The sequence below is a fragment of the Myotis nattereri genome, assembly GCF_964212035.1.
Source record: "Myotis nattereri genome assembly, chromosome: 5".
Lineage (NCBI taxonomy): Eukaryota > Metazoa > Chordata > Mammalia > Chiroptera > Vespertilionidae > Myotis > Myotis nattereri.
In genome coordinates this window covers 53,675,721-53,819,899 of record NC_138080.1, presented here as the reverse complement: position 1 = coordinate 53,819,899, position 144,179 = coordinate 53,675,721, and the positions used below count along the sequence as shown (strand labels likewise).

At 45.1% G+C, this 144,179-nt stretch overlaps 1 pseudogene across 1 annotated transcript; it reads right to left on the bottom strand.

The window, feature by feature from the left end:
• Positions 1-48,670: 48,670 nt before the first annotated feature.
• Positions 48,671-49,121, bottom strand: LOC308520672 (large ribosomal subunit protein uL15-like; annotated as a pseudogene). The gene has a single exon. The product of its transcript is annotated as a large ribosomal subunit protein uL15-like (transcript).
• Positions 49,122-144,179: the final 95,058 nt, after the last annotated feature.

The following is a 144,179-nucleotide window of genomic DNA, read 5'->3' as shown; positions in this document are numbered from 1 at the left end:
ATTCCCGAGTCTACCTGGACTTTTGAAGTTAGAATCTTTGGGGGTAAACCTGGAAGAACTATGTCTAGCCAAACTTCTATGATTTGCTTGACACAGGTGGGGGATTTACAACAGCAAAGAATAAATGCAATGAGGATGTTGCATTTACACAAAGTAAGAGAAGCAGAGAAAGCCTCCCATTCTTGAAACTGGGGCATAATCCACACAAGAGTAGATATTTCAGACCCCCCCGAATGCAGAGAGCTCACGGAGGAGTGGGGTGTTTGGGGCCAAGATGAAGCTGGGGAGGGCTTAGAAGTGAGCATGGAATCAAGGGGTACTCAATCTCTGCCCAGGGAGGAAGGAAGAGCCCAGATTGACCAGCTTCAGGATTTGTGAGCCTTCACTCTCCTGGGACTCTCAACCTTTGAGGAGGAGGTGCTTTCATCCCCAAAGTCACAAACCCGGAGAAATCTGTGATGGAGATGCACATCCTGCCTGAGCAGTGGTCCCTTTTCACATCAGAATCACCTGGGAGCGTTTACCTATACCTGGGCCCCTTTCCCCAATCTTCTGATTTAACTGGTCTGGAGTTGGACCTCGGCACAGGTATGTGTAAGAGTTCCCAGGTTATTCTGATGTGCCGTCAGAGCTGAGCTCCACTGAACCGGCCAGTTGGAACCCACCAACTGGGAAATTCTTATTTGACCCTGTGCCTGAATGTCCTTATCTGTCCTGAAGGATGTTGCTGAGGTACTGAGGCTCCTCAGTGCCGCTCCACACTCTGTCTACCATTCCTCTCCTCTTCACAGGCATTTCACTCTCTCTCTGCAAATCTCTGTGCCACTCCCTGGGGTGCCTCCCTCCCACTTTCCTCCTCATATCTTATCTGTTATGCTTTGGTTCCTCTGGGCCCCCAATCTCTGCTAAGTGACAAAGACTGCTAATTGCTTAATCACATGAACTAATTGCTGTTAACACTACCTGGCTAAAGTGCTCTCTGAGCCAGTTCAATTCTTCCCTGAGGAGCAGTCCCTACACAGGTACTTGCAGGCAGGGCCAGCAGGAGACAGCAGGGCTTCTCAGACCTCCCAGTCGGACCCTAGAGGGGCCACATCATGCAGAGAGCTAAGAACAGAACACTGTCCTTCCCAGGTGGGTGAAGCTGGGCCATTCCTTGGTTTCTCTGCCAAACAGGAGGTAGCAACGCTTACCTTCTTAGGAGCCATTAAAGGGTGTGGCACACTGTAGGTGTTCTATAAATAGTAGCTTCGTTTGCCTTCCAGTCAAGGGCCAGACCCAATTATATCTTTTAATAGCCACATCTCATTCTTACCATGCGGAGATTAAATCTGCAACAAAGCCAGCTCTCTTTCACCCTGCACTTGTGCAGTTTGTTTTTTTATATCTAAATATTGAGTTTTATAATTTTTTTCCTGTTAAATATTTTCTGGTTATTTCCTCCCAGACCCCTCGTCTTGTAAGAGTTCCTGGATCCCGACTCTATTCTCCGATGTAGCAGCCAACCTTTCTGGTTCGTGCTCTCAGCCGAGATAGACAGAGGCGCTCTCATGTTTTCACCAAATCACGGATAACATCGTGAGAGAGAATGGGGCAGGAGAGGAAGCCTATTTACACCCCATGATGTTGACATGTTAGCCAGATCTCTTTAGTGTTAATATCAATGTTATACCAACTATGCTGTCATTCAGTTTACACGACCACATTTCTCCACTGTTACTTTTGAGGCAGAAACTGGTTTCCTGCCCCAGTATCCATTCTTTTCTTCCTCTTAAGTAACAAAACCCTATATTTAGCTGTACTGATAACCCCTTTCTGCTAGAAATGGCCATACGAGTCTGGTCTGGCCAGTGAGATGTAAGTAGAATTGTTTTGTGGGACTACAGGCAAATTTCCTTAAAAGTAGCTGACTCAGCTGGGAGGAGCTAGCCCTTCCCCCTTCTGGTGCTGGAATATGATGCAATGGCTGAGTCTCCAGCAGCCATTTTGGATCATGAGGTGACCCTGAGGACGAAAGAAGCAGCCTGGTGTTTGCTGAACTTGGAAACACCAGAGCAGACCATGACTGCCGAAACATTTTCTTATAGGAGAGAGAAGTAAGTGTGTGCTTTTTAGACTTCTGATGGGAATCTGAGACTTCTCTAGTATCTGGAAGAGTTCTATATTTCCATAGCCCTTCTAACCTTTGAAAAATAGCTTGGGGGCAGGGGGTCCTTATAAAAAGGAGAAAAACAAAAAGAAAAATTTGTCAGCATGCATTTGAGTAGACTTCCTAATGTTAGATGCTAGAAAAGCCTTTCTTGGGAGACTTAGGCCATTTCTAACAGTTTCCTTTGAAATAGCTCATTATGTTCTAAAAGAGCCAGAACCAGCAGCCAATTACCCAATGGAAATCACTCACTGTGTGGGCTGCCTTCTCTCTCTGTGCGCATAATTTCAAAATGCAATTTCCAGAATCACGCTAAATACTTGTAAACAGAGACTGGTTTAATTGAAAGGAGGAACAATTTCAGGGGATAAAAATGAGAGTTGTTTCTCATTGGATCAATAACAGAGCAGTCCTTTTGGGGTCAGACTTGCCGTTTCCATCCGTCTTCCCACCCAACTCAGGTCCATCACTCCAGTGAGAGGTACTGACCTTAGCAGAGGAAGGCAGAGGTTTCTATGGAATAGTAGAAAGAGCATTGCATTTGCATTCAGAAGATATGAGTTCAAGTCCCAGCTCTGGCACTTACTAGATTGTTATCATTAGCAAATTACTTAGCCTTCTTGAGCCTCAGTTTCCTCATCTCAAAGATGGGACTGATGTACAGGGTTAGGAGGATTGAGTGGGTGACATATGTGTGTAAACTGTCAAGTGCTCTTTTGAAATGTGAGCTCCATGAGAGCCGTGGCTCAGTTGTATTCCCTGCTGCCTTCTTCAATGTTCTGTGCTATTTGTGGAAGATCATACAGGGCTATATCAGTTACTATTGCCATAAAACTTGGTCTAACAAAAATTATAAAATGGCAATGGCCTACCACCATCAACATTTAGTTTTCATCAGTCTGCAGGATCTAGCTGACCTGGCTGGGCCTGACGGCTCTGCACTGGGCTGGCTCTGCCTCGGCACTTTGGCTGGGGCAACTGAGCTGGGACAGCTCTGCTCCATGGATTTCTCCTATGTCTCTGGTCTCATCGATGGCAGAAGCACAAGAGGAAGCAAGACCAGTATATCTGCACTTTGTCTATTAATATCCCATTGGTCAATAGAGAAAGACACCTGGCTAAGCCCAGGGATGCGGATTTCACTTCTCTCACAGAAGGATACTGCCAAGTTACACATCAAAGGGAATAGATAGAAGAAGGGGTGAAAATTGGGCCATTGATGCAATCTACTGCGAGATGCAATGAACTACTAGATTTATTATAGGCATGAATGTTTTTTGAATGAATGAAGACAAATGTGAGATATCTGAGCCTCTAAAAGCAAGCCCTCCCTTTGCCCATCAAGGCTCTGCTCTTCCCATGCCTATAAACCTGGGGGTGGGACAGGGGGAGCAGCTACATGACCTGACAAAGCCATGCAGTAAAATAGAGACATTTATCTGCAGCTCCTTCCCTCGTCCCTCTTGGAGTTCCCCCTTCCTCTCTAGCCTTCCCTGCTAGCACTCCCAGCCCTAGCCTATGTGGTTTAGCTCACTCTTAACTAATTATTAAGATGGTAACTGATGTCCAAGGGTATTAATTAACGATGTTGAGGCAATTTAAGAAGTGGAGGCACAACCAAGGTGGGACATTTCTGTCTCCTTTCATTTACAATGATAATAACTATCAAAAGCACTAAAAACAGAAACTGTTCATGGTGGCTCCTTTTGAGGAGTTAGACTAGGGTTACAGTAGATGAAGAAGACATTTCCTTTATATTTTATACCTATGCTATTGTGAAAAAATGTTGAACCATATCCCCATGCTATTTTTAGAATGTATTTTTTTTTTGAAGGTTTAAAGATTCAGTCTGTGAATACTCTTATATGTATGCTTTCCAGCCCTGGGGAGATGAAGCTGTAAGGGTGAGAAGGCAAGCATTGTTGTAGGAAGCAAATTTTACCCTGTGGACGGTGGCTTGCCTACTCTAATCAGAAGGCCTCTGTTTTAAAAAAGGAAAAAAAAAAAAAGGGCAATTCACCCTTCCTCATAATAATACATAGAAGAGAGCATAGGTGAAATTAACATTCTTGTCTGCTCACCTAGAATGAAATGTCACTGAGTGAGAAAGCGGTTACTTCCAAGGCTGAGTGAGCAAACTATTTAGCCAGATGGTAAAGTCTTGTTGTACTACTGATTTGGGGCTTATTTTCCTTGTCTTTCCATTTCTTCCTGCCTCCTCCAGGCTTCCTGTGGGCCTGGGTTTGCATGAAGAGTGTGTTTGGGGGAGCATATCCTGGGAAGGCAGTAGCCTCATTTTAGAACTTGCAATTTTGTTTTAAAGTGGTGCCGTACCGCAGGAAGGCACAGTAGGAAAAGGCATATGAGATGATAAATTTTTGGGGAATGCTGTTCCCAGCCCTCATATGGGTAAGGCTTGGATGGATCTGTTCTCAAGGTTTATTTCCGCTGCAGAATAACACAGGTGGAAAGCAACTTGCCCAGGCTTTTACTTTGCATAAGGGCTGGACAGGGCCCTAGAGCCACTGAGTTCATCTCTGGCATCACAGCTGATCAGAAATCTGCTCGCTTTCTCCTGGGGAGACGCTCAGCCCAGCCTCCCCTGAAATGACAAGAGAACAGACCTTGGAACCATATTTATTCCTGGAGTTCCTTATTTATGGCTGTTGGTGTGTGTGGATGCACCTGTGTGTGTGTGTGTGTGTGCGCGCGCGCGCGCGCGCGCGCGCCCTGGGGTGGAGGCACTTGGGAGAAAATCTTGGAGCAAAATGACATTTCCAAAAAAGAGTATTATTTACCCTGTGCTTCTGTCATTCGGGCCACGAAGAAGAAAGCATGCCATAAAAACGAATGCTCCAGCCCCTGATAAACTAAGACAAATGACCACATGCCTCAAAGTCGCTCCAACCTTGAGACCAGTAAGATGGGCCTGAAAGTGCCAGGTGACCTTGAAACCCACAGCTTCGCAAACATCTTTCAGTAACAGGCAGCTACAAGTCATCTGGGCACCGGGTGGGTTTCAAGCCAGTGAGGACTTGCCCTCCCTGACTCTGTAAAGGAATAGGAGGGCTTGCTTCAGCCCAGGTCACAGCACAGTGGTCCTCTCTCCCTCTCCCCATCTCCCCCTGCCTTCCCTTCACTCTCTCTGCAGAGATTTTCAGCCTCCTGCAGCATCTCCCCATTAATGTAAATAGTGCCTTCCCCAGAGCACGTCTTTGATATTTCTGCAATTGCGCCAAAGCCTGCTAATGTGTAATGCTGTAGTTTAACAGTCTATTAAAACGCAGCACTGCACATTAAAATCTCCACTGTATCACTGCGGATCCACTTAACAAAGGCGAGGTCCCCAGGAAGCACTAGGTGCTTGCTGAGAGTTGCTGCAACAGAACAAGGGAAGTCTCTTACTGCAGAAAATTGTAAAGGGGAATCTGAAGGGCTCAGGGGTCAGTGTGAACACCTCCTCTCGAGCCCCTCCCGCCAGGGACTAGTCCCTTGGCCCCTTACGAAGGAGCTGAATCAGCTGGTGCAATGGGTTGTGTCTGGAAATTCTTGGAGTTCCATCCCAATTCTTCAGATGACATCTCATTACTCGGATCTCTATTTGGAAACACTTCAGTTTCCCTTCTCTCCCCAGACAGAAACGGGGTTCAGGTGAGCTGCGCCCCCTCCCCCCAACCTCCTCGGCAGGGAAATGCACCTGGGCCTTCTCCCTGCAGAACACTCGCAGGTGGGGGGATTCTTCAAGCAGCTGTAAATCCTCCCCCATCATCCCCCTCTTTAGAAATGATGATCTATCCCCCCCACAAAGCCTCCTGCCAGCTGCCAAGAGAAAGAATCAATAGTTTAATAGAAAGGAAACAACACGAATGCTGGGTGTGTGGTGTATTGCAAAACACTTGTATTGCAAATAACCCAACTATCCAGAATCACCTTAGAAACAGGGGAGAAGCCAAGTCCTGTGGCCTCGGAAGGGTCCCAGAGTGGTTCCCCCAAGTGGGTGCTTCAAATACAGCAGCAGCTTTGCAGAGGAGTCGGGAGAAGGAAAAAGGAGGATGGGAATTTGAGGGTGAGATGGGCAGAGCCCCAGACCTGAGTGGAGAAATCAGGTAGAGAAATGTGGACGACACACACGCTCTGAACTGAGCATCAGGAGCCCTGCCGGTCTCCACTCCCCCACTGGTCATTGTGATGGCTCAAGTCGGTGACACTGGGGCCTTTATCCATACTGGGACAGTGAAGGAAATCAGAATATGTCACCCCAAACTATGCCTCTCTGACATAAAAATTATTTTGAGCTGAAGGCAATGTAGAAGTAGTCAATGAAGGGGGAAAACCTCCCCCTTTTCTTCTTCTAGGCAGGAATAAATTCTCCTTTTATTGGAGACAGGCTCTCATCAGCTCAGAGAAAGCACCAGAGAAGCCTGTAAACACAGCTTGTCAAACAAACTCTTATCTTCCCAGGTAAGGAAAAGGAGGGTGCTCTGGCCCTAGTTGGACAACCCCCAGCCCAAATCCTTGACTTGTCAACTCTTGGCAAATTTTTTCTTGGTCAAAAAGTTAGAACGTTTCCTGCTCTAACCACTTCTTCAGGCCTTCATTCTCTTGTGAAGGCTCCCATGGACATGTACAAATTCAATCAAGTGCATATGCTTTGTCCTGTTATTCTGTCTCTGCGAGTTTAATTTTTAGACCCAGAGACCCCAGGAGGGTGGAGGGAAACCTTCATCCCCTTCAACAGATGCTCTCTCCAAGTTTCCCTCCAGCTATTCAAATCCATGGGCTCCAGGTAAACCCACAGTGTATGTGTGTGTGTGTGTGTGTGGGGGGGTGCCCAGAAGTGAGGTGAACTTTTTACTTGGAGTTTAAATGAAATGAGATGAGTAACAGTGAAAGGAGTGTGTCACAAAAGGTAATATTACCTTCTTTTTTATGATCCCACAGCTTTTTTATTCATGCATCTACTGATAGGCACTTGGGCTGTTTCCAGATCTTAGCTATTATAAATAATGCTGCTGTGAATAGGGGTGCATATATTCTTTCTGATTGGTGTTTCGGGATTCTTAGGATATATTCCCAGAAGTGAAATCGCTGCTGGGTCATAAGGCAGTTCCATTTTTAATTTTTTGAAATAAAATAAAATAAAATTCACTAACTTATTTGTTACTTTGATCCACTAGGATCAAAGATAAATATTCAGAAAAATAAGAACTATTCAAAGAAAACTCAAATTGATGTTACATGGCTCCACCTTTGGAGAGAGGGCAGGTGTATTCTGCCTTGAGCATCCACTGAGATGCCCATATTCTCAGTTGGCTTTAAGAGAAGCAAATGGGAGGAGCAAAAGTGTGAGAGTCCAAAATCCACATGTGAATTGGTATGTTATATATATATTACCTATTTGAGACAAAATAAACATACTTCAAACAATTTTTAAAAAGTCTGCAGTGATATGGCAGTGTGTTTGAAGGGGAGAAATAAAGAACCCCAAGGGCAACATGATTTCTGCAGTGAGGGGTACTGTTTTTCTTTGGTTTTCAGTTCGGTGCAAAGGCACCAAATAAAGTGCATATGCTCGGGAGGCCCCTGTGTTGGGGGAGCAGGGGAGAGGAGGGAGGGCCTCAGTGGGCCAGTGGCTTTCCCATGCATTAGCCCATTGGGTACTACAAGGAATTTTCCAGATGGGGACTGTTCACATTTTATAAATGGAGAAACTGAGGGTGAAAGGAGTTAAGTAATGGGCCCAAGGCCACATACCAGCAAGGGGCAAAAATCAGTACTTCCAAGCAGCATCTCTGATCATCTCCTTATACTACATCGTGGGGCCACTTAGCCCATTAAAAACGTTCAGCTTTAAAATAATTGAATGAGCCAGTATTCTTCCCTCAAGCCATGTACAATCTGGGAGATGGAGGCATAAAATCCAGGAATGCCTATTGTATAAATAGAAGGGACAAGAAAGGACAAAACCAGTGTTTTCAGGGAGATGGCAATGCCTCTACTTGGTCTAAAGGACCTCTAAGGACAGAAGGAGGGTCAGGAAGCAGGCCTTGTTCACCACTCTCTGCCCCATCACAGTCTGGGAATGGCCCAGATCCTCAAACAGGGTTTCCCTCCCTAGTCCCAGGGATTCCCCAGGGTTCCCCACTGGCCATAGTCCTCACCCTCAGCTCAACCAGGCCAGGAGTGGGAGGCAGCCTGGAGAGCAGAGGGCACAGAGGAAAGGCAGGGGTGTGGGGGTGTGGGGGTGTGAAGAGATTCTCCTGATAAGGAGATACTCCCTGGGCTGGGAGCTAGAGCTGACTTCTCCTGCCTTCTCTCCACACTAGAGTCTGATGATGTACACCATTGTCTTTGTGTGAAGGGCTCCCAAACTGAACAAGTGAGATTTACACCCCCAAACCCTGGGAAAGGGCTTTAAAGGATGAACTACTACACCCTTATCTCTGCCCCCAGCTGTGTGAGGCTGATTGATGCTATTAAAATTCCCAGGGAGCCTCTGCTTGCAGCGTGTGTGTGTGTGTGTGTGTGTGTGTGTGTGTGTGTGTGTAAGAGAGAGAGAGAGAGAGAGAGAGAGAGAGAGAGAGAGAGAGAGAGAAGCAGCTTGAGAAATGTTTGTTGATTTCCTTCTCCAAATAGCCCAGGTGGGAGGGGCGATAACTGAGGAATGGAAATGCAGAATGTGAAGGATTTCATGGCTGTTGCCCACGATAACACGGGGTAGGTGCCATCCAAGGACCATGGCCTGAAAGACTCTAAGTTGCTACTTTAGATGCAAGAATTTAGAACTATGTCTCTAAATTAGAATAATCAAATTAATGCAAAAGTCTCATCCCTCAGGCTCCTCTTTGGGTTTCCAGCACAGAGTTGGAGGAATATTTAGGAATACAGATCTGGGCTCCAGGCCTCATCCGCTATGTGACCTTGGGGGTGTCTGTAATAACCTCCTTAGTCCAGGTTATTCATCACCAACTTCACAGTATTGTTATTTTTTAAAAAAGACAAGGAATAGTGAAGGTGAAGGCATGCTGTATGCAGTGCAGTGCTTTTTATGAAAATGAAGATTTAGCCTTGAGAGATCCAAGCACGGAAACCTCACCCGGTCCGCTCCGACTCCCTTCCACCTGCTTCACAGGAGTCCGGCCGAGTCCAGGGGTCTTCAGATGCCCTCAGCAGCTTGCATGGGGCTCTGGCAGGGGAAATCCAATAAACCTACGCCCAAGAGACTTACATGTGGCCATGCAGGGACCCTAACAACCCTGCTGCACACTGAGTGTGTTGTCAACATGCCCCACTTGGGCAAGAGGCCTGGAGAAGGAATCACAGGACTGTGCCGCGTCTCTGGCCAGGCAAGGCGGGATGGATCATAGAACATCTTTAAATGGTAGCCTGGTTCCCTCTCTGCCAAGGAGAGGGGACTGGTCCTGCCTTGTCCCAGGAAATGGGGGTGCTCGGTTTGACATCTTCCATCCCTCACCCCAAAGATATACACAATCTATCCTTAAAACCAGCTGGAGAGAGTAAGCCATCTCTAGATCTCTTTGGGCCTTTTTTATTTGTTGTTCATTAAGGAAGGGATGTGGAGGGAGGAGATGCTCTGAGGCAAGGGAGGAAGAGAGACAGAGGGTCCCTTCCTTGCTCCTAAAAGCCCACTCACAGGTTCTCTTTCATCCTGAGTGGGGTCTGCTATTCATCTATATACAAAGTTCCCAGCTTCTTAGAAGCAGACAGGCCTAGCACACAGAGCTCTCCATGAGCTGGGATTTAGAGAGAACAGTTTCGCAAGCCTTTTCCAGGCTGGGAGAGCAGAGAAACTACTCCTTTCTGTCCATGGCCTGCAAGCTTGCCCAGAAAGAAGTTGTAGCAGGCACAGTTCAGCTACTGGGAAGGACGTTTGTCCTCTCTCGCATTCTCCTGGTTCTCTCTTCCTCTGGCTCTCAAGACAACAGAGTCAAGGAAAGGACTTAGAAACATGACCCGTGGAGTGCATGGGGAGTCCTGGGTTGGACTTCTTATCTGCATTGCTTCTTTCTGGGTGGTTTACTTGTATCTGCCTTCTGAAAGGTGAGGCTGTGTCAGTGGCAGCCAATCATCTCATCAGACAAGCTGGCCAGCAGAGCTCTACAGACAGTGCATGAATGAGACGCCATTTCTCCTCTGCGGCTCTGGAATTCTACATGGACCACTGGGAACAGAGCAGCTCTGCGGCTGCGTCTGGTGAGTAACATCTCCAATGTGCCAACTGCAGAAACTGGCTTCTCCCTCTGCTCTTCTGCCAGGAAGTGAAGACTGCACCAAAGACTGACCGTATGAAGGATGTTTGTACATGCCTCTTGGTCTCTAGGCATTGTGTTTTATGGGTTCAGGGACGGCAGCAGGAGGAACCTGGGCTGGGTGTTGCCTTGATCCAGCCACATGGGGCAGGGAAGGCAATTTCAGCCACTACGAGGCAAAAATTGTCACATGCACTCTCTGCATCTCCATGCCCAGGAGGACTTCAACTCTAACATGCCCCGCACTGAGTTCACTGTCTCCTCTCCAAAGCCTCCTCTGGTGTGTCTTCTCTCAACCCACGGCACAGCCATCTACCCCGTCTCAACTGAGCATGAAGAACTGGGGTCCTCCTGACTCCTCTCTTCTTTATCCCCATGTACTATCACCAAGTCTCATCAATTTTATTTGATAGGATCTTAAAATCTTCTAAAATTAATCTATCCTCTCATCTCTCCTTCTCTATCTACTAGTATATCTGGTTTATAAGTGGGGAAACTGAAGCACAAACTAACGGCTATTCAAAGTCTCAGGGTTAACAGAAGTTTGAACTCAGGATATCTGAGGGTACCATCTATCCTCCCATCTCCCCCGCTCTCTCGTGGTTCACGCGCCCATCACCTCTAACTGGCAGGACTGCAGTGGCCTCCTTGCTTTCTTCCTACCCATTCCTGGCCCTGCAGCAAAATAAAGTTTGTTAAAAATATCATACAAATCATAGTGTGATCCATCTTGCTGTAGAGTCCTTAAATATCTTTGCCTTTTAAGTGCCCTCTAAGTTTGAGTTCAAGTTCCAAAGTCTTCAACCAAAGTTTCCTGTACCTCTCTCAGTACCTGGCTGCCCACCTTACCTGCCCATGCCCACTCTCCGCTCCTGAGTTCTTTCAGCCTTTCACTCCCTCCACGGGTGCCTAGGAGGCTTTGAATGCACTGTTTCCTCTGCCTCATAAGGCCTTCCTCACTCGCTTGAGCTTGGTGTTACTGATTTATCTAGCTTTTGTCTTTCTTACTTGATTCTCAGCTCCCTAGAAGGTGCTATGTCTGTTTTGATCACCATTATATCCTTAGCAGCCAATACAATGCCTGGCACCCAGTACATGTTCACAAAACTTATATATATATATATATATGTATGCAGTTGACCCTTAAACAATGCAGGGGCTAGGGGTGCCCCTTCCCCACGCAGTTGAAAATCCACCTAATAAATTATGTTAGCTTTCTGCATCAAGGATTCCCAAATGTGTGTGTATCAGAAACACAGTTGACCCCTGAACAACACCAGCTGCCTGAGAATCGCCTATTACATGGACACGTGCAGTTCAAACTGGTGTTTAAGGGTCAACTGTATAGTGAATTGAGGAAACTTTGGTAAAGCTGCTTTGGAACTGTAAGAATAATATTGGTGAGCGTTAGTTCTGCTTTCTAGCTCAGAACAAGTAGGATAGAATATTCTATTGTCACTTGGACTTGAGTGGAACTTATTTATATCTGTGTGTTAAGGCTTCCAGGCATTTTAAGCTTTTTATTTATATCTGCAGAACGAAGGGGTTTGTGCTTCTTTAAAGACATTTCAGGCAACAGCCAGCAGGTAGGTTCATTAAGGAGGCAACAAAACACTCTCATTCCTATTTTTATTTCTTTTTTATAGTTTGGAAACCGAAAAACAAAAAGACAAGTAGCTGAGGCCATAGCAAAAGGTGCGGAGCTGCACTCTGGCTCTGGCTCTGACCTCACCCCCTTTAAAGTGAGTAACCCCGGGCTCCCCAAGGAGGTGGGGGAGTTGTGGCTGCTGGTTTCCTGGGAAGACAGCTTTGTAGAGTAGGAAGTGCCAGGGCCATCCTCAGATATCCTGAGTTCAAAGCCTTTATTAACCCTGGGACTTGGAATAGCCACTTAGTTCGTGCCTCAGTTTCCCCATTTATAATCCAGAGATTAAATCCTTACTCTTAAAGGATTATTGTCAGGATGGAAGGAGATGATGTATCAGAAAACACGTTGTACTCTGTTAATGTAAATTAAAGGTGACATGATGATACCACTCAACTGGACTTCCCAAGTACAAAAATGAAGTCTGATATTTCTTTACCAGGAGCTGCCCCCTATGTAGACCTGTGTATATGACCATGTTTCAGCAGCTTCAAAACCAATGCTAAGCATTTGTATCTCTCCCTACTCCAGCGGTCATCTTACCTCCCTAGCAACCGGCAGTCAGACACCCAGGACACTTGAAATAAATGTTTGTTGGATGAATATAGGGTGGGAAGCAAGGAGGACGTAGGTCTGAAGGAAAAGGTCAGTAGGGGAGGGGTGGGCTAGATCCCGAGAGAAATTTACATTTTCTTAGAAGTCAGGGAGAACAACTTAAGGCTCCAGATTAACTGGGTGCCTCCTCCTAACTCCTTTGCCTCAACCCCAACTCCTAGGACTCTCCTGGACTGGGGCCAGTGCTTCAGGGATGGGAGGGAGCGAGATGCTCTGTCTAGGCTTCATTCCGCTGGGGTGGGGGTGGGGGGCTCTCCATGGGGGGCCCTGCCTAGCTGCTGGGAGCAACAGTATAAGAAGAATATCCAGATTTCCAGAGTTGGGAGCCTTTGAGGAGATGCATGCCCTAGTATCACCCCACAACGAAGTTAATAGAGCCCAAATACAAAGTAATGTTCCTTCCCCATCCCCAAATCCAACTAGGCAACTAGCCATCCATTAAATGACTGTTAAGTCCCTGCTGTGTGCTGTGCTAGGTGCTGGCATGAAGCAAGATGAATCACACTGTTGGCTGGTCTCAAACAGGGGGAGCGTGACTTCTCGTCCAAGGGGAAAACCCCTGAGGGGGGAGACAATGACACTGATACTGGCAGGGGAAGAACATAGCCCCTGCCACCCAGCAAGCGTGGCACTGTCCCCCCTCTCTCCACTGCCCTAGCGTTATCCTTAGCCCATCGATACCAAAGGTACATAGCGCCAGTGATGCAGGGGACTCCCTTAAATCTTCACATTGCTGGGAAATTGCAAATCACCAAATAGAATGTTGGCCATGCAGCAAACTTTTGGAATTAATCAATAGGTTTCTGCAACAGTCTTCCCCGCCCCCTCCGCCACAATATTTTTATTGATTTCAGAGAGGAAGGGAGAGGGAGAGAGAGATAGAAACATCAATGATGAGAGAGACTCATTGATCGGCTGCCTGCACATCCTACAAGCCCACAACCTGGGCATGTGCCCTGACTGGGAATCAAACTGTGACCTCCTGGTTCATAGGTCAATGCTCAACCATTGAGCCATGCCAGCCAGGCTATAGCAATCCTTTCTGGAGCTGACAAATAAGGATATCATTCCTTCAAGATTAAAAAAATTATTTTTAAGGGAAATGGCTTTCTATTGTGAACTGGAACTAGGTCTCTCCCCAGCCAGAATGGAGCCCATCTGTCGGTGCCCCTTGAGGCCCGAGAGGTGATGATCTAGATATTTTTCTAGGGTCAGGGGAGGGTGGGCTGAGGACCCATCTTCTCCACGGGCTGCTTCTCACATCTGTGGCATCCAAGTTTCAGGTGATGAGGCTGGACTGGAGGGCTGAGTGCCCTTCAGCTGATACGAGGCCACTTCAGAGCAGAGGGAGCAGCGCGGAAGAAGAAGATGGTAATTACTCAACTGGTCCCGTGCCCCATGTTGACTCTATCCTGCTCTTCAGTTTTTTCCACACACAAAGCAAGAGGCTCTTTGTCATTTGAAAAGCTTGCACCAGAGCGGCAGTGTGGACTGAGCCTTCCCTGTCCGAGCCACTTTCTCAGTACATTAACAAGCAGGGCTGCCGAGGGCGCCCAGCCAGCCCCACACAATTCTGGCCCAGGCCCTTTAAGCTCCATTTCTGGATGTGCTATAGCCAACTAGCTTTCCGCAAGACAACCCTCCACTTCCAAAGCTGGCCGGTCAGCCGGCTTGACTGCCAGGCCTTTCTTCCCAGGCCTCGAAGAAAGAACCAAAGGAAGCTGCCTCTGCTCATGCGTGCGGCATCTGTGAACAAAGGGGCCTGTGTGTGCTGCGACAGTGTGGCTCTGGATCCAGAACACGGGCACTGCCTGGCGCGTCAGGCTGGAGAGCCGGCAGCGTGGCCGAGGGCGTGCGTTGGAATACAGATTGCTGCTGAGAGCTTTGGGGCAGTGCCCATCATGTGGCTGGTCCTGGCTCTGGCAGTCCGACATTCGGCTGTCAACAGCTTGCAGGCCTGTTTGCTGCGTGGCCAACATCCTGTGTGGTGATTTGACAAGAGTCTCAGGCTCTCTTTGCATATCAGAACTCTGATCTCTGTGCACTGAGCCTGGGACGATGCATCAGGACCACTGAGACATTCCTTGCCATTGATCGGCCAGTCAGTGAGCTCAGAAAGCGCAGCTGGACACTTCTTCAGAGCCTCCCGCTTACTGCCCTGCATCCAGACTCTCCCTGCTTCATTATACGCGAATAGACATGTCTACATGTTAAAGATACTGTCTTGAAAGAGGGCTGAAATAATTCATCAGATTCTGAAAAGATAAGAAAAATCGATGGCCACTTCTTTTATTTTGTAGACAACCGCCCCCCCCCCCTCGTCCTTAATAATAATTAGTGACATCATTGTGGGGCCCAATCTATCTAAAGGGCACCATCCAAGTGAGCTGAGATGCATCTTATATCCTTTCCCCTTAAATCAGCTGCAATACTTTGGTGTAGGCAGTTTGTAAAAGAACACGGACTCATCAGTGTTAAGGCTTCCTATTCACCTGTATCTCACACTCAGTAAAATCATAAGCAGGATAAGTATGTCCCTTTCTAATCACGTCTGTGACCTTCCAGCTTTCTCATGTCCTCGCCTCCCTGTGGCCTCCATCTTCTGCCCGTATTTAACAGGCTTCTCCTGCCCTCTCTTCCTTCCCTCTCCTACCTCGACCTTGAGACTCATCAGGTCTCACCAGAACACTCAGCTCCCCTCAAGAGTCATCAAGTAAAATAACAGCTTGTATGCACGGAAGCCCGCACTGCCTTGGCCTTTGCTGTAGCTTTGAGACAGAGCACTCCTGGGGAAATCCACTATCCTGCGTAGGCTGAGCCACCACGAATTCATGGCCCCAACCTCCACTGGGCTCAGTGCTGCCGCCCATCGCACCTGTACTTGTTCTCGGAGATCTCCCTTCTCTATGTCCCTGGGTGACCATTCCAAGTACTCTAACACTCTTCTATTCCAACTTTCCTACCCAACGTCTAGTCCAGGGGTGGGCAAACTTTTTGACTCGAGGGCCACAATGGGTTCTTAAACTGGACCGGAAGGCCGGAACAAAAGCATGGAGGGAGTGTTTGTGTGAACTAATATAAATTCAAAGTAAACATCATTACATAAAAGGGCACGGTCTTTTATTTCAATAGTTTTATCCATTTCAGACGGGCCGGATCCGGCCCGCGGGCCGTAGTTTGCCCACGGCTGGGCTAGTCCCTTATACTCAGCAGATAAATTCACCTCCAATGTCAAGGCCATCAGGCTCAGCCTCCGACTACTTCCCACCCCCTTCCTACAAACACCTCCTCATCCAGCTCCACCCCCTCCTTCTGTCTCAGAGGAGTGCTACTCTCTCCCTTGATGCCCATGGACAGAGTTTGAGTTATCCCCTCTGTTTCATTTTTATAAAATGTCTTCCATCTCCCATTCAGCCTCTAAATACAGGGGGAGCCTGACATTGGCCTTGGTGATTAGAGTGTGTGAAAGTGGAGAGGGGAAAGAGTGAGTGTTGGTATCATTCCTGTGGATTAGTTGAAACCCTAATCCCCAGTGGCTCAGACTATGATCTTATTTGGAAATAAGGTTATTAGAGGTGTAATTAGTTAAGATGAGATCATACTGAATTAAAGTGAGGCCCTAATCCAATATAAATTGTGTCCTTATAAAAAGGGGAAATTCATTCCTGACCAGTTTGTTCAGTGGTTAGAGTGTTGGCCTACAGACCAAAGGATTGGGATAAAAGACAACCAATCCCTCTCTCTCTCTCTCTCTCTCTCTCTCTCTCTCTCTCTCTCTTTCTCCCCCTACCTTCCTCTCTCCTCCTCTCCCTTCCACTCTCTCTAAAAATCGATGGAAAAAAATATCTTTGGGTATTTGGGGAAAAAAGGGGGGAGGATTTACACACAGATACACACACAGGGAGAATGCCATGTGAAGAGGAAGGCAGAGATTAGGATGATGTTTCTACAAGCCAAAAACACCAAAGATTGCCAGCAAACCACCAGAAGCTAAGGGAGCAACCTGGAACAGACTTTCTTTCATGGGCCTCAAAAGGGGTCAACCTGCCAACACCTGGATCTCAGACATCAAGCTCTGAAATGTGAGACAACAGATTTCTGTTGTTCAAGACATCCAGCTGGTGGTTCTTTGGGAGGGCACGTTGTGACAGCCCTAGGAAGCGAATGCACTCATGTTTGCATGATTATATTGTATTATCATTGCCTGCCTATGTCCCCCACTTCCCACTGTGAACTTCCTAAGGGCAGGAAATGTGTCTTACTCATCCTGATTCTCCAGTGCCAAAATCAGTGTCTACAACATAAAAGACTCAAGTACTTCATGAATGAACTAATGAAAGGACAGCATTCCCCAGAAGTCAGACATGCTGCAGACTAAAGAGCTTAAGTGATTTATTGCCCTTCAGCTCCTTAAATTTTTTGTGTGTGTTTTTTTCTAACGACTATTGCTGAATCTGTCCATAGCTTCCTGTTCTCCTGGGTGGGCATGCTGGCGATTCTCTGGTTTGCCTTCAGAGGAATGTTCTACCCTTCTCTGCCCATCTCATGCCTATGGCTACAGGTCCTGCTGTGAAGCCTTCTCTCAAGGTTCCAGCTCTCGCTAGGGTCTGGCTACAATGCACTGTCCCCTGGTCCCCTTAGGACTAGGAATGGGAAGGACATCTTACTCTAGCTAGTACCAGGGCATCATTCTTTGTGTCCCCTTAATTCTGTCCACTCCTCTGTAAATAGTTTCTTCATTCAATCTCTGGCAAGCCATATGCTTCCTGCTAGGACCCTGAGGAGTCTAGTTAGTAGTCAGTTAGGTGGGGACCCAGATGATAACCATGGTGCAAAAACCATCACTTGGTTTTTATAAAAAATAACCTTTTTCATCCCATTGTTCAATTCCTTCCTAGTTCTGTTTTCAAAGCATCACATACCTAGTATTTTTACATAAAGCCTGTTATTTGACTAAATATAGAAAATGTTTAGTTTAACTTGACATTTTATTGAATACCTAGAATTTGCCAGGCACAGTGATGGGCATTGGGAATCCAAAGAGAAAATGATTCTGTTTCTGCGCAAGAAGACCCAGAGTTTAGTGGGGGAGACAGAAACATCATCGGGGGAGCACTGGGCTGTGAGAGCACCAAGAAGGGCACCGTGCCTGGCCTTTGGTCAGGCCCCACGACTGCAGAGACAAAAATGTAGATTGTCTCCTCCTCAATCTAGACAACTTAGAGCCACACTAATCCTTCTCCTTCAACTGTTTTTCATAGAATCATTTCTGACTCTTTTCACCAAAGAGATGTCTTCTGACAGCTAAATACACACAAGATCATTTTAGCATGTTTTGGGGTCAAAGTTTAACCTTATATTTTCTCTTTTTCCTAACATTATAGGTCCCTTGAGTTGGCAAAGACTTTAAATAATCAGCTACCCCAGCAATTCCCAATTCTGATTATTGTGAGAGGGCCTCTTTAAAACAGACGTTCCTGAGCCTTATAGCCAATCAAAACCTGAGGGGAAGGAAGGAGTGGGGCGAGGGGAGAGGGGAAGCTGGAGCATAATTTTTCTAGATTAGCTATAGATTTACAGCAACTATATTTAGACCAAAGTTTTTCCAAATTTGGTTCCTCAGCCATCTGAGTGTATGGTACTGGTGTAAGGATAGACATATAGATCAATGGGTATCTAGGCCATTCAATGGGTAAAACAATAACAAATGGTGCTGGGATAACTGGATATTCACATACAAACATAAATGAGATTGCGCTCTTACATCACACCATATACCAAAGTTAATTCAAAATGGATCAATGACCTAAGGGTAAAAGCTCAAACTATAAAACTCTTAGAAAAAAATAGGTATAAATTTTCATGATCTTGATTTAGGCAATGGTTTCTTAGATATGACATCAGATGCTTAAGAAACAAAAGAAAAATAGATGAATTGGATTGTATAAAAATTAGTAATTCTTGTGCATCAAAAGACTATCAAGGAAATGAAAAGATAACCCACAGAATGGGAGAAAATATTTGCAAATCACATATTTGATCAGAGATTCATAACCAGAATACTAGTGTAGAAAGAACTCCTACTACTCAACAAGAAGAACAAAATGTCCACACAATACAATTAAAAATTGGGCAAAGCAGTTGACTAGAATTTCCTCCGAAGAAGAAATAAAAAGCACATGAAAAGATGTTCAACATCACTAGTTACTAGGGAAATTCAAATGCACAAAGAGCTATCCATTTCACACCCACTAGAATAGCTAAAATAAAGAAGATGGGCAATAACAAGTGTTGGTGAGGCTATGGGGAAACTGGAACCCTCCAACATTGCTGGTGGAAAGGTAAAATGGTTCAGCTGCTGTGGTAAATAGTTTTGGCAGTGCCTCATGACCTAGCAATTTCACTCTCTTGGATATACTAGTATGCCCAGGAGAATTAGAAACATATGTCCATACAAAAACGTGCACGCATATGTAAATGTAGCATTATTCATAACAGCTAAGACATGGAAACAATTAAAATGTCCATCAACTGATTAATGGATGAACAAAATGTGATCTATCTAGATGATGAATATTATTCAACCATAAAAAGGCATGAAGTACCAAGACATGCTACAATATGGATGAACCTTGAAAACCTTATGCTAAATGAAAGAAGCCATCATAAAAGACCACATATTGTATGATTCTATTAATAGGAAATGTTCAACAAAGGCAAATCCATGGAGACCAAAAAGTAGTCTAGTGCTCACCAGGGGCTGGTGGGAGAGGGGAAAGGGGAGTGACTGCTAATGAATATAGAGTTCTTTGGGGAATGGTAAAAATGTTCTGAAATTAGTGGTGATGTTCACACACCTTTGTGAATATACTAAAAAAGAACATTGAATTGTACAGTTTAAAAAAGGTAAACTTCATGACACAAAAATATGCTTTAAAAAATTAATTAATTTTAAAAATTACCTGGTCATTTCAAGCCTGGGAATTTGCATTTGAAACAAGTCCCCAAGATGATTCTTTGGCACACTGACATCCAAAAAACCCAGTATCTCATTTGTATCACTTTATCTCCTGAAAATTTGAAGAATTTAAAATCTCTTAAAGAACAAAACAAACAAAAGCAAAAATCAGACCACCTAGGCCTAGGGCATAGTAAGTGATAATTCACTGAACAAATATTTAGCTGCTGCCTGCTTCGTAGTAGGTAGCATGCTGAGCCCAATGAGCTAGTCACAGTCTCTGTGATAGAAGAGTTTAGAGTTTGGAAGGGATTGCAGGCATGCAAACAAATAGTTCCCACACAAAAAGAGACAACTGTGACATCTGCTTTAAGGGAGGTTTGTTCAGAATACAGCAAGGTCAATATGCAGCCCCAGAGTCAGCCCAGAGGAGCAAAGCATGAGGCAGTATCTGAGTGAAGGCTCAAGATCTGGGCACCTAGAAAGATACACGGGAGGGCCCTCCAGGCAGAAGAACAGAGTGCACAAAGGCACAGAGGTTTGGGAAGGCTTGATTTATTAAAGCAACTGAAGTTGGTTGAAACAAATGCCCACAGGAGAAGGGGAAGAAGAGGAAGCAGAGAGTTATAGCATGTTGTGCAGAGAGGAGCCACCAGAGAATTTAGAAAAATGGGATACCCATCCTAATTTGGGAAGATCAGTCTGATGGCAGGGTGGGAGGTTGGGAAGAGGGAACAGGGGGCTGGCAGGCTGGATGGAAGAAGGCTTTGTCTGAAATGATGAAGGTCCAAACTAGGGTAGTAGAAGGGAAAGGAGGAGAGAGATTGATTCTATACTTATTTAGGAAGGAGTACACTGTGGAATGCACTGTGGATGGTTTAACAGCATCCCTGGCCTCTAGATTATAGTAGCATCTTCCTAGGGGAAAAAACTACAAATGTTGCTTGGGGGGCAAAATATGCTCCAGTTGAAAACCACTGGTGTAGGTCAACTGAATCCTGCAATGGGATAGGGCCACATCTCCCTCAAGGAGAACCTTTCATGCAAAGTGCTTTTTGTGTAGGTGATGCGAAGCTGGGCCCCACTGAACTTAGAGATCTGACCATGTGACCATTTTTGTCCTTGTTTGCTAATAAATATCTGCATGTGAGGCAGAATATAGTCTGAGATGTGCTCTGATTATGGGGTTATTGAGGAGGAGACCTGTAGCCCTTACCTTCCTCTAACTCAGGGGTCCTCAAACTACGGCCTGCGGGCCACATGCAAATACAAATATTGTATTTGTTCCCGTTTTGTTTTTTTACTTCAAAATAAGATATGTGCAGTGTGCATAGGAATTTGTTCATAGTTTCTTTTTAAACTATAGTCCGGCCCTCCAACGGTCTGAGGGACAGTGAACTGGCCCTCTGTTTAAAAAGTTTGAGGACCCCTGCTCTAACAACTTGGAGATACCATTAGCTACCAAATAGATGGCAGTTATGAACAACCAACCTGACTTAGGTCAATTTGAAACTGTGAGTTGTCAAAGGTGATTTGCTGTGTGCTGGCTGGAAGAGTGATACCATTCCCTAAAATACAGGATCATCCAGGGCAAAAGGGAGATGCAATAGAGCTAGACTGGGAACTTTCAGAGGGCACAGAATGGATTTCTTCTGAGTTTCTCAAATGATTGGTTTATAGGAACTCTCACCCCAAACTCATGGGCCAGTGATTATCACAGCATGCTCTGAGCACAGTTCTGCCCAGCTTTGGGGCCAAGCAGATCTCCTCAAGAGAGAGCTCCACGTTGATGGCCAGGGCGCCCAGGTAATAGTCACAGAATGTCTGAGTAGGAAAATACCTTAGAGTATTTTGGACGCCCCTACCCATCACCCTGCCCCACAAAAGAGTGGAGATGTCCTTGTTTAATGCCAGATCGTAGGTCTTTCAGTTAGACTTCTCAAAATTTTTTGTCATTATTCACTTGTCATTATTCACAACATTTCTGTGCCCCACATCAGCCCGAGGTCTGGAACCCCCTATCACCACCCTGATCCACACCAACACTACTTCCACCCGGACTGCTGCTAAGTCCTCTAACTAGTGTTTAGTTTCTTTCTTCTTCCTTTATGTCCTATTTCCCATAAAGCCTCCAGAATGATTATTCATAAGCAAATCTAATTTGCCATTTGGGACCCCTGGTGAAGCTCCTTCAGTGGTCTCCCACTGCACTTAGAATAATTCCACGGTCCTTATTTATTTTTCAAAGCTCTACAAACTCTGCCTCCCAACTCATCCAACCCTTGCTTCTCCATTAAACTCCAGCCATACTGGCCACCTTTTGTTTTCTGGGATGCGTTTGAATCTTTCCCATCTGTGGGCCTTGGACTTCGATGGTCCCTTTTCCAGGAGTGCTTTCTCCAGGTCTTTCCATGGCTGCCTCCTTCCCATCCATCAGGCTTGGCTCAGATGACATACTCTCAGAGGCCTCACTTGCGTTCCCTATCTGGAGAAGCTCCTGGCGTCCCCACCCTCACTGTCACATCACCTTCTTAGTCTTCTGTTGCCACTTTCACTGTAGTGAGTTTTCCAAACATTTGTTGATTGATTCAGCTTGCTCCTCCCTCTAAAATGCAAGATCAATCCCTGGGAGCAAAGGATTGCCCAGACCTTGGTCAGCATTTTATCTTAGGTATTTAATGGATATTTGGTGAACAGATGAGAAGATCTCTCTGTACCTTTTGTCTTCATTGGAAATTAAACTCCATCTTTTCTGACGAGTGTGAAGGTCTACTCATAGGTTACTAATCATTTTGGACCCCCCTACCCATCACCCTGCCCCACAAAAGAGTGGAGATGTGCTGGGGTCCAACCCCAGCAGGTCCAGGGGTCCCCAAAGGTGTGGATGGAGTCGGCGAAGAAGGAATGACACAGAGACAGCGTTCAGTTGATCAGCAGCCTAGCCAGGATCTCTAGCCAAGTTCTGGTCAGGATCTCCAGCGAAGTTCTGGTTAGGATCTCCAGCCAGGTTCTGTGTCCATGTTCTCTTGCTAGGTTCTCCAGCCAGGTTCTGTCCAGGTTCTCCAGCCAGGTTCAGTCACCAGGTTCTAGTCAGGTTCTCTTGCCAATTTCTGTAGTCAGGTTCAGTCCAGGATCTTTTGCCATATTCTCTCCAGCGAAGTTCTTCTGTCTCTAGAGAATGTTCTGTGTAGGTTCTGTGCCAATTTCTGTCTCTCTCTCTGTCTCTTGCTGTCTTGTTACATCTGTATTTATACCAGTTGATTCAATCCTATCAATCTCTATTCCAAAGGTTAGGGCGTTTCTTATACCCATTCCAGGGAGTAAAGATTATGTAGCTTAAGCATGATTGTTCATAGTTAAAGTGATTAACTACCCGCCTGGCACTTAGTTAAGGGGTTTTATTCCCTCCCTAACTTTGGGGGAAAATCCTTACCTGGGGAAACAACCTTTCTCGGAGAGGTGACCTTGGTTAAAACACATAGCGCCAAGAAGGTGAGCAAATATATTAAGAACAGTATGCCATATACGCCAGGTCCCTTGAAACAGCAAGGATGGACCGGCTCCCGGCAGAGATGTCCTTGTTTAATGCGAGATCGTAGGTCTTTCAGTTAGACTTCTCAAAAATTTTTGTCCTGTTACTGTGGTTCCCTTCTTTCCGTCCCTCCTCACATCTTCTCTCTCTGGCTTGTTCCTGAAAAGTTGTGTGTTAATTGAATAACTGAATGTTGAATCCCTCTTCCTGTTAACTTACAGAGGAGCTTCAGAAGCGTGGTGATTCTGTTCTAAAGGCTCTGATGGGCTGCACATTAGCTTTTGGCCTCTTTGTAAAATGATTAATGATCTGTAAACAAACACTTACATAGAATGGTTAAAGTACCTGCTATTTAGAGGCCCCTTGTGGTGAATCCTTTTCCTAAATGGAAGAACTGTCCAGTTTATCTCCTCTGTAAATATGGATTTTCCTATTTTGGAAGCTGTGTTGGATATACCTGCCCCATTTATATGAATCCAAAACATGCTGCTACCATCTCTCTCTCCTTTCACCTGATCATTCCATCTAGTCATTCAACACACTTTTATTGAGCATCCACCACATGCCACAGACATAAATAAGACAGGCCGTGTTCTCAGTGGTACTCCATCTGGCAAGGAAATGGACAAGATAATGATCACAGTGTGATCTGATATGAGAATTGCTCATAACCGAGCCCTAGGAGATCAGGGAATACTTTCATGATTATCCTTGAGCTGTCTGAAAGAAAATGAGTGTCAGTTAGGCAAGCAGTTGGAAGGTGAAAGGCCAGGAAGGGCAAAGAACTACCCCATTCAAAGGCACATTATGAGATAGTGGTTTCTCAGAATGACTCCAACCTGTGTGAATGGGGAGCACTAAAGGGCTGAGGCTGAAGCAGGACCACACAGCCATACAGAGAACTTGGGAGTTTATTCTTAAGGTGACAGGTGACCATTGAGAGCTGTTACAGGGGTCATATAGAAGGCCATAGACAAACCTTTCTCTTAAAAATCATTTAGGCAGTTTTTGTGGGGAGTGGGTGGAAAGGGGTAGGCTCGGGAGCAGGGAGACCTGTAGAAGGACATTGTCTTAGTCCATTTGGGCTGCTATAGCAGAATACCATAAATAGGTGGTGCATAAATAACGAACATTATTTCTCACAGTTCTGGGTGCTGGGATGTTCAGGATCAAGGTGATGGCAGCTTTGGGTCTGATGAGGACCCACTTCCTCACTGTGCTGTCTTCTCAATGTAAACTACCTGCAGGTTTCCAATCATTTTAGAGCCCCCCCTCCAACCCTCTGCCTCACAAGGAGTCAAGATGCCTTGTTTAAAGGCAGATGTGGGGTCTTTTAGCTAGACTTCTCCAATTGTTTCTCCTGTTACTGTGGTTCTCCTCTTCCCACATCCTCTCTTCCTCTCTCTCTCTGGCTTATTCCTGGAGTTATATTTGTCTCATGCAGAAAAGGACAAACTAGCTTCCCAGAGTCTCTTTTATAAGGGCACTAACCTCGTTCATGAGGGCCCTGCCTTCGTGACCTTGTCACATCCCACAGACCCACCTCCTAATAACCATCATTCTGGGAGTTGGGATTTCACCATGTGCATTTTGGGGGACACAAACATTCAGACCATAGCAGACATCAAAGTCATCCAGGTGAGAAAGAAGGAGGCTTTGAGGCAGAGATTTTTAGCTTTTGACAAAGTAGCACCTGGGGAGGGGATCTCACTGGTCTTTGAAGAACCTACAAATCCTTTTGTGTAAAATGTTGTGTTCATGCCCATTTTCTCAAGAATAGGACCTGGAGGGATCCATAACATTGAGCCATGGCCATGGCAGTGAGGATGGAGAAATTAAATGCCATAGGAGACACATTTAGAAAGATTCACTGAGAATTGTGACAGATGGAATGTGGGTGGAGAAAATAGAGAGGGGATGAGGCCAAAGGCCAGGCTTCTTTCTGGCTTGGGCCATGATTAGAGAAATTGGGTACCTTTTACCTAGAATCCTGGTGAAAACACAGTGTGTAGGCCTGGGAAGAAAATAAATTATTCATTCATTTATCAATTATTTATTGAGTTCTTCCTCTGTATCAAGTACTGTTCTAGGTGCTGAAGATTCAGCTAAATAAAGAAACATTTTAGTGAGAGTAAACCGACAATAAGCCCACTCATGTCAGGTTGTAGTGCTGCTCTGAAAAACACCAAGCAGGGTAAGGGGCTAGAGAGTGATGGGGTGCTATTTTTGACAGGCTGGTTAGAGAAGCTTCTGTGAGCAGCTGGTATTTTAGCAGAAACATGAGAGAGGTGCGCGAGAGAGGTCCAGGGCTATCTGATCTCAGGCAATTGAATTTCAGGTAGAAGGAATTATCAGGACAAACTCCCCATAATAAGTGCCTCCTTGGCTTACTGGAGGAACAGCACGGAGCTTGGCTTGCGCAGAGTGAGTCATGAGGAAAGTTTAGATGATGAGGTGGAGGAGGGAGCTAGAGGTTAGACTGCTTAGACCCCAGGACCTGGAAGACCATAGCAATAATGACAGATTTCCCCTCAATGCAACGGGAAACTATTGGAGAGCAAACACTAAGGAGGGAGAAGAAGCCAACTTCAGTTTGGGAGAGGTTGCGTTTGAAAGGGTGTGCGAGACACACAGGTGGAGGGGTGTAGCAGGCATTGGTTATGAACCCACAAGTGGCTGAGTATTTCAGATGTGTTTGTGAGAATCGACATCATATAGATGGGAGTGGAAATCCTGGGTGGAAATCCAGGTTTGCCTTGGAATGTTGTAGGGTCTGTTGAGAAGAGGAGGAAATTTAAGGGGTTCAGGGGTAGAGAGAAGGAATTTATGAAGAAGTTTGAAAAAAAGGGGGGGCAACATAGGGAACTAGGAAAGAGGGAGTCATCAAAGTAATGGGGAAGAAATTTGAAGGTCAAAAATCTCAGATGCTGCAGAGAAAGTAAAATAAGGACAAAAGAATATGCTTTCCATTTCTCAGTCTATAAGATAGTGCAGAGGGATTGGGAGTGGGAAGATATCGGTGAGCTAAATAATAAATGAGCAGTGTGACTCAGTGTGGACGTCATCCTACACTTATAGGCCTGGCCCAGACACGTTCATGTCTACACTTCATGGGCCATGCCCATTGGGCTGATGGTCAAGCTGGTTATCAGAAGGACGAACCCAAATACCTCATGCCAAGTGGTGGGCAGATCAGCAGGTGGTGTCACAGGGTCTGTGTGGATTGGGGAGGAAGTAAACCCAGAAAGATTCTGATATAGGGGAGCCAATGAAAGAGTAAGGGTCCAAAGTTCCTGATAAGCTTCAAGTATAGATCAAGTGGGTATAATGGGATGCCAGGCTGGAAGAATAGAGGGCTGGGGTCCAGAGAGATACTGGGTAAAGTAGAGCATAAGTAAAGTTCACTGGCCTCCAGGAGAGAAAAAATAATAATTCCGTTCATATAGGCTAGTGACTGGGGAGGCTAGTAGATTACAGCCATGACAACCTATGGAAGATGGCTTGCCTAAACAATTTAGTGAGTACTAAGCAGTATTTTTTAAATAAATGGAATAAAATAAAATTAAGAAGAAATATTAGAGTGCATTTTTTTATATATATTTTATTGATTTTTTTACAGAGAGGAAGGGAGAGAGATAGAGAGTTAGAAACATCGATGAGAGAGAAACATCGATCAGCTGCCTCCTGCACACTCCCTACTGGAGATGTGCCTGCAACCAAGGTACATGCCCTTGACCGGAATCGAACCTGGGACCCTTGACTCCGCAGGCCGACGCTCTATCCACTGAGCCAAACCGGTTACGGCTAGAGTGCATTTTTTAATGGAAAGAAAAAGAATTTAAAAAAAATTTTGTTTTGCGTGTGTGTGTGTGTGTGTGTGTGTGGGTGTGTGTGGGTGTGTATGTGCGAGTGTGCCTGTGTGTACTGGGTGAAAATGTAAAATGTATTTATTAATGTGGGTCATGATAAAAGAAAGAAAAGGAAGTTGAGAAGAGCTGCAAAGCAGAGTTTTTTGCAGGAATGTGGAAGGATGTGGAAGGTGAGACAGGAAGCGTCAGCCTGAGCCAGAGCCACATGAAGCCCAGCAGAATGGGCAGCAGCCTAGTGGGAGGCCAATCAGAGTCGTGGGTACTTCATTTAGACATGCCAGTAATAGGAGCCATTCCTTTAGGCCCAGAGCTATAAGAACTGAGCTCTCCCAAACAAGATCTGATTATTACCAATGGTATTACTTGCGGATATAGGATTGAGTCCTAATATCTGGGAATCATTACACCCTAACAATCAATCAAACACTTGTTTTGAGAAAGAAGCAAGGTCTGGCTTAAATTTAGTTTTGTTAAAACACAGCAAAATCCACTGATGCAGCACTTGGTTTCTTAGAGGCTTCATCTCTAGACTCTTGTGTAAGTAGAGAGGGTAAATGTCGATTCTTCCTCGTAATATAAATTTCATTTGACTTTTCCTTTCTAGAGTCCTGATTATCTTTCCTCCCCCATTTTTTTCTCTTGTCTATTTTATTATTGTGCTGTGTGGAAATTTACCTGTGATACCAAGAACCTTGGGACTAAATACCTGGGTTGAGTGGCAAGAATGAAGACAAGGAAGAACAGATCTTTGATTTTCCAGACACAGCAGGGAAAGTCCCTGGAGTCTGCACACGTCCTGTGTGCCAGAGACTGATAGCTGTTCTAAATCAGGAGAAACTTCCATTTCCTCCTGAGCAAACAGAGATCTTTTCCCCAGTCTCCTTTGCAATTGGTATGGCCATGTGACTAAATATTAGCCAATGGCTTGTGGCAACGGGACATCCATATTCATTTATTTACAGTTTGTTTTTGGAGCCAAAAAAATTTGGTGATTTCATTTTCCCTTTCCATGGAAGCTTGGACTAGTGTTTTGAAATAGGCTTTCTTGGTTGTTTCCATTTTCATTTACGTTTTTATTTTCTCACCTTCACTGGGAAAGCACTCAGTGGTGTGCCCCCTGCTCTCCCATCTCTATTAAAGTCCAGAGAAACAATAGCTATCCAGCAGAAACTCTGTAAGTGCTGCTCAGCTGATTGCTCATTTTCCTTTCAGAAATTATTTTCGCTCACTTTTGGAAGTTCTCAACTTAATTTACAATTGAGACAAGCCAAGTGTTAGTGGAAATCCCCAGTGATTGTAAAAAAATAATGACAATTACCAAGCATTGGGCATTGTGAGATGCCAGGCACCAGGTTAGACTTTTTATGTATACTATCACTAGTCTAATAATCCCACAAAGTAGGTATTAGTGCATTATTTCAGTTATCTTGAAACAGAACCTGAGAATAGTTATGGGCCTTATCAAGGTCACATAGCTAGTGACTGATTGGAAGCAAGATTTGAAATCAGATGTCACTGGCTCTAAAGCCCAATTTTGATGCATTTGTTTCCCAAATGTGTGCTTTTCAGTCACTCACTTTACTTCTGCTCATTTCTTTCTTCTACTTTCCTTTGATACCAATTTTCCTGGCTCTGCTCATTGACTGGTTAATACAGTGTTTACCCTGAATCTAGCCAGGGCCACTTAATTTTAACAAAGGAAATAGAACTTAGGCCATTCGGTGCATGGAGCTTTAGGCCTGCCTTGGTGGTATTAGAATATATAAATATTTGCATAACCCTTCTAGCAAACAGGTGAGTATGCACTGCTCACTCTTAAAGGACAACAGCAGAAAGTATCACCTAGTGGGCTCCTTTCAATTATCTGGTTCAAAGTAAAAGATTCTGATGGACTTTAAAATTGTTGAGGTCAGAGACTACATTGGAAAAGAACTGCACCCCCATTCTCATCTCATGCCTTACACAGGTCTGAAACTTAAAATGCATTTGTTGAATGAATGTTGAATGCATTTCCAAGTTTACAGTTTTTATTAAAGACATGGATTTGTGCACCGGTGGGGTCTTTCAGCCTGGCCTGTGGGGATCGGGCCGAAACCAGCTTTTGGACATCCCCCGAGGGGTCCCAGATGGTGAGAGGGTGTGGGCCAGGCTAAGGGACCCCACCGGTCCCTCAGCAGCAAGCTAACCTACCGGTCGGAGCATCTGAACCCTCATGATCAGCCCACGTCATAGCGACTGGTCGAACGGTAGAATGGTTGGACACTCAGCATATTAGGCTTTTATTATATAGGCTGGGTGCCCATGGTAAGGAGGGCAAGGTGGCTAGGAGGCTGTGACCAGGAGACACCTGAGCAGGCTTGGGTCGGAGAGGAGGGAAGGACTGACTGACTGCGTTTACAGGTGGTCATTTTAAGGCTTCCTGGGCTGCTCCTAAATGGTCCTGGACATTCTTCAGGACCAGAGACATTGGACGCTCAGTCTAGTTTCCCTTCTTACCTCAGGCAAGTTTCAAAACTATCTGGAATAAAACCTGCCCAAGGGAACAAGTTGGCACTGAGTCCCTTTCAATGCTAAGGCATGGGAGTTAAGAGGATTGTCTCTGAAATTGTACAGCTCAGCTTAAAGTCTTGGCCTGGTCACCACCTAACTATGTGACTTTGGGCAAGTGGCTCAACCATCGAGAATCTCATTTTCCTCAGCATAGAAATAAGGTTAATGCTCTTACCTACAACACAGGATTATCTTAGTGGCTAATGGCCCATGTCACGCACGGAGTATAGTGCTTGGCACATAGAAAGTGCTGGGTGAATGTGAGCTACTGCTACTGCTGATGTTTACTGACCTGGGCTTTATATCCTGTCCCCTCATGGAAGTTTTAACTAATCTAGTAAAGGAAGAATACTAAGATTGCCACTAACATAAAAGAGCTTTGCCCTTGGGGAGCTTAGAGGTTCTATTCAGGATTTAACTATGAACTGACAAGACCTTGAGCAAGGGCCCTCACCTCTCTGTGCCTGACCTTCCACATGTGGAAGGAGAGAGTGGACAGCAGGAACCTTCTAACCTGATGTGTCTGCAAGCCTTGATGTTGGCTGACACTCAATGACAGACAGAGGAAAGAATGATTACTCACTACCCCAGTAAACAGAGGAAGGTTATCATCTCCTTTTATTAATAGACTGGCTACGTAAGCCATAAAAATAGGGTAGGTTCAAAATTTCAGTCCTTTGATTTTCAGTTTTTGTTGCAGCTGATGAAATGTGAAAAGAGAATTGTATTATGTATGGACTTTGCATAACAGTCTTCTATCTCATGCTGCAAATCAATTACTTATTAGTTTTTATTGATAAGAAAAGGAAAATATATTACTATTCACTTTAGCCTTTTCCTTATCAATTCTAAGAGTATAATACTTGTTCTTTAAGATAAATGAGTCTATTCTTTCATTCTATCACATTACACAAAATTAAAAAGGGGAAAAAGCGGAAAAAACAGCCACTGTTTCTGTTTAAGGGCTCTGCTTCCATTTTCCTTCTGCATATTTTTACAGTGAGGACTACAGTTTTCAATAAACACTACATAATAAGCATTTACCATGTTACTACACAGAGTTCATAATAATTTTTAATTGTAAGATAACATCCCAGGAGGTAGATTCTGGTTTACCATTTCCCTATCCTTGTCAAAAGGCAGTAGAGAGGGGATTTGGTGCCAGGGCGGGAATGAGGTGTGGCTCTGTCCCTTCCTAGAAGAGGCACCTTGGTCAAGCCACCTAATCTCTCCAGGCCTCAATGTCCTCAGCTGTGAAAATACGGACTGTGCTGGTACCAGTCTCACTGGATTATTGGGAAGACCGAACAAGATCATGCTCACAGAAGGCTCAGCGGTATGTGGACCACCGTGGGGTTCGCTGATGTCAGAGGCTCCTGCTCCTTTGTAGCCTTCATTCCAACCTGATGAGTGGTTTGGTATTTATAAACATCCCACAAGAAAATGCTCATCAAACATCAGGCTATGTCACTCCCTCTCTCTCATTGGCCTGGTTCCTCATTTGCCCAATGAGATGGTCAGATGACAGAGTGTGACCTTGAAGGCCCTTAACCCATGAAAGCTCCATAGTTTTGATCATTATGCAGAGCAGCTGTAACCACTGCAGGGAAATGACCTACAGGAACTCCTAGCCTTGATCACGAAGAAAGAACCCTGCCAGGACCTGGGGGCTTGAGCACTTTTCTTTCCATCCAGATGAGCAGTTCACATCTGTTCGTTGGCCTTCCTCCTAAGGCCTCCCCTGGTTCAGTGTATGCTCCTCAATCTCCGTTTTCCAGACAGGTTCAGCAGCCAGTGTGCTCACCAGAGGTTTTATTTATCCATTTCTAATGTCGCTGCACTGCTGTGATCATTTTCCTATGTGGTCATTTAAGGAAAATAAATTGGACTGCAAATCTCAGTAGAAGACGCATTGCTCTTCGTCAGTCCCTAAGGGACAAAGAAGATTTTTTCCACTCTTAACACCACCTGCTTGTGCTCTCCCTGTAACCTCCCAAGGAGAGTTTTTAATTAAAAAACAAATAAACTCTGACACCAGGGTGGTTGGATGGGCCCCCTCCCCGGTACATGGTTACCCACCACATTCAGACTTCCCAGATTCCCAAAATCAAGTGCCAAAAGGAATGGAACTAATGATCACGCTAGGATCAGAGCTGCCACTGCATGGAAACAGATGATGCCATTAGCATAGAGCTGCTACCTGCCACCTCTGACATCCTATTCTTAGGGAATTTCAGTGCAGCCTTCCCACCCATTCACCCAGTGCCTCCCTGGTGTGCACACTATTGCATGAGGGACAGAGGAGAGGCCTGGCCCACATGGGCACCCACTGGGAGGAGGTGTACAGTGAGAGGCCAAGCATGCAGGCTCTGGGCCCGGCTGCCTGTCCTGACTATATGAGCTTGGGTACATTACTCAACCTCCCTGTGCCTCAATCTCCAAAATGAGAAAAACAGGCGAGCCTCTCAGAAGGTATGAGAGAACTAGCTGAGGTAATGCATGCAAGAAAATGCAGAATGTGTCAGTCACGTTCATTAAAGCGCAGCCAAGAGCACGAATGACCAAGGACTGTGTGTTCAATGAATGACTCAATCATCACTTTAAGGGATGGTCAGTAGTAATGGAAGAAGCGGCAAGAGTTTGAGAGACAGACCTGAGTTTGAATCTCACCTCCAGTTTGTGTTTAACTTTCAATTAATGGCCGGGTTTCTCATACCTTCAGTGGCCTCATCTGTTAAATGGGAACACTTTCTGTGTCTTGGAGGTAGCGAGGACCAAATGAGAGACCATATAATGTGTTAACACAGTGCTTGCCATGTAACTGCCTTTGAGAATGTGCGTTCCCAAGCGGCCTAGCTCTCCGGGAGCGAGCTCTGGCCAGGGTTTTCAGAGGCAAGCACCGTTTCACTTGCTCCTGGTGTTGGCTGCTGCCAGTCTAGTCTTGGCAGTTCCTGAGCCTTGGGTCATCCAAGCCATTCTGAAAGTCTCTATTTTCCTTCAGTATTTCTGTCCTGGTGGAGGGAGGCCTGCCAGTAGCCGGTAGCCTCTGTGTTTTGGGTTGCACTGCAGCTTTCTGATGCCTTAGCTGCTTTGTCCTCTAAGAAATAAAGAGCCCCCACCCCTGCCCCTTCAGCTCCCTTCCATCACCAAGACACAAAAGCCAGTAGGGTCCCATTCGTGTCCTCTTTCTGCCTGCCTTTGTGGAGGGCTGGGACCAGGGAGCAGCCAATCCTTCCTGGGACCATTTCTTCAGGCACTTCTCCCACTGCTACTCTGCTGCCTCCTCTTTTTCCTGAGCCGGAGCAGTCTATCTCAAACTGGAACAGTCACCCTGCATACATCATCCCACTCCCACCTCCCCAGGTGAACCTTCCGGGCCCATCTAAAGTCCCATCTCCCTCACAAAGACTTCCAGACCTCCCATCGTCCCAGAGAGCTCTGTCCTCTGAACTTACAAGAGACACAGCCTTCATATTGCCAATAAGCCCTTGGAAGGATGGATGCTGTGTGTCTTTTCTGGCGTGCTTCTCTATTCCTCTGGCTTGCAAACTCCTGAGGGCAAACACAAACCTTCTATATGAGAGGGGCTCTGTCAATACTGGTCTCGGTTGATATACTATGAATAGTTCCCATTTGGTGACTGAGGCCAGGGTATGAATGTATGTATGCATATTATGTATGTATGTATGTATGTATGTATGTATGTATCTCTATATCTCTATCTCTATCTACCTACCATCTATCTTATTTGATTATCACAACATATCCACAAAGTGGCTATTACTCTTTTTACACTTGAAGAAAATGAGAGAAAAACAAAAGGTTCAGAGAGAAAAAACTTGACCAAGGCCAATTGACTAGAAAGGAGTAGGGCCCAGGATCACAATTCAAGCGCATTTCCCAGGTTCATGCACTAAACAAGTGGTCTTTAAACTTTCTGTATTAGGAATTCCTTTCAGGAAATATGTGTATCGTTGTTTGGCATTTATAAATTATATGTTATCTACCATGGTATTAATATATTATGTACATTACAAAACATATATCAAAACATTTTAAATAAAAGTTTAATCTAACTCTAAGTATAGACTGTTATTTCTAAGTACCATTTCCCACTATAAGGAACCAGCTCCTTGGAGAAATCTGGAAATGAACTCAAAACATCTTATTATGCCAGAAAGCAAGGAAGCTATCAATTATTATTGGGGTGATATCAAAAGGACTCAGGGGACAACCTGAATATGTTTCTATTGGCCAAAAATTTAACACTTTGAGCAACTCCAATGGGTTAAACCACATTATATGTGTTGAAATTCATTTATAATAATACTTTAAAAGTACCATGGGGATCACTTTTGGAGACTACTAGGTAACCAACTTATTATTTTGAGAACTGGTAAAGAAAACGAATTTTCCCCCAAAGACCTGTGCCTCAGAGTTAGCAAATAGCCAATGAGAATAACTTCTCTTTACAGAAGTTATTTCAGCTAACAAACGAAAATAGATAGCTAGAATTAGAATACCATACCTTGTAACTACTAGTGAATTAAAGGATTTGGCAATGATCATTGAAGCCTGCTGATCTCACCACACACACAAAAAAGGAGAAAATCACATATTACGTTCTCCCAATAGATGTCCATAACAACATCTACAAAGCGTTCATGCCAAAAACATTTAATGTGAACCTTAGGGAGCCTCTTCATTTTTCACTTCCAGGAAGTACAAGGGATAAAGGCACATGATAAATGATACCATGGGAACACATTCCACAAAATTCAGCATGTAGAAGATTAACCAGGAAAAACAACCCAAGGTCTTCAAAAAAGTTTGCAAAAATAGAAAATAAGAGATTGAGAGAGGGATCCATAGATTTAAAATGACTTAAGGACATATTTATTCATCATAAATATAGGACATTGTTTAAATCCCAATTATAACTGTAAAAAACTATTTAGGACAATTGAAGAAGTGAGAATACCGATTGGATATTCAATTATACTTAGGAATTATTATTGATGCTAGGGATATAATGATAGCATTGTGGTTATGTTTTTAGATGGAAAATCTGCATATTGAAATATTTATAGCTGTAAACCTAGGTTGTCCAGCAGAACACGGGACACTGGTTATCAATTCCAGGAGAAGGCTCCAAACACTTGTCTGCCCATTGCATTGTGGTGCTGGAGTTGCCAAAGAAAATATTGGGTGGAATAACACTACTTACATCGGAAAGAAACAGAGTGCTTTTGGCCTCAATATTGGGGGTTGATCCTCCATGCCCATCAGATCTCTCCCAGTAGCCAACCAAAGGCAACTGGCCTACATGCATCCCTCTCAGAATAGAAGGACCCTAAACCCTCCCCAGTGGAGGCTGGGGGTGTGCCTGAATGTCATTGATGCAAATGTTTAACCAAAATCAAGGGACATCCATAGAGCCTGAAATAGGGAAAAATATTCCTATACAAGGTGCTAAGCAATAAGCTGAGCACAGGCGATGGGGGATCTTTATCTCTTGGTAGGATGTGTTCAGGTCCAAGAGTCATTCTTACGAAGCCAAGTGGGGGCTGAAAGACTATGTACGAGACTATGTATTCTCAATGTATAATCTACACGATTTGCTTCAAATAATGTGTTTGTGTTCTGGAGGGAGTTAAGGGGAGGTAGGTGGATGAACAGAAGACACAGACTAGCCATGAACTAATAATTTTTTGAAGTTGGATGATGGTTACATGGGCATTTGGGAAATTAATTTCATCATTCCACTTTTAGATATGTTTGAACTTTTAATACCAAAACCACCTTTGTCATGATAACATAAAAATAAACATAATATTTTTTAAAAATACTTTCTTTACTTCCAGTGGTGTTTGGGGATAACACCTCTGGATGTGCCACCCCACTTTGAAGATAACTGCATTACCTCTCAACCCAGGGCTCACAGAATACGAGACCATCAAAGGGGTCTTTTCCACGCAGAAACCAAAGTCTGCATCCCATCTAACGGTCTTCAGAGAAGAGATGTGACCCCACCTTGCCCAAAGAAATTCCTTCATTCTGTGCAACCGCCATCCCTTTTATAGCAATGGAAGGAATCTGCTTGTCAAGATTCCTTCAAAAGGAAAGATTTGCATGGTTTAAAGAAAAAAAAAAATCTGGTGTTTCATAAAAAGGAAAAAGACAAAGTTCTCTTTCAAGAAGTAACAACCCTGCCAGCTTCCTCCAGATGAAAAATAATGCCATTGGCAATGAGATTGGGGTGTTCTATCACTGTCTCAATAAACTTCCTCTCCCTTGGGTAGTATTTTATAGTTACTGCTTCTATGCCCCACTGCAAATAATTTATTGTTTGTTTACATGTTTCACTTGCTCTGCTAAGGTGGAAGCCCAGTGATGCACTGTTACTGAGAGCATCAATGGTGTGTGTGTGTGTGTGTGTGTGTGTGTGTGTGTCCAAGCTGGCATGCATATTGAAAGGCTCAAGGAGATCTGGCGGGTTCTGAACCTCCAACTTTTTGTAGCACCTATGGCCTCCCCAGAACTACAGGACTTTCCTTGGGTTCTTAGATCAAACATGTCCCATGTTCCCATACATAGTCACTTCTCCTCTGAGAAGGAGCAAGACGATCCTGGGAGGACTCGGGCTCATGTGATTCCAAGTTCCCTATTCCCTCCTTTGACTTAACTTCCTGCAGGAAGAGTAAATTCCTCCCATTTCTGGGTGGAATGTCAGTGTGCACAGCACTTTCCTCAAGACAATCATGGGAAGGAAATTAAGTAGGTGTTATTATCTGCCTTTTATTGCCATAGGAGACCCAGCAAGGTCAAGACCCAGCAAGGGCAAGTTCAAATAGCAAGAGTGGAATCCAGCCCAAGCTATCTCTGATGGGACAGGAGGGACCCTGCGTGCCCAGTCACTGGCCAGCTCTCTCACCTGGGGCAAGTCACTAAATGGTCAGGTCCTTCTTTGTTAAAAGATGGAAATGATAGCACTTACTGTAAACACAGGGCTGTTTCTGAAATGATAGCTTATTTAAAATGCTCAGCAGATGGCTAACATGTCATAAATGTACAATAAATGTAACCAATACTAGTGATCTTTTCAAAGCATTGTTTCTAGAAAGCTCTGGGACTTCCTAATAACAACAACAATAGGTAACTCTATGTATAATCCTATATAATAAAAGGGTAATATGCAAATTGACCCTAACAGCAGAATGACTGGGAATGACTGGTCACTATGATACACACTGACCACCAGGGGGCAGATGCTCAATGCAGGAACTGTCCCCTGGTGGTCAGTACACTCTCACAGGGGGAGCTCTGCTCAGCCACAAGCCAGACAGATGGCTGCCAGCACAGCGATGGTGGTGGGAGCCTCTCCCGCCTCCTCAGCAGCACTAAGGATGTCCGACTGCAGCTTAGGTCTGCTCCCTGCTGGTAAGTAGACATCCCCTGAGGGCTGCCGAGCTGCCAGAGGGATGTCTGACTGCCAGCTTGGGCCTGTTCCCCCAGGGAGTGGGCCTAAGCCAGCAGGTGGACATCCTCTGAGGGGTCCCAGACTACAGGAGGGCATAGGCAGGGCTGAGGGACCTCCCAAGTGCACAAATTCTGTGCACCAGGCCTCTAGTCTATCCTGTCTAATCAGAGAGAAACATGATAATTAGCATACGTCTGCTACCCTTCCCATTGGCTAATCAGGGCGATATACAAATTAACTGCCAGCCAAGATGGCGGCCGGCAGCCAGGCAGCTTGAAACTAACATGAGGCTTGCTTGCTTCAGTGACGGAGGTCTCCAACGTTCCCCGCAGGCCTTGCCGGCCTCTGAACTTGCAGTTTGAAACATTGTTAAAAATATAGAAGCTAAACAAAACCCCAGAAACCTGCTTTCAGCCCGCCGGGATCTCAGAGCTGGAGTTGATACAGTGTTTCGATAATAGAACCCAAACAAACCAGATACCTGCTTTCAGCAGCAGAGGCCTCAGAGCTGGAGCCAGAGCTAAAGCTGGCCCAGAATAAAAAAAGAAAAAGAAAAAAAGGAGCAGTTGGGAGCTTCAGTCACCCACCAGACTGAAAACAGCCCTCACCCAGACTGGCCAGGCACCCCAGTGGGGACCCCCACCCTGAAGGGTGTGTGACCAGCTGCAAACAGCCATCATCCCCTCACTCAGGCTGGCCAGGCACCCCAGTGGGGACCCCCACCCTGATCCAGGACACCCTTCAGAGCAAACCAGCCATGCCCCACCCGTGCACCAGGCCTCCATCCTATATAGTAAAAGGGTAATATACCTCCCAGCACCGGGATCAGCAGAGCTGAGAGGCCTCCCGGCACCGGGATCAGTGTGACAGGGGGCAACGCCCAAACCCCCTGATCACCCTGCGGCTCTGTGTGTGACAGGGGGCGGGGCCACAACCTCCCTATCCACCCTGCTCTGTTCGTGACAGGAGAAGGCGCCCCAACCCCCTTATCAGCCCTGCTCTGTGCCTGATAGGGGGGAGCTCCCCAACCCCCTGATCGCCCTGCGGCTCTGTGTGTGACAGGGTGCGGCGCCCCAACCCCCCCCCCCCCATGGGCCCTGCTCTGTGTGTGACAGTGTAGAGCCATAACCTCCCCATCGACCCTGCCCTGAGTGTGAGAGTGGCGGCGCCCCAACCCCCTGATTGGCCCTGCTCTGTGGGTGATAGAGGGCGGCGCCCCAACCCCCTGATCCGACCTGCTCTGTGCGTGACAGGGGGGAGCTCCCCAACCCCCTGATGGGCCCTGCTCTGTGCGTGACAGGGTACGGAGCCCCAACCCCCCTGATGGGCCCTGCTCTGTGCATGACAGGGGGCAGCGCCCCAACCCTGATTGGCCCTGCTCTGTGCATGACGGTACAGAGCCCCAACCCCCCTGATAGGCCCTGCTCTGTGTGTGACAGGGGGCAGCACCCCAACCCCCTGATTGGCCCTGCTCTGTGCGTGACAGGGGGTGGCACCGCAACCTCCCCATCGACCCTGCCTTGAGTGTGACAGGGGGAGGTGCCCAACCCCCCAATCGGCCCTACCCTGAGCGTGACTGAGGGTGGCATCGAAACCTCCCGATCTGCCCTGCTCTGTGCATGACAGGGGGCAGCGCCCCAACTCCCCAATTGGCCCTGCTCTGAGCCCGACCAGGGGCTGCACCTAGGGATTGGGCCTACCCTCTGCCACCTGGGAGCAGGCCTAAGCCAGCAGGTTGTTATCTCCCGAGGGGTCCCAGACTGCAAGAGGGCACAGGCCAGGCTGAGGGACCCCCTCCCCCCGAGTGCACAAATTTTTGTGCACTGGGCCTCTAGTATATATATATATATATATATGTATATATATAAAAGGCTAATATGCTAAGTGTCCATCCAACCAGTTGCTATGATGTGCACTAACCACCAGGAGGCAGATGCTCAATGCAGGAGTTGCCATGATGCGCACTGGCCATTTACAGAGAAATGGCACTGCGGACCTGGTGCCCACAAAGCAACACTCGGCTTCCCCTATGTGGGACACAGGCCCTGCCGCCACCCTGAAGCGACACTCCACCAAATCACAACTGATGCTGCAAGACCCCATGGCACAATATGCGGCCCACAGTCCAGCCCAGCCTGGAAACAGTGGCTGTGGACACTGGGTAATGATGTCATGTAATAACACCCAGTTTCCTCTCCCTAGCAACCAGCCTCCTTGAAGTTTCTTCAGCCCAGGAACACAACTTGCTTTTTAGCCAGGTGCAAACATTTTACACTTTAACCAAATGTCTGTGAAGCCTTTTCCCGTGCCTCATCTCATTTGATCCTCATAGAAGTCCTGGAGTAGGTAGATAGGAGACTCTGTGGAATCCTATTTTCTTTTTATTAGCTGAAAAATGGAGATTTAGAAAGCTTAGAGACTTGATCCGACTGAAAAGAAGAAATGGTGGACCTTGAAAATGACTTTAGGTTTTCTCACTACACAGAATATAGTCAAACACTGCTGCAGTTAAATATTTTACCCTTTGTTCTCCCTATGTGATCTACAATAATAATCTTCTTCGTGTTGATATTTACTGCTGTGTTGCTGACAATTATCTGAAAGAGAAGTTGGGGTGCTTCATTGGGCTAGAAAAAGTTTAGCTAAATCAGAAAGCAGGTCAAATTAAGCAAGTTTGTTCTATATATAAATATATATATAAAAGGTATGCGCGATATATATAAAGCTCTTGCTGGCGCCAATTGCACACGTGTGTTTTGATCTGTCATTGTCGATTGTGAATCTGGTTGATACTTCTATTATAGAGAAAGGGCGAATAGTGATATTAAAATATTTCTTCTAATTAATTTCCTTTTAATGTGCACAAATTCATGCACTGGGCCACTAGTAATAATAACAACAACAACCACCACCAGCACCAGAGTACATGACTTACTACATACCAGGCACTGTTTGAAGCCCTTTCCTGCATTAATCCATATTGTCACCACAATAGACCCATCTAGTAGGTATTATTTTCACTCCCATATCACAGATGAAGAATACGAAGAGCTGCTAGGTTTAAGTAACCTGACAACTTTCTTGCCTTTTAAAAGTTGCAATACAATTCGCCAGCATTGAAGTACATCCTTGCTCTGGCACCTTTCCTGTCCCCATGCAAGGCACACAGACCTGTGACTGCACGGGGTCTCCAAAGCCCCACCAGCCCTGGCAGAGCTCACCACCTCTGTGGCTCCCACTCTCTCACGTTCCCCTCTGGCAATGATAGTCGCAAGTTTATCTGCCAGGAGTTCTTCTGGTGAGGAAACCAAGGCTCAGGGGGAGAAGCCACTTGCTCACACTCATGGGCGAGCTCTGAGGGTCAAGGCTGGCCATGACCTTCCCCTGCCCTCTGTGACTCTGGGATGTTATTCTATAAGAGAAACAAAGGCGGGGGGGGGGGGGGGGGGGGGGCGCTGCAGCCTCCAGACCTAAAGAAGGCTTGGAGTACTGCAGGAGTCAGGGTCAGAGGGACACAAACATTCAGTAGGGGGCACCCGAGAGCCCAGATGGCCCGCTGAGCCTGTGAGAGAGCTGCTGGCTCCCCTCCCTTGGGGCCCAGAGGACAGGGAAGGGCTTGGAATTTAATCCTCCGCATTCCACTCAGGGTTCCTGTGACATAATAAAGCCCAAGGAGGGATCTCGAGTGACTTGTCAGCAGAACCCCCAGAGAGATTTTCTATAGATAGTCAGGGTGTGTCTTGAGCTCTGCCCCTCTCTGCAGGAGGGAAGTTCTTTTATGCCTGGGCTGGGCAATGTCCTTTGCAGCAGGTGGATGGGGTGGGGGACTAGCCAGGCGCTGGGCCCATAGGACTTTGTGAGGCTGGGAGAATTACGGCAGCAGGGAAAGAGGGTGAGAATTCCAACTATGGCGTTTTGGAGAAAACTATTTAGTTATTTGCCCTCACTGACCTCACCCCACTGTTGGGGCTGCGGCTGCAAGGAGCTGTCCCAAATACCGAGCCTCACGCAGCCTTTGATGCTGGCTCTGAGCAGATTCTGTGGCCGGGGCCAGGCTCTCTTTGGGCAGCAAGGCACGTCTGGAATGCTGGTGTGCCAGTGCTGGGATTGGAGGTTTGGGGTTTCAGAGCTCCATAATTTGCATGGCCATGCACACGGTTTTTCCTCTCCACAATAGAGGGTTGGAATCTGAAACTGTTTACCTTACAGATTCCAAGCAAGCAACATTCCTATGGATAATGTCACATAAACACCAGCATAGAATCCCATCATTACTAATATATTTTTTTAACCTGTCTGCTGGTGAAGAGGAATCCTCAGAAGTCATGCATATATTTTACATAAAATAAGAGCTAAGCTGCCAAGGGCTTTAATGATATAATTTCATCATGGGATTCTGGGCTCTATGGTTTATGCTGCCATTAGAACCCCAAGACAGAATTAATTCATGTAACTGGGACAAGCACAAGTGCTGCTTTTCCATTCCCCTGTTAAGTGAGCTCAACTATTTTAATTGCCCATTTGGTGGGTAGGATATGAGGTGGAGAAAAGCCCACCCAATATATTCATTAGTTTCAGAATAAACTCATGAGACAAAATATACTGCTGTTGTTAAAAAAAACAAAACAAACATGAGCATTTGGGTCAAACAACCTGGGTTTGAACCCTGACTTGGCCTTACGGCAGTGATTGACAATCTCTGGGCCTCCACTTACTCGTCTGCAAAATGTTGCTGTTATTCCCTACCTCTCAGGGTGGCTGAGAGGATTAAACGCCTCCAGAACTGATGGAATGAATGAATATAATACCGGTGAACCGGCCTTGGTGCCCTGCCCGGAGCACAGGAACCATCTATACATGGTTGCTTTATTATTAGGTCCACGGCAAAAGCAAAACATCCCCGAAACTGTTCCCTGACACCACTGAGGTCCAAGAATCTTAGCCACGTCCAACCAGGAGCTCCTCTTTTTGGCCCCCGAAATTCCCAGGATGTTCCACATTTGCGAATTATATTATTCCCAGCCTGAGAGAGCAGGGTGGCAGCCCCGCCCTGTCTGGAATCCTGGAGCACCTCTGAGATTCTGACCTAGCACAGCTGCCAGTGGCATATAATTTAGGAAACATGAAACAGAACATACTGCCGTTTCACAGAAATGTCTGAGAGTGAACTCAAAGTGCCTGTTATGGACACACATTCTCCTCTGAGAAGCAGGAGTTCCTCAAGGCAGAAGATGGGTCCAGAAGGTCCCGTTTCCCCCCATGTCTGTCACAATGCTACTTTCTGGTAGATATAAACACAGAGCCTGCCTGTGGAGTGGACCTGAGTTTTGTAATACAAAACTATGGCTTTAAATCTTGTCTCCACCATGTATTAGCTATGTGACCTAGGGCAAGGACCTCAATGTTTTGGACCTGTTTATTCTTAAAATCCATAAGATGAAGAAAATGATATGCCCCTCCCTGGGTGGTTGGGGGGTTAGATGGCTGATTGCATGTAAAAGGCCTGGTACAGCTTCTGGCACGTGGTAGACCTACCAGGAACCTTGTTTCTCTTGCAAACAGCCAAGAAGATCAAGCAGAGAGACAGTGCCCACTTGGTTCCCTCCTTCGCTGTTTCAAGAGGGGGGAAAAAAACAGAAGAGCATAGAGCAGAGGAGGATAAGGTTGAGTGCCACTTAAGAGAGAAACAGGTGGCAATGTCCCAGGGCACCTGCCAGAGTCCTCAGGACATAGGAATGTCAAGGGTCGGTGAAATGCATTGTCTTACAGCCCAAGCCCAAGTGAGCTGCAGGGCCCAGCCCAGTTACTGATACCACTCTTTCTTGAGGCCTTTCTGAGTACATCAACCTAGGGCTGTGCTCGACAAACTATGGCTCGCGAGCCACATGCGGCTCTTTGGCCTCTTGAGTGTGGCTCTTCCACAAAATACCACGTGCGGGCATGCACGTACAGTGCGATTGAAACTTCGTGGCCCATGTGCAGAAGTCGGTATTTTGTGGAAGAGCCACACTCAAGGGGCCAAAGAGCCGCAAGTGGCTCGTGAGCAGCAGTTTGCCGACCACTGATCTAGGGGATCTGAGAGAAGGTATTTTAGAGAGCCAGATATTACTGTTAATTGTCAAAGTAAAAAGAAATTTTATCTCAAAAAAAAAATTTTTCTTTTGCTTGAAATCTGGCTACCCTATTTCTTAGATTTGACCTCCAGAACTGGGAGTTCCATCTCATCAGGATACAGTTTAGTGTCTTGAAATATTCCCACCCACTTTCCTTGTCAAGCATGGCAGCAGATAATTATTCAATGTAGATGGGAGGCTGACACACCCCACAAGCTGTTGGCAGGGTCCCATGGAGGATGGATGTTGAGATTTTTCTTTGAAACCGGAAGGACTACTGCTAGAAGAATTTGTTTGATTTATGAAATCTTAAGCCTTTTGTACTTATTTTATGCAACATTTTCTTATGTACCTCTCTGCTCTCTGAAAATATTTCCTTCTCACCTCTATGTGTGAACTGGTCACAGTCCTTTTTAGGAACTGTGAATGTAGTTGCATTTATTTTCAGGTCAATTGTATAGCTTCCAGGTACCCAAAACAGATCTTTGGAGAGAAAGAACCCTAGCTACAAAAGAAAATAAATGAAGATTTGCTTATTTTTAGCTCTGAAATGGTACCCACCTGTTAAGTCCTGTGTATTTCCCCACAACACCTAGAATAGTTCTCTCTAGTGGTTGGCATTCCATAAATAGTACAGTCTAATTTCAGCTTCAAGAAGGGACTCAGAAGCAAATAGAGTGGGCAGTGGGCTGCAAAAAAATGGGTTCCTCTCTTCTTAGCAATCCAGTTTTTGTGATTGATGCCATTATTCATCCCAGAGGGCAAAGGATATGGTTTACAGTAAATCATTCTGAGAAAGTGTCATATAAAAGATGCTACACAAAATAGCCACTGGACCTGCTTTTAGATTGTAATCACCTCAGAGACTGAGCCCCTAGTTGGTCTTCTATGAATCATGCCCAGCACCATATTACTTATAAACAGGCTTATAAGCACTATTAGAAATTGATAACAATGCTGGAAAGACCACTGGGCTGGAAATGTCTCCATATTTGCAATGAACTAACATGTCTCTTTGGTAAGTCTCTTGCATCTTCTGGGTCTGGTTATATTTGTAAAATGACCAGTCCATTGTTTTCCAAACTTTTAACCATAAAAAAATTTCTTGGACACCCTTCTCCAGGCACACCATCTCATAAGTTTGCTTAGCAGATGTTTACTGAGCACTTACTCTGTTCCAGGCATTCTAGTAGTGGCTGGGAATGCATGTGAGCAAAACAAAAGCATTTCTCACCCTCATGAAGCTTATAGCCTAATGGGAGAGACAGATGAAATAAGTAACCATGCAAATAGAAAGGAATATACTTAAAAATTGCATCATGTGCTCTGAAGGAAAACAGAGCTCTCTGGGTATAACATGGAAACCTAACTGGGGAATGGGGGAGCCCAGAAAAGGCCCATAGTCATATTTTTAATGTCCTTTGAGATATCCATAATAATAAAGTTATTGTCAACTGAGTAATGTTGTAACATGATGTGTTTTTGTAATCACAACAGCATCCATATGCATGTGGAAGTGGCGGTTTGTATAGGTCTAAGACAGCCAGAATCCATGAATGCTTTGTACATGAATATATACATAGACATTGGGCATTCTGCAAATTTTGCAGCCTCCAAGGGCCTGGGGAACACTTAAGCAGAATATCCTTTGTCTCCCACTGGTTCTAAAGGTAGCTTGGAGAGCTCCACAGGAGAGATCTTATAAACAGTTGGCTTCCAAGTCAAGGTTCATATCAACATTCAGTGAAGGCCAGGTCAGCTCCCTCCTCCCCAGAGGCCAACATACCCATCAGCTGATGACAAATAGGTCACTTGGCCAGAAGTACAGGCCAGCTCCCGACCCCCTGGCAAAGTTTACTTGCCTCCAGGCCAGTCTGATGGAGATTAAAACCTCAATGTTCAAAAACTACCTGAAGTCCTCTCAATGTTCAGGAAAGAGGAGGAGGCAAGGGCCTCTTCAGTCCCCACCCCCAGTTCCGAACCCTGACATTGTCCATCTATATTTTATTTCTCAGGGCTCAGCTAGGTGATCACATGTTATCTCCCTGAAGGAAACATATGGAAACATATATTCTTCTACAATGGCCCCCTAGCTATGTAAATGACTGTACATATTTTATTTACGTCTCCAGATTATAGTCTTTAAGGCTTTGTGTCAAGCTCCCTATTGGCAATAGCGGTTTTCAATATTCCCATCTTTGCTTAACCAGGAAGCAATGAATTCAGATAAGAAGCTGGGTCTGGGATGAAGATGATCCCCTCTAAAAGCAAAACCACCTAAGGATGGAGAGGAGATTTTGCCTGTGTAGGGACCTGCCCAGGATTAAAGTTGAGCAGTGCCATCTTTGCCCAAAGTGGATGTGGAGATAAGGAAACTCCCTTGCAGGGTTGGTAATTCCTCACTTAGACCTTAAGTTCCCAAACAGACAGGGCATCTTTGTCACAGAGCCCCAGGGGTGACCATCTCAATGGGCATACAGGTCACTGTTTCTTGAAAGAGTGAATGGCTCTGGAAAAGTGTCGGGGGAGAGGTCACTGAGCCAGGCAAGTGGACAAACATAAGCCTGAAAAGTACCAGGAGTGAGCCCAAAGGTGAAGAAGCCAAGGAGGGCGCGCTAGAGAAGCAGCGAGGAGGCAGGAGGGAAGCCTGGGGACAGCGCTGCTCCGTTTAACCAGCCTGGGGCAGGATGAACAAGATGCACTTTCAGAGCAAGCACGTGAGAATTTCCACCCACCAGAGCTGAGGGCTGCAAAAGGGCTGTTCCCCAGACAAAGGTTTGCCTTCACCATCTCTTCGGATAGGAGGTGGCTTGCATTCCTTTGAAATACGATTGCATTTACAATTCATTTTTTAGAGACTGTCCCTGAGGATATTCCAATATGTAAAGCACACATTTATCTGTCCCATGGGCTATGTATGTTTTTATTTAGATCCTATCAAAGTCTGAAACAGGATTGAAAGTGACAAGGTACTCACAGATAACTGGTAAGTACAAGCAGATAGAATAGTTGAAAACAATGCTACAAAGCATGTTCTGGCTGCATCTGCTCCATCCTCACTGCGGCCCTGGGAGTCAGACACTGAACGTGGTACTGGAGGAATTGTGTTCAAACTTCAGCTCAGCCTCTGACTGGCCACAGGCCAGTGTGCATTGGGATAAATCACTTAACCTCTCTGAGCTTCTCTGTTGTCTCTCACTTTATTGTGAATATTTCATTTATTATGTAATCAATTTTAATATTGTTATGAAGTAGTAGTGAAATAGGTTTCCAGGATTTAAATTCAAATTTTATCAGTGATTCATGTCCATGGTTAAAATATCAAATAGTACAAAACGTTTGTGGTGTAAAGAAACAGTACCCTCTGGGTGGTGTGGCTCACTCAGTTGGCTGGAGCATCCTCCCTAAATGAAAAGTTGGCAGATTTGATTCTCATTCAGGGAACATATCTAGGTTATGGGTTCTATCCCCAGTTGGGATGCGTATAGGAGGCAACCAGTCAATGTTTCTCTCACATTGATCTCTCTCTCTCTCTCCCTCTCCCTCTCCCTCTCCCTCTTCTCTCTAAAATCAATTTAAAAAAAAAAGAAGAAGAAACAGGGCCCTGACCCATCTCTCCCCACCCTCATTCTACCTCCCAGAGATGACAGCCTTTAACCAGCTTCTGTTTTTAGTTCTGCTTGTGGTTTTTTTTCTGCATCTCCAAATAGTATGTTTACACTGCTATGTCTTGATGAGCAACCTTAGTAGACATTATCTATCCACTTATTTCTAGGGTACATAAAGTTTTAATTTCTGTCCCCCACTCCCTCCCAAGTTTGGAAAGTTTTAGCTATTTTGGTTTCTCTATTACTGTTGTAACTGTAGACAAACCTCTAATTCTTGTTCCATCAACAGTCAATGATACCTCTGACTACTCATTCAGTAAGATGAAGACAGAAGCAGAAAGTCTCTTTCCTCTACCTCTTTACCCTCTGTACCTCCCAAATTCTGTCTACTCTGTAACCACAATTAAGTTTCCCCTGCTTTGTTTATAGGTTGATTCTAAAAACTGAAAACCAGAAAACAGTGCTTACATGACGGCTATATAAATATTGTTGCAGAGCTAAGCAGTGCGCCATGATTACATTTCTTCTCAATGGTTCCAAATGTTGTGACCCCAGGCCATGCAAAGCAGAATGTGTCAGCATTAAGAACAAATAGAGTCTTCTTTCTCATACTCAGCCACGTGCTCAAAACAGGGCCACATTTCAGTTTACTTCCTACTTGGACTATGATTTATCTGCACAACTTTTTATTTCCCCTGGAGTTTCTGATGATCTTTCCTCTTGTTGGTCTAGAAGAAACATATGCCTTCTTTATCATATTTGGCTTATCCTCATTCTAGATATTTCTTGGAATCCATTCTTCTTGAAAACGTTTTTCGTAGAGTTCATTGATATTCTCTTTTAATGTGGACTAATTGCTTGTTAGGTCAACTGACAATTGGCATCCAGGAATTTCCTGCGTAAATTCTATTATTTCTTCTATTAAAAACTTACCCCTTTCTGGGATTTTCCCTTAGTTTTGTGACATGAATGGACCCAAGTAATTCCCTCAGAAAGGAAATATAGAAGTAAACGCCGTTCATTGTTAAATATCTGAAACTGATTTTAGTAGGTGTTCACATTTAAATGTTTGTTTAGTTTGGTATAGAATTCAAGTTTCAAAATAATTTGCTCTCAAAACTTTGAAAGACTTTATTCTACTGCATTTTGGCAACTGTGGCTTTGGATTAGAAATCTGATGCCAGTTGGAGTCTTTTTCTTTATAGGGGAGTTATTTTTTTGTCTTTGGAACCTCTTAGAATCTTCTGATCCTTGCTTGGTGCTCTGAAATTTCACAATGAGTGTGTCTAAGCAGAAGAATTGTTTCTTTATTCTTACTGGGCATTTGGTAGCCCTTTTGTTTTGAAAATCCTGAGCCTTTTTCTTCTATTTCCTTAATTATTTCACCTTTGTGTTTTCATCATTCTCTGTTTTAAACTCCGGAAAAGTAGATGCCAGGACTTTGGAAGTGACCTTCTGTGAATTTTTCTCTTCATATTTTCTGTCTTATTCTCTTTTTCTTCTATGTTCTGGAAGATTTTTCTTAACTTCACATTCTATCATTTCTATTAAACTTTTAATTGTGCAGCTATATATATATATATATATATATTTTTTTTACAATGCAAACAGACCTTTCAACTATTTAATACCTATCTACACACATGTTACCAACAGTTATCATTATCACTTTATAAATGAAAAGTTCAAGTCAGGTATTGGCCCAAAGGCCTCTTTCTGCCTCAGGGAAGTTTGCAGAGGACCCCAGGCCTTGATACCTTAACTCCTAGAACCTGTTGGGAGGTTTTCGAAGTACAGGTAGGGAAGTAGAGATGCCAAAGGACCTAGACCAGAAGGCATCTGTACGTGTGGACATTTTAATGAACTTCCCTCCATGTAGCTTTAAGCTGCCAGGAGACAGGTCCCACCAACACCCTTAATCTTCTCCTGGGCTCTTCTGATGAAGAACGTGGCCTTCACAATGACAGGCTGCTTTGGGAGCCTTCCCTTCCCCAGAACTTTGTAGTAGCCTGATCGCACCACATCAGTGATAGGAGCAGCTCCAGTCTTGCTTTTGGCAGCATTTACCTGTGTCTGCTCACTGACCAGGGTCCACGTTTATCAAGATTGACAGTTGGGCAGAAGCTCTGGTTCCTCTTTAAGGGGTAATGCCTGAGACCAACTTTCCCAAAGTAACCTGGGTGATATTTGTCGGAGTTGATCCTGTGATGATGCAGGCCACCAGCATTACCACGGCCCCCGGGTGCTTCCTGCGCTTGCCGATGTGGCCGTGGCCATGGCCGTAGCTCACATGGCCCCGAAGTTTTTGGATCTTCCTCGGTCTGGATGGCATGTCGGTGGCTGAGCTGCCACGGCGCAATCATATATTTTTTTAAGTGTATGAGCACTCTTTCTTGGTTTCTGATTGTTCCTTTTTCTTAGCATTCTGTTCTCATTTATACATACAATAGCTATCCAAATCTTTCTGGAGTAGGGTGGTCATCTTATTCAGCTGGGCCTGCTGTAACAAAACTATTGTAGACTGGTGACTTAAGCAACATTTACATCTCACAGTTCTGGAGGCTAGGAAGTCCAAGATCAAGTGCCATACCCTACATAAGCATCTCTAAAATCCTGATGCCCCGCCCCCCCTTGTGACATATAATTCTTATTAAAAAAGTGAACTCCTATTCATGTGGAGGAAGCCTAAAAAGGCCATTAACTTGATTTAAACAAGCTTCCAAAGAATATGGCATCCATGAAAGAGAAAATTAAAAGAATGAAAGGATAGTTGAAGTACTGAGGAAGAAATCACTAAGAAATTGTTAAAAAATAATATGAAAAAATAGCAAATAAAGTTTCAAAACATATAATAGAGAACTGAAATGAATAAATATATGTCACAATATATATCTACATACTGTGTATGAGGCCCCTAGAACAATGGTCAGCAAACTGTGGCCCGTGAGCCACATGCGGCTCTTTGGCCCCTTGAGTGTGGCTCTTCCACAAAATACCATGTGCGGGCGCGCATGTACAGTGCAATTGAAACTTCGTGGCCCATGCGCAGAAGTCGGTATTTTGTGGAAGAGCCACACTCAAGGGGCCAAAGAGCCGCATGTGGCTTGCGAGCCGCAGTTTGTCGACCACTGCCCTAGAACATAAGAAATACAAAAAATTCACTGTTAGTAACTCATTCTCGAATTGCCCCCCTTAAAAATCAAATTGCCCCCCAGTGGGGCATGTGCCCCATACTGGGAACCACTGCCCTAGACCATATGATAGGGACTAGAACTACAAACAGTCAAGGATGTTCTGCACCCTCTGTCATCTGCGCTACACTCTGTCTCCCAGAAGAGATGATAGCAACCAAGTTTCCATTGCTTTTGTTTGAGTTTAACAGAGGTCAATCCCCTGCAAAATGTGTGCTAAGTAAATTCTAATCATGCTAACCCTTGTGCATGGGTTGCAGTTTCCTATTGTCCTCCCAAACCTGAACTTCGCACCCCATGCTCCATATTCTTTCAAGTGGGCAGTTTGCTCAACCGAGTGGTCTGACAGGGGAGCTCATGCTGGAATATGGGTTGATGCTACCTCAGGGGCATTTGGAAACTGGAGAGCAGTTTTCTAGGGAGTCACAGTGATTGGGTGATCCTACTGGCATTTAGTGGAACATTGCCAAGGACCACTCTGACAATAAGAAATTATCTACATCTCACCCAACCTTGTCCTGCTGGACAATTACATAGGTGAAAACCTGTTTTTAATTATCTGAACCTAGAACCATCACACAGTTTTGGGGGTCTGGGGGTGCACTTATTTTGTTTACAGTTTAATATACACTTAATTTAAAAGACTGTGACCACTGTGAAAGTCAAGGGAAGACTTTATTTTGTTTGGTGCTTTACAAAGGACCATTGGGTGTTTTGGTGAACACATCACTGACAGCGACACCTCTCATAGTTTTGAGTCACCAGTGTAATGTGCCTCAGTCTATACTTGTGACTGGTGCGTTCATGGGGATTTTATGTGGGAGCAAGCGTCTGAGCACTTTATCATGCCTAGTAGTGCAGCCATTTGTATGTTGAGGTACATGTCATTTTTATTGTGTCCACCTTCCTTATATATTCTGGCCTGCTTTTCTAAGTTTTGGGGAAATGCTAATGAAATTCTATATCCATCTATAGAGATGTTACTGGTCAAACACATCATCATCATCATCATCATCATCATTATCATCATCAAACAAATTTTCTGAGTACCAAGATACTGTTAGACAAGAGTAATTTGTTTGAAAGTATGTGTGCATGTAGGTTATATTTCCTATGAAGTTCACTTCAGGAAGGTAAGAGGGCATAAGAGGTGTTTGTTTTAAAAAGGATCATTGATCCTGATGGATCAGTGAACACCCTCTAAAGCACCCGTGTAGAAGAAGGCACTGTCTGCACAGCAAACCCACAGTACAGTAGTGAGTGAGCAAAACAGGCAGGGAAAGTCCTGCTCCAGGCACAGCCTGGCTTAATGACCACGTTGCAGATAATGGTCAGGTTGCTGCTGTATCCTGTGAGCAGCTGCAGGAAATCGGTCTGGCTGCGGGCATGCTTTACTCTGAGTTGCTGGAGTCAACTTTGGCGTTCATTTACAAGAGTTGGCAATTGCATTTAGTATATGACAGATCGACAGAAGCCTTTCCATTTGCAAAGCACCTGGGAAAACCTTCTAATAGGCCTACTACACGATCGACACTTAATGAATATGTAACAGAAGTATAATTTGATTGAAGTAGGATAATCTGACCTATTTTTTCTGGGTTTAGGGGAATGCTGATGAAATTCTAGACCTCTGGCTGGAATTTCTAACCAAAGAAATGTTCCCAGGCAAAATCACATCGTCATCATCATCATCATCATCATCACCGTCATCAAATAATTTTGCTGAGTGTCGAGCTGCTATTCATGGAACAGTAGCTGAGCCTGCTCATCTTGGTAGTGCTATGATCATTACAATTTCTATTATCCAACCTTCAATTCATTTATCTAACATTCAAAAAACATCTATCAAGCACCTACTCTGTGCCAGACTGTGCCATGTCTGAACAAGATGTCGTACCTACTCTCCTGGAGTTCACAGATTCAGGGAAAAAATAGATATTAAATAATTATGCAATTATGTGTGCATTTATAGCTGATTTAATTATAAAAAAGGAGAAAAATTGCTTGAATACCCCATAAGCACCTGAATTCATCATTTTTTGCCTTCTACCCCCAAACTCCCTTCTCTCCAAAAGTCCTGATCTTACTTACCTGCATTTCTCTCTAACCAAACCCCCAAGTCAGAAAACTAAGTTATTTTAGCAACTGTTTCTTTCACACTTCCCACCCAATTAATCATCAAGTGCTGTTACTTTTACCTCCCAAATGCTTCTGTAATGTGTCCCTTCCTCTCTGTCCCCACCACTGCCTTTATCATCAGCCTGGACCTTATGACAGTTCTGTGACAAGTCTCCCTGCCTTAAGTCTTGCACTGGTATTGATCAGGGTGCAGGTGCAGAGAACAAAATCCACTCTATCCAGTTTGGGCAGAAGGTGATTTGTTAGAGGGCATTAAATGGCTTATAGAATTGTTGGAGAAGCTGAAGAAACAGGTTGAGCTTCTGAAAATGGCTTTGAGAGCCATACTGCAGAACCTGGATACCAAGGGAATTACTGCCTCTTTTACAATCAAGAAGCTGCTTGCCAAATATAAAGGCTGTGCTTCAGCTGCCAGCTCCAGAACCATGCCTCTACTGCCATGATCGGGATGCCAGCATGACCGGGCAAACAGGACAATTAGCAAACAGCTGTGATTAGAAACAACCTTGGTCGTGAAACCACTGCAGGAAACCCCAGCAGCTCCATGAGGGACCTGGCCACACAACTAGCAGAGGCCAGCCCTCTGCCTCATTTCCACCTTCCAAATCTTGGGTAAACACGTCTGATTGATAAAACCAGAGCATAGCTGCCGTGGGGTCTTAGAGGTATAGCTTTAGCTTTCTCCCTGAGAACTGCAGTATAGGAAGACTATGCGGGAAGGTTGGAATAGATGTGTGAACCCACCACATCCACCTGACTCCCTTGACAGTCTCCCCTTAGAGATGTATCTGAAATACAAATGTGACCACATCTCCCATCTGCTAACATTCTTTCAATGGTTCTCCACTGCCCATAAAATAAAGTTCAAGTTCCTTGGCCAGACTTCTCCTTTCCTGACATATCACCACAGCCATTCACACTTCTAATAGTAGGACCCCATGTCTTTGTGCCTCCATTGTCTCCATCTGGAGCACTCTTCCCTCTTCCCCTGGCTAACTTTTACTCATCCTTCAAGATCAGTTCAGGTGCACCAGGAAGCCCTTCTAGAACTGTAGGGGTCATGTGCTGCCTTGTAGCTTCCTAGACATGCCTATATCTTGGAATTATCTGCTTACCGCTCTGCCTGTGTCATTAGATATGTGTTCCCTTGGAGCAGCAACTAAGTCTTAATTCATTTTTATATCCTCAATGCCTAGCACAGTGCCTGGCCCCAAGTACCTGCTAAATAAAAATGTGTTAAACTGAGAGCAATGGTACTGAATGAAGCATGTCTCAGTTGGGCTCCCCAGGAAATCACACTCTGGGACAGAGCTGGCATGCAGGAAATCTTGGGGGAGTGCCTTGGGGACCAGCCCTTGCAGTGGGGAGCAAGTGGAGCAGGCAGTAAAGGAAGCAAGATCAGGCAGAGGGAGACACTGGACTATGACACAGTGGTAATGGACCTCAGCCAACCCTGTCGTGAGCTCTAGGACTAAAGGCCCCTTTAGAGTTGACCCACCTGGAAGCAAAAGGGCTGGGCCTTTAAATCCCCATGAGAACTAGTCATTGGGTGTGGCAAGAGGGTGTCACCTTGGGCTTAGGCAGCCATGGGCAAACTACGGCCCGCGGGCCAGATCTGGCCCGTTTGAAATGAATAAAACTTAAAAAAAAAAGACCATACCCTTTTATGTAATGATGTTTACTTTGAATTTATATTAGTTCACACAAACACTCCATCCATGCTTTTGTTCCGGCCCTCCGGTCCAGTTTAAGAACCCATTGTGGCCCTCGACTCAAAAAGTTTGCCCACCCCTGGCTTAGAGGCTCCCTTCAGCTAAGGGCAATTCCTGGAATGTGACTGTGTCATCCAGGGTTTGATTGCAGAAGATCAACCAGGATGAATAGGTGGACAGAGGGATTCAGGGATGGATTGATAGATACACAGATAATATCTATAGCTGATTTAATTATGAAAAAAGATATTTACTTATTGAAGAGATCTGATTTTATGCTATTGTCGGAGCTGGTTACACAGTTTATGTGAAACTACTGTGTCTGTCTGGCACTGGAGCCTGAAGTCTCCAGGACAGGTGGTCAGGAGAAAGGATGGGAGTGGAGTAGGGGAAGCGGGACAAACTAAAACCTGTGAGGCTGAGCTGGAACCCAAAAGGATGGACTGGAACCCATGTCTGTCTGTCTATCTAAGCCGCCGTCTTAGCCGATGAGAATATAAAAAAGTTGGTGCCCTTCATAGGGGGCCAAGAGCTGCCACCCACCAACACTCCCAGTGTCTGGGGAAAAGAGTGCCTCCTACCGAAAGAGGGAACCTGGACAGAGGGCCACAGCAGCCACTCCTCATGCTGTACAAAGAATACCATTCTGTCAGGTTATTCCCTCCAGGGCCTCATTACCTAAGGACCAAAAAACCCAGCCTCGGGAAGCAGGTAAATCACAAATAGTCAAAGCATATCAAATGATGAAATGTAACTAAACTGGTTAACAAATATCTCACATACATTCACATACTGTGAAATGTGAGGTGATATGAAAGAGAATAAGGAACAGAATAAGAAACATTCATGGGCCAGAGGGAATTTTCAAGGGGTTCACAACATTAGAGGTGATAGTGAAAGGGAGATCTGAGCTGCACAGTAAGGACAGGAGACAATGAAAACAGGAGATGATAAAAATACACGCTGTGTTGTTTTAATGGGGAATATGGGAATTGGGGTTGGGAGAATGAAAGTCTGGGAAACACTAATTTAAAAACGGCATATTGGGCCAGGTAGCTGTACATTTCTAGGGGAACTCTGAGAAATCTATTTATTTATCTTTTTTCCTAGCCCTTCCTACTCCTCAGACATTGTCTTGGTTGTATTAGTTAAGGATGTCCTTGCCCATGGCAGACATCACTAATCAATCACAGCATTTTCTCCTGATGTGACTAAAAGCAATCTCAGAATCCTTCTTAGCACAGCTTTCCACATAACCATACCAATTGATTGGATGGAACTTAATAGTCATCCCTACCCATAATCCATTCTATTCATTAACTTAACATTGCCGTTAAAAGTACCCCTTTATCACATCACCTCTCTGCATCCCTGGCTTTACATTGGGAGTGAAAGTATTGGAGTCTGTTAATCCTGTTTCTCCACCTACTACACCACAGCACAATCCTGCTTCTCGGGATTAGGACTAGTGAGAGCACAGGCAGGTATGGGGGAATAAACCCACTTACCATTTTTTGAATGGAAATTGTTCATGAGAAGTTGACATTGGAAAGAAATTGAGGGAAAGAAAAAATAAAATAGGCAAAAATAACAGGGAAACTTGTTTTCACTGGTAACAATTATAAAGAAGATATATTTAGAGTTGTACCTTGCTTTCAGCAATGGATAGATATGAATTTAATTTTTAAAATCAACCTATTGGCTTAGATCCGTGGTCGGCAAACTGCGGCTCGCAAGCCACATGTGGCTCTTTGGCCCCTTGAGTGTGGCTCTTCCTAAGCCTTAGGAGTACCCTAATTAAGTTAATAACAATGTACCTACCTATATAGTTTAAGTTTAAAAAATTTGGCACTCAAAAGAAATTTCAATCATTGTACTGTTGATATTGGGCTCTGTTGACTAATGAGTTTGCTGACCACTGGCTTAGATGATCATTTCAGAAACCTTGGTCTCTGATTTATTACCTTAATATTTTTACAATGCATTAATAGTGCATTCCTCTGGCCTTACTCCCCAATTAATTTTCTGTAAGCAAGCATTTAAATGTTAAGGAATCTCTTCGTAAGATAAATGCTTCAGTTGTAGTATAAATAAGCCCCTCGGTTTATTTAATACTAGATGCTCACTGCACAAATTCATGCACCAGTGGGGTCCCTCGGCCTGGCCTGCGGGATCAGGCTGAAACTGGCTCTCTGATATCCCCCGAGGGGTCCTGGATTGCGAGAGGGTGCAGCCCAGGCCAAGGGACCCCACCGGGCCAGGGAGAGACACAGGAGGTTGACCAGCTGGGGAGGGACAGCAGGAGGGCTCCAGGACGTGTCCAGCCTGTCTCATTCGGTCCCAATCAGCCAAACCCCAGCAGCAAGCTAACCTACTGGTCAGAGCGTCTGCCCTCTGGTGGTCAGTGCATATCATTGCGAGTGGTTGAGCGGCCTTAACATATCATTAGCATATTACGCTTTGATTGGTTGAAAGGCTGACTGGTTGAAGGGACACTTAGTATATTATGCTTTTATTATATAGGATTAACAGTACCTGCTGCTATTATGGACATTTATTTTTTTTAAAACACTACCATACTTAAATGTATTTGATCATCCAAATAATCTGTAAGGTAAGTGTGGAGCTGCTGTTACTGTACTTTCTGAAGAAGAAACAGGAAGTGTGTATTATAAGTGCTTTGCTCAATTAACTTCACATGGCTAGTTACTGATGGTTATGACTTGGTCCCATGTCATCTGACTTGTGGCCTAAGCAGATTGTGTTTTCTACGGGAGTATGGCTATGGCAGTTTACATGTCTGCTTGTTCATTTTTTTAAGGTGACATTTGCTGTATCAGATTATCTGAATTGAAGTATATTCCAAAGTGATCTGCTTGCAGAAGAAGTGAACTGTGGTTTATTCAGTGATTCTCAATCTTTGGTGTTCATCAGACTTATCTGAGATGCTTCTTTAAAATTCAGGTGCTGGGTTCCCCCTCAGACCTCTCAAATCTGAATCACGGGGACAATGGGAGGGAAGGCATCTGCAGTTGAAAAGTTTTCCGTTAATCCTAAAAGTTACCAATGTTTGAGGACTGGTTAAACCACTAAGTGACTACCTAACTTCAGATGAGCACACATGATGATCAGTAGCCAAACTCAGAAAGGTAATGTGCAGTCATCAGCTATGGATTATACTAAATATGACATTACGTTGTCTGTGAAAGCATAGTGATCCAAAGGACCAAAAGGATTTGTATTACATCACTGTTTGCCACCAAAAAACCATGAAACAGCTTTTCTCCCTGCCCTTTGATACATGTCAAGGGAAAAAAGACATAATTCCCTGGGTCATTTATGAGACCTTCAGGTAGTAGGTTCTATTAGCATTTGAGGAAGGTCTTCAGGGTCAACTTTTGGGAAAACCAGAAGTTCAGTGTGCAGGAACAATGTCATGGGCTCACCAACATTTTCTCATCTTCCTGGCAGCATCACTAGGCTAATTTGCTGTCTTCCTGCATGGGATGGGGCCATGGGAGAGGATCCCACCATGGAATACGGAAGGAAGTGTGGTGTGTTTCTCAGGTATTGAAAGCAGAGCTGCAGTCTTCATGTGATCTCTTTTCATTCATCTGCTGGATGCAGAGGACACAGTGGAGAACACCCAGCTTTGGGGCCAATGCCAGAGACACAAGGTGGAAGGAGCCTGGATCCCTAAATGACTAGGTGGAGCAAAGCTCACCACCTTCCCCTCATCCCTGAGCCTCCAACCCACATTGGGCTGTGATGTCAGTGAGGCTAGAGGAAAATAAATTTTGGAGGCTAAGTCATCACTGAACATGGGGTTGTTGTCATAGCAGATTGTTTGCCCTGACCAGCATGGACAGAGCCTCCATGGTTTCCTTCTCCGTCTTCTCCCCAGCCAATAAATAGGATAAGTGATACTGGTGCTAGGGTCCAGCTCTGCCCTTTATGGTTGTGAATAGCCATGGCCTCCATGGAGGCAATCTTGTAACCAGGAGGTCACATTTTTACTCTCTTATGCCCACTTTCCTCCCCATCCCTTTCAGCTCTTAGAAATTAATTCCTCCCCCTTCCCCTCCCCACTCCATGGAACCTACACTAGTTTCTAGTCTGTGGAAGCTGGCCTATTGGGATAAGTCTCCCAGGGTTACCCTGTCATTCTCAGAAGCTATCTTCAGCCCCCAGATGGCCTGAAAGGAAGTCTCTGCAGGCCAAATATCTATCACCAACTGTTGGTGAAAAATGCACTTGGGAAGTTGTTCTTATGTTAACCCAAACATTGCCTTCTCTGGAGCTCTTAGGTGAGCTGTGGAAGGGAATGTGCTTGGTGGCCATAGAGGGCAGAGAGAAATGCCTCAGACTTCATCACTAATGAGCTGTGTGACCTTGGGTGAGTTAATTAACCTTTCTGGGCCTTAATTGTTACATCTGTAAAATAGGAATTGTATCTACCTCATGGGTCTGATGTGCGGATTAAAAGAAACAATGCCTGCAAAGGGCTTAGTGCCTGGCCCTTAGCAAGTGTCAATAAACATTAGCTGTTGAGGAGGTAATTGTGCTTGTGGCTGTTATGATAACGGTTGGGTTTCTTCTAGTGACTTGGTGACTGTCTAACTGCTCTACAGCAAGACCTTGTCCCCAACTACAACTGTCTAGATTTTTAGAGATAGAGGGACCTTTGAGAAAGCCCCTGTGCAAGGTGAGGGACCTATAGCCCAGAGAGGTGAAAGTGTATGCCTAAGTGATTTGATGGTATCAGCACCAGAAGCAGGGCTTCTATCCAATATTCTTCTGGCCTTCCCCACCCCTTCCACCAGGCTTTTCCTATAACCCTCCGTTTTTTAAACTGGAATTCCTGGATTCAGATCTGCTTCTGCCAATGACCAATAGTATAGTCGTAGGAAAGATCCTTTACCTCAACGTGTCCCAATGTGTCTCGTCTGCAGAGTAGGAGGAATCTAGCTTGTGCCTCATATTGTTTTGAAGAGGACAGATTGGACAGTCTCTGGTTCACATAAAGCCCTCAGCAGGTGTAAACTGTGCTTAGCAATCCAAGCCCTCGAGACGCGGGCTGAGCCTGCCCTCTCCTCTAGAACACACAACTTCAGGCCGCCCCAGAACACAGCTCTGCTGACTGCTGCTCCACGGGCCAAGGCTCACCCCTAACCTAAGAGTCTTTAGCATTTCTAGCAAGTTTCCCCCTAGCAGCTCTGCTGAGTGGCACAGCCTAATCCTGCCTGTCAGCTTTACAAAATCAATCTGAAATGACCCCATGAGGGTGACCCGCCAGGATTAGCAGTCATTTCTGACGGAGGAGAACATAAAGACCCAGAGAGAGTGAGTTCTGTGTCTCCTCGAGTGTGCTGAGTTAGAGACAAAACCTAGTCAGGGCTGAGCCCTCTTGGGCCCTGCTCTGGAGCCTAGAGGCAGTTGGCGTGAACTCCACTCCCTCACACTTCTACCCCTGGACACCCTGAGGAGCTGGGGCCCAGAACTCCAAGCTGGACTCCCCAAGATCTCACGTTGCACTGACTTGTCAGACAATGTGCTGCAGTCAAAACCCTGCAGTGGAGTCTGCAGAACTCCGTCAGCAGAAAACCCTCCCACCTGCACGGAACACCATGGAGAGGGGTGGGGTGGAGGAGAGGGAAAATCCTTCCCAAACACTCTTCAACCCTATGTGGTAAGGACAAGAAGAAAGGTGCTAGTGGTAAGACCATCTCTAGACTCCCCAAGGCCTGGATTTGATCCTGGCACAGGCAGACTGGCGGCCTCTGCCTAATGTGCCCAAGTCACAAAAGCAATCACAAGTGGCCACGGAGCTGGATTTTTCTAAAGGAGGAAACCAGCAACCTCATTCATCATTGCTCTTGCTTCGACCCTATTTCCTGGCTCCTTCTCTCCCAACTTGCTGATCAAGTGTTTACTCCAATCACTGGTGTGACCCCCTCAGAGAAGGTGCCTGGGGTCCTAACCAGGACTACAAATCTCTAGCTGCCCTGTCCCATGTTTCCCTGTCTCTCCGCTTCAACTTTTGCAAAGGAGTTGTCCACCTCTTTCGGTGGCTAAATGAGAAAAGTCCTTACCTGAGCTCCCAACCCCTGTCCCAGTCGGGGCTGCCCCACAAGCTGAGGAGACAAAGTTCCTGGGCAGCACCTTGCAGATGGCTCTAGCAGAGGGACCTGTGTGGCCAGGACAGAGTCACCAAAGATGATGACAGTCAGAGGGCACAGCTCAGGGCCCCTGGGCGCTGAGACCAGACTGTTGGGCTGAAGAGACAAAATGTAAATCTTGCTGTTTTCAATCTCACCAGTTCGTCTTGCTCACACAAAATTTCAGTCTTACAGAAACAACTCCAAACTCCACCCTAAAGTGGCTGCCTCCTGCTTTCCCGGCCTCTGAAAGTAATATGTATTGCAGGCTGAGGTCACAGGCTCAAGGGTAGCCCTTTACCCTTTACCGGGTACGTGATGCACAGGATTTGACTCTGGTGACTCCCATCTCCTGCCCCTCCCCCTCCCCATCAGTGAGGTAGGATTAGAATTCTGGTTAGCAATAATATTAAGCCACGTGGCCAACACATCAAAGTAATTCCTGGGCTTCCTCAGCAACTACAAAGCAGTCTCAGAGGAGGCCCTGGACGGGCAGCCTCGGGATGTGATCTGCAGAGCAAGCTGCTGCCCGGCATTGCTCAGCACTGCGCATTGTGGGCGATTTGTAAAGAAGGGGAAAGGCCCACGACAACTCCAGATTGTCTCGGTTTGTTAGCGAAGACAAGATAAGCTAAACCTTCTCTCTATAAAATTCAATTAATTTTTTTTATCCCTGGCTGATTCGTTTAGCCTTATTTATCACAGAGGCTGAGATGTCAAGTCTCAGTGGGCGGTGCTCCCTCACAGCGATGTTGTCGCACAATGAGGAAACAAGCAGTCCTGCCCAAGGTCACCCACATCAGTCATGTGGCACCCACAGCCACTTCTGTCGGGAGCAGGAGCAGGCTCTCTGAGTCACTCCTCCTCCCTGGTCCCTGCTAGCTCACTCTGGCAACCAGCTTTCCTCTGCACAGGGCCAGCTTTCTGCTCTGTGATCCCATCTTTCTTCCCTGGTCGACTGCCTAGTTGAAGATACCCTGCCACCCTCCCCGCCCCCATTCCCTTATAATATAGGATTCTGCAATTGGAAAGCTAGAGTCTTGGTCCATATCATATTGTAGCATAGAACCATTTGCCCAAGGTGGCCAGATGTTAAAGACATTAGTCAATTAAGTCTTCAGAACATGCTCATCACTGTTTCCTCTTGTTGGCCAAAAGACAGAAAAATACGGTGCATAAGGAAAACACACTGGAGAAAAAATTGCCACCATTCCTCACATTCAGCACCTGAGCCTTCTCAGAAAGGGCCGGACTCTGGATTTAGGTGTCTTGAGAGTAGGGCTGGCTGGCTTGGGGACTAGGCTGGACTCAATTCAGAAGATCTGAAAACAGACCAGCAGCAAAGGCCCTTTCCAGCTGTGTGACTTTGGGCAAGCACCCTAACTCCTTTGAGCCTCAGTTTCTGCATCTGAAGAATGGAGCTCTTATACCTACAGCATAGGGTTGCTGGAAGAACTAGCTAGAGGAATTTATATGAAGGTTTAGAACTATAGAGATGTTTGCACCCACTGAGTCGCATGGGCCACAGGGGGTGAGGGGGCAGGTGACTTGCTGTGTCTTCCTTCAGATTCCCAGGGTACAGCTAAGAAGCAGCAGCAGAAGTTAACTGAAAACTCTAGAACAGTCCAGAGCTAGTGGTCTCACCTTTAGATGGGGATGTGGCAAACTTTTGCCCCTTCCTTTAGAAAATGACAGAAACTCATTTTATGCATCTTAAAAAGAAGAATAACTTTCTAAGGTAGATTGAGGTAAGTTTCAAAATTTGTTCCTCCAAATTCAGCTTTTTAAAGCCTAATTTCTGAAGCCAATTTCTCTCCCTGGAGTAAGCTGAAGATGCTCCCGTCTCCTTTTCACTGCTTCGATGCCCCTCCCTCCGTGGGCAGCTGCATGCCATCCACAGCTCACACAAACAGTCTGCCCTGAGATTCAGAGCAAGCTTTCAAAGATGTGCTAAATGAGAAATGTGCAATTTAGGCAAAGCATTCACATGTTTGAATGAAGGACAGGAACTGTCAAAGCTGCTGCATTGACAGGAAATTGATGTCCCCTTTGCTATTTAGTTGGCAGAAATTAGTTCTCAAAGATCAGCCGTAGCAAAAAGGACAGGGCTGGAGGAAGAAAGCGAATTCTCTCAAGTTTCCCTTGTCCTCTGCACTCCCCTGGTGTAGCCCTTTGGGTAGTTTGCTGGTGATGCTTAGTAAATCTGAGCCAACTTCCAATGCAGAGGGCAAAGTAACAGAGGCAAGAACAAAGACAGGCGAGGGACACTCAGCGAAGACCCAGGTCTCTCAGGAGACTCTGAGACCTGAGAGCAGCATGAACACTTCGTGAGAAGAAGGGCTTAGCGAGGAGAGGGGGCCCGTGGCTACTGGCAGGGCAGACCCCCTTCGCTAGCATTAGGGCATCAGTCCCAGCCACACTTCACCAGGAACGAAGCAGAATCAGGGTTGGAGTACAGCCCATGGCACAGCCTGCAACCCCCTCTGTCTCATAGGCCCTGTCCTGGGACATGAGGAGGGCCCAGGGACCCAAAATATGTATAAAATTTCAGGGGGTTCACAATGCTTTGAGCTTCAGATTAAGAGCTCCTACTTCAATTATCTCCAGAGGCAGGGAGGTGCCTACATCTCTGGCATCTGTCCTTGGGCCAGGAAAACATTTGTACAGCATTTTAGTAAAGGCAGTGATTATCTACACACACACTCCCTTCCCTTGGGCAGGCTGATTGACCTCTTTGATGCTTGTCTCTTCTGTTTAGGGAAACAATGCTTTTACTGGTAATGGGAACTTCATCTATAAATGAATGGATACAGACCATGGGGTGTGTGTGCCTATGTATGTGCACAAGTGTGTGTGGGGAGGCATCAAGATAAAAACAAGTACTCCTTTCACCCAGCAGATAACAATGAAATCTGATGGAAATTGGTTTTCCTTTGATTTGGGGCTTTAAAAATATAAACTATACTTTCACAAACTACTCCTTAAAAGCTCTCCAAATGGTCCTATGCCGCACATTCACATCACCACATGCACACATACTGTCGAACACCTACCATAAGGTAGTGCCTTTTTCTTGAAGGTTAGTTCCCAAATGAGCTATAGAAAATCATTCATAAAATGCCGAAAGGAGCTGGGATTTCTGGGCTAGAGAAAAGGGCTACCTAGTGATTTCTTACCTGTCCCTACGCTACTTTCCAGTTCGTTGGCTATAAAACTCATAAAAGTTAGGGAATTCCAGGGCTGATGGCACCTGTGTTTGTACTGGTGCTCAGAACAAGAGGAAGCTGAGGAAGAATGACCAGATCTGTAGGGAAAGGCAGAGACGAAGTGCCAGACAGACAGGGTGGAAGAGAGAGCCCTCAGCTCCTGGGGCCTGCTAGGGCGGTTCTCTACCAAGACAGTGTCAACAGTTCCTCTGGCTGCGGCTGTGTGCACAGGCTGCTCTCATCGGGGGGTGGGATCCTTTGCAACCCAGCTCGCGGTGTGACTGACTTTGTCCAGTAGCATGTGTGAGAGTGAGGCCGTGTGACTTCCAGGACAGGGCAATTTCTGTTTCCATCCATTGGAAGTCAATCGCCATGTAAAGATGTGTGGTCTAGGTTACTGAACGACAAAGACCATGGACTAGAGAGAGGAAACTGAAGGGCCCTAGCCCACAGCCACACCAAGCCAAGATATGTGAGGAAGGCGGTCTCAGGTCCCCGGGCCTCATCCAGTGGATGCCATGAGAAGGGAGAGGTCCAGCCACACTAGCCGGTCCATGTTTGACCCAGGGCAGCTGAAGCCCCGACAGTGCAGAACAGAGAGGAACTAAGCCCTGAGCTACAAAGGCATGAGAAAAGAAAGTGGCAGCTGTTTTCAGCCACTAGCTTTAGGGGTAGTTTGTTATGTAGCAGGAGACACCTGCTACCCAATATCCCCTCCTCTTTCTTCTTCACCAGCAGAAATCAGATTGCACTCCAGGGAGCAGCAGCATGTCTATTTAAAGAAAAATAGCTTCCTTGCCCTGGTTGGCATTGCTCAGTGGTTAGAGCTTCATCCCACACACTGAAAGGTCCTGGGTTCAATTCCCAGGTGAGGGCACATGCTTGGGTTGTGGGTTCGATCCCCAGTCCTGGTCAGGGCATGTCCATGAGGACACAATCAATGTGTCCCTCTCACATGGATGTTTGTCTCTCCCTCTCTCCCCCCTCCTTTTTTCCATCCCTCCCACTCTCTCTAAAAATCATTGGAAAAAATATCCTCAGGTAAGGATTAACCAAAACAAAACAAAAATAGCTTCTTCAGCTTTCTTTCAGCTGACCTTTCTTTCATATTTCTGATGAAATTCTGGCCAAGGAGAAGTCATGGGGTGGAACCTCTGGCAGAGCTTCCCGGAAGGTTAAATGTGTGTGACATTCCTTTTCACTTTAACCTTTGCCCCTTTACCCACTTCTTCCAAACTGGGACACAGACTCCATGCCTGGATGTGCAGCAGCCACATTGCAACCATGAGGATAAAAGTCCCACCTCTGAATTCCTAATGACATGGGTGACTGCCCACTTTTGAAATTATTTCACGAGAAAAATAAGCTTTTAGATTATTTGAGCCAGTATTACTGATTGTTCTGTTTGTTTTGTTCACTCGAGTAAAACACATTTGTAACTTACAAGTTACAAATTCCAGGTCCTCCTGAGACCCAGCTGCATTTCTGCCCTTGGATTCTGTGAGATACCCTTGTGTCTTAATAATTGCCCAGCTTGAGGGAGAAACCAAGATGGCGGCATAGGTTAACGCCGGAGATTGCTGCCTCGAACAACCACTTCAGAGATATAACTAAAGGACAGAACGGACATCATCCAGAACCACAGGAAGGCTGGCTGAGTGGAAATTCTACAACTAGGAGGAAAGAGAATATCATACCCAGACTCAGAGGAGGCGCAGTGCTAAAGTGAAATACTCAGGTGCGGAGTGCGTGCGCGGAGTGGGCTGGCAGTGGAGGGCCCGGTTGTTGTTTTCAATCGGGAGGGAGTTTCAGACTCTGAACTCCAGATCCGGGTGAGTCTCTGGGGACCCAGACTCAAACGGAAGAAGCGGGACTGTCTGGCTTCGGTCGGAACTCGAAGGCAGCTTTCTCTCCGAGGTTTGCAGCAGTTGCTGGGACTCTGAGAGGCAGAGCCCCTAGGGACGGAACTGAGAGCCGCCATAACTGCTTGCTCCAGCCCGCCCAAGCCCTGCTCAGAGCCATTTGCCGGATAGCCTCAGGCAAATGCTAGATTAGCACCGCCCTAGAGATCCAGCACAGAAGCTCTCCCACTGCAGACACAGCTGACTCTCATAGCCAGTTAGCCTGGAGGTCAAATCACCCATGGTATCACCGACAACAATCAAGGCTTAACTACAAGACTGCGCACAAAGACCACTAGGGGGTGCACCAAGAAAAGATATAAAAATGCGGAGACAAAGAAACAGGACGCAAATGTCAGAAATGGAAGATATAGAGCTCAAAACCACACTTTTAAGGTCTCTCAAGAACTGTCTAGAAGCTGCCGATAAACTTAGTAAGGCCCTCGAAAAGACTGGTGAGACCGCCGATAAATGTAGTGAGAACCTCAAGAAATCTAATGAGACCCTCGATGTTGTGATAAAGAACCAACTAGAAATTAAGCATACACTGACTGAAATAAAGAATATTTATTATACAGACACCCAACAGCAGACCAGAGGAGCGCAAGAATCAAGTCAAAGATTCGAAACGCGAAGAAGCAAAAAACACCCAACCGGAAAAGCAAAATGAAAAAAGAATCCGAAAATACGAAGATAGTGTAAGGAGCCTCTGGGACAGCTTCAAGCGTACCAACATCAGAATTATAGGGGTGCCAGAAGATGAGAGAGACCAAGATATTGAAAACCTATTTGAAGAAATAATGACAGAAAACTTCCCCCACCTGGTGAAAGAAATAGACTTACAGGTCCAGGAAGCGCAGAGAACCCCAAACAAAAGGAATCCAAAGAGGACCACACCAAGACACATCATAATTAAAATGCCAAGAGCAAAAGACAAAGAGAGAATCTTAAAAGCAGCAAGAGAAAGAAACCCAGTTACCTACAAGGGAATACCCATACGACTGTCAGCTGATTTCTCAACAGAAACTTTGCAGGCCAGAAGGGAGTGGCAAGAAATATTCAAAGTGATGAATACCAAGAACCTACAACCAAGATTACTTTATCCAGCAAAGCTATCATTTAGAACGGAAGGTCAGATAAAGAGCTTCACAGATAAGGAAAAGCTAAAGGAGTTCATCACCACCAAACCAATATTATATGAAATGCTGAAAGGTATCCTTTAAGAAGAGGAAGAAGAAGAAAAAGGTAAAGATACAAATTATGAACAACAAATATGCATCTATCAACAAGTGAATCTAAGAATCAAGTGAATAAATAATCTGGTGATCATAATAGAATCAGGGACATAGAAAGAGAATGGACTGACTATTCTTGGGGGGGAAAGGGGTGTGGGAGATGCGGAAAGAGACTGGACAAAAATCGTGCACCTATGGAAGAGGACAGTGGGTGGGGAGTGAGGGCGGAGGGTGGGGCGGGAACTGGGAGGAGGGGAGTTATGGGGGGAAAAAAAAGAGGAACAAATGTAATAATCTGAACAATAAAGATTTAATTAAAAAAAAATAATTGCCCAGCTTGAGTAGGTTTCCGTTGTCCACAACTAAGCAATCCCTTGCCGAGACAAGGATGCTAGAGTTAAGGTACAAAGGAATGGTTTTGCAAGGCTGATATTCTCTCTCACTGATGACAAGACCAGGGACAATTTTTCAGTAGCAGAAGGGGTTAAGGTTTTGAACAACTTTCATTCTTAGAAATTGTTTGAGCAGAGTAGGCAGCTGACTTGAGGGGTTTGGTTAGCTAGGTATGGCCCTCCCTGTAGGCAAGGGCACCAAAGAGTTAACCTGGGATGTGTGAGATGCAGTGCCTTTGTGTGCTCCAACAGGCAGGTCAAGCAAAGAGTTAAAGGCATGCCTTGACCCAGTGGTTGGCAAACTGCAACTCGTGAGCGAGCCACATGCGGCTCTTTGGCCCCTTGAGGCTCCAGGGCTCCAGGGGCACCACGGCAGCTCTCCTGCCTGCTGTGCTTAGGGAGGCCTTCCTAAGAGCCAGGGCCAGTGCCCACCCAAAGAGGCTGGGGGAGCCCAAGTTGCTGCTGCTCCCCAGGCGCAGAGGACACCGCTCCCTGCTGTCCTCCTGGCAGGGTCTTCCAGTTTAGAACAGGCCTCCAGGGAGAGGGTGTTCATTTCCTCACAGAACAACCACCAGCTTCCCTCCAATAGAACTATTGATATTTAAATGTCATCTCAGAGATAGCAGACATTCTTAACTTCTTAGTTATTTGGGGGGAGAGAGTTGAAGGGAAGATGAGAAGTAGAGAAATTGATAGTTCTGTTTAAAATGCCTTATGTAAAAGCGTTTTCTGAAAAATGCTGCTTTGTTGCTACCCAGCACTGGACCCCAAAGAGAAAATTGCATCCTGATGGAAAACTAGGAATTCATTTCTGAGCGCTAAATTGTAGACATTTATCTGGAAAGATGCTCAGCATGTATTTTTAAGTAAAAAAAAATATGGGTTTCAAGACTGTGCATAGAATGATCTTAATTTTGTTTAATTAGAGAGAAGAAAGCAAGAGAGAAAGGAGGATGAGAAATCATTTTAAACATGAATTTATGTATTTCCAAAAAAGACTGGAAATTTTAAATATTAAAAATTCACTATAGTATTTACTAGGTGTGGAAACACCTGTGACTTTTAAATTTCTCTTACTTGTCTATTTTTCAGATTTTCTCTAATAAGCGTGTATTACTTTAATGTTACTAAAGGTGTTATTTTAGCTGATATTAATCTCTTATGCAATTTCTAAAAACCTTATATTGTTGGTTTCTTAATACATACATGGGTTGGTGGCTTATTTTCTACCTATAGCTAGTCATGCTTTTGCTAACGAAGGAGGCAAAGGATGGAACCGATAAACTAAAACACATCAAGAATTCAAAAATATTACCTGAGGGCCTTGTTTTCCATCCTCCAACTCTATTTGTAAGTTTCCAGTTGAATTTACCATGCTTCTATTACTAGTACTGCCCTTCATTCATTCAAAAAATATTTTGAATATATCTACTATGGTTGGTAAACTGGAGAGGAACTGGCTAAGAAAGACACAGTTTCTCGGGGGTTTATTCAGGGTGGGTAAGGTCCATCCTGAAAACCAGCCTCCACTGCTGGTCAAAGGTTTTTGAAGGGTAAGACGAATGGCCTAAGACCGTGTATCAGCTCAGGGGAAAGGGTGCTGGGATCTACCAGTAGTACTACCATGGCTATAGGAAGGAAAAATGGGGACAGATGAGCTGAAGATTGGCCATTCCTGACTGATGTTGAGATCAGGGCAAGAAAGAAACTCAGGAAAGCAGCAAAAGAAGAACAAAGAAATCTGATTAACCTATAAGAAATAATGGTCCTTTGCTTAGGAGAGAGCCAGCTCTTGTCCTGTCCCCACTCCACCCTAATGCTGCTGGTTTTCCAAATTGCACTTTTTCTATGCACTGCAGTTCCATACAGGAAGCTGGGATGATCTGGCTAAAGTATCTGCCCCTTCCCATCCCTTTTCTCCCATGTCTCCAAAGGCAGCATCTTCAGCAGCAATGACTGTACCAGGACCTGGATCTATTGCATCCTCACTAGCATCCTACCTGTACATAGGATAGTATGGACACCCACTGGAATCTTGTTTCTTTTCCATTCAGGAACGCCGAGATCAAGGTTAAGTATTCCATTTTGACAACAATAAAATAAATTTGAAAATACTGGAGATATGTGGTCTGCTGGTTTCCACGTCTACAGCCACAACCATTTACAAATCTTTCTAATGTTTTGTCAGGTTCTGGATTCAATACCTTGCAGTCACAGAAAGCTGCCCATAATGGTTATTTATGTGTTTGGCAAGTTTATTTCCCACATTCTGCTAGGGCCATTTATTTCCACGGGAGGGTGATACATACAGTATTGGTTTTCATGAGGTGCTGCATTGACATTTTGTACTGCAGGAGCGATGGCAGCTGAGGGAGGCAGACCACATTCAAGGGTGCCCAGGCTAGGGAGGGATCTGAGCTGAGGAGACCGATCTTTCTCTCATCCTTTATCCATGCCCTCTCCTTAAGTTGGTGTGTTGCTGTTGTTTGGAAAATCCCCAGCATTGTTTTATTTTGTTTGTTTGTTTGTTTGTTTTTTAGCATTTGCATTTCTGAGAGTGGGGTCCCAGAGTATCTAATTTAGAGAGCAACTCCCCTCAACCCTGTGCTTGGCTCATCTCAGCCCTGCAACACCAGAGCCTGGCAGGAGGGACAGTTAGCAAAGGAAAATCCAGGCATGAATTAACTCAGTGACTTAAAGAATTCCTTGGCAAAAGTGAAAATGCCACAGAGCTCAGAAGAATTGAGAGAGGCAAAACCTCTCTCAAATTTGGGACAGACCCAACTGGATGAATTCTCCCTCAGCCAGCTTCTTTAAAATGAAAAGTCGGCGTGCAGGAGGAAAAGGGAGAATTTTCTTTTCAGAGTAAATAAATAGTGTAGGTTAATGTTTGATGGGTTGTGTGAAATCCCCAGAAGTCTCAGGGCATTAAACAGCACAGTAGATTAAACGACACCAATTACCATTATATCACTGTGAGAGAATGATTAAAGTGTAAACCAGCACAAGGCATTTGAGTGATCTACACAACTCAATCAGCAAAGCAACCACACCATGAGATGCTTTCAAAGCTAATAGAGAAGCCCCCCTGCATGTCAAGTAGCAAAATGTCTAAGGTGCAATGCAACCTGCTCTAGGAGCTCAGGTACTCTCAGGCCCCATAGGTATATATCAATCCCTAAAAATTAACGCGATGGTATCCTAATAACTTACATTGGAATAGCTCTTGGCAGACACTCTAATAGAGTAGTTTTCATTAAAAAGTTGACACATTTTATTGCAGAGCATTTCTCCTTCAATGGTAATTCATCATAAGGATAGAAGACTCGCAACAGGGAAATATCATTATTATTAATAAGCATTATTATGTCCCCACAGAGTGCGACTTGCTGAGGAGGCTATAGACATACAGGGAGACTCTACATCCAACTAAATGAATACCTAGCAAAAGAATATTAACAAAAGTTATGTGTGAGGCTGGTTGTGTGGGTATATGGAGAAAGTGCTGGTTATGAAAAACCCAGAAGGCTTTCCAGGGAGAATGACCCTGAACGTGTACCTTCAGTTGATGCCAGTGAAGGAGATGATGTACCCTCCCAGCTTACTTTCATACTTCCTTATATCCCTTATACTAAGATGTTCCCATCCTAGTCCTGCAGGAATAGAATTAGAAATATGTAGAATTTTTTTCTGTGTAGGCAGTTGTTTCTAGGATGGTCTCTGTGGGCCAACCTGTCCTGGTAACATTTCTTATGGAAACTGTAAATGTCTCTGCCTCAGTGGAGAGTCCTGACATCACCCAGGTAAACAAGAACACTGTGGCAGCATTATGTTCCTTCCATCTTTAACTTCCTCAGGCAAACACAACTCCTGAAAAAGATCCACCCATCACTCCGCACAATTCCTCTGACCTACTTTGACCAAATGAAACAACGTCTATGTTCTAAGTGGATTTCCCCCTTGAGCAGGGCAAATCCTTTTCAGAGGCAATGCCAGTGGGCACTGAAGTTTCTCCATATTTTCCATGCTGTAGCCTGTGGTCATTCTTGTAAATTAAGGATGATTTGGTCTAGGTAGACATACCCTCTGGGACACTTTTTCCCATTCTTCCTGAATTTTCCATTCTGCCAATGCCCCAGTGCTCGTCCTCAGCTGTCTCAGGTGATTCCTGCCCAGGGAGAATGGCTTGGTGCAGAGAATATGGATTTTGATTAGTTACGTAGGTCAGGCTCTGCTACTTACCAGCTGTGTGGCATTGGGCAAGTTACTTTACCTATCTGAATCTAGTTCTCCTATATGTAAAATAAACACAATAATACCTCCCTCAAAGAGTAGTTATAGTCATTGCAGGAGATAATACATGCCAAGTGTTGGACATGTAATTGCTGAGTGAGATCAGTCACCAATATCTTGCTTCTATGATAATCCTGAGACCTAGCATTTGGTTGCCTTATGCTCACGTGACTTCATCACAATCAATTATTGAGTTTGTCTTTTTTTGTCTTTAAATTAAGGATGCTACAGTTTATAGTATATAAAGGATATGTGCACAACATGAAAACATACCGCTTTATGTCTCCATTTCAAATTATTGGTAAACTCTGTTTAACTAAATATTAGAAAAGGTGAATTCTGAAGTGGGCTGAGAGTTTGACTATGACATTTCCTTAACAGATGTTAATTTTGATATTGAAACTATGCTGAAAAATGGTATCATCTAATATTACAAAGAAAATAATAGTTTTGATGCTATTTACATGGCCAGTGGGGGGGGGTGATTTTTAACCATTTTGTCAAGCTTTAGTGTACATGGAAATCACCCTGGTATTCCCAGTGGGTGCTGCTACCAATCTGCATTTTGATGAGCTCATCGCATGATTCTGATGTAGGAGAACCATGTATTGACAAACACTAACTCAGAACCGTGGTTAGAAAAGAGACCACCAACAGAACCCAACTGCCTAAAAACATCTCTTGTCTCCTTTTTTCCCTCATTTACCTCCTTCTTCCTACTCATCTTCCTCCCCTTCCTGTATGTCTGTCTCAGTCTGTCTGTCTGTCTGCCTCAGTACAGCTGAGACTTGAGCCTGAAGAAGAAATGAATATGTTCATTGTTTCCCTCATGTCAACAGTCAAGGTGGGAGTAGAGGGTTAAGAAGAAGTATTACAGAGCAGCACTTGCTGCATGAGAAAACCTGCAGCAATCAAAGATTCCTTTTCGGAGGAAAAATTAAAATCTGCAGCAGCAGAAAAGTTTCAAAAGTTAACTGTTTGGTGAAATTCCTAAAGTCCCAATAAAGCATGGGAGGTAAACATCTAAGAGGAAAAGAAGATAAATAAACCCCAGTCCAACCTCAGGCCAGCCACAGAAGAGTTAGCAATTAGTAAAGAGGTACCTGAAAGTTACATAAGCATTGATATGTCTCCAAAATGGTGGTTTTCAGACTTTTAAAAGCTATGTGTATTGGTCAGTATAGGCTGCATTATAATGCAACAACAAAATCAATCCTAAAATTCAGTGGCTTAAAACAACAAAGAAGTATTTCGAACTCATGCTGAATATTTAGGATTGGCTGAATGCTCATCTCTGAGTTGCCCTTATCATCCTTACCTGGGGACCCACGTATATAGAGTAGTCACTACCTGAAACATCACCAGTGACCAGTCATCTCAGTTGGCTCGGGCTGCATACCATAATGCAATACCATAAATGGGGTGGCTTAAACACCAATTTTATTTCTCACAGTTCTGGAGGCTGAAAATTCAAGATCAAGGTGCTGACCAATCCAGTGTCTAGTGAGAGTCCTCTTCTTGGCTCATAGATGTCTGTCTTTTTGCTGCATCCTCACATAGCCTAGAGCAAGACGACACAAAAGCTCTCTCATCTCCTCTCATATGAACATTAATCCCAACATAAGGGTTCCAGCCTCATGGTTTAACTATCTGTCACCGGCCCCATCTCTAGACAGCTTCACACTGAGGATTAGGGATTGAACATGAATTTTGGGAGGACACCAACATGCAGGCTGTAACACCAAGGCAGAGGCAACAGGAAGCAGTGGGGGTGGCCTAGAGGGTTTGCATTGGAAATCAAATGCTCCAGAATAGAATGGCATCGTCATCAACCAGAATTAGTCCCATGGCTCTACCCAGTCATTAGAAAGGTAGGAAGTACAACTCAACCACGTGTCTGGGGAGAACCAGAATATTTGGTGGACAGAACTAATGACACTTATAATGGAACCTTTTTTATTCAAATACAGTATGCTTCAAGACCCCATAATCTGAGATATGCAATTGAAGCTGCTCTGATTAAAGCCAGGGGCATGCGGTTGGGGTTCAACCCTCCCATTGACCCCAATGGCCCCTGATGGGTCTCTGAAGACCCAGAATTCCTGGGAACAGTTAGACACCCACTGCTATAAAATATGCACTGCACTGTGAATTTTATTTGAATCCTGTTCTCTATTTATTGATGATTAATTGTTTTAATAAATGATTTTATTTTAGTGGGGAAAGTATAGTTACTAGTAAATGGAAAAATACTGCTCAGTGGAAAGCCTTGCTATTTGAACAGGGTGGCTATAAACAAAGCATTGTTTTTTTAAAATGTATCATAAACGCAGACAAAAATGCTTATGAAAAATAAACATATCTAAGAATAGCCTCTGGATATTATACTCAACCCAATCAAATGAAGCGAATACAAAAGCCAGTATTAAAAAGCGTACCCATGCTACAACACAGGCGAACCTTGAGGACATTATGCTAAGCTAACCAGACACAAAAAGACTAATACTCTAGGATTCCACTACATGAGGTATCTAGAGTAGTCAAATTCATAGGTGCTAGAGGCAGGGGGGAATATAGGGTTGTTGTTCAATGGGTACAAAGTTTCAATTTTATAAGATGGAAAAGTTCAGGTGATTGATTGCACAATTGTGTATATACTTAACACCACTGAACTGTACACGTGAGAATGCTTAAGACGCCCCAACCCCCTGATTGCCCTGCGGCTCTGTGTGTGACAGGGTGCGGCGCCCCAACCCCCCCCCCACGGACCCTGCTCTGTATGTGACGGGGTAGAACCATAACCTCCCCATCGGCCCTGCCCTGAGTGTGAGAGTGGCGGCGCCCCAACCCCCTGATCGGCCCTGCTCTGTGGGTGATAGAGGGTGGCGCCCCAACGCCCCCTCCACGGGCCCTGCTCTGTGTGTGATGGGGTAGAGCCATAACCTCCCCATCGGCCCTGCCCTGAGTGTGAGAGTGGCGGCGCCCCAACCCCCTGATCGGCCCTGCTCTGTGGGTGATAGCGGGCGGCGGCCCAACCCCCTGATCCGCCCTGCTCTGTGCGTGACAGTGGGCAGCGCCCCAACCCCCTGATTGGCCCTGCTCTGTGTGTAACGGGGTGGCACCGCAACCTCCCCATCGACCCTGCTTTGAGTGTGACAGGGGGTGGTGCCCCAACCCCGCAATCGGCCCTACCCTGAGCGTGACTGAGAGTGGCATTGCAACCTCCTGATCCGCCCTGCTCTGTGCATGGCAGGGCAGCGCCCCAACTCCCTAATCAGCCCTGCTCTGAGCCCGACCAGGGGCTGCACCTCGGGATTGGGCCTGCCCTCTGCCACCTGGGAGCAGGCCTAAGCCAGCAGGTCGTTATCTCCCGAGGGGTCCCAGACTGCGAGAGGGCACAGGCCGGGCTGAGGGACCCCCCTCCCCCTCCCCCCGAGTGCACATATTTTTGTGCACCGGGCCTCTAGTATATATATATTGATTTCATAAAGGAAGGGGGAAAGAAAGAGAGATAGAAACATCATTGATAAGAGAGAAACATTGATCAGCTGCCTCCTGCACACCCCTTACTGGGGATCAAGCCCACAACACGGGCACATGCCCTGACCAGGAATCAAACCATGACCTCCTGGTTCATAGGTTGACACTGACTGAGAAACACCAGCCGAGTGCCAAAAGAATTCTTGAAAAAAAATTATTTTTTGTTATACCTGTTCACTAGCTAATATTTAAAACACATTTCTTTCTCTTCTACATCTCTTTCAAAATTAAATTTAAAACTTAGCCTTTTGACCATAACGATGAGAAATCTGCTAAAAGTCCAGTGTTAATTTGCTGGAATATTCACCCTTCATTTAAGTCAAAATAAAAGGCTTAACTCAGTATTCTGTCAGGTAGAAAGATAGCTTACCTACTATGGACTTACCAAGAGTGCAATGAGCTGGTACCCAGGGTCTTTAGAGAATCTGTACTTTTGGGGCTTTTCTGACCCAAAATGTAAAGAGATGCTGCCATTTCTAGAGGGTCTGCCTGACGATAGTCTGGCACCTTAGGAATTGGCTGAACTTGCTTTTGTGGGGCTGACACGCCCTGAGAGGATCTTCCTGAAGACATGAGAGGGCAGTAGAGCAGGCCCAGTGTGACGGCTGGAGGGGCCCTTCTGAGGGAACTGACAGAACACCAGCCATCATCAGGCGTAAGAGCAGGTGTTGGGGTGGATCACCTGAGCTTTGAGATCTGAGACACAAGCTGTGTGAGCTTAGGCTGGTTACTTAACCTTAAGCTTCATTTTCCCACCTGTACAATGGGAATTAATAATGATCTAAGAATATATGAGAATTCCTAAACTTACTCAAAAAGTACTTGCTGAGTACCTTATTATGTGGCAGGCACTGTGCTGAGTGCTGGAAGTATGCTGGCTAACAAAACAGACTGAAAGCGCTACCCTCATGGACTTAGATTCTTTGTTGGGAGAGACTAGCAATAAATACATAAGTAAAAGTATATAACATTTTTATGGTGGTGAGTGCCATGGAGATAGAGTATGTGTTCAATAGGGTCGTCAGGGAAGCCCTTGCTGAGAAAGCAACGCTTGAATAAAGAAAGACTTGAAGGAGGCAAGGGAATGAGCCATATGGATATCTGCCAGAGAGAGCACCAAGTGCAAAGGTCCTGAGGCCACCTGGCTGGATCAGAGCAAAGAGGGGCGAGTGATGGGAGATACCGTCTCGGCAGTGGCACAGAGTGTGCGGGCAGAATGCTTAGACTATTATAGACCATTGTAGAGACTTTGACCTTGACTCTGAATCAGAAGAGGAGACACTGGGGCCATGCAAATAATATGATCTAGCTCACATTTTCACAGGCTCTTCCTGGCTGCTTGCTTGAGAGTAGACAGAAGGGGGCAAGGATAGAAGACAGCAGACTGTTAGGGAGCTTTTGCAGTGGTCCAGGTGAGAGATGATGGCGGCTTGGAGCAAGGTGATAGCTATAAAGGTGGTGATACTGAATTTAGATAAGACCTGTAAAGTACTCACCACTGTTTCTGGCACATGGTAAGAGCTCAATGGGTGGTGATGTGGTTATTATTATTAACAAAGTACAAGAGGAAAGTGTAAAATTAGGGGCAAAAAAGACATGGCGTTTCGTGTGCCAGACATTATCTGGATAAGGAGAAGGCAGAGCCAGAAACCTAGGATAATGACAGCCTGGGCATCAGGGGTAATCAGAGAGGCACTATTTTGGGACGAGGAAAAAAGATTGTTCTAAGCTTCAAAGGCACCACGCGGGTGCTACAGTGAGGGATCTGTCCCCATGCCAGAGCCTCTCCAGAGAAGCAGGGAATTAAGAAAAGTCAAGGTCAGCTGGATTCAGGGACACAGAGAGACAGCAGAGAAAGCATTTATTTTGTATAGTTTTATGTACCAAGAGATATTAAGTAGAAACCTCCCTGGGGAGTTAGAAACTACATAAGCATCTAAGACCATATTTCAACACTTTAATTTCTCTAAGTTAATGTAAAAGTAGCAAATGGAAAAACAAGTTCACCCTTTTAGAAACCGAGGGATCTCTTGCCCTTTCTGTCTGGGGAGATGATGCTGAGATGTCTGCCATGGGCCGAGCTAAAAGGCAAGCTCCATTTGAGGAAGTAAACGCTCTCATTTCCCTGAAGTATTTGAAATTGCCCTTGGTCACTGACTACCCCCCTGAATGTACGCACATATTTGGAGTAAAGGACAGTTGCAATTGGTACCTGGGCTGCTTGCTTGAGAGTAGACAGAAGGGGGCAAGGATAAAAGTCAGGGGACTGTTAAGGAGCTGTTCCCTGGAGCTCTCTGTAACTACACAAGAGGTTCCTGGTGCAAAATGTGCAGGTGCCAAAAAAGGTGGACCGATGGATAGGTCACCCCCAGAGCTCTGTCACAATCCCTTCTCTGGAAAGAACATCTATTTCAGAATTGTAGGAAATGGCTGATGTGCAGCAATGCCTCTATTCTGCATCACTCCCCACTGTTGACTAGCTCTTACAGTGATGAGAGAAGTGTTCTACATCTGAGCTGCCCACAATGGGCACCAGTGGGCACATGTGGCTACTGAGAATTTGCAATGTGGCTAGTGCAACTGGAATTTTACCTTTATTTCTTTTTCATTAACTGAAATTTAAATTTCAAGAGCACATGTGGCTAGGGATTACCATACTTGAAAATCACAGCTCTGAAATGTTTATTAACTTTAATCCCAAATCCCCGCCTCTCAACTCAGTAAAGAACGGAAGTATCTCTGGGTTTGGGGACTTAGTTTTGGTAGTTTAGGGAGCATGGGGCTGGGGTGTCACATGGTTCCGCAGGGACTGCAATAGCCCAGAGAAGCAGCTGTAGGACCAGGGCATGCCCTGATGGCTCTCTGAGCCTCAGTTTCTTCCCTATCTTACTGGCAAGGAGTGTGAGAGTCAAACTATTCTAAAAATTGAAGATTTTCCCCCCAGAGGGATTGTACTATTTCTTTAACTTTTCCCAGGGCCTCTGGGCTTCTAAACAAATGGTAAATCACTTAACGATAAAGACATGTAGACTATTCAGTATCCTAGATTGGTTTCTAAATTCATCCCATCTTAAGGCAAGAAGAAAAACCAAGTAGCCATTTTGGGCCATATTCCCTATATTTACAGTGTGAAACCTCAAGGCCAGCCCTAAGCCTAAGTGGCAGAGCCCTCACAGCGCCCAGCTCTGAAAATAGCAACCACACCAACCAACTAAAGGACCCAAAGGGGAGTGTTGTGTGTTGTTTACATAACTTACCTTTCCAGTTAGAGTCCCAGGGACAGAGAGTCATCACTCTGTATCTGTTATATCTTCCAATGGGGAGGTCAATGATCTATAGAAGAACCTATGTTGGAGTGAAAACTTGTTATGATTACTGAAAAGTAATGGCTGCAGATACAGAACTGTGGACTTTATAAACAAGGCTGGGCACTGAAGAAGGAAATGGATGTGGAGCATCTACTTATGTATGACTTAGAAGATGCTGCCATTGATGGATCATTCATTTTTCATTTGATCTTTTCAACAACCCTGTATGGTAGCAATAATTATTTCAAGAGAGATTAAGTAATAAGCCTAAGTGACACAGACAGTAAGTAACAGAGCTGAAGTTTTTATTTACTTATTTAGTTAGTTAGTTAATCCTCAGCCGAGAATATTTTTTCCATTGATTTTTAGAGAGAGTGAAAGCGAGGGGTGGGGGAAAGAGAGAGAGACACTGATGTGAGAGAGACACATCGGTTGGTTGCCTCCCACACATGCCCTGACCTGGACCAGGGATGGAACCTGCAACCCAGGTACGTGCCCTTGATCAGAATCGAACCCAGGACCCTTCAGTCTGTGGGCCAATGCTCCGACCACTGAGCAAAACAGTCTAGGCAGCGGTTCTCAACCTGTGGGTCGCAACCCCTAAAAATACATCCTGCATATCATATATTTACATTACGATTCATAACAGTAGCAAAATTACAGTAATGAAGTAGCATCGAAAATAATTTTATGCTTGCGGGTCACCACAACATGAGGAACTGTGTTAAAGGGTCACGGCATTAGGAAGGTTGAGAACCACTGGAGGGTGACAGAACTGAAGCTTTAATCTAGGCTGTTTCTAACCCAGAGCCTGGGTTCTTGGCACTCAACAACAGAAGATGGGTTGGAATAACATTAAGACGTTTTGGTTTTTTTTATGTTAAGATTGCTATCCTGCTTACTTTCAAAAGACTTGAGGCAGCTTAAAGATTAAAACGCAGCATAAGAGAAGGCATTTAAGGGTAGCACTCCTGCTGAAGACAGCAATAGAAAATAGACGGGTTCAGACACCTGAGCAGAGCAGATTCTAACACCTGCGCATTTAATTTGGTTCTAACTTCGACAGCTAAGCCAAAAAGAGAAGCATATTGGGTTGCATAGGTTTTGTTTCCTTGACGATATATAGCATACATATTCATCTACAGAGACAAAATGTTTTCCTGGAATGAAACATGGGTAGGAACTCATCATGTCGGTCCTTGGATGAAGGACACCAAGTGACACAGAGAAACTTCCTCTCCTCATTTATAAAACGAAGGGGCTGCATTCAAGTCACCTTCCTGTGTGGCGAGTATATGAAACAGAGCTGACTAAGGATCCACAAAAGGGTTAGAAGTGCTGTTCAGAGGAGCACTGCTTTATGGAGCCTCTGTAAAGACAGAAGACATAAGACACTAAAGCATAGCTTAGTGAAGGAGTTTCCATAAGGAGCCGAGGGACGAGGAGCTGGGACTTGTTTAATGGGCTCAGCAATGCAGAGAGACACTCAGAGAATAGCAATGATGAAGGGTTACCATGGCCACGAGCCCTCCTAGATACGACGTGTGGTGGTGAATGGGAATATTTTGTGGATAGTAAGGATGAGAGACCACTCTTTGGACAGTAAGCATCTATATAAGCTCAAAACTAGATCTATAAATGGATACTAAATGTTTACAGCCATTCACTTAAAGTAATCAAACAAGATATTTCCAAACTGTGTACTTTGAAGAATATAAAGTATAGGAAGTATGGTTTCTGTCTTCAGGAAGCTTATAATTTGATACAGGGTTTATCAACGTTAGCAGTATTGACACCCTGGGCTGGATAATTCCTGGGTGAGGGGCCGCCCTGTGCATTGTGGGATGTTTACAGCAGCATCCCTGGCCTCGTACACACTAGATGCCCCTCGGCCTCCCACAGTGCGACAACCAGGAATGTCCCCAGACAGTGTCCAATGTGCCCTCCCTCGGGTGGAAATGGGGACACCCTGGCTGAGAAATAGGTCTCTTGCACTGACCTATTATGCAAGAGAAAGGGGGAAATCATACATGAAGCAGCAAAGTCTAGTGATTTACATGCAATGGGTATAAACTGCTATAATGGTCCAGAGGCAGGAAAGCGCCCTCCCAGCGAGCCAAGCAGAGCCTGCAGGGAACGGAACAGCCAGGTGAGTTGAGCCCTGGTGGGTGTGATTAGGCCCTTCATGGTGGCCAAGAGGAAAGGCATCACCGGGAGAGAGTGGAGAATGGATGGCTGTGCAAAGGCTGGTCAGAGGGAGAGGGACAGAAGTGGGGAGATGAGGGAGAAAGCACCTGCGCAGCTGAGAGAGCATGAGTGGCAAACCACCCGAACGCAGGCCCTGTGAGATGGCTGGGAAAAGCGAGGGTAAAGGGGGGGGCACTGTCAAATACACACAAACAGCCCTCCAAATGACTTTATAGAGACCCCACAATTGCCCCCTTGAAAAGAGCAGGCTTTCCCAAGAGTGCCTCTCAGTGAGGTCTGAAGAGTGGCCCCTGGAGACACAGGGATTGACTGCATCTGAGATTAGCCCCAAGACGGCAGGTTAGACTACACTGAGAGCTGGGCTGTTGCCAAGGTCCCCAGGCCCGCTGGTCCCTGTCCTCATTCACCTGTTTGCTCCACCCCTGTTCTTCTCAAGGGCCCCCAAAGCTCTCCTGCACTGAGGACTGTTCCCCAATGAGAACACGGAAAAGCCCCTTCCTGCAGCATGATTCAGGCTGCAGCACAGAAGACATTTTATCGCCTCTGTTCCCGCAGTCCATGGCTCTGTTGGGGCTGAATAAATATTGACTAGCCTATCAAACACAAGGCCCTTTATTTATATGCCCTCCTGCTCTGGGGCCTGTACTGGTGCCTCAGACAACCCGGGGGGGGGGTGGGATTGCTGGGGCCAGCACAGCAGAGCAGCCAGTGGCCACAGCTGACAGGACAGGGCGTGCCTTTTGGGGGGTGAGGGCTGAGCAGGCACTGGGGAGGTCTCTGTGGCTCTGTGTCCGTTGGGAAATATTATTTCGTATCAGATGGGAGTGCTTTTGGCTGCAGACAGCAGAATACCTGACTACTAGTAGTGGCATAAGCAACTTGTGATTCCATTATAGGAAGGGTGAGACAGGGGTCCGGGACTATGGAGTGCCATGGGCATCCTGGCTCTTTCTAACTAACTCCTTGCTTTGCTGCCTTTAGCTGTTGGCCTTTCATTCTCAATAGTGTCCGTCTGTCTCATGGTCCCAGCGGGGCTGCTAGAGCTCCAAGCCAGAAGGAACGGGCAGGGTAGTAGCTTTCTCCTTGTGCCCCCATAGATTTCTTTTCCTGCCTCATTCCTGTCTGTCTCATTGGCCATAACCAAGTTACATGCCCAGTCGTTGGCAAAGGGGAGGGAGATAATCATGGTTGGATTAGATCAACTGCTTGGTTTATACCAATCAGTTCATTTCTGGGCTTAGGGAAAGGGTCTCCTTTGCCCAAGACCAGGAGATCTCTGCCCAATCCAAATCCCAGGTCCCAGTAGCAGGACAGAAGCAGAGACAGGCTGTAGGATGAGCACCGAATAGAGTGCCACCAGCTGCCCTCAGAGGGGCAGGAGCAGGCAACGGAACTGAGGCAGACGATGTCACTTTTTCAGCAGCAAGTGCCTCCCTACCCCCGGTGACCTGCACACTGTCATCCTTGCTTCTGTATCATGAAGGGTGAGCCAGGTCTTCTCATGGGGCTCGGGAGTCAGATGGGCCAGCATCTGAGCCGGGGCTCTGCCACTTTCTCAGCTGTGTGACCATGGCACATAAGGCAGGAGACAGGGACCACACTGCTTACTGTGCCTGGGAGAGTTTTATATAAAGAATTGCTAACTAGAAAATAGAAAGAGAAAAAAAGAACACTAAGATATCATGAAGGTAGCAGCTTCGGGAAGCAGCTGCCCCCAGGCCTAGGGTTAGAGCTAGGAAGCTTAAGGCTCAGATCTCTGAGGAGGGGCATTGCTCAGCTAGTACTGGAGTCTCAGACGAAGCTGGTTCTGCCAGTGTTGGGAAAACTGCCAACTGGACTCCGAAGCCACTACAAGAATAACAGCGACTGCTGGATGGAAGCAGCAAGGGAACCCTCAGATAGCACCCCCGAGGGTGCAAGTCCCTTTTCCTCCTCTCCGACTTCCAGCCTCCCTCCAGTGCCCCCTATGGGTAGAACCCACCAGCAACAGCTGGCAAAGGCTCCGTACAGAGTTCTTTACCAGGGGAAGCTTGTGCTAAGGGCAACACCTCAATTATAGACACACTATGGCAAGTTCTTTACACATCACTACCTAAACCCTCTCAAGCTTAATGCTCTTGGCTGTGGGATGGGAAAATATTACCCATCGCAAGATCAATAGCTATGAACTCCTTGAGAAGTTCACATTTTGTTGGCCTGCTTCCCACTGTTTTTCTGTTTCCTAGAACAGTGCCTGATCCATAGTAGGTAGCAATTGTCTATTATTATCCCTCACAAATGCAGATTCTAAAGGCAAAACATTTAATCTTTTTAAAAGAGGGAGGCCTTGCTCCAGATCACTAAGTCACCCAACTACATAGGTGCCAGGGCCAAGAGCAGAGCCTGAGGCGGGCCTGTCCTGTGTCCTGGTGAGGACATTGTGCTAGTCATGGTTTCACTCTTTAGAACAGTGATGAGAATGTTGTAAAACAACCTAGCCATGCAGACACGAGGCATTAACTGCTTTTCAATGAAGATGTTTGCTCATCAGTTGTTATTACTGGTGTCTGGCTCTGCTCGTACTCAGGCCAATGGTGTGTGTCCCTGAGGTCCTCAGAGGCATTTTCCCAGGCTGGGTGGGTGGCCTCAGTGGGTTATCTTCTCTGGCTGGCTCCAGGGCACTGATGCACTCCGTCCAGCTCAGGCCTCTTGCTCTATGTCCTTCACGGACTTTCCTGCCTCCCAGGCTACCATCCACCTGTTTAGGGACCCAGACCTGGTGTCCTCAGAGAGTGTGCAAGGGGCTGGCCCAAGCTGCTGTGGCTGTGTCCAGACTATCTCAAAGGCTATTGGACATGTGCGGGGCTGACACTGGGTAACTTTCCTTTTTTGCTTTGTGAAAGGTCTTTAGGGGAAGAAAGATGGCTGGTAATCCTAGCACCTCTTCCTAGGGACCGGGCAATGCATCCCGGCTGTCTTCTGGAGGAAGCGAAATCCAAGCTGCAGCTGCTCCATCAGCGAGTTCTGACTAAGGCCACCCCGGGAACTGCCTCTCCTCTCTGGGGCTGGGGGGCTTCACCTGGCAGGAGTCTGCCAGTGCACCTGGCCCCAGTTCCCTCGCAGCTTCAGGGGAAGCTCTCCCAGCATTATCTGATTCCAGCTCATTGTGTTTCTGTCCAGGCGAGCAGTCAGGAGATCTAAAGCTTGTTCCCCTGTCTCTGCCAAAAGTGCACATTAGGACAGAGACAGTCAGATGTGAGCGCAGATGGGGAGAGAACAAACAGGAACAAAGATGTGCCTTCTGTCACCTTCTTTGACCCAGAAATGGTCTTCACATCCTTGTGGTGATGGCACACTGAGCATTCCAGGAATTCTAATACTGGAAATAGAGGAGACTTACTGTAAAGGCTCAGAAGAAAACGAACTGTCCCAGGGCATGGCTTCCTGGCACTCCACGGGAAGAAGGACTAATCCTAGGACAGGTGCCAGGTAACGTCTTCCAGGCCCTGTTGCAGAAGGGGACCATCCCGGCTTGGGGTTTCACAGTCTCGGGTCATCCCTCCAACTCCCAATCTCACTGCTACTATATTCCCTCAGGTCTTCTCCAGGTCCCTGCGATTTGTCACCCGCCAATTCTCTTATCTTTCCCATTCTCCCAGCTTCTTTTCCAAGAGCAGAGTGTGAGATCGTTGTCCCAGCTGAATGCACTGAAGTACCTTCAAGGCCAAGTCTTGACTGAGGAGGCACTATGAAGGCTTCTCAGTAAAGGACCCTGGCCATGATCTCAATTTCCTGATTCCAAAGTCAGCTCTGCCCTAAGGTACTGTGAGGTGTCTCAGGTACATACTTCTCAGGTGATAGGATCTGTGAGAGTAACAGAGGGGGGGATAGCTTTCTGCACATCCCCTCCCAATCATTCATTCATTCATTCATTCAGTAAATATTTTTAAACTCCTCCTGTACGGCATGCACTGTGCTAATCATCTGCAGTAGAATACGGAGGTGAAAAAGACAATATCCCTGCCCTTATGGAACTTAAGACTTAATTGGAAAGGCAGGAAATAAACAACTGATTGTAGGGAGTGGCCAAAGGTTAGGTTCTGTAGGAAGTAGGCACTGAGACAGGGCTTTGCAGGAGGCTTTGGGGGAGTACTCCCAGCCACATCACAGGTGAGGGGCGAGGGGTGCAGGATAGGTGGAGGGAAGACTTGAGCTCTGAGGCACTTGCAGCGAAAGCCCCACCCAGTCCTGTTGGGAGACTCCGAGGCTCTGGGACAATAAGCAGAGTCATCTCACCTGAGACCAGGGCATTGGGCATGTGCATCTCAGCACGAGCAGTCACTGGAGGCAGCTACTTCTAGGGAGGGGGCATACACCTGGGTGAAGATACTTCTTTTAGCAAAGGTTGCTGCCTGGACAGCATCTCTGGTCTCAGCTGTTGGCAGCCAACACTCCCAGCAGCTAAGGTAACGAGTGTCTTTCAGTCCTGAAGGGGCAACTGGGTGGTACACCATGGCATCCACTACTGGGCATGGGAGGGCTTGCCAAGAAGCTAGAGAGCAGGAGTGGGTAGCTATTTCAACAAGCTGGTGAGGGAGGCCTCTCTGAGGTGTCATTGAGTAAAAACTTGGCTGGTGTGAGGAAGTGAGCCATTCAAAGTCAAGGGCACCAGTGGTTCTCAACAGAGGTAACAGGGAATGTAAAGCAGAGGACAAGCCTGGCAAGCCCAGTGTGTCAGAGCCAAGGCAGCGAGGGGAGAGTGGTTCATCAGGGATGTTCCGGAAACAGGATGGTGGCGGGCTGGGCAGACCACAGTGAGGAGTTTGGATTTAACTCTGAGCACAATGAGAAACACTGGAGCACTTTGAACAGGGGAAATAATGCTTTGATCCACATTTTTAAACACAGTACTTCACAACATAGACAATAAACACACAGAAGCAGGAGCAGATACAGGAAGACCTATGTTAAAGCGATTGCAATGATCCAGGCAGGAGGGGATGGTGGCTGGGGACAAGGTTTCGGGTAGGGGGCCCTGGCTTGGAAATGATGGGATTCTACATATAGTTTGTAGGTGGCAGCATGAGTTTGAGAAGAGAGGACCAGGGAATGACTTTAGGTTTTGGCCTGAACAGGAGAGGAAGAACAGGTATAGAGGAGGGCAGGGCATCAGGAATTCTGTTTGGGCATCTTATGTTTGCGGCGCCTGTTACACGCCCAAACAGAGTAGGCTGGTATATGGATATGCTCATCTGGAGCTTGGGGTCCTTTGTGAGATTTTGTTTTAAAATCAGAGTAGTATTACTAAAATAAAGCGTGTGCATCCGTGGGGGCGCGCGCGTGCACACACACACACACACACACACACAACCACTGCCTCACGCTGCCCTGTCTACAGGTGAATTTCCACATGCTAGGGGAATTTGGCCAGAAGTCCTATGGAAAGATAAGGGCACCGTAGACCACTGACTCTAAGTTTGAAAGAGAGGCTGGCTGGCTGCTTCCAAAAAGTATTTCCATGGGCAAGGTGGGCCTTTTTTATTTTTTTCTTTTTCTTTCTAATTGAGGAGTTGACTATGTCAGCAAGCTGAGAATGGACTTCCCTCATAGGAATGAAATCACATGATCAATGTGATCAGGTTCCCAAGAGACGATAAAACAGAAAGTCTGTTTGTTTACCTTGACAAATCCAGTCATCTCACAACCACATAAGCTGGTTGTACCCACTCTTTCCCTATAGCTAGAGATACGGGAAACCACATTCAAATCAAGGGATCGCTTGGTGAGTTGGAATCAGAGAAAGAGAATGAATTGAATGATTCAAACACGTAAGTCATTAAAATATTAAAATAATTCCAAGTTGCCCTAACCGGTTTGGCTCAGTGGATAGAGTGTCAGCCTGCAGACTGAAAGGTCCCAGGTTCGATCCCGGCCAAGGGCATGTACCTTGGTTGTGGGCACATCCCCAGTAGGAGCTGTGTAAGAGGCAGCTGATCAATGTTTCTCTCTCATCGATGTTTCTAACTCTCTATCCCCTCTCCCTTCCTCTCTGTAAAAAATCAATAAGAATATATATTTAAAAAAATAAATAATAATTCCGAGTTGATAGGTAGATAGTTTTTACCCTGAGCCACTTAAGTGCTCCTATTCATATCCCTTCCCAGACCAGGGAGGCCACAGACATCCCAGCCCCTAACGGGTAAATGCTGGGTATGGTGGGGACCTTAGTCCCTGTGCCAGCTGCAGACCTTCCTGTTTGGCTGGCACCTGTGCAATCTGGGTTGCTAATGCTGTGGACTATCTTCCCTGCTTAGGGACATCCAGTTATGATAGCCTGAAGCCCCTCCCTGTCTCATCACAGAGATGCAGGCAAGAGAGGGCTGAGAACCCTCTAATGTGTGGGGACACCCTACCCTTGTCTTGGTCCAGCCCTGTCTTGGCCAAATCTTGAATAAGTCCTGATGAGCTCACGTCTTCAGCCTCCCTTTCCCCACGACAGTGATGCTCCAGGCCATTCTGTCCCTGGGGATGTGCGTGCTGTCAATCCAGGCTGCTCTGGTCTAAGATCCATCCTGTCGACTTAAGGAGACTTTGCATATACCTTCTTTGATCTGGTGCTGACTGGCTTTTATAATTTTTCTCTCAGAGGGAAATTACATTCCCATTTCCAAATTCTTGGGAGAAGCCTCACAGTCAACCCCACTGACTACCCACTTTGAGGACTTTAATTTCCATGGAATCCAACAGGGCTAGAGCTAAAAGAGACTTTAATTATAACTGAATTCAACCTTCCTGTTTTATAGACAAGGTAACTTAGGGCCAGAGAAAGAATGGCAGGTTGAACTATTGTTTATGATGAATATAATATTTACTACCAGTACAAATCACAAAGAAGACATTAATAAACTGATCCATACCAGAGAGCTGCTCTCTGCTTTTTATAGCAGGATAAGCCCTGTGACCTTCCAGAACAAACAGAGGCCAATGCTTCCACCGGGGAAGTGCCGAGAGGAAGCAAAGGTCAGGGCGGCACCATGGGCAATAAAGAATCCGGGAGTAGAAGTCTCAACCCCCATCTGACAAAGAAAGGGGTGGGGGGAGGCTTTAGTAAATATTGAATGAAGACGAGCACGGAGGTTGTGTAATTCAGCCCCCCTCTCCACCTTCTCAAGAAGGAAATGTTATGTGGTAGATCTGTGTCACTGTTTTGGCCTCTAAACATCTATTCCCTCTTTTGACGACTGTGGATTTTCTCTTGAGAAATCACTCTTTCCGACTCAAGGTGGTCTTGGACGGTGTGAACCTGGTCCCTGACTCCCATCACTGGGGCCAAGGCTCAGGTCCCTCCTCCTCCTCCTCCTCCTCCCCCAGCCCTAGCTAGCACAGAGGTGATCTTTGCAGGGGGGCTGGCCTCCAGGACTTTTGAGCTCACTCATTTCAGCCACCACGTGCTGATCACCCTGATCAGAGTGTTTCCAGTACAGCACAGTTTCTGCTGCCCATCCCCCACCCCGCCTGGGTGCCAGGGTGACATCCGGGTTCTCCAGCCTCCCCATCATGTGGGTATACTCTCATTGGTATCCATTCAATTCCCATGTTGTTCAAGTGAAACTGGGTTGTTTCTGTTGTTGACAACCAAAACACTCCAGTTGACACATTTCTCAAAGTCACTTGTCCAGCGGCAGAGCCAAACCTGAGACCTCAGTCTCCCCTGAATCTCATACAGGGGCACTGTTACGAATTGAATTGTTCCCCCCCAAATTCATGTGTTCAGGTCCTAACCCCAGTATCTCAGAATGTGGCTGTGATTGAAGATGGGGTCTCCAGAGGTGATTAAGGTTAAATGAGGTCATGGGTAGGACCTCATCCGACATGACTGGTGTCCTTATAAAAGGAGAAAATTAGGTTACAGCCACACACAGAGGGAAGACCATGTGAGGACACAGGGCAAAGGCGGCCATCCACAAGCCCAGGAGGCCTTAGTAGAAACCAACTTGGCCCACCCCTTGATCTTAGACTTCTGGCCTCCAGAACTGTGAGTGAATGCGTTCCTGTTGGTGAAGTCACCCAACCTGTGTGGCAGCCCTAGGAAACTGATCCATCACTTTCTGCTGCCCTGGTGCCACTCCTTTTGGACATCATGCCAGTCAGTCTCGAAGGAGCTCAAATTAGCAAGCTGTTCTTAGAATCAAAGTTCCTGGACAAGCTTCAAAAAACATTCATTCTCCATGGTGCTACAGACACCAAGAGCCACCAAAAAACATCCACATCCTGGATGGGTAAAAGTGGGTCTTCCCCCTTTCATTTCTTTATTGATGGACAGTGCTCAGGAGAGCAGGAGAGATGACTCCTTGGAGAAAATGACAGCATTTCTTAATAAATGAGAATTTAGGGCCCAAGCTGACCAGGAATTTTATCTGTTCTCCCAGCATCTGCACAGCAAAGGGAAAGCAAGCAGAGGCTTTATTCTAATATTTCGTTGGAAGGGGCCTCCAAGAAAGGCCCCCTTCCCCTCCCACTCTGCCCTTCTGGAACATACTCTAAGCATCAGCAGGTCCCTGTGTAGGCCGATAATTGCAGAGGTCTCTTGGGGAAAAGAATCCTGATGTTACCTTGTGGAGGGTCAGAGGGAAGTGCTTGGAGCTGAGGGAATGGGAGAGGGTGGAGGCCAAAGGGCTGAATATTAATGACGGCTATCATCACCAGCTCTTAACATAATGGAAAAGCCCTTTTGCAGGGCAATGCTGGGGCCGCCTCACAGAGAAATGCAATCTCCTGGAACACAGAGCGGGCAGTGACAAGCAGTTTATCTTCCATTACTCCAAGGCCTTAAATCATTCTCAACCCAAAGCCAGCAATGGAACCCACCCACTGACTAGGATTGGTTGTTCCCTTCCTAGCAAATGCAAATATGCACATTAAGACACACTGTTGTGGGTTGAATTGTGTCATCACACCCCCCACCCCCAAGTAAGATATGTTGAAGTTCTAATCCTCAATACCCCAGAATCTAACCTTATTTGGAAGTAGGGTCTTTACAGAGATAATCAAGTTAAAATTAAGTCCTTAGCATGGACCCTAATTCAATATAACTCATGTACTTATGTAAAGAGGAAATTTAAGGCACAGACACACACACAGGGAGAATGCCTGTGAAGATGAAGGCAGAGATGCGAGCAATGCTTCCACAGCTAAGGAATGCCTGAGATGCCAGCAAACACCAGAAGCTAAGGGAGAGGAGGCCTGGCACAGACTATCCCTTGGAGGCCTCAGGAGGAACCCACCCCCCGACATCTTGATCTCAGATGTCCAGCCTCCAGAACTGTGAGACAATAAGTTTCTGTGGTTAAGCCACCGGTTTGTGGTACTTGTTTCAGCAGCCCTAGGAAACTAATATGCACAGGAAAACCCTAACCCACTGAAAGAAGAAAAAATTCCATTTCATCATAAAATAAACCACAAAAATGAACGAAGAAGGAGTCTGAGTCTCCCATCACGGCTTTGCCTGGATAACACGTGGTCAACTGAATGGAGGTCCGAAATAAAAGTCATTTGTAGAGGACATTTCCTCTTTTGAAGGGCCCTTCCCAGCCCGTGCTCGCAGGAGCACCCTGCTGGCTGAACCAGAGCAGAAGTAAGGAGGCTTCTTCCTGAGGGCGATGGGCCTCCGGGGAGGGTTACCAGATTTAGCAAATAAAAGTACAGGATGCCCAGCCAAATCTGAATTGCCAATGCATAACAAATAATTTTTAGTACAAGTATGCCCCAAATATTTATGATGAAATAGCCCAATATTTTCTGGAAGCCCTACCCTGCTCCCTTCTTTCAACCTCCGTATCTGTTCTCTCCCTCATCCCCAGTGGAGGAGGGTGGTCCCGTGGCACATCAATGCATTCAAGGTTAAGGAACCTGAGATAACATATCAGCAAGAGGAAGAGGCAAGTTGGTTTGTCTCACGGACACTCCCCTCCTGAGGAACAGCCTCTGCCTCTGACCTTAGGGAAGGTTAAGGCTCTACCCTATAAAGACCCTCCAGAGAGGCTGCGAAGAGCAGCCTTCAGGGTTTGATTAAATGGGGCTCCAGCCCAGGGGTAAGCAGAGGGCCAGGAAAGAGCCATCAGTCAGATTAAATCCCCTGCACTGGCAACAAGGCCAGAAGGAACAAGGGGGCTCTGGGTACCCCTCCATCGCTGACTCTGTGGGACTACAAGGTCACCTGAAGAGTCAGTTTTGAAAGATGTTTTGACTCAAATGTTTGCGAGATTATGTATTATTTTTAAGTGTGTGATCTTTCTGGTGAGAACTGCATCTCCCCATTTTGTGGATACCCACACTTGCCAGGGCTTGGTCTGCTCCTGGGCATGAAGCTGGGCAGCCTGACAGAAGACTCTGCAGCCTGCGCTTTGCCTGGCACAGGTGCTGATGGTCAGTGTACATCGGTCAGGCATTGAGGGAACAATGGTCAGTGCCAAAGAGAGGCCAGCTGCTCTCTCCTCCCTGGAAATGAAGGGCCAGGAGATCAACCCCAAGGACAGCTCTTACCCCAACATGTTGGGGTTGTCAGCCTTCCAAGTGCCAAGAGCCTGGCTTAGAGGAGCTGAGGGTGCACCCCCTAGTAGGGAAATGAGCTAGGGTGTGTGCAAGGCTCAGAATGGGAAGCTGGCCGTGTTTGTGGCTGCACAAGGTTTTCATAGACACATCAGTATCATTGTTGCTGGAGGAGAGTCGGATATGCAAGCCCAGAGAGAGTAAACTGGTGGGCCTTCAGTGACAGGCCAGCCAAGCCCTGGAGGTCTGAAATCCAAACAAATTGCCTAGGTGATAATTTCCCTTTTAATTTTTTAAAAGTTGAACCTGGAGCAATTCATCTGGTGCCTGCTGCACATGACAGAGAATATCATCCTACTTCAGATGCTGTGCACGTGTGGAAGGCAACAGTTTGGAAGGAAGAGTGGGAGGGAAGTGGAGAGGGAGAAAGGAAGGGAAGGAGGAAGGAAGGAAGGAGGGAGGGAGGAGAAAGATAATTTAATCTGACCAATAACCAAATCTGGTTTCTTCCTCTCAGCAGGAGGTGCCCTGATGGGGTAAGGAATTCACTGCAAGCCCTTTCAAACGGGCCAGGTTCTTTTTAGAGGATGTGGGTACATTTCATTAGTTGCCCATTAAATCATAAGGAAAGGGCTGGGGTGGGGAAGGGAATAGGACAGTTAGAAGCTGGTTCAGTGAGAATAGCTTCCCTTCTGAGCCTCATGGTCTCTTTGAACTCATTGTTCTCCTGTTAACAAGATCCCAGTGCCATGGAAACAGTTTTAATTACTGAAATCCACATTGACTGATGGATGGATGGGTTGAACAGACATTTACAGAGTGCCCATTAGGTGTAAGCAAGCACCTTGCTAGGCCCTGGGTTCACAAAGGCATACGCTGTAGGGTCTCTAAACCCAGGCCTCCCAGCCTGGAGGGGCGCATGGGCACATTTAATGAGACAGCATGTTGACCTTGCATGTCAACTCTATGGGCATGAGAAGGGACACCTGACCCAGCCTGGGGAGCAGTGGGGGAAACTGTGACACAAATCAAGACTTTTAAATATCACAGAATTCACATATCTTTGCCTTTTAAGGAACTGATGGCAAAGATGTCAACACCCTAGGTACCCTGCCCTTTCCACTAAGTCCACCATTTGTCCTCTGGTTATGCCAGTGGTAATGGGCCAACAGTGACATTCAATGGTTATGAGATTTCTCTTCTAACAGAGTATCTGTGTACACCACAGAATCCCCATGCTCTCTACATAGTTAGCTGTTAACAAAGTTTACTATATGAAGTTCCTGAGCTCCTCACGTTCCATTTCCTTGTTCCACTGTCATCATGAGTGAAGTGGGATTCTTCTTCCTTGTTGTTTCCATAAAAACCTCTAACATGGCTCATGAAATTTCACTCATTCATTCAATAAATATTCACCTGACGCTTCCAAGTTCTAGACACTCTTGGGTGAGGGATACAATGATGGGAAAGGTGGCGGGGGGGGGGGGGCAACTTCCTGGGGTTTAGAGTGGCTCTCAAACCCAGCTGTGCACAACGATTACTTAGAGAACTTGTGCAAAATGCAGAAGCTCAGCCTGATCTTGAGAATTTGATCAAAAGGTCCCAAACTAGGAGACGGACCAGTGTACACTGTCGGGGTGATGAGCCCCTGTCATCTAGCAAGGGCTGAGTGAGACCCAGTGGCCGATGCCTGGGAGTCCAGGTCTGCGGGGATGTGGGGATGAGTGAGGGGCCATCCAGGTCGGTCCCATGGGCACACTGTCCCAGCGTCAAGGCCGAGAAACAACATGAGCGCGAGCAAGCATAGCCCCGGCGTGAAAACTCCTTAATGTTCTTGTCTGATTATTATTCCGTTTGTCTAATTGCATTTAAAAATACTCAGTGGGGGAAAAAGAATGCCAAGTCTTTTAATAAATTAAAAGCAGGTCTGCTTCTTAACCTGCAGCAGGTTTTTGAAAAAGTCCTGCTGAGGGCACGCTGCTCAGAGAGACATGGTCTTTGCAGATGAAGGCAGTTAGTGAGCGTCTTCAGCCCCGGAGCTGGGAGGGAGTATGAGGGCATCTAGCTGCTGAAGTAGCCTCTTCCTGATAGAGAGGCAACTGGGCACTGTGAAGGATGCCTGAGGACTCCTGGACAGTTTTCTCTTGCAGCGAATGAGGAGGCAAGAGTGTGTGCAGGGACTAAGCTGTGGGGCCGCAGGATGCAGCTTTGCTGGCTTTGCACTGAGAAAGCGTGTCTGACGTTTCCTCTCCGACGGGCAGCGAACAGGGACAGTTGGAAGCCCAGCAGAGCCAGATTTAGGGGCAGAAAAGCCGGGCAGCTGTCCCAGTTACCAATCTATGAAAGGCGTTAAAAGATCACAGGAATAAATCAGAAACACGGAGCCAGTTAACTCAGGTTTCCACACATGACTCCTGATATAATTGGCAAAAGGCAAACTTGAGTCAAAGTACACCCTACCCTTGAGTAAACCTGAAATACACTCCTGGTGGTTGCAGAAGGGTCTGGAGCCAAACTGCCCGGGTTCAAGTCCTGGTGCCATTACTGACTCATGTGTGACCCCAGGCAAGTATTTCACCTCTCTCTGCTCCCGTGTGTCCTCATCTACAAAATGAGGACTGCAGTGTTGAGGATCAAATGAAAACATGTGAAGCACTTAGAACCAGGCCTATCACGTAGCGGACATACAGAAGGGTTAGCTAGTTATCTGTCAGCATTTTTGTGACCAGATCAAGCTAGTTCCCTGGTGCTATTCGACTCTACACCTCCATCAAGACCAGCCAGCTGAATGTGTCCTGAAGACGTAGGCTCCCTTAGCTGATACTGTGAAAGTTAAGTCCTGCATAAGGAGCAATTATTTTTACTCTCTTAACAATCTAAACTCCTTAGAATATTTCTAAAGAAACCATCTGATTTAGAAAATGCAAAAAACTAAAACAAAACAAAAAAACCACACAACAACATATGAACAAAATCAGCCATTACAGAAAAATACTGTCCATGTAAAATCCCATACCACCCCTCCCCGGTAACCATATTCTTGCTTATATTATTTCTATTCTAAACAGGCAAGTAGCTAACCTCTCTCTGGTTAAGAATGTTGGAAAAACTATGAAAGAAAAAACATTTCAAATAAGTCAAAATGTTATGCGGTTTGGTGTTTGCAATAAAGCCCTTACTTTGAGTCTAGAGGCATAGGAGTTTTACTAACAGAAACTCAGAATTTCTTTATCCCTACCAAAATAATGTGGAACAATATTTAAGGATGCACTTTTGAGGGTGTCAAAGTTGGCTTGCTTAGGCTTAATGTGTTGGCTTGATCCTCGGCCACCACCCCCCTCCCCCCGAGCCATCCTCTCACCCACCCTGAACACAGCTGGAGGCAGGGCCAAAGGCAAGGCCAGAGCAGGTGCAGCTGCCAGGATTCCAGCCCCAGCAAGGAGTTATATTAAGCAGGACCAAGGCTTAGGGAGGTATCTCTGCATTAGATGAGATGTGATTGAAACCAGTCACAGCCTAGTTACAATTCACCCTGAGATGTTTCTATTTCCTCTGACATGACATTATCCATATTTACTTAAAATCTATTATTTGCAGTGTACTTGTGGGTGACTGATATGCCATTTTACTCCTATAGAGTAGTTAATTCTATTTTAATCCCGTTTTGTTTTTAAAGGTAGATTCATTTAAATATGTTTTCACTTTAAAGGTGATACATGATTATTTCAAGAATGTGCAAAATCCATAATTGTATAAAGAAGATCAGAAAACTCACCTACAGTCTCACAGGCCAGAGGCAATGGCAGTTAGTCATGTGGTATGTTTCCTTCCTTTCCGGTCCTCACTTTTTCCCTATGTGCAGATATGTTCTCCTTTTCTGACTATATTTATTCTGTATAGAGTTGGGATTGCACTCTTTTCTGGCCTGATTCAACCAATTAACTTTACAGTTCTTAATTTTCCCCCTTATTGCATCAATTAGGGTCCTCTAGGAAATCAGTTTCCCCTTAACCTCCCGAGGACAGGTGAAGGGACCAGGAGGGGTGCTGAAGAGCACCTGGACCAGCACCTGGAAGAGGTCCCCTGTTGGAGCCTGCAGGGTTAAGGAGGGGGCAGCCCCTGAACTGGAGGGGAGGGGCCAGCAGAGGAGGGGGCAGCTGCCTGACATAGCCCATGGCATCTCCTGCTGTGCCACCCACTGGACAATCCTGAGGGTGGTCAAGGGCAGGAGTCTGAATTTTGCAGAGTGGATCTAGAGGGCAAAAGGAGAACAACAACAACAAAATGGAAGGAAGGAAGGAAGGAAGGAAGGAAGGAAGGAAGGAAGGAAGGAAGGAAGGGAGGGAGGGAAAAGAAAGAGAGAGAAAGGAACTGCATGGTATTTCATAGTATTTCTTTATAGTGAAGTACATAAATTATTTAACCGATTCCCCATGGTGAATTCTTTCTGATTTTATTTTATTTTTTACTATTCTTACTAGCACTGCAATGAGCATTCTTATACATGCAGTTTTTGGCCGCATCTCTGCTGATTTTCTCAGGATAAATTCCCAGCGGTGGAATAACTGAGTCAGGGGAATCTACATTTTTCAGGCTTTTGATATATATGGCCAAAGAGCCCTCCAAAAGGCTATTACACCGATTTAAATGCCCACAAGCAATGCACAGAGTTACTAATCTGGAGAGAACCTGCTGGCTAGTCTGTGATACGGTGAGTACAACACTGCCTTTGCCTGAAGGCTGGTGGTAGCTGCCCGGGTTGGAGAAAAAGACCCTGGAAGGGTGTCCAGCCCTGCCCAGGACACCTAAGTGCGTGAAAGGTCACACCTCCCGAGCCATGAAAACTGACCTGTTTTTAAGACAGAAGAAAGCATCAGAGTCAGTTCACTCAAGGGTCAACGGGAGTGTCTGTCAAGGGAAGCGAGGTGATGGCCACTGGGCTGGAGTTTTGTTTCATTTGACCTCGTTTACCTCAGGCCAGATGTATGGTCAACAACAGTAGCCGGTCATATAAGGCTGCTTGTGGAGTTATTTCTTTGGGGAGTAGTTTCACCCAGCTGAGAGTGGGTCAGGGCAGGTCTGGGGTGCAAATGAGAGGCCAGGACAAGTTAGAATAACAGGGTGAGCAAAGGAGGAGAGGGAGGAGGGGGAGGGTGAACCCAGAGCTGGGGCTGTGGGCCCACAAAGCTGCTCTCCCCTGATGACAGCCCCATAACTTTAATGAGCAGGGGTGAGGAGAAAAGGCAGTGAGGAAGGGAGCGAGGGATCCCTGTGCCAGGGGGAGAGATAGAAAGGTAAAACTTTTTATTTGCCTCAGGCTTTTTGCACTTGGGGCTCCCTTGGCCTGGAAGGCTCTTCTTCTAAATATCTAACGCAGCTGCTCCCTCACTCCATTCAGGCCTCTGTTCAATGCTGCCTCCTCTAAGCAGTCTTCCTTGACCATCCTCTCTAAAATAGAACCCATTCAACTCTCCACTCCCTTAGTGCTATTAATTTTTCTCTTTCCATCTGATATGTGTGTTTATGTATAATCATTTTTTTGTTTATTCTATCTCTTTCCCAGTAGAAGAATGACATTCTAAGTTCCTTGCAGGAGGGTGACTTTTATACAGTGTTTGTTGCCTCTCAGGTCCAGTTAAGCCAATTTCCCAGGTCCTAATAGTGTATCCCTTAGCTGTTCTGCACTGGGTCAAGGCTCTTGGTTGCAAGCAACAGAAACCCAGTCTAACTTGGGTGCGAAGCCAATTCACTGGGAGACAGAAAAATTGGAGGCCAGGCCAGGCCCGGCAAACATACACAAAGCAAGCGAGGCCCGGGATCTGGAACCATAGCCTCAGTCACTATGGAGCAAAGTGGCTGGGACACTGCGGTAAGGACACAGAGTAAGATATCACTATGCTGGACACTCGATGCTGCGCCTCTAGACTTTCAATAACTGCCAATAATTTATAAACTGCACCTGTTTCTTTCTGCCTCTCCTGCAAGTTGCAGAGTCCCATGTGATTGACTGAGCCTGAGTCACAGGCCCACCTGCTCGCCCCGCCCCCCCAGTTTTGGCTTTCAGAGTGGGAAGCAGCACAATGAGAGCCCCTAAGATAATACACATTAGAGAACTGAGTGCTGGGAGGCAGAAACTCTTCATGGAGAACTACAGCATATATCAATGCAAAGTGGCCTTATTCCCAAAACAGTGATAGAGACGTGCTAATCTCCCTTGGTAGCAGGGAGCTTATCCATATGCCACATCTCTGGAAGTTTCTCCTGCCAGGAGCTGATCAAAGCCAGGATGTGTGTTTTTAAAGCATACATGGGCAGATCTAGCAGCATCTGGGAGACTAAGCCGACTTAGGGGGTAGAGGAGAGCAGTCTGGGATGGTGGCTTGGTGCTGGTCAGGGTCACCTTCGAGGAGCCAGGGGAGACATTTCCACAGCACACAGTCGAGTCCCTGTTCTTCCTAAACCCAGATAATCGGCTACCTCCCTAGGGCCCTGTTGTATCACCTCTGGGATTTTTTTTCTCTTTGGTTGCCTCTCCTGAGGAAAGATCAATTAACCTCAACTCTGTAAAACTCTTTTTAATTCTCAGGACCAGAAAAGAGACCCCAGAAGCTGACACATCCCTTTGTTTATTCTTCATGCACCTCTATCAGGGTTCTGGAAATGCAATGCTTCCTGTAGTCACTCCAGGGTGGTCCCTAAAACCAGATTCAAGAATAGTCTAGAGCAGTGGTTCTCAACCTCCCTAACGCCGCGACCCTTTAATACAGTTCCTCATGTTGTGGTGACCCCCAACCATAAAATTATTTTCGTCGCTACTTCATAACTGTAATTTTGCTACTGTTATGAATCATAATGTAAATATCTGATATGCAGGATGTATTTTTATTGTTACAAACTGAACATAATTAAAGCATAGTGATTCATCACAAAAACAATATGTAATTATATATGTGTTTTCTGATGGTCTTAGGCGACCCCTGTGAAAGAGTCGTTCGACCCCCCAAAGGGGTCGCAACCCACAGTATGAGAACCGCTGGTCTAGAGCTATGGCTAGTTTTCTCAGTGGTTAGAGCATCAGCTCTTGGACTGAAGGGTCATGAGTTCAATTCCCAGTCAAGGGCATGTTCCTCAGTAGCAGGCTCGATCCCGGGGTGTGTGCGGGAGGCGACCAATCAATGTGTCTCTCTCACATCTATGTTTTTCTCTCTCTCTCTCTCACCCCTTTCTGCCCTCCCCTCCACTCTCTCTCTAAAAAAACCCCACAAAAATAAACAAACAAACAACAACAATAAAAAATGGAAAAAAATATCCTTGGGTGAGGATTAAAAAAAAATAGTCCAGAAGCCCCAAGTTGTGCTAGGCTCCTCAGGTAAGCTGCACTGGGCCCTGTGGAAGGAGAGACCTGGCTTCTTTGACTAGTGAGTGCCTCCTCACCTGCTACAATAGACACACACCAAGGTTTCTGGCTTCAGAGGGAAATACCACCCACCAGAGATCTCAGCTTTTGGCTCCTTGCAGCCTCTGAAGTCTGTCTCCTGGATACCAGACTGAAGGCCCTTGAACCATCTCTGAATGATGGGCCTCAGTCCTATTTTTAAAAGCTCTCCAGGAAATACACTTCTGCCTACACTTCCTCACCACCCACTTGCTCTTCACCGGCTTCTGATCTGGCTTCCGCCCCACCTCCCTCCTGATGGAGCCTCAGGAAGGGCCCAGGGGCCTCCTCCTCAGCCCAGACCGGCAGACGTGCCCCATCTTCATCCTCAGAAGTTCAGGATTTGACAGGAAATCTCTGCCCTCTTGGTTTCAGAGACAGGACACCCGCCTTACTTCCTATCTTACTAATGTGCCTGTCTCCCCAGGGACCTGAGCTCCCCACCCCGCTCTCTGTGCTGCCTCCTTTACTATCTTCCTACCCTGGGACCTTACCTGGCACCTCCACACATCAATCTCTTTTGTCAACACCAGGCTGAGTCCATCCCCTGCAAGGCATCATGTCCCAGGTGCCTCCTCTGGACGTCTAAATATTTCAGCCTGAACTGGTCGATTTCTACTCCTAATTTGTTCCTCTCTTCATTTCCCTATCTCTTAAAGGCACCACCCTTCCACTATCCACTCTCAAAATCTTAGCATCATCTCTGTCCTACCCATTGGCCTCACCTGCCAAATCCAACCAGTTACCAAATTTGTAGTGTCTCTCTTTGCAGTGTCTCTCCTCCATCACCATCTATCTATTTCCACCAAGTGCTCCTTTTCAACTCTCTTTCAAACCATTGCAATAACCTCCTCACTGATCCATCTCTGCCCTCTCCTCCTCCCATCCCCTCCCCACAATCTATATTCTGTGTTTCTTCAAAGGCACTCTTCTTGGAGCTCAACCAAGAAAGCATTATCTGCTTGTCACTCCCCTGCTCTAAACCTTTCAATGGCCCCCACTGATGATAGTATACATTCCCAACTCCCAAGTCTGGCATTAAATTCTTCAAAGTTCAAAGCTCTCCAGATCCGCTCATCACTTCCCCTTTAGAACAAATTTCTGCAGTCTAACTCAAATTCCCACTCATCTCAGAATACCTGCGTCTTCTCTTCCTTGGGTTTTGCTCAAGCTGGACCTTTCTCATGTAATACCTTTTCTTTTTATTTGCATCTTTCAAAATCCTACCTTTCTTTCAATCCTACCTTTCTTTGCATCTTTCTTTCCTGAGCCTCCCGGGGTTTCCCCAGCCGGAAGTGCTTTCCTTTCCCTGTGCTCCTGGGTTCACTGTGTTCTCTCAACACACTCATCACATATAACCTCAGGTCATAGCATTTTGAGTATGTACCTTGTTGTCCCCACTAGGGTCCCTTGGGCAGGGATTTTGTCCTAATCCTCAGAGGAGCAATTGGCTCTCGGTTGATATTTGTTGAATTAGTCATCAGGCTAGATGACCACACACTAGTTCACGGCTCACTATTTGAAAATACATGCCCAAAGTAGATCATCAGAGGGGCTGCATCAAAGTCAGGAATATGAAAATAAGTTCTGTTCACATCCATGAGTGCAGATCAAAAAGTAGTTCAAAACCTAGTTCCTGAGTGACTCGGACCACTGCTGGATAGACTCTAATTAATCTTATGGAAAATATCCAAGGGACTTAGGAGCCTGGGAAGGAGGAGGGAGCAAGTGAGAGGGATCCAGAGCCGCTGCTGTCAAGAAACACTTTCTTCCTGTAATCATATCCCCGGGGCCCGGCCAGTACCTCTGCTTAATCTCCTGCTCTGTGGTCACTCAGGATATGATTACTGGCATCAGATGCAAGCACATGCTTCTGTTCCATTAATCTGAGAGAGCTAAGAGACTGAGAAGGGAGCCACAAGGGCATTGCTGTGTTGGTCTAGTTACCACCTCAAAGAGGAGCGGGAGAGAGGGGGAGAGGACGGATCTGGCAGATGGACCAGCAGGGAGGCCTTACGGAAGCAAAGGGAGATGAGAAAACCACACAGAGAACCAGTTCCTGTAGCGGGAGCCTGGTTCCTTTCAGCTGTTACAAGACGGAGCCTGGAGGAGGCACACACATGCAGGCGCACGCAGGTACACACACACACACACACACACACACAGAAACTGATAAAGGCTGAGCCTCTCCCTTGGTTTTGCAATCACCCCTTGGTGAGCATTGTTGCTCAGGGTGTACAGTAACCCACGTAACATAAATCTGTCTCACAAGGTAACAGCCTAAATGGGAGGCTGCAGCACGGTAATGAAGATGTGAACAGCTGAAGCGCAATGTCAGATGGCAGTGGTGACATCCGAAAGCCGTAATTTGCAGCTCAGCATATTTTTGTTCCAGGTACCAGAGCCTGCACAAATGCTCACCAGCTTGTCTCTCTCACAGGCAGCGTCTCTGCTTGGCTTGGCCAGGGCCCAGGTGATCTTTGCTTCACCAAAAGGTTCCTGCTATAGAAAGCTCAGGAAGCCTCTCTTTTGCCATCCGATGGGATGGAAATGGAGGAGCAGAGGAGCTTTAAACACACGCCTTATTCCTGAATTGCAGGTCTCTTAAATGACCCATTTTTCCTCAGTTCACTCAAGGTGTCCTGGGCAAACATTTAGAAGGGTGTCTGGGAAGGACCAAAATAATTTTAGCCAAGTCAAGGCCTGGAGGCAGGTGGAAATGAAAGATAATACATTATAGAGACAGAAGTGCCCTGACTCAGTTCTTTAGCTGTGACTCTCTTCTTTTAATTTGTGACTTGCTCCATCCTTCCTTTCCTTCCCCCTTCTCTCCTCCTCTTCATTGCTACCTTCCTAGAACCTCAGCAATGCAGACAAGCAATTTGTTAAAGTGCAGGCCTTCTAATTGAAGGTGACATGTTCAGTTCTAGCTAGTTACCTGGCCGTTAGATGGAATCAGTGCAGGAGCAAAGGTTTATAAATGCAAAGGAAGAGTGGCTCCATGGAGCGAACAGGGAGGGTTACGCTTAACCTCAAGGAAGCTGAGAAATTCAGCCTTCTGGACAGAGTGGCCTTTCTCATCGCCCTAATCCTCCCTGCTGGGCTCCACACAGCAGCCAGTGTACATCTGTTGACCCGCTGCTGCTCTGAATGCCTTCCTGACAGGCTCCACGGAGTGGGCGGAGAGGATAAAGTGACTATGAACATCAGGAGTTTTAACTCCTGGCCTGGGGCCCTGAGAGCCCTGGCTGCAAAACAGTTCAAGCTGTCACCAAAACACCCCTTTGGCGGCTCTGAGACCCTTCCACATTCTAAGAGGGTTTGCCTCCAGGAGTCAACTTGAGCTTCACTCCAAGGTTTGGAAACTGATGGGGGTACCTCAGGCATGCATCAGAAGGCTGCTCTATCTCCCAGAACAGGGATACCTGTGAGAGTTGGTGTGGAAGGGCTGAGCTCCCACTGGCACTGGTCTGAAGCAGCCTGTGTAAGCATGAGCGAGGGAAGCAGGCCTGGGCCCAGCATCCTGCCCAACCGAGAAGCCTGGGCAGGCTGGATCTGCTCTGCAGAGGGGTGGCGCCCTTAGGGTTACAAACTTTGTACCACAGAAAGCAGCACTCTAACAGCTGTAGACAGCAGATCAATTAGGAACCGGGGAACCAGTTTGGTTTTTACCTTTCATTATAAACATTTTAGATATTTTTTTCAGATTTACATTTGGGGGCAGGGGATATAATTTATCTACAGGGAAATTGCCCTGTTAAATGTACATTTCCATCAGTCTTAACAAATGCATACAGTCATGTTGCTATCACCACAATCAAGATATAAAACATTTGCATCATCCAAAAAAGTTCCCTCAGGCCCCTTTGCAGTCAATCCTGATGGCTCAGCCCCTGGAAATCGCTGATCTGGTTTCTGTCCCATAGTTTTGCCTTTTCCAGAATATCTTACAGTTGGAAGCACAACATGCAGCCCTTTGGACCTGACTTCTTTCACTTAGTATGATTCACTTCAGATATATACATGTTGCACAGATCTATAGCTTGTCCTTTTTATTATTATTATTAATGTATGGCTGTGCCACAGTTTATTTATCCATTAACCAGTTGAAGGACATCTGGGTTAGTTCCATTGTTTTCTTGAGGGGGGTGATTATTAGCAAAGCTGCTATAAACATTCAAATGCAGATTTTTGTGTGACTATGAGTTTCATTTCTCTTGGTAAATACCTAAGGGTGAGAGTGTTGGGTCATCTAAGACATGGATATTTGACTTTATAAGAAACTGTTTTACTAAATGGCTGTATCGTTTTATTCCCACCAGCAATGTATGAGAGTTTCGGTTGTTCCACGTCCAGATCAATCTTGGTTATTGTTAGGTTTTCTGTTAGCCATTATGATAAATATGTAGTTGTATCAATTGTACCTCATTGTGGGTTTAGCTTGCATTACCATAATGATTAATGATGCTGAACATCTTTTCATGTGCTTATTTGCACATATAGCTTCTCTGACGACATGTCTGTTAAAATTCTGCACATATTCTATGAGGTTGCTTGTTTTCTTACAATTGAGATGTGAGATTTCTTTTTTTTTTTAATTTTTTTCTTTTATTAGTTAAGGTATTACAAATGTGTCCTCATCCCCCCTACTAACCCCCAACCTCCCCCCCACACACAAACTCATGCTCCCATCCCCCCGTTGTCCATGTCCATTGGTTTGGCTTATATACATGTATACAAGTCCTTCTGTTGATCTCTTCCCCTTAACCCCGCCCTCCCCTACTTTCCTTCTGGGGATTGATAGCCTGATCACTGTTTCTCAGTCTTTGGGTCTGTCCCTTTTCATCAGTCTATGTTGTTCTCTATAATCCACAAATGAGTGAGATCATGTGGTATTTATCTTTCTCTGACTGGCTTATTTCACTTAGCATAATGCTCTCCAGTTCCATCCATGCTGTTGCAAAAGGCAAGAGTTCCTTTTTTTTTACCGCAGCATAGTATTCCATTGTGTATATGTACCACAGTTTTCTAATCCACTCATCTGCTGATGGGCACTTAGGCTGTTTCCAAATCTTAGCTATGGTGAATTGTGCTGCTATGAACATAGGGGTGCATATATCCTTTCTAATTGGCGTTTCTGGTTTCTTGGGATATATTCCTAGTAGTGGGATCACTGGGTCAAATGGGAGTTCCATTTTTAGTCTTCTGAGGTAGCTCCATACTGTTCTCCACAGTGGCTGCACCAGTCTGCATTCCCACCAGCAGTGCAGAAGGGTTCCTTTTTCTCCACATCCTCTCCAACACTTGTTTGTTGATTTGTTGATGAAAGCCATTCTGACAGGTGTGAAATGATACTGCATTGTCGTTTTGATTTGCATCTCTCGTATAATTAGTGACTTTGAGCAGGTTTTCATATGTCTTTCGGCCTTCTGTATGTCCTCTTTCGAAAAGTGTCTATCTAGGTCTGTTGCCCATTTTTTTATTGGATTGTTTATCTTCCTTTTGTTAAGTTTCATGAGATCCCTGTAAATGTTGGAAATTAAACCCTTATCGGTGGTATCATTGGCAAATATGTTCTCCCATGTAGTGGGTCTTCTTGTTGTTTTGTTGATGGTTTCCTTTGCTGTGCAAAAGCTTTTTATTTTGATGTAGTCCCATTTGTTTATTTTCTCTTTAGTTTCCATTGCCCTAGGAGCATTATCAGAGAAGAAATTTCTTCGGCATATGTTTGCGATTTCGCTGCCTGTGGATTCCTCTAGTATTTTTATGGTTTCCCGTCTTACGTTTAAGTCTTTTATCCATTTTGAGTTTATTTTTGTGTATGGTGTGAGTTGGTGATCTAGTTTCATCTTTTTGCATGTATCTGTCCAATTTTCCCAACACCATTTATTGAAAAGACTGTCTTGACTCCATTGTATGCTCTTGCCTCCTTTGTCGAATATTAATTGGGCATAGTGGTTTGGGTCGATTTCTGGGGTCTCTATTCTATTCCATTGATCTATATGTCTGTTCTTGTGCCAGTACCAAGCTGTTTTAAGAACAGTGGCTTTGTAATACAGTTTGATATCTGGTATTGCGATCCCACCTACTTTGTTCTCTCTCAGGATTGCTGCAGCTATTCGGGGTCTTTTTTTATTCCAGATGAATTTTTGGAACGTTCGTTCTAGATCTGTGAAATATGCCGTTGGTAATTTGATGGGGATTGCATTGAATCTATAAATTGCTTTGGGTAGTATGGACATTTTGATGATGTTGATTCTACCAATCCATGAACACGGTATATTCTTCCATCTGTTTATGTCTTCCTCTAGAGATGTGAGATTTCTATATTCTGTAAATAAGCCATTTATGAGATATAGGGTTTACAAATATTTTCTCACAGTTTATTTTGTGTGGTGTGTGTGTGTGTGTGTGTGTGTGTGTGTGTGTGTGTGTTTAATAATACTGTCTTCCAAAGGGCAAAAGTTTTCAACTTTTAAAAAGCCTAACTTATCAACTGGATTGTGTTTTTGGTTTTGGTATTTAAGAACTCATTGCTTAACCCAAGGTTACAAAGATTTTTCTCCTGTTTTCAGTTTTATAGATGTATGAGTCAATGTTATTGTTGTTGTTGTATAAGGGTCTAAAATTCTTCCAGGACCATTCATTAAAAATCTATCCTTTTCCCATTGGATTGCCTTTGAACTTTTGTTGAAAATCAACTAAACATGTACTATGTTTGGCTCTATGTTTTAGACTTAACTTTCTATTCTGTTCAGTTGATCTATGTGTCTGGCTGTTCTAGTTTCCATATACATTTTAGAATTAGCTTACTGATTTTTACAGATATCTTGCTGGGATTTTACTTGATGTTGCAATCAATCTATAGATCAATTTAGGAAAAATTATAATCTTAACAATATTAAAACTGTCCATTCATAAACATAGTATATTTCTTCATTTATTTAGATCTTATTTGATATTTATAAAAGTTTTATAATTTTCAGAATACAGATCTTGCATAAATTTTGCTAGAGTTTAACCTAAGTAATGACACTTTATTTTAAACAGTGTATATTTAATTTTAGTTTACAAATGATCATTGCTAGTGTAGAGAAATACAATTGCTTTTGGTATATTGATCTTGTATCCTTCATCCTTGCTAACATTGCTTACCAATTCTAGGAGCTTTTCTTAATAGGTTCTTTAGGTGTGTGTTTTTAATATAGACGTTTGATATTTACAAATAAAGACAGTTTTATTTTATCAGTAGCATTGGCTTATTATTTAGATCTCTTTTTAAAAAAAATTTTAATGGATGCTCTAAAATGTATAATATACACCTTAATTAATTACAGGTGACCTTAAATAATATTATAAGGATTCATGTATAGTGTAAGGACCTTATAATGTAAAATTCCAATTCATCCCTCTTGTCTTTTGTTCTATTATTGCCATACATCTATCTTACTTTTACATATGCGATAAACCTGCAATATATTCCTATTATTTTTGTTTTAGAGAGTCAATGTCTTTTACTTTAGAGAATGATTAAAAATAAGAAAAATTATTTTTACATTCATTTGAACCATTTCCAGAGAGCTGTAATTTGGGGGAGTAGATCTAAGTTTCTGTTAGATATCATATTTATTTCTCCTGGAAGCTCCTGAAAGAGCTTCCTTTAACATTTTTTGAGTTGCTGGGAATAAATTATCTCTGCTTTTGCTTATCTAAATAAATGTTTATTTCATGTTCCCTGACCATGAGTGGGGATCAAACCTGCAACCCAGGTATGTGCCCTTGAATGGGAATTGAACCTGTGACCCTCCTGTGCTCAGGCTGACACTCTAGCTATTGAGCCACACTGGCCAGGGCTAAGCATGCCTTTTCTTATGCCAGGCTTTTAGTTTGAGTTTGAGTCAATCTAGTCTGAAGTTGAGGTGGATTTGGGTTTTATTATCCTTATGGCCCCCTATAGTTCACTGCTAGCTTCTAATTTCTCTAATTCAGTGGTTCTCAACCAAGGGTGATTTCACCCAAGGGGACATCTGGAAATGTTTTAGATTGTCACAACTGGGGGGAGAGATCATACCAGAATTTAATAAGTAGAGGCCAGGGCAGCTACTAAACATCCTATAATGCACAGAACAGCAAAGAACTATAGGACCCAAAATGTCCATAGTTGAGAAATCCTGGTCTAACTTTGCCTTGTGCTTAGAGTGCTGGCTATTCTGCTCTCCTTTCCCCCCTTCTTTATGTGCCTGTGCTTCAAGGTGGATCCTTTTCAATGCTTTTGCTCCTTATCCAACAGGAGACAGCTTCTGCTTCTTACTTGGAGTTTGCTACCCTGATGGTGGAAGGGGAGTGGAGGTGGCATCTTTGTTGTCCTGGCTAACTCTCAGTTTTAGCCAAGCTGTATGTCCTGAGTCTAAGTTTGGGAGCTTTCTCAGTGATCCTGCCCCTCCTCCCAATCACAGCTAAACTGCCTTGTATCTTTGGTGGGTCTTGTATGGACGAAAGCCTTCTGCCCTCCCCATGGAAGGAGGTTTCGCATGGTATTGGTACAGGCCTAGGATGCCTCCTGCCCCGTCTCCAGAGGTAAATGTGTGCGTTCTCTACTCTCTCGTCATGCCCTGTGAGTGTCATGTTTTGTTGCCCATCTTAAAGGGCTCGAGACTTTTGCTCCATAGGAGAAAAGGCTTTGTGACGTTTCTGTGGTGACAGCTGCACTCTCAGACCTCCCACCATTCCCCAATCTCACCCATGAGCACCCAGGAAGGTTCATGGAGAAAAGGCTGGAAATAGATGCAGTGCCCCACATGTCTGTGGATCCCTGAGTTCTATGCTCTCATACTAGCCCACCTCATTTAGGCAATTCATTAAAATTTTAGCTGAATTCTTCTTACCCAGGAGAATATCATGTGACATCATTTCCTCCCACATTCTGCCATAAATGAACCAGTGTTGATGCTCATATTTTTTAGGAGAAACCCATTTTTCCTTAAATTTTAGGCTTCTTGGCTGCTGTGCAACCTCGGCTCTTCATGGTTCAAGAAAAATTTTAATTTTTCAGTTTATCCAGATTTTTCTTCTTGTTGCTCTTTCCAGCCATCTACAGGGTAGGCACCACATTTACCAGACCTAGCATTTTCAGTCCAGTCTTCTCTGAGGCAATGCATGTTTCTTTAATATAAATTAGATTACAAGCAATCAGTAAGTAGAGGATGAGGTCAGTATAATGCAGAAGTCATGTTGATTCTTATGCAATTTCCCATAGCATGTTAACACTTTGAACCAATCTGAGGTAAGCTTTTCCAAAATTAAGATATCACAACTGTTTGCCAACTTCGGGCGGGGGGACTGAAAATCTATAGTCTTGATGTTTCTGTAATGCATGCATTGTCTGATTTAGTGGCTGCTAGTACCCTATGTTTCCACTTTCTTAAGCTATTGTAAGAACACTAAGAGTGAAGATAAAGAAGTTGCAAAAATATTATGCTATGTGTTAAAATAATGAATAAATGAAGAAGGCTACACTCAAAAATCTAAATTTTAATATTAATGAAAATGTTGTCTATCAGAAATGAATTCCCTCTAAGACATATATTTCAAAGGAGGAAGTATTAATCCCAGGCTTCATATGCCCATATGTTTACCTATGCCACTATTTTTTATTAGGATTGCTATTGATTTTTATTAATATTGTGCTTTCAAATTTTTATAGGTTTCAGTGATCTATCCCAATCCTATTTTCCCCATAAGCTCTGTTATTTTTGGTGCATGTTCTGCAGAATGAGAAGAATGGTAATACAGAAAAAAATGCCTGTAATATGTATTTTTTTCTGATCATGAAAGTAATACATCCTCATTATTGAAAACTACAGAAAAGAAAAACTAAAAATATTTAATAATCAATAATTATCTCAATCAGAAATAACTTTCATTTCACATATACTTATTTAAGCATAGTTGGAATCAAGATGCCATATTTTTCTGTTTTTTGGGTTTTTTTATCCTTACCCAAGAATATTTTTTGTTTTTGTTTTTGTTTGTTTTTTTATTTTAAGAGAGAGGGAAAAAACCTTTGATGTGAGAGACAAACATTGATCAGTTTTCTTCCATACAAATCCCAACTACAGATTAAACCTGCAACCTAGGTATGTGCCCTGACTGGGAATCGAACCTGCAACCTTTTGATGTATGGACAATGCTCCAAAATGCCACATTTTTAAAAATTAAAGGATGCAAACCATTTTTTGAAAATAATTTCTGCACTAATGAGGGAGAGAATACATGTAGAAAAACTTAACACACAAACAAACTTAACACACACACTCACACATACATGCCAAAAAATAACTCTCCCATCTGAAGAACATAACTCTTTATGGCAGAGAATGGGCACATTCATACTTTCATCCAATTGAAGTTAAAACAGATGGGATCTATTTCATGATCATTTTTAAGCACTTTTCAGTTCTCCAAATTTGATGCTCTTGAGATTTTTGGAACTTTAAATTTTAAAAGGCATTTTTCTGAATCAAGGGCATAAAAATGTATGATTTATCCAAAATCAATTAAAAGTTTTTTTGGCATGTTTACTATGGGAAGCAATCCATACTGCAGTCTCCAATACAAATTGTGTGTTAACAATGACCATCTAGCTGAATCTGCTTGAGGAATGATCTACAATACTCTCTATTCTCCAGTCTTATACTTGGGGATGCTGCAAAGGACCAGGAAGAAATGTATAGGAAACAAAACATCTGAAGTAATTCAACAGGAACAGGATGTATGGACCACCAAATGGTCCACACATTCAAATAGACCTTTGAAAATATACATACATATTTTTGCCTACAGGCAAAGATCCCCCTTCCCTCTTCCCAAAGAGAGAAGTCTCACAAAACTGAAGCAAATACTCTGGAAATACTCTGGTCTCCAGATAAAGGTGAGGAAAGTTTTTTTCTTAATGGAAAAAACCTTTAGTCAATATGCTCACATGGATGGACAAGCACAGGCACACACTGTAATTACTAGAAGAAGTAAAGCTGTTACTGAGCATAAAAACAAACAAACAAACTAGCCACTAACCCACAGGTCCGAGGGCAATGTGGTAGATCAGTGCACACAACCACCAGGCGCGGAGAGTCTGTTTTTCATTGCCTTTCTGATTTACTCTGATTTACTAGCACTAATTTGCAATAGTAACTGGCAGTCAGCCCTTGGAAAGGGTGCTTCTAAATTTAAAATTCAATTTTAATTCATTTCAACAAATGCTTATTGAGCCCTCTCTAAGTGCCAGGTGATAGGGCCTAGGGATAGAGATGTGGACAAGAAACATGGTAGCCCTGCCCACAGTCTATCAAAATGGCAGAATGATGATTATCCACTGACTTCCCTCGTAGTACGTCAACTCCAAAACCCTTCCTGGGGTCCCAGCTCATGCCCTCCACTTGGCTAATCACCCTCGGCTACTGCAGAGGCTCAGGGTTCATATGCCTGCATAGGGTAGTGTCAGGATTAGTAGAAAGAGCTGCTGGGCCAGCAATGCCGGTGCTGATGGTGTGGGTAGGACCAGCCATAGGATCTAAGGCTCAGCAGCATCAGTGGCCTCACTGGGCAAGCTCTGCAGTATGATTGGGGCTATTGTTCCCAGTTTGCAGGCCCTGCAGAGCCTCAGCAAAACATTGTGAGTTAAATGTTATAGCTTGAGTACGTTCCTTTTCTGCTATCATCTACCGGAATCTGTTTCTGTTGCATACAACTCAGAATCCTGACTGAATATACGTGGCTGGACATCTGCCCCCTGAGAGCTTTCTGTTCCACTTCCAATCACATGCAGAAAAATACCTGGGGAATAACTGGATTATTTCCTGTATGGCTCTGACATATTTTATCAAATTAAAAAAGCCCTCTTAACCAATAGTTCTCAGCTGCTCTACTAGTGTGTAGGGTACCATCGTCAACTATACATGGTCCCTCTGTAAGTCTGTTACAAATAAAGAACTGACATTTAAGGACGAGAACAGATTTAATGGCGCCACTGTCACTCACTTGCAGTCATATATGCTTCCTGAGTTGGAACGAGGGTGCCAGGAGTTTGTTCATACAGTTTATTCTCTCTGGGCTGCAGCTTGAGACAGCTTAGGTGTGGGTGACATCGGCATTAAATTACAGTCTTTCCCACATGTCAGGAGGGCGCACCTGCACACACCGAGCAAACACCACTTCAGGGAGGCCTACATTTGCAGACCTGGGTCCATTCAGGGCACACGTGTTCCTTGCAGGTGCCCACAGCCAGCTTTGGTGGCCATGATGTCCACCCATCCATCAGCAGCCTTTCATATTAAGTTACAGAACATATATCATGGGGGCTCAATTTAACTCAAGGACAAGGAAATGTTTTACATTCTAGAGCTGCTCCGAGCCACATGAGACCGGTCGCGTTGTGTAACCTTTCTTTACTATTTCTATGCGAGCTCTACGCACAGCTGTTGCAAGGTACAGTATTATACTTTGCCCAGACTATGGCACCTGTTGTAAGCAATTTGAAATAAAAACAAGTTGGTGAGGAACATGATAAGATATCTGAGAGCACATTTCATTCACTCGGAATACCCCTGCAGACTATTTCATTTCAGTAAACTCCGCAACCATTCTTCTTTGTCATTATTTGCCAAGAGAGGGGAGAAAAAAGAAATAACACATCTCTTTTTATAGAAAACAAATCGGTGCTCTGCTGGTCCAGGGGCTACACACACAGACTTCTTTTGCTTACACACCCGCAGCCTTCCCCCACCCCCACTCTTGTTTATACTAGTATTTCCTCCACCCTTTCAATTTGTCACAGTTGCCTTTCCCAAAAGGGCTTTCATTTCCTCTTGCTTCTCTGTTCTGCTCTCGCGCCCTTTGCTTTTTACGAGAGCACATTGAGGGCCTGGCAGGCCAGGGAAAGGAAACAAATGAATGCCACAGGCCCCTCAGGGGTGGACATGTCTGGCTCCAAGGACAGAAGGGCTTGGCATTGGTGTCCACCCATATAACCCTGAGGTGTCTGGAGCTCTCCCATGCCCCCCCCCTTTCTCCCCCCCCCACCTCAAAATCGTCTCCTCAGCCGTGCCTTTGCTTAGGACTGCTTTGAGAAAGAGCTTGGAGGTGAGCGATATCTACCAGGATCGGAAAGGGAGATTTGGAAAGTGCTCTGTACTGTTGACCCCATTACAGTCTTCCTGATTCACTACTCGAGGCCCAGACTGCTTTTTTATCTTTTTCTATTCTGAAAATGCAAGTATTAATGGCTCAATTCTTCATCAACTCATGCTGCTTTGCCAACCTGTTAGGAAGCTGGGATGGAGGGGCATACGAAACCTGGAGTAGGACACAGAAAGAGGAGATGTGAGATGAGCAGACTGTGGTCTGGGGAATAGGTGGGTGGTCCGCTAGAGAAAGGAAGGAACTGGGTTTGGAGCTAGACATACTCAGGGGCAAGTCCCAGCTATGCTACCTGGTAAGTATATGGTCTTTCTGTTTCTTTGCGCTTCAGTTTTCTCATCTTTAGAATGTGGATCACAGCAACTTCCTTGCAGGGTTACTGCACGGATTTATACAGATAATGTATATAAAGTTCTTGGTGTAGTGCCTGACTCTTAATAGCCGCTCCATAAATTCCAAAAAATATTTTCAATACATATAATACCAAAGGGAGGAGTGATTCTAGCGGTGATTTATCATCTCCTTGAGTATCAATGTCTGTGACTGTTAAGGTATCGATTGATAAGCCTTCGACCTAACCCCATACTCAATTCAGTCAGCTCTGGGGTCTGCACTGAGCAGGCTTGTTCCTGGGGATCTGTGTCATCACCACAGATGCCACAGCGACATCAGTTAATGGAAAATGCAGACAAGCAAAGATGTGAAGCTGGAAAGAGGGCCTTGGGGACCTCACCTCCACAAACCTCCATCTCAGGGGACCACGGCAGGCAGTGACAGTCCTAGCTGCCTTCGGTTTCACTGCTATGATTTCTCTCTTTTTTAAAAAATCCCTACCCAAGGAGTGAGGATATTTTTTCCATTGATTCTTAGTGAGGGTGGAAGGGGGGAGAGGAGAAAGAGAGAAACATCAATGTGAGAGAGACACATCAATTGGTTGCCTCCTACATGCGCCCCAACCAGGGGCAGGGATCGAACCTGCAACCCAGGTACGTGCCTTTGACCAGGAATCAAACCCATGACGCTCAGGTGCAAGGCCAGCACTCTAACCATTGACCCATGCCGGCCAGGACTATGATTTCTCTTGTATGCATCTCTCCAGCTAAGGAGGTGGGTCTCTGTGAGGCTGATGGAGCTGATCTCCCCACCACCTGAACTTTTGCTCACCTTTTCTCCAGGCACACAGCTGCCACTCACCTTGACGGAGCTTCCGGCACACAGGAGAAGAGAAAGGGCAGCTTGAGATGGGCTGCAGCAGGTGCAGAGGGAGGCACCTGCCCCGAATACTGGCTGCAGAGGTGGAATCCTTGAAACCAGGAGCTGCGAGTGAGACCAAGCAAAAGAGAAAAGACGAATTTTACATCTTCCTCAGCCGGTGTCTCTAGAAGCCTCATTATGCTCAAGTGCTGGTAAATACACAGGACCTACTGACATGACTGTGGGATTATTGTGGAAACATAAACCTGAAAAAAAAAGATGTAAAATTACTACCCTAGAAATTTACCCTAGAAAAAGATGATTAGTATTCCCGTGTTAAGTAATTTCAGTTGAGAGGGTTCAATCTCTCCTTTTTCATCCTTACAGCTTTATTTACATATAATTGAGGCCCAATAAATTGTGCATATTTACAGTGTAAATTTCATGAGATTCGCCATATGTACACACTTGTGAAACGTTCACGACCATCAAGATTATCAATGCATCCATCACCCCTACACACTTCCTTGTCCTCCTCTGGCCTTCCACTCATGCCCTCTGGTCAGCCACAATATATTTTTTGTTATTATAGATCACTTTTACAAAATTTTATTAACAAATTTTTAGTAACACAATTGTTTTATCAAATGTCTCCTGTAAGGAACCCAAATCCTAGCGGACACCGTGAGCAGGGCCCTCACAGCCTTTCTCTCCTAGGCGCCTGCTGGCTGAGCTCTGGTCTTGCTCGGGATCCACACCTCCCCTCCACAACTTGAGAACTGCCGGTTATGGTGGGCCTTCTCCTTGCCATGCCTGGTATAGACAGGTTCGGGGCAATGAAATGCCAGAGGAGACCTTTCCAGGCTTCTGGAAAAAATTACTTGCTCCTCAGAAGAGACAACTTGCCCTTTTCTCCCACGAGGTATTTCCATGTGGGCATGGGATGCTTGGACCTCTGGCAACCGTCTTTCTCTCTTGAGGGGAGTTAACCCAAAGACAACACCCTGAAGAGAGCAAAGCAGAAAATGGGAGGAACCTGTCTCCTCCAGGAGGTTGCTGAGCCATAAAATTGCCCGACCCTGAAATTTCCTTTTACATAAGATGACAAATCCGCTTATTGCTTTAGCCATTTTGAGTTGGGTTTTCTGTAATTTGCAACAGCAAGCATTCTGATACATTAGTATATAAAACAGATTAAAACTGACACATTATTATGAAATGTTTTATAGGCTTTAATTTATAACTTTTATTTATTAGAAGTCAAGCAAGGGGATAATGGAAAATCTTTGTGACACATGATTTAAAATGGCGAGTTAAGGATGTACTAGTAGATTGAAGTGCTATCAGACTAATTATTTTAAGACTTTGTTTTGATTGTATAATAGGGAGGAAAGTCTTATTCCCACAGATGAAGATAGTAACAGTTTTGGAAAAAGCAACAACAACAACAACATTGGCTTTACAAACTCAAGACACTTTTGAGTTTATAGTGATAGAAAGAAAAGCTTTATTCTAATATCTGGGCTCACACCACAAAGTTAGCTTGGTAGGCACAAGCTAATGTGCTGATTGTTAAAACTTGCTATATATTATTTGTTTATAATAAAAAAACATATGGTATTTTAAATGTTTAAATAAAATATTTGCAAAATTCCCAAAAGATCTCTACAGAATCTTGGGTTCCTCAACACATACTTTGAAAACTTCTGTCCTAAGTGTAAGTAAATTATGCTAATTATGTATAATTAATTTAAAATCTAAGTTTCCAATGTGGTAGACAGGATCCTTCCCTCCTGCTCTAACTTCAATTTCCAAGAGCTCAAAGCCAGACCTTGTATAATGTCATTCAGGTTTGGCAGTAAGACAAATACTCCATTAGCATAATAGAAATATGCTCCCAGGAGATCCCCGGGGAAAGGGCTGATCGTGAGACCAGACCACACACTTGGCCTCTTTTCTTTTATCTCCACCTCATTCCTGGTCCAAAGCATTCCTCATCCCCATGTCCACCTCTTGGCAGCAGAAGCACACTGAGCAGAGACTGTCAATCCACCAGGAGACCTGACAGAACAAAGCAGGAGCTAGACAGGTAACTGTGGGGTTGCTAGGGCAAATGAGCTGAAGACCAAAAAGCGGAGGAGGAGATGAAGGAGTTAACCCAGGGGACATTACCTTTGCCAGCTGTGCAATTGGTTTCATGATGGAATCCAGGACTAAGGACTCTGTCCGGGGAAAAAGATGACTAAAATGAAGAAAGCCACTAATCTCCAACACCAATTGTCATGGTTTTAAAATATGTCCATGGATTCTCTGTTATCTCTCCCTTTAAAAGGTAGACTTTTAATTCCCCTTCCCTTAACTGTGGGTTGTAGTGACTTAGTTCTAACAAATAGAATGTGGAAGAAGTAATGGTACAAGACATTTGAGATTAGGATATAAAAGGCATAGTGGCTTCCTTCTTCCTTGTTCTCTCTCTTGGGTCACTCCAGTGGAGGCTGGCTGCCATGCCACGAGGATGCTCAAGTAGCCTTATGGGAGGCCCATGTGGTGAGGAACTTGTAAAAGTTTCACAAGTGTGTATATACATCAAATCTTATATCTGAAAATTGCTAACAGGGCAGATTTTAAATGTTCTCATCCCAAGAAATAAAAACCCGCAATTATGTGAGGTGGTGGATATCAACTAGACCAGTGGTTCTCAACCTTCGGGCCCTTTAAATACAGTTCCTCATGTTGTGACCCAACCATAAAATTATTTTCGTTGCTACTTCATAACTGTAATGTTGCTACTGTTATGAATCGTAATGTAAATATCTGATATGCAGGATGGTCTTAGGCGACCCCTGTGAAAGGGTCGTTTGACCGCCAAAGGGGTCGCGACCCACCGGTTGAGAACCACTGAACTAGACAATAATTTTGCAATATATGTGCATATACACTGAGTGGCCAGATTATTATGACCACCCCATCAGTACTTCATTGGCACTTGCAAAAATACTGAATATTGGAAACTTCCTAAGAAAATACTCTCACGGTTTTATTATTATTATTATTTGCATAACTAATTCACTTCATTGTACTGATGGGGTTGCCATAATAATCTGGCTGGTCATAAAAATCTGGCCACTCAGTGTATTGTGTACATCTAAAACTAATATAGTGTTATATGTCAGTTACATCTCAATAAAACACACATGCAGTTGACCAAAGGAAGCTTAGTGTTGTGTTTGGAGAAAAACACCATGGAATGCAACACTAAGCTCAGATTCAACAGTGTCAGCTCTGCTGAATCTGAAAACTGGAGAAACATTCCTTCCCAGCCCAAGAGCAAACGCCACCTTCTTTACCAGCTTTAAAACTTCAAGAGCACCTCCCATCACTCCTAAATACAGTTTAGAGACCCCTATGTGTTTAGGGAAATCCAGATGGTACACTCAGATGAAAGGAAGAAAAAAGGGATGGGAAGAAGAGAAAAATAACCACTATTTGCATGACTTTGCCCGGCATCTGTTAAGAAAATGAAATATGACTCTATTTGCAACCATGGGCCTCTCTCTTCACCCTCACACAAGTGAATGTGTGTTCACTGGCATGGACTTTTCTTTTTGTCTTTTCCTTCATTTCTCCACATTACGTTTTTCCCCTTCAACTTTAAAAATAGTCTTCTCTTAGTAGAGAACTATAGGTCCTTAATTTAATTTTTACAATTCATAATTGGTACATAGTTTTCTGAAATTTGTATTTTCTTCAAATAAGACATACCAGTCAGTTCCACGCCAAAAAAAAAAAGGGGGAAGATGTGATTTATTAAAATGTTTTTTTAGTCTGAAAGGATATACCCCAGAAGGTAGCATGAAAGGCATCCCATAGGCCTATGGCAGTTTAACTAAGGGTGCAAGCCAGTCTCAAGGGAAACATATTTTAAAGTGTAATTGTTATCAGCATAAGGAGGGGAAGAGCAGGAGGAGGAGGAGGAAGAGGGAAAAACGGAGAAGCAACAGCAATTGCCAAGAGACGCTTGCTCAATCCAGTAAAGTAATTATCTGTGTTAACTCTAATTCTTGTATTTGCAAAACAATTCATGTAAAATTTGTAGACATTTCCCCCCTCCTTCTAACACAATAAAGAATTCATTCCATGAAAACCTTTGTGTTTTCCTTAGAAGATCTGGACAAAAACAATGCATCTTTAACTCTGAAAACAGAATAACGGATCCTTGAAAGACTTATCTGAAATCAAATGCAGTTGTCATTCTATATTGATAAGCTCTGCTATTCATTATCATATTCAGCCCATCATTTATATGCAGATGACACTATCATTTATGGTGGTAGATTATGCTGGGAGAAAGCTTAATATTATCTTCAGGCTGATTTAAATGAGCTTTAAGATCATCTGGCACAATCTAAATTACTCTTAAATATTAATGAAACAAAGATCATGGTATTTGGCTCAAAACAAAACATTGAGAGAACTGAAAACCTGGCATGCAATATGACCTTGGAAAATGTAGACAATTGTCAAATACTTGAGATGTGGGGACATATCCTGTCTTCACCCGTGACTGATAATATAAATGACCGGCAGTGAAGGATAGAAAAATCTCAACTCCTTGTTCAAGTACATATAATTCTTTTTCAAAAAGGAAAATAAGATTGTTCTCCATTTCTCCAATGTTGCAATTATGTGCCTTGGGTTTTGTTGGTTTTATTTATTTGAATGCGGCTCAACATTTGTTAGCCAAGTTAAAAATGCTTTCTCCTCTCTATCTGGACAGATTTGCCTTGAATTATACATCTCATAAACATTACCGTCTGTCGTCTTTTAAACAATTGGCTAAAAATTAGAAGACTCTCAACATTTTGTTGGTATAATAGCTTCCCTTACACTCTATTCCCCAGCATCAGACCACTTAACCCTTCTCTGTCAGCCATCCACATTTCCTCAGCAAAATTTAGTGAATGGAGAAAAAAGCCACAGCTGAACAAAGTGATCCCTTGAGAGCCCACAGTACGAGTGTGAGTATGTGTGCATGTATATACATACAATTTCTTAAGTGGGAAAATGTATTCAACGATGTACATGACCTTTATGGACCCCTTTTCCTCTCAAATGGCTCACTGAATGGGAAATCCCTTAGCTGTTGACTCAGGATATGATAGTGCTTACGGGATGCCACAGTTGAAGCAAGAACATGGCCATTTCCTTGGCTGTTTTTTCTGGAGAGGATGTACATGAGCCCCAGGCCTGGCCACTGAGACCACTCAGCCCCTGGCCAGTGAAGGAACAGAGCCATATTCAAAGTAGGAATCGGGGGACTCAGGACAAAAATGATGGGAGTGTTCATGGGGCAAACATCCATCTTTGTTGCTATTGTGATCGCTGATGGTTTCTTTTACTACAACTTGCCTGACTCTTAAAAACTTCATGTAGTCATCAGTGTAATTGAGACTCATCTCTATGGCCTCAATATGCCCATTAGCAGCAATGCTGTCTTTTAGGAGCAGAAATTTCATTTCCTAGGCACCACCTGAAGGCACTGTCTCTTAGATGGTGTACGTGCCTGTATCTCAAAGCTCATGCTTACTCTATACACTGCCTTTCACTCGATGCCATTCCTCTGTCTCGGCGCTTCTAGGAGAAGGAAGTTTAATCAGAGGAGGGATGAGTTGATGGAAGACTGTGACTACATTGAGCAAGAAATTAGGGATGTGTTTTCTTGCCGGCTCAAGAGGCCTCCTCTCCGTATCTTTAAAGAATAAGCAGGCGGGGGCGGGGGTGGGGGGCATGGGGATGATCTAGTCATCTCTCTAACCGCATGGTAGCAGGGAGAATTTCACACGTACTAAAGAAGTGTGGAAACCCACTCACCTCCTGGCAGACCATGTTTGTGTCAGTGACTACTTTGAATCTTATTTTTCAAGGCTCAGTTGGCTCAGTTATTTAATTTTATTTTTCAAGGTTCAGCTAATTTTAATTAATTAAAATAAAATTTAAAACCCAGTGCCTTAGTCCTACCAGCCACCCGTCAAGTGCTTGGCACTCACACGTCGATCGTGCAGAATGACAGAACATGTCCTGTAGGTGCATGGAGCAGCACTGCTCGAAACTGCAAACCCGAAGGCAGAAACCAGATTGTATTCGTCTTTATTCCTAGTCCCTAGTGGGTCGTCATGCAGAAATAAATGCTACATTGCTGAATAAAGGAATGAGTGGGCTAAGTATCATCTATTCAGAAACAACTGGTCCTACTGGGGTCTGGCTACTTGTTTCCCCAGTGGTTCCTGAGTTCATGCAGGTGGCAATGTCTATGGCACAGGCACTGCCCCCACTTCCCCTTCAAGCTCCCCTCTTTGCTCCTTTTGCTCCGGGAACCTGACTTTCCAGCCTCACTTAAAGCCTCTCGAGCTCTCACGACCTTCTGCCTCCGAGAGACGCAGCAGCGCAGGACCTGGTCGCGCGTCCGTGTTCGCTCCGTTTGTCAGGAGAGTGTACACGCAGGAACTGCGTCAGTGTGGACAGTCAGCGCGTAGAAGCTGCCCACACACCGGCAGACACGACGACATTCCTGTTGGGCCTGTCCGGAGCCACAGGTCCCACGGGGCAGGGCTTCCCCACACGAGCCTGGAATCATCCCTTTGCCAGATGCCGTCACTGTAGAGCGCACTTGGAATGCCCTCTGCCTGAGGGGAAAGGTCCCGTGTTCCAGGAACACTTGGCAGAAGCACCCTGCCGCTCCTCTGCAGCTGGGCGCCCAGCCTGGGTGAAGCAACCCACACGCGCGGCCCAGGAAGGGGCGCTGCTCTTCCCCGGAGAAGTCCGCCTTCTCTCGCTTGAATGGCTTACGGATTATGCTTAGTGCCTGTCTCCCCTTGCATATAAGCCCCATATTTTTGTCTGTTTTATCTGCTGATAGATCCCCAGTGCCTAGAACTCATGGTACCTAACACATAGGTGGTGCTCCATGAATGAAGAAACGTCATTTGTTATAGTTAGTAAAAGAGTCGCATAACCTCAGGGAGCCTTGTTGTTCTGCCTTGGCATGAGTCCTTCTATCCTTCCTGCATTTCTAACTTATCATTTTAACTTTTTTTTCACCAGAGTGGTGGTGTCTGTTTACTGTGCAAGGGACTTGGCAAATGGCTTCTAATACCATGTTTCTGTACACTGTCCCTACAGATAATCCGGAGTTCAGGGCTCCATTCAAGTGTCCTGGAAGCCCGCACTGGAGCTTGGGGACAATTTTTATGGAGGGTCTCCCAGAGTGTCAAGGTCACAGGCTAGCACAAGACAAGCATAGCTGGCTTGTCCTATCCAAGTGAACAAGAAGGGAAGGTCTACAAAGAAGATGAGCTCAAGAACCAGGAGCCACAGGGAGCTGGTGGACAGGGAGGAGCCCGCCAAGGCAGATAAAGCCTCACGGCTTCTGGGGGCCAGAGAGCTGAGCCCGGGTACAGGCTGGGCAGAATAGTGATGTTCCAACGAAACATTCCAGTGCAGCATTGGTTTGCCTTGGACCCTATCCACGGAGGGAGAAGTTACTGCCAAATGGACCCCATCATGAGGCTGTTTTTTTTAAATCAATAATGTAGTGGGAGGGGGGGAGGAGGGATGGAGCACAAGGCCCTGGTGGAAGGGGAGGGTTCACTGTCACCAAGAAACAGCTCATCTCACTGCTCTAAAAGGATCCGACTAGAACACGGCCAGGGTGGCTGCAGCCCAGAGCTTTGAAGTCGACTGTTCTTAGCTTTTCTCCTTTTTAAGATTATTTTCTCTTTTCTTATTTTTTTGTTCATGTGTATGTGTGCATAGGTAGGTTTGTTTGTTTTCTCAATGTATTTCCTTTTTTATTTCCTTTATTTTTGACATCAATTTCCCCTTGAAAATCCCGGCTTGTCTGGCTGGTGTGAAAGGGAACAAGAGGAAGGGATTGTGGCTTTGTCAGTGTTGGGCTGAGGAAGAGAGATCCTCTGGGGCCAGGCAGGGTAAGAGGACTGGGTCTCCCTCAGGGAGCCAGTCCCAAGGAGGGAAAATATCAGGCTTTATGCACAACAACTTCCTGCCACCAGGAAGACAAGCAAGGAGATACAGGGCTTCCATCTGACCAAACCTTGGAGAGCTTCTGTGACCTTCCAAAATTGCAGGCAGTTCCCTGGGACTAAGCCCTGTTTTAAAATATAGGTTTTATTATTATTCAGATATGATAGGACCGACAGGTCAGTAAACTCCTGCCACTGAAAAGACATTGTGTTACGTTCATATCCTGAGAGGAGGAGCACACTTAACCCGGGGCCGGGCACATGGGGAAGCACCAGGGTCAGTCACCAGGTGGGGGGAGAGAAGGGACTGTGGCAAGAACCTTGACTGAGGTTTCCATGGGAAAGAATCTGTGAGGCAGGGTAAGGATTGACTAGTGTGAACAGTTTCAGTGGGCTCAAGGGCACAGGGGCTGTCCCTAGTTGCCTGGCACCTGGTCCGGGGTATTAGAACATGTGAACAGTGTCCTGGAGTGTGGGAGCCCGACATAGGAGGTGGTTGGGGTGTGGCTCTGGATTGGTTGCTTATAGGCCATTTGAGTTGTTTGCTGTCTCTAGGAATTAGCTAGCCCAGGGAGGAGCAGTCTCTCTGAGTCAACAAGGCCCTAAAATGTTAACACATCAAAAACACAGAATGAAAAAGGAAGATGAATACAGTCCTGGGGCCACTAGTATAGGGAGAGGGGTGCTGGCCCTGGAGTCAGGAGCCACCAGCATGGCCTTGAACCCCTCGTTCTACCAAAAAAAAAAAATGAAGCAGCTGAGGATCAGCACAAGGACCTCCTATATCATGAATATTCTATTATCTTAATCTAAACCAAATCATGCCCTAGCCGGTTTGGCTCAGTGGATAGAGCGTCGGCCTGTGAACTGATAGAGCAACCGGTCCCAGGTTTGATTCCGGTCAAGGGCACATGCCCAGGTTGTGGGCTCGATCCAGGCAGAGAGTTATTACTGCAGAGATTCATACCAGGAAGCCCAGGTCAGGGAGAAGAGAGTCAAATCTAGTATAAGGCAGCATGTAACATTAGGGAGGTACCAACTGTTGAGGCTGAGGGTACACTGTGAAGTCCAAGGACAGATATAGGACATCGGACCAAAACCATGAGATAAATATTGACAGTCTGCTCAGTCTGAAGTGGGTTTATTGTGCCAATCCCATGGTCAGCATCCCTGGTCGGAGGTGTCTTAAAAGCACCACAGGCCTTGAAGACTGGTGCCTCCCAAGATGAACCATAAAACCAGCCCTGTCCATAATCACATATTTGGTTGGGTGCCCACAGGCACCAAGAATGGTAATAAGGAACTGAGTACTGGCTGCACTAACATCACTGATCATAAATAAAGGACTACTGTGCTAATTCTAGTCATACAGAAATTTAAGCCAGAGCCAGTGTTAATTAGAGTAAGGGACCATCGTCCTGGGTGAAATGACCCAGTGCGGGTCCAGTCTCTCTACCAGATTTGCAAGGGAGGAGGGATGATCCAACTGGCCAGTAAAGACCAGATTGTGTCTGATGCAGAGTTGGGGTAGCACGGACCTGTCAGGGTAAGAAAGTGAGTCATCATGTGTGCACAGAGAAAGGGGATGAACGGCTTCCACAGATCTTCTGATAATAGGAAAGAACACTTATTGAATGCTCAACCCTGTGATAGGCACCGGACTCAGATTGTACCCGGATTATCTCATTTAATCCTCACAGTAGCTCTGTGGAAGTTAGGGAAGGTAAAATACTTTGACCCAGATCAGGGTAGCTGTAAGGGCTGGCACCTGCCGTTAGCTCTGGCCATGAATCTCCACAGCCCACGTGCCAACACTGGGTTCTTTTTTTTAATATATTTTATTGATTTTTTACAGAGAGGAGGGGAGAGGGATAGAGAGTTAGAAACATTGATGAGAGAGAAACATCGATCAGCTGCCTCCTGCACAGCCCCCACTGGGGATGTGCCCGCAACCAAGGTACATGTCCTTGACAGAAATCGAACCTGGGATCCTTCAGTCTGCAGGCCGACACTCTATCCACTGAGCCAAACTGGTTAGGGCAACACTGGGTTCTTTCTGTCCCCCCACCAGGCCCACTGACATCTTCCTTATCTCAGGACACTCACCATGTCCTCCTTCCTTCCCCAGGAATCATCCTCTCCCCAGACACCAGCCACTCTCTTTGCTGACAGTTTCACCCCTGAACCAGCGTTTCCCAATGTGTCTAACATGCCATGGGTGTAAGTAGGCTGAGACATGATCCCCAACCCTGAGGGACAGTAAGAGGGGGCCCAAGGCAGCCAGACACCTGGGGCTGGTGGTCCTGGGTGCCAACTAGCAAGCTACAGCCTCCAGGCTCCTAACCACTCTGGCCTGTGCTCCGGGATGCTGGTGCTGGGGGCTACAAAGGCATTTCTCCTTTTACAGATAACTCCCAGGAGGTTCTAACTGCAAGGGAATGAGAGGGAGGCTGGAGGGCAGGAGGAGGGAGCGAGGACTTGCTCCTGCCTGTTTGCTGGCTGTTCGGTCAGCAGTGACCAGGCATTGGCTCCTCACCTCCGAAGCAGGAGTGGGTTCCGATTCGCAGCTTTTGTCCACCCTCACAGCATGCATCTTACTGCCCCTGAGAAGAACCAGCAGCAGCCAGGAGGCATCCCGGCCTCGTGGCTGCCAGCAGACACAGGTCAGCAACCCTCCTCAGAGGACTGGTCCCAGCTCTCTGCGACCCTCTTCTAAGCTCTGGGTCTAATGATTCCAACTTCTCTTTTTCCTCAGCCTAAGGTAGCAGAGGCGATTCTTCCATCTGGGTTACTTTCTCAGTCCTAATGCGTGTGTAACCAGTTAGTACCCTGTATTCAACTCTGTCTGTCACAATAACTAGAGCAGTTTCTGAATTCCTGAGCCGGCCCCTATAAATATACCTGGTTATCCATGTGTGCCCCTCAAAGATCATTTTCTGTGTGTGTCATGACAGGGAAAAAGGTTTTGGAAGAACTACCCCACCCCCAATATGAGCCCAGAAAAAGTGGCCAATAGATAATACAGAGGTCATTCACAGTTATACACACCCAATAAAATAATTCCAAAATCAGAGTTGAAAGGGGTGCTTGTGAGTATTTAATTGTTCTAGAATCTAGACGCATGTCCGTGTCCTCCTGGGATGGGACGTGCAGACCAACCTGGTTGTCAAGAGCTCTGAGTCCCCAGGCATTCCTGAATGGCAGGGTGGCTTCTCTTTCCCACTCCAAAGTCAAGCTCTTATGACACAGGAAGTTTGAAGTTCAGACTTCTTTAAATATTAAAGGCAAAATGTGGAATTGCAGCCCCGTATTCAGTTTCTCTTCTCCTATGAATCAATCACCCAGTATTTATGGAGCAGCAGGCGATGCTGCCCTAGAAAGATGTGCACTTGCGGATGAGTGGGGAAGCTAACCTCAGGTATGCACCTGGCTTCCTTTGCAGCCCTGGGCTGCTCAATAGGCACTTTCTCATTTCCCATTGTTGTTGGGCTATTTTTACCCTTCCCGTATAAATCCAAATGTGACGTACTGCCCCACTATTAAAAACCCTTATCTTGGCAAAGCCATTATTATTTATTCGATATCATCAAAGGATTTTAATGGCTTGTTTCCCCACCTCAAAATAGAATGTAAAGGATCTCATCACTACATACCTTATGCTGAATGGGCAGAAGTAAGTGACATCAGTGCGTGGAGAATTTACAAAAGCGGCCACATGAAAAACCAGGGCAGCCACACTCCCATGGACCAGACTCCTTCTAGAAGGGAGGGGCTGACATGCTCCTAGTACCAGGCCTGGGCCAGAATTAGTTGCTTCTGTGCAGCAAACCTGGAGACCAGCATTCCAGAGGGCCTCATTAGAAAGTAATCATTTAGGGCAAAATGTGTCCAAAGTAAAAGCAATGTAACAACAATATTTAGTAATTCTCCAAGTTCTCTGCTAATATGGGCTGAATTATGTCGTCCTAAAATGCTAATATTGAAGCCCTAGCACCCAGTACCTCAGAATGTGACTATTTGGAGACAGGGTTTTTAAAGAGGTAATTAAGTAAAAATGAGGTCTACAGGGGGTGCCCTAATGCAATCTGACTGGTGTCCCTATAAGAAATTAGGAGATAAAACAATAGAGAGGTGTAGGGGACAGACTTGTGCACACAGAGAGCATAGCGAGAGGGGGCCATCTGCAAGCCAAGGAGAGAGAACTCAGTAAAAAACAATCATGTCTATGCTTAGGTCTCAGTCGTCTTGCCTCCAGGACCATGAGAAGATATATTTATGTTGTTTAAATCACTCTGTCTGTGCCACTTCGTTATAGCAGCCCTAGCAGACCACTACACCCATGAACTTTCAAAAGACTCCTTAACATGAAGGAGAGGTTACTCAGCTACAAACTTTTCCCATTTTTCAGTTGGGTTAAGTAGAGGCAAGAAAAGACTGGTGGTCTTTGCCTGGGTCTCTCAATTCTCTCAATTCACCCCTGCACGAATGGGATTGAGCCCAACCTCTCCCTTGCTTGCTGGCCACAGCCCTATTCTCCAACCCAAGAGATTGGGTGAGAAAATCAGCATTAAACAGATATTTTCAAAGAAACATCAACTCTACATTGTCCATTATTAATGTGGACCAGAACTTACACAGAAAATTAAAAATACCCATCTATTTCAAAACCCAGTATTAGCCATTAATGTTAACGTGCTCAAACACCTCAGACTTCATCAGCCCCTGCTGTTTTCCTTTGAGAAAAATCCTAGCAGTGTTATGAATTAATATATTATCTTTAACTACTCATAAAATACCTTGGGGTGGGAAAAGCTCAAACTTCTCTTTGATAGAAATTTCTAAAGTTTATATCTATTCTTAGGGGAGAAGTAGAACTTCCATATCCTTGACTTATTTTTTAATTGCAAATGTTAAATTAACATATTGTAAGATGGATCTGATGCAAAAAAATGGTTGGTGTAGTCTTTCAAATATCCTCTGAAAGATAGTACGATATATTTCCCTAGGTTAACCAACTAGAATTCGCTAAACATTACCTTAAAATTATAGTGCTAGAAGGGGTCCTATAGATCACCTAGTCTTACAGTTTTCTTTAACTTTTTTTTTAAATCAGTAGATCTCTCTTTCCAAGAAGTGTGATGTATAAAAGAGCTAACAGCTGAGTTTCTCCGGTTGAGGTGAACATGTCAGATCTTGAACCTTGTACACTAAGCCTCCTTCTTGCCCCTTGATTTTCCTGGGAATCTAGGACTCTTGAGAAAAACAGTATGAAACCATCGACCTATTCCAATCCTTTGATTTTACAGACTTGGAAGCTGAAGCCCAGATGGAGAACATTGTCATAGCCAATGTTGAGCATTTGAGAATGACATAGACTCAGAACCCGAGTCTCCTGATTCCTGGTCCGTGAACTTTGCTTGCCTCACACTGTGTTGATCATCCTGACTTTGTTTTACTTCTTGACAAATTGGGTCCTAGGACAGATTTAATGCATCAAACAATTGCAGCTTTCACTGCCCGGAACACAACTGTGTGGCGAGACACACATGTCAGCATCAGTTGCATTAAGCAAATTCGTGGGCTGATTTCCAGAATTCAGTCCCAAGCCCTGAGGTTAAGGTTTTTCCTGATGAAATATTCCTGTACTCTAACTCAATGGTTCTCCAACTTCAGTTCAGACAGGTGCAGACAGGCTGCCCAGGAGTTGAAATAGAATTACTGGGATAAGGGGTGTTGAAAATACAAATACAGAAATGCTGATCCAGTATGTTTAGGGTATGACCCCAGGGTCTGTATTTTAACAGAGAGCCCAAGTGGCTCTGATGAAGTAGTCCCAGATCCCACTTTGAGATAGCATGGCCTTAATTATTCATCTTTAAAGCTTTCATCGAATAACTAAAGTTTGTTCAAATGCTAGGAACCAAAAACTTTTTTAAAAAATCATTATTGTTGAAAGTATTACACATGTCCCCTTCCTGTCCACCCCCGCCCACCCCCCCCCCCCCCCCATGAAGCCTTCTGGCCTGCCTCCGCCTTCCCTGCTCCAGGCCTTCACCACTCTATTGTCTGTGTCCATGGGTTATGCATATACACATACAAGTTCCTTGTAGATCTCTTCCCACCCACCCCTGCCTTCCCTCTGAGATGCATCAAGGAACCACAAACTTTTAAACAACTTGTCAGTCTGACAAGAGCATCATTCCTCTCTCCTCAGACTCGGGAGCACTGCACCCTGGGAGGTGTTTTGCTCGCACAGGGGCCTCTTGGCAAATTTGCAGTAACTGGACCGATCAGTTCAGGCGGTCTCAGTGGGAGTAGCAACAGGAACAGATGCAAGGAACAAAACTCTGTTTTCCAGAAAATGATTTCCACAGAAAATTAAACAAGCAATGAAGACACACAAAAAGGTACTGAGTGTAACAACACCCAAAACTGCCTCTTCAGGGAGATCTCACCTAAGTTTGGAAGAGGCACCAGCTTCCAAAGATCATGTTTTCAAATAGTATGGGGGGCCATCCAGGGAGCTGGGAAGCCAGGCAAAGGTTGAGAATCCGGGGTAAAGATCAAATCTTTGCACCGAGAAATCCCTGTGTTGAGCTGTGCCCAAACCAGATGTTTTCACTGGTAATTATTATGATGATAATTCATTTAGGTTGGAATAAAACGGCATGATTGTTTACTGCTGCCTGTTTCCCCAGACATGCAGAGAAATGAGAAGAAAAATCTCAGAGGTGTTACTCTTGGCTAAATGGAATAATTTTCTCAATTAACCAGGAATAAACATAGCAACAAAATAATTTGCCTTTACATTGTACAATAGTTGTAAATAGGCTTCTTACGCCTCCATGCATGGGAAAGTCAAGGTGCAGTCAGGCTGCCCAGGGATTGAAAACATCTTGAGTTTGGTTTCCATCTGAAAAGGCACAGTCCTTAGAAACCTACTCACGTTGTCAGCCTTGGCATGGAGACTTACAAATGCTATTCTTGGTTTCTCTCCTCAGTGCTGAACCTCTTCCAAAGCCAAGAGATTGTGGGTTGCATTGTGGGAAGATGAGAGAAGCTTCTGAGACTTAAGGGGAAAGCTCACAGGGATGCAGGGGAGAGCAGGAAGGGGGGCTATTTGAGAGGAAGTAGACAGTAAGACTGGGGTTTTAGGTGAATCCTTCATATGAACTAGGAATTGATGGTGGTTGGTGAACAGTCTTGCAATCACGGCCAAGCACACCCTCAGTCAGGAAGCTACTGACTGTCACTGCGTCAGGCCAATGGAGCCCAGGAGGAGGGCACTGCGGTGTGTGTCACCTCGCACACATCTCAAAGGGAAAACTATTTGTAACTGTCAAATTTACATGAAACCAACCAGAAATTATGCAATGTAAACCACACTGTAAAGAATAAGCTGCAGCCACACTCCCTAAGGCAAGGCAGGAAGTGTTTTTTTAGAAACTGAACACTACTCCAAATAAAATTTCTTTTTATCATTATATATATTTTTCTCCCCTTCATAGTTATACCTCTTGGATGCCCTCTCTCATTCTCTGCTACCATGGCCTCTTCCTTGACCTTATTCAGAATTTCTAGAAGAGGCTGCAGAGGAGACACTAGCCTCTCCAAGTGACAAGGTGTGACCATGTTCTGACATGAGAAGGCATTCCTGTTCAGGACCAAGGACAGTGGTCCACTCTCTGATGATGCCACCAATCCTAGCCCCCTACTCCGCCCCCACCCTCCCACTCCTACACACCACATTTTAGTCACATCACACCCATAGCAAAGAAATGTAGACTCTACGGTTCAGATTAGAAACCAAAATAGGGTTAAATTTCTATATAAGAAAAAGGAACTTTCTCCACCAAAATCCTTTTAATCAGTCAACACATCCAAGTTCGGAGATAGGACCTGTAAAATTCAAAGTGTTTATTTACTACCTCGGGTAAGTCTCCCCTACTGACTTAGTTTGGAGGACAGCAGTTTCAAATGTTGGGGCAGAGGTGGCTGAGTACCTTTGTTCTAGCCCCATAGCCACAATGGCTGCTGAGGGCTCCCCTGTGGTCATCATTCCACTGCTGGGCCAGCTCCTCGCTGCCTTGGTGTGTCTCTGAGATCATCCTAGCCTGTTAGAAAGGCTGTCTGAGGCATGAGAACCCAATCCACAACTCCACTGGCCTAATCTGGGCCCACCCACGTCTTGGAGTTACAGAGTCAACCTTCCAGAAGCCATAAGTGATAAGAAAGGTGCTTCTTTTTACACCTTTTGCATAAGGTCGAAGCACAGACATCTCCTGGATAATGTGCTTTTGCAAGATAGAGCAGAGGTACAGAGGATATAAATATCCCACAAGTCTGTTAAGTACCTTTATGTATAGAGATGAGAGTTAGGAAGCAGAATTAATTGCTGCCATGTGAAGAAAGTAAAAATTAAAAATGAACATTTTAGCATGTTATCAAAGGGCTGGGACTCCCTTTGTAGGTGCCCTTCACAAACAGAAAGAGGTCATGGCACTGAAAGATTATTCTTTTTCCTGATTTAGCCACAGTCTGTCTGTCTGTCTGTCTGTCTGTCTGTCTCTCTCTCTCTCTCTCTCTCTCTCTCTCACACACACACACACACACACACACACACACACACACACACGACTGTATACCTTAGTATACTTAAGATACTGAGGTCAGAAGAGAAAGGCAAAAAATGGCAGATCCTAGATAATTCCAGTTTATCACATCCATTTTCTCAATTTCAAGGGTAAAATGAAAGATGAGAGAGTTCAATGGAGTCTAGAATCTATGTAAAACCTAACAAGGCATCCAGGGCCAGGGGCCATGTTCTGGGTCTTGACAGGATCAGACAACACCAACAGCAAATACAGTCACAGCCCAGTAGCATGCTGGGCAGACTGACCCATTTGGAGATGCTAAGGGAAGGGAGAGACAGTCACAGTAGCCCCAGAAGCTACCCCAGCTGTCTGGGTATAGCCTTGCACCTGAGCCTGTCCAGGGTTACCACTGGCTCTTTGTAAAGCCTCCCAGTGCAGAACAGAGCATTTATTATGCACCTTTGACACCAACGTTATAGAAATAAATAAATAAATGAATACATAAATAAGTAAATATGAATGGCGATAATAGGAAAGGGGCCAGACAGGGACAACCTACACCCTACATGCCAGGATCGTGTCATTTTCGTGAAGAAAACATTCATTTGAATAACAAAGAAAAACCATTTCTACAAACAAAACCCATATTGCATAGCTATTTTAATCACCAACAATAATAACTGACCCATTACTTTTTGCCACTGCAAAATTCCCCTCTGTGACACCTAACTGCTCTTACGACTTAATTCTCTGCATTCTCAGGCAACTTTATTCACTGGCCCCTTGAGTCTGTTCTGTTGGATGAATAATTTAGTCTCTTGGGTTGAGAAACATCAACTTTCATGTTCCTCACAAACAGAAAACATCCCTCACATTTTTCTTATCCCCACCCCCAGGTCGCTCCTAGATCCCACATCTCTCTCTGCCACTTTGGTCCTCCTCCCGCAGAAGACTGCCCTCCAGCTAAACAAGACACTGCACAGTCTGCTTGGGGGAAGCTGTCAGTTCTTTGCTTTTTCTGAGACTTACTAACTTGGAGCAGGGCCTTAGGAAAGGGGAGAAGGGAATGAATATTAGCTGAGCTGTGTGGATCTTGGTTTGTTTAAACCCCTAGTTCCACCTCTCAGAGGGTCTTCTACTCTTGCCAAATCAACCATACTAAACGGAGTTGGATTTCTAGCCATACGATGCTTGCATCCAGGGTATCTTTCCACATGATAAGTAACCCTGTATCGATTCCCCCAGGTACTTAGTATGTAATGTTAGTTGGATTTCAATACTGTCATGAACAACTGTGGCCTTTCGGAAATGCTTGCGCAGGGATCCCCGCCTAATGGATCTTGGTTACCCCACAGGAGAGACCGCATTTCCTCCACTGGGATTTGCTCTGAGTAATTTCTCTCAAGCTCTTTCCTTAGGAGCCCATCTCCTAGGAATGGGTTGAATCAAACCCAATCATCCTTTTCCCCTCCAAACAACATGTCCCCTTGGGCCCCCGAGGCTTATCGAACGGGTTTATTTTACAGAGGGAAGCCTCAGTCTCAGATGGTTAGTTGTTTTTTCTCATTTTTCTCAGAAATGCAAAGCTATTTTCAGCCACCCAAGAAGTGTTACAAATATATATACACATGTATCTATATATAAAGTTTAAAAAGCAAGTCAGGAGGGGGCCTCTAACACCTTCTAACATAACCCAGGGATAGTGCTAAGAGGAGGCTCACAGGGGAGCAAAAGTAATCTCCCCCTCATACAAAGCCCGATTCTGACCTCCCAAAACCCATTTCCCTAAAGCCCAGAATTCCATGTGCACCTTTGCCTTTGCTGTCTGTCCCACCAGCCTCTCTCTACCACCAGCAAGCTCCCCTCACGTGGAGACGGAGACAAGTCGCCGTCTTGGGAGGAAGAATTTTCAGTGGTGTCTGCTAATCCCACACAGGCTCTCAGGTGGGTGGGAGCTCCTCCCAGTCCCAGAGGGAATTAAAATAAGAACCTGTGAACAAATTAAAAGCCTGAATGGCAGCTGTGGGGCCGAAATGCATCCGCCTATTACCAGGCGCCTCTCTATTACCAGGACGGTGAGGGTTAATTTATCACATGGACTCCAATCACTTCTTAGAAAACCAGAGCAGGTTTCATTTAGTTTGATGAGGCATATTGCAAGATTTCAGAGAATCAATCTTACTGAGAGCCATATTAAGCCCCAGGGAATATAACACTACATGTACCTCACATAATTTTTGTTATTACTCAGAGGATCACTGGGGAAATTATATACTTAGCCCAACAAAGGGTAATGACTACCTGCATTGTCTTGGGCAGCTCCCACCCTGCTTGCCTCTGAGAAATAACAAATAAAAAGGGCTGGACTCCAAACTGGTACTTCCTGACACTCCGCAGAGTCAGAGGCATGATAAGAGTGAACAAAAGGGACTTGATTTTCCAGAGATAGTAACCACTTACAGCATGGCTAACCCATGCTAAACGCAGGCATTATGGATACTGCCCATTTTGACCAAAGCCCTGTTCTGATGGAGCCTTCTCATTTCGGTTCTCAGAGTCGGTTTTGCAAAGGACACCACAATGGCCTGAATATTGCTTTCAACTCATCTGCCAGGTTAGTATTTTCAGAGAGGTATACTTCTTCCTAAGAAACTCTTCCACTGTGGCTAAGGAACATTCCTACCTATACTCATCTGGTTTCTTGGATATTTCTGTATGCAAAGCAATAAACCACGTTAGCTTTTTATGGGCCCCCGACTTGAAGCTATGGCAGGGAGTGAATACTGCAGCCAGCCTTGGCAATAGCCTCTTTCTCCAAAGGCCATTCAAATTGATAGCAGATGGTCTGGGAGTGTGTGTGTCGGGGTGGAGGTGGGGGTGTTTGCCAATCCTACTGGATCCCAGAGCTGCTCTTACTTATCCTTAATTTAGGACTGGCCTGTCCCATATAAGTATCCCCATGTGGCTAATTAAATTTAGATTTCTTAAAACTAAAAATTCAGTTCCTCAGTGGCACTGGTCACATCTCAGAGGCTTCATAGTCACATGTGCTTAGTGGCTACTATATTGGACAGCAGAGACAGAACATTTCCACCATTGCAGGGACTACTAGACATTGCTGGGTGGCCATTCAGCTCGAGGGTCCTGGTGGCTGTTACATGGGCCTGAGGTTTAGTTCAGGAGGAAGTCATTGCCCACATACCCTAAGTGTCCTTATTTCCCAGCTCTTCCTTCTCCAGCCTAAATTGGGGTCAGACATGATTTTGTTATGTTTCTCTTTAAGTCAGAGAAACTCTCCATCAGACCAGAACCAGCCTCAGAACTGGTTCTGGGAATTACTGGTAAGAAATGAGAATGAACCTGGCTGGTGTGGCTCAGTGGTGAGTGCTGACCTATGAATTAGGAGGGAGGCCATGGCTCGATTCCCCATCAGGGCACATGCCAGGGTTGTGGGCTCCATCCCAAGAAGGGGGAATGCAGGACACAACCAATGAATGATTCTCTCTCATCATTGATGTTTATATTTCTATCTTGCTCTCCCTTCCTCTCTGAAATCAATAAAAACATATTTTTTTTAAAAAAGAAATGAGTATGAAAAATGTAAGCTATAGGACAAAACTGGTATTTGGAAATGTATTGGGGGGGGGGGGGCGTTCGTCAGCCAAATGTATGCCCTGTACCTATTTCTGCACTGTTATGAGAGAAATTGTACTCCCTCTGAATTCATATGTTGAAGTCCTAACCCCCAGCATCTCAGAATGTGACTATATTTGGAAATAGAATCTTTAAAGAGGTAATTAAAGTAAAATGAGGCCCTTAGCGTGAACCCTCATCCAGTCTGACTGGTGTCATTATAAGAAGAGAAGATGAGGACACAGGCACACACAGAGGAAAGACCATGTAAAGACACAGTGATGACAATCATCTACAAGCCAACAAGAGAGGCCTCAGGAGAAATCCACTGTGACCACACCTTGATCTTAAGACTTCTGGCTTCCAGAACTGTGAGAAAACACATTTCTGTTGTTCAAACCATTTCAGTTTGTGCTATTTTGTTAATAAACAAACGTAAGCACCTGAAGATTCCTCACAGAGCAAACCAGAAGCCTATGCAACACGGACCATCCAGATATCTTCAAATCAAGCTGGAAATTCTCTGAGGATAAAGTGCCCAACTTCAGGATTTTTGTCTCAGGCATAACAGCTGTTTGCACAGAGGATTATTGTCCTGCGCTTTGTCTATAGGGAAATTCAGGCTGTGATGCCACTCAGAGCCAGTGGGGCAACTGGGACATCAGGAAGTGACAGACAAATTACCCATGAGAAAGGGTAGAACACATCAGAAGAGTGCTTAAAAAATCATTTTGCCTCCACCGATACTATGCTGTGACATCCATTACCAATTCCTGTTTTCAACTCTAAATTAAATCTACATGTTTGTTTGCACACATGGAGTAGAGTTATACAATACACAATACATAGATATTTCAACTGTTTATAGTCACTCCTCCTTAAGGCGTTTAACAACAATTAATTACTGCTACATGTAACCTATCATATGTTCCATGTAACATGCAAACACCCAAGGGAAGGTGACACAAACTTTAAAACAAAGTGAAGTTTTGATGCTAACATTTTTTGTTTGATAGGATTCTTAGAAAAGGCGGGGATTACTCAGTAGTCAGCTACTGAATGGAGATCTGAGTATCCAGTTAAGAGAAGGACTTAATATTATCCAGTAGGTTATCTGTAAAGCTTTTATCTGTACAGTAGTCCACCTTATCTGCAGTTTTGCTTTCTAAGGTCCCAGCTACCCACAGTCAATCATGGTCTGAAAACATTCAATGGAAAATCCAGAAATGAACAATTCACAAGTGTTAAATTATGTGCCATTCTAAGTAGCATGATGAAAACTTGCATCATCCTACTTCACTCCGCCTGGGCTGTAAATCATCCTTTTCTCCCGTGTCTCCATATGTATATGTCACACGCCCTTAGTCACTAGTAGCCATCTCAGTTATAAGCTGACTATCATGGTATTGCTATGCTTGTGGTCAGGTAACCCTCAAGAGTAGTGATGCTGGCGATCTTAATATGTCAAAGAGAAGCTGTAACATGCTTCCTTTAAGTGAAAAGGTGAAAGTTCTGGACTTAATAAGGAAAGAAAAAAAATCATATGCTGAGGTTGCTAAAATATATGGTAGGAGCAAGTCTTCTATCTGTGAAATTGTGAGGAAGCAAAAAGAAATTTGTGCCAGTCTGCAGATAGAGATCACTTTCACATGACTTATTTCAGTATACTGTCATAATTGTTCTATTTTATTAGTAGTAGTTATTGTTGTTAATCTCTTATAGTGCTTAACTTAAAAAATAAACTTTATCATGTATATGTATAGGAAAAAAACAGTGTCTATGGGTTCAGTACTATCCAGTTTCAGGCATTTACTATGGGGGGTGTCTTAGAACATATCCCCCAAATAAAGGGACACTACTGTAGTAAAAGTTTTAATCTGAGTCTTTTTTCCTATTTTTTCCGGCAGCACTGCAATACTGCATTTAAAAAAAAAAAAACAACTTTCTGCCATACTGAGCAAAAGCAATATCACTAAAGAAACAGTTTGAAAGAAAATATTTATATGGAATTTTAGAATTCCAAAATGCTCTTATAGACAAATTTTTCCGTTGGTGCCCATCGCATACATCATAAGGTAGGGTTATTACTCCCATTTTACAGATAGGGAAACTAAGTGTCAGAAAGGTGAAGTGACTCCCAAAACGTTCACAGCTAGGCAACAGGGAGCCAAGCCAACATATAAATTTGGGGCTTCAACCAATCTCTTGCAATGTCTCCAAAGGCCTTGCCCCTTCCGCCATGACACATCATAAACTATGGCCAATCCATCACAGAAGAACCTTCAGATGGTGCTTCTCGGGGAAGCTGCGACCTGTCTGTCATTGGGCTGTTGATAGAGGTACTTCTCCTGCATGAGAAGCTGGAGCAAAGACAAAGGGGGAATCCCAGCGGGACACACAGGGGGTCTACTTTCTGGTCCTGACTGACTGAGAACCCTAGTGATTGTGAGGAAGGAGGAAAAGGTGTTCTAGTCCTTCTCTTTCCTTTGTGTCCTGGAAGTAATCCCCGCCACCTAAGGAGGTCTGGGTAAGTCTCTTCCTGGCAACCTTAAATAACCCACCTAATGGAGCCCTACTCTCATCTCTTATGGGCAAGTCCTAGGGGCCCAGATAGAAATGGAAGACACAAAAATAACATTGCACCCTCACTAGAGGGACACTGGCCCAAGACACAAATTGCTGTTATTCTTCCCCACATTTTTTTTTTTTTGCTTCCTGCATCACTAGGCTAAGAAAAAAAGGTACTGAATATTCTCCCCCTAAAGACTCCCATGGAAAGTAGCTGAAAACTGTCAGAACAGATAAAACAGAGATTATTGCTTTCTTTAAGGTCTGTTGGCTTGATTTCCCTGAGGGCCCCTGCTGTGGACAGTGGGGAGCTGCCTGGAAGTCAGGCATGTGTTAATTTGCATGATTGTGTTAACTAACCATCAGCCACTCCACCTCAGCCCCAGTATAACCTAAATTAATTCAACAGGAGCAGGTGGCTTAATTTGTACATTATTCATATTTGCTAATAAACAAGCAATTTGGGTTTTAGCTAGAATTTTTCTCTCGGGGACAGAGCCAAGGATCTCTGCTGAGGACTTGGCCTAGGGAAATTCATACTGTGTGTTTCTCTCATCCCAGACACCAACTCTGACCTACCTTTCAAGCTCTTTGTACTGAGAAATCTGGTTGGCATTCATCTCCAGCTTCTCCATGCCCCTATTCCTCAGAATCAACCCTGACTGTAGAGGTAAACAGCTCTGTCTAGCCCAGGTTAAAGTTCAGGTTCACCTTTGGGTGACTTGAAGGACCCTGAGAGTTCCACCTGCCACATGTGTCTATGCCACATTGCTAGGGCTACCTTCCTCTTACCTGGTTGGGAATTCTCCAGCCAGACTTGCTAATTGGTTTAGAGAAAAGAAGGCCCCTGGGACACCAACCCTCTTTGCTGTTATGTGATTCTCATTGTGCCTCTCTTGAGCTACAGGGACTTTTCTTTGGCATAATTCAAGCGTGGTAGGAGCTCACTGGCCGGCACCTTAACAAGATCACCAAGGTCTTTGGATCTTAGGGCTCAGGAGCTCAATTCCTTGAGTTTGTGGAAGTTCTGGGTGATTGGCTCAGGCTAATCAAACTCATGAGACTGGCTGACAGCTGCTGAGTAAACTTTTTTCTAAAGTGGAAAGCATTTCTCAAAAATAAAATTACTAACTCAAAGCAAGGGCACAGAGCAGGGTATGGGAAGATTTTTAATGGTCAATGTCATCGAGCTCTCATGAGCCTCTATGCTAATGAGTGGCACCCAGCAAATGGGTCCAAAGACCATCAGAGCTACTCAAGGCAGTGACCCCTCTGGACAGAGACTAACAGTAGTTCTTCAACTCATTCTGCGTTTTTATTTTGTTAAAATCCCAAGCAGAGCGACTACTCACGTCTATCATTAATGTGGCGCTGTTGCCATGATCACTATTTATCTCAGATCAATTGCATTAAGTAAGCGTCTTAGCAATGTGTCTGGGGAGGCTCTTGAGGCTTAGCTGCAGCCACTGCAAGCCATCTTGTCAGCAGATGGCTAGTCTCTTCCTATAGGATGGTAGGTCTGTGGGGCTTCAATTTCAGATGGTGGCATTTCCTGACCCTATCCCTACTCTACCCTCCTTCTGTCGAAGTATTGAAAGAATGCAAAGTCTAATGGGGAAAAAAGAATGACAGGAAAAAAAGCAACAATTGGAGAGATCCTGGTTGGGCTTGGGGTAGGTCGATCCCACTTCTCCTTCCAGTTTGGAAATGGGACCCAGAGTCTCTCATGGGTCAGGGTTGGGTCTTATTGTGGACTAGAGGCCCACTGCACGAATTCATGCACCAGTGGGGTCCCTCAGCCTGGCCTGCAGGATCGGCCAAAACCCGAGGGGTCCTGGATTGCAAGAGGGTGCAGGCCAGGCCGAGGGACCCCACTGGTGGATGATTGGGGCCTGGGAGGGACACAGGAGGTTGGTCAGCCGGGGAGGGACTGCAGGAGGGCTCCAGGGCATGTCCAGCCCTTCTCTCTCAGTCCCGATTGGCTGGACCCCAGCAGCAAGCTAACTTGCCAGTCAGAGCATCTGCCCCATGGTGGTCAGTGCATGTCATAGCAACTGGTCGACTGGTTGACTGTCTTCCCCATGGTGGTCAGTGCACGTCAGAGGAGTTGAGGGTCCTTAGCATATCTTTGGCATATTACACTTTGATTGGTTGAATGGATGACCGGATGACCAGACACTTAGCATTTAGGCTTTTATTATATAGGATGGGTCCGGCAAAGCCACAGCTGAGATGGCCCTTTTCCCCTTGGCAGAGAGAAGAGAATGGAACAGGCGTGCAGAGATGAAGAAGCGAGAAAATGTTCACATTCTTTACACACAATGGCCCCTCCACTGATGTGGCTACCTGAACAGCCCCTGGGGAAGGGATGGGGGTGACTTCTTCTTTAGGTATTTCTATTCTGGTCTCAGGGCCCTGAGAGGCCCAGTTGTGCTACCTGCTCTTGGAAACTATGACATTGACTAATTCTCTCTTTTCTCAAACTAGTTTTGATTGATTTCATTTTCCTGTGGTCAAAGGGCCTTCATCAGAACACCTTGGAATTCCTCTAGGTCTCACCTGTGATTAGATCAGGAAGGCATCACATTGGTTAGTTGACATTAAATAAGCGTAAGACCCGGATAAGGGGATTTATAAGAAAATAAAGTCAAGTAAGGACCAGGTAGGAATTGGGAGCCAACAAGAACTGATCTGGAGTGAGGGAGTCCATGGGAGGATACCACATTAAGTTCAGAGACAACACTCAAGTTAAACTTTATGTCATTCCTAACACTCTGGGATACCAGTCAGATCTTCAGGAAATGACTGTCGTTAAGGAACTGAAAGTACTATCTATTTACACCCTCAAAGCCAGGCAATTCCAGGAAAGGGAGGCATTCTGGAGCCTGAATAATCTAGATGGGCCCTCAGCTGTGATCACATTTCCCATTTCACTGCTCAGCTCCCCACTTGATGGTACCTGTGTAGATTGCTTAAAGAGATGTTCAAATTTCCATCATTTTGTCACTCCCGTCTTGAATAAGAGCCACAGGGATTTCTTCTTCACCCCAGTCACCCTTTCCTGTAAATTCAGTCTACTCTCTGAAAGTATAAGTGGACTGAGGGATTCTCGCCCCACAATAGCTCTGAGAAAAGCTCAATATTTGCGCTTCTCAGTCCTAATGCCTGCTCTTGGTGATTTTAATGGTGCTTTTTAAAACTGCTGTGGTATTTTAATAATACAATATTCTATCTGGGGTCGTTGAAACATTACATTATTCAATGTATCCAGTTGCAATACATTTTTCTCTGCCCTTGTGATGCATTATTACTGTGTACTCTTCACAGAAGTATAATTTGGGGAGCAATTTTCTGGCAAATCATTGAAGGTGTTGCATTACAAATGTGAGGCGATGTGCCACTCTGCTCAAGCAACCGCATGACAAGGCTGTGAGCCTTTTCCCAGGGTAAACGCTATTTTAGCACAGTGATCCCAGTGGGACTCATGCCTCCTACCTTGCTCACCTCTGGGGTCCAACTTACATAATCAGTGTCCTGAGCCTGAGATGCACTGCCAAGTACAAAACCCTGACTGACTGATGCAATCACATTGTCCTGAAACTATTTAGTCTTTAGAGCTGGATTTCTCCTTGACAAGGTCAAGTTCATCCTGGCAACTGGACTTGGCTTTCTCTAGCACAGCACTCACACAATGGTGCTTAACAGATCACCTCCGACCCAAAATGGTGGATTTGTATTATGTTTTAACATTTGAAATTTTAAAACCATTTTTTGCAGGTTTCCTTTTTAAAAAATGTTTATTGTTGAGAGTATTACATATGCCTCCCCTTTTCCCGAATTTTTAAATGGTTGTCCATATTTAAAAGTCAGGAATTTTCACATGAAACTCAGGATGTATAGATTTGCTTGGCAATCAGTGTGAAGTCCTCTCTAGGTCACCCCAGACCTCACTATTCCCTATTACACACCCTGGGAGCTTCGTTGGGTAATCATGACTATGGTTTTAGGCATTTGTGATTGCAACCCTGCTTTCCCAGCTATGGGGGGCAGCATTTTAAGATGCCCCCCTCTCCAAGACAAATATCATATGATTTCACTTATATGTACAATCTAAAGAATAAAATAAACAAACAAAATAAAAACAGACTCATAGATAAGACAGAACAGACTGACAGCTGTGAGAGGGGAGGCAGGTTGGGGGACTGGGTGAAAAAGATGAAGGGATTAAGCAGTATAAATTGATAGTTACAGAATAGTCACAGAGATGCAGATTACAGCATAGGGAAAATGGTCAATAATATTGTGATAACTATGTGTGGGGCCAGGTGGGCACTTGAGGTATCAGGGGGATAAAGTACATGATTTTTTTTTTCAATCTTTATTGTTGAAAATATTACATATGTCTCCTTTTCTCTCCCATTGACCCCTTACTGCCTGCTCCCATCAAGTACATGATTTTCTAACTACTAAGCTGTACATCTGAAACCAATACAGAATAACATTGAATGTAAACTGTAATTGAAAAAATAAAATAAAAAAGATGTCCTCTTCCCCAAATTTTCTGCTATCGTGTATTCACAGCCCTCCCCTTGTTTAATCCTCTCCCCTTGAGTATGGACGGGACCTGCATATATCTCTCTGATTCATGCAAAGGAATTCTACAGACATAATTAAGGTCACTAATAACTTGTCTTAAGGTTATAAAAAAGGGTGATTATTCTAGATGAGCCTGACCTAATCAGGTGAGCCCTTAAAAGAGAGCGGATGTTTAAAGTATTACATGAGTCTCCTTTCTCCGCCCCCCACCCGACCACCCACCCCCACACCACCCCTGGACACATCAGCATCAGCAGCAGATGCTCTCCTGCTGACCCTGGAGAAGGAAACTGCTGTGCCATGAAAGGGCCACATGGCTAGTCCCTGAGGGTAGCCTCTAGGGGAGTGACTGACCCCCAGCTGAGAGCCAGCAAGAAAACAGGGATCACAGTCCTACAACCACACAGGTCTAAATTCTGCCAATAACCTAAATGAATTAGGAGAGGTCCCTGAGGCTCAGAGAAGAGTATAGCCCCAGCCATACCTTGACTTTAGCTGGTGAGACCCTAAGCGGAGGATCCAGCTAACTGTCCTAGACTCCTGGTCCACAAAAACTGTGAGGTAAATTTGTGTTGCTATAAACCACTAACTTTGTGGCAATTTGTTATTCAGCAATAGAAAACTTATACAATAGCTTATCTGTTAGATCATTTACTTTCATACCATTATTCATACCCCTGATCAAACCAGAATCATGTGAACTGCTTTCACCTAAGGAAACACATTAGAGTGCTTTGTGACCTCAAAAGGAAGGTGGAGGAGTTGCAAATGTCAGGGGCGATGGGGGGGGGGGGGGGGGCGCGGTATGCCTGGCAGACAAGCAGCTTGAGCTAAGAAAGAAGGATGGAATATAAATCCTGTCAAATGTTCTTAGCCATCACCTAGTCTAGCCCCTACTCCCATTGCAGATGAAGAAATGGAGGCCCAGAGAAATTAAAAGACTTATCCAATGTCCTACGCCTTAATGAATCATGTTTCCTATCTTTAGCACAAATCATATGAATTCTTGATATATACAAATAACTCCTGCATCTGGAAGTGTGTAAATGCGAGGAGATTTGAGGAGGTTGGTCAAAGAAAATCACCCTTTGCTTGAGGAATCTATATGTAAACCCTTGCCAGTGCATTAAGTCCAAGTGGTTATTTACTTATTAATAACCATTTATTAACAAACATCTATTTCCCAAGCATTGTCAGGAACAGCTGAGAAAGCAAATAGGTAGGATGTGTGGTCCCTGCCTTTAAGGCCTTCCTAATTTTCTCCATGAGAAAGCTCAGGCTATCAATTTAAACAACACGAGGGCTGAATAGCAACTCAGAACAAGCAACACACATTCGATGCATGTTTTATTCTGATCACCTTGCTAAACCTGGGGCCCCTAAGCTGGTACCCCTGCTCTCCTCAGCCCACTTCAGTGCCTAAGAAGCAGACACATGTTCCTAATCCGTGGTTCTGCTGCCATGTTTTAAAATATAGGAGATAACTCAGTAATGGTCACGAAGTAGGTTGTGGCCAGAGGTTTGAGAAGCGCAGAACCAGAAAGGGCAAGACGTGGGTTGTACTAAAGAGCAGGTGGTGGTAAGCCTGTGGTAGACACTCTGTAGATGTCGATGGCCAGTGGACAGAACTGAGAAGTGGGCATCGTGCCTGGAACGTTGGTGGTGAGAGAGATTCCAACCACTGTCTCTCAGCTACCACCTCCTGCTTTGTTTTACCTTCAAAATGTTCAACCTTCTGTTTGAGAAAAAACTCTTTCATTTAGCTCCCTGGTTTCAGGCAGAGCCACACCCTAAACAACAGTGACAGCTGCCTCCTCTATTATTAAACATCTCTAAGGATAGAGACTCTAAGTCTCCCTTGGCCATCTCTACTCTCTGCCCCACCCCAGCACACCAGCTGTCCTCCCGGTTCCCTATTCCCATCACGGCTCCACTGTTTCCTGACCTGCTATCTCCCACCAACTGTAACCAATAACCAACTGTAATTCCCTTTAACTCTGTCCTTGGGCTCAAACAATTGGACCTAGGGTCCAACTGGGTCAGTTCCGTCCCTGAGTGGCTCTGATGTCTTGCCCTTCTGCTCTGTGGCTGTCATGGATCATAGGTTACCACGACTACCTCAGGTGGTAGCCGCTCCCCAAGTCTTTCCAGCATCATTCTCTCATTTTTCCTTTCTGCTCTAGAATAGACCCCCCACCCTCTGGAGTTTCAGCTGGCCACATGGCTTTTCAACTTGAGTCTGTATTTCTCTATCCTTTATGGAGCTTTGTGACTCAATCTGGTCCTGTGGCATATGAGTGGAAGCAATGTGTCCAATTCCAAGTCAGATCCAAGTAAAGACAAGCCACAAGCCTCATGCCCTGGATTTGCTCCTCCCCCACCTCCTTACTAGGCAGCAGAAATGAAGTTACATGTTTAGTACAGCCGAGTGACTGGTCTCAAAACAGAACTGCAACCGACTCACCCATTTTTGGACTATTATGTCAAAGAGAAATCAATGTCTGTTTGTTTTTAACTGAGGTATAATTAACATCCCCAAAATGCACGAATCTTAGGGGTTCCTTTCACTGAGTTTTTGATAGTTGCATGTCCCTATGTAATCATCACACCAAACACAATATAGAACACTATATGTATGCTATTTAAGCCACTGTACTTTGGGGTCTCTTTGTTACAATAGCTAACCTATAGCCTAACACAGCGGTTCTCAACCTGTGGGTCGCAACCCCTTTGGCGGTCGAACAACCCTTTCACAGGGGTCGCCTAAGACCATCTGCATATCAGATATTTACATTATGATTCATAACAATAGCAACATTAAAGTTATGAAGTAGCAATGAAAATAATTTTATGGTTGGGTCACAACATGAGGAACTGTATTGAAAGGGCCAGAAGGTTGAGATCCACTGGCCTAACACATCTCATAAATGGCCACTTTGCCTCCAGTCTTCTAATATTTCTTCAAGTAGGTCTTCCTTACCAGCCAAATTAGGTATTTTGCATTTCTGTTCAAAGGGCCAGACTTCCTCATTGCCACTCTCATTAAAACCGGCCTGCCTAATCTTTAATAGACTTGTCCCTTTCTTTTCTTTGCTGGGAACAGTCCTTCCTCATGTTGGATGGGATGGTTTCTAACTTGATCCCACCCAGAGTCAGTTTTGATAACATTCCAAGAGGTCTTTGATCAATTATTCTGTGTGGTCCTGAAGCTCCCCTGAAACCACACATTTTAATTCTCTCTCGGTTAAAGATGGCGGGTGATGGAAATAACCAATCAAAACTTTTAACTGTTGTTCTGAAGTGGCACCAAAATTTGTATGCACCTATCTCTGAAGCCTAAATGTTATTTTGCTGCAATGAATGGTACTATACTGTGCTTACAAATTCGGTGTGAGAAATTACAATTGGAAAAATGCTTGCTGCTTAATGTTGCTACAGTAGAGAGGGACCTGCCCAGAAAACCCTTAGTTGAAGTTGTGGGTTGTGATAAAATGCCACACCCACTTGTAATTTCTGACCTATAGGTGATTTTTTAAAAAAATCCTCACTGGAGGGTATGTTTTTATTGATTTTAGAGAGAGAGAAAAGGAGAGGGAGAGAGAGAGAGACAAAAACAACAATGTGAGAGTGAAACACTGATCAGTTGTATCCCACACATACCCCAACTGGGAATCAAACCTACAATCTGGGTATGTGCCCTGACTGGGAATTGAACCTGCAACCCTTCGGTGTATGGGATAATGCTCCAACCAACTGAGCCACACCAGCCAGGGCTGACCTATAGCTGATTAAAGGGGTCAGATACCTTGAAGCCAATGTCCCATTATAATCAGAACCTGTATGTCTACCTCCCCCCAAAAAGGGAGGGGTTAAAATTTGCTGAGACTTATGAAAAATTTAACTCATTAGTAGAAAGCTGAAACAAATAAGGTAAGATCTAAATAATTTTATAATTTTGTTTTTTCTAGAGAATAAAGTCTGTTCACTATAGGTCTTCTTAATGTCAGCAAGTGACAAACCCAGTCGGGCTACAGACAACCCAAAGGGGTGACCCCATCTGAATGGCTCTTGGCTGGGGGCTTCATCCCACACCTGCAATGGGTGCCATAAAGCAAACCCCTTGACTCTGTGACCAGAGTGGGTAACAACTACGTTGTCCCTGGATCAGATCTATCCCAGCCTTGCTTCTCCACCAAGCAGGCTCAGAGATAGACAGAAAGCTTGCTCCTGGCCTAGAAAGAGAGAGGTGTGTGGGGGAGGGGGGGTGGGGGGGATACACTGTTACTGCCTGCACAGCTGTCACAAGGGACCGCCTGGATCTGCTATG